General features: G+C 38.4%; 2 protein-coding genes across 7 annotated transcripts; both read left to right on the top strand.

The window, feature by feature from the left end:
- The first annotated feature begins 37,731 nt into the window (after positions 1-37,731).
- Positions 37,732-67,089, top strand: IL1RL1 (interleukin 1 receptor like 1). Of its 5 annotated transcripts, none has more exons than XM_066264871.1 (12): positions 37,732-37,795; positions 46,264-46,584; positions 51,664-51,872; positions 52,398-52,608; positions 53,884-54,058; positions 54,150-54,312; positions 55,644-55,715; positions 57,139-57,280; positions 57,368-57,513; positions 60,787-60,933; positions 61,898-62,065; positions 64,543-67,089. In XM_066264871.1, exons 3-12 carry the CDS (start codon positions 51,797-51,799, stop codon positions 64,926-64,928), a joined length of 1,686 nt encoding a protein of 561 aa, XP_066120968.1. In that variant the 5' UTR covers positions 37,732-37,795; positions 46,264-46,584; positions 51,664-51,796; the 3' UTR covers positions 64,929-67,089. The 5 variants fall into 5 exon arrangements, with proteins under 5 accessions (XP_066120968.1, XP_066120969.1, XP_066120971.1 ...); XM_066264874.1 differs by lacking the exons at positions 37,732-37,795; positions 46,264-46,584 and adding exons at positions 50,790-50,878; positions 63,134-63,176 and having other exon boundaries at positions 64,543-64,775; XM_066264872.1 differs by lacking the exon at positions 46,264-46,584 and having other exon boundaries at positions 37,735-37,795.
- Positions 67,090-73,729: 6,640 nt separating this feature from the next.
- On the top strand, positions 73,730-125,990 carry IL18R1 (interleukin 18 receptor 1). Of its 2 annotated transcripts, XM_066264867.1 has the most exons (11): positions 73,730-74,171; positions 83,397-83,482; positions 93,298-93,550; positions 98,398-98,563; positions 100,295-100,442; positions 104,996-105,058; positions 106,211-106,331; positions 108,745-108,884; positions 118,404-118,565; positions 123,094-123,252; positions 125,474-125,990. In XM_066264867.1, the coding sequence occupies exons 2-11, from the start codon at positions 83,425-83,427 to the stop codon at positions 125,827-125,829; spliced, it is 1,626 nt and encodes a 541-aa protein (XP_066120964.1). In that variant the 5' UTR covers positions 73,730-74,171; positions 83,397-83,424; the 3' UTR covers positions 125,830-125,990. The 2 variants fall into 2 exon arrangements, with proteins under 2 accessions (XP_066120964.1, XP_066120966.1); XM_066264869.1 differs by lacking the exons at positions 123,094-123,252; positions 125,474-125,990 and having other exon boundaries at positions 118,404-118,636.
- Positions 125,991-144,179: the final 18,189 nt, after the last annotated feature.

Genomic DNA, 144,179 nt, shown 5'->3' with positions numbered 1-144,179 from the left:
TAGAGGTTTGCAGTTGATAAGTCTCTATGGCTATGTCATATATTGGGCTTCAGTCTCATTAGCATTTGTAGGCTCCGACAGTGAGAGAGTCCATGTTCCTGGAGCCTCTCTCCTAGTCTTTCCTTTCTGAATTAGTAGCCTGATAATCCAGCTATGGGGTTGCTCTGCCTCTGCCTGGATAGTAAGAGGCTCAAAGAGCTGGCAAATCCCCACTCTATTCCCACTCAGCACAGGGGTCTGTGTAAGGCTCAATCAGTCAGAGCTGCTAGCATAATCAGGTGGGGCTTCTGCCCACACAAAGACCTCTGACTCTGCCACTCTGTCTGGTAACATGGGCAGGCGCCCACTCCTGGGGTGCTCGGAGGAATTTCTCGCTCACTATCTGCGGCACAGCCCGGGATATGGAGCGGGCCGTCTCTTACTCTGAATGAGACCCCCGCCTGCACAGAAAAGTTCCAGCGTTGGAATTAGCTCTTGCTTCCTCCCTGTGAGCGGCTTTTTCAGGGCGCTGGGGCTGTCCCGAGATTCCACTTTTGGCACACACAAAGGCCCCTGACTCTGCTCCTCTGTGTGGGAACATGGTCACCAACTCCTGAGGCACTCAGAGGAATCTCTTGCCCACTCTCTGTGTGCGCCGACTAGGATATCAGGCTGGCCCTCTCTCACTCCAAATGAGACCCCCGCCCACACGGAAAAGTTCCAGCGTTGGAATTAGCTCTCGCTCCCTCCCCGTGTGCAGCTTTCTCAGGCACTGGGGTGGCCTGAGATTCCACTTTTGGCCCACACAAAGGCCCCTGACTCTTCTTCTCTGCCCAGGAACCGGCGCCCACTCCTGAGGTGCTCAGAGGAATCTCTTGCCCACTCTCCATGCTCACTGACCAGGATATCAGGCCGGCCATCTCACGCTCTGAGACCCCCATCTGCACGAAAAAGTTCCAGCTTTGGAATTAGCTCTCACTCCCTCCCCATGCATGGCTTTTTCAGGGCACTGGGGTGGCCCGGAGCTTCTGCTTTCAGCCCACACAAAGGCCTCTGACTCTGACTGTCTGTGGGGTAACACGGGTGTCCAATCCTGGGGCTCTAGGAGGAATCTCTCACCCACCATCTGTGTGCCCCGACCAGGAGATCGGGGCAAATGGCTGCCCCACTTGTCTTTTTGTGTGGGTTTGGTGCAAGTGCTAGCTTGTATTGGCTGGGTTGCCACAGGCACAGTTTTTCCTCAGCTTGGATCTCTGTGCCACAGCCTGATTTGGTTGTTTGTGCCGCAACCTGAATCTATTCACCACCTTTGCCCATCTTAGTTTCTATACTCTCAGTTCCCAGTGAAAGCATACCTATTTAGGTTAGTGAGGAAGGCGGAGTATTTCTTACTTCCTATTTCCTTCGGAGTTTGATTATATATTTAGCCAATTTTTTGCTCAACCATACCTTCGGGTGTATTGCGGAACATCTGAAGGCTCCAAGGATAGATTTTTCTGTTTCTGGTATAAGATCTTGTTGATTTTTTGGGGGGATTTATCAGTATTGCTCCCTACAGCGCCATTACTCTGACGTCATCTGGAGCCATTTTTTAGCATGTGAGGAGGAGGCCATGGAGCCATCCTCAGCACCTGAGGCCGACTCACTCTAATTGAGCCCTGGCTGCAGGAGGAGAGAGGTAGAGAGAGTGGAGGGGGAGAGATAGGGGTGGAGAAGCAAATGGGTGCTTCTTCTGTGTGCCCCAACTGGGAATCAAACCCAAGACAACCACATGCTGGGCCAACACTCTACCACTGAGCCAACCGACCAGGACCTCTGGTGTCTCTTCTAATAAGTACATCAGTCATGTGTCAGGTCCCAGCCATATGACTTCATTTAACCTAAATTACCTTTTTAAAAGCCTTATCACTAAATATAGTCACAGGTCAAGGTATACTGGGGGTTAGGGCTTCAATATAAGAATTTTGTGCAGATACAATTCAGCCATAACACAATCTGTAGCAAGATCAAGAATGTAGGATTAACTAGCATTGTGGCACAGTGAGAAGTGCTGGGTTCCTGACCCAGAGGTTGTGTAGGGTTGAAGTCATGCTCTGCTATAAAGCTGCCTCACCCGGAGGACATGGTAATGAGTGAAGTAAGGCAGTCACAAAAGGACAGAAATGGTATAATTTCAATTATGAGGTGCCTAGACTAGTCAAACTCATAAGGACAAAAAGTAAACTGGTGGTTGCTAGGGGATTGTATAAGGGAAGAATGAGGAGTTAATAATTAATGGGTATTGAGTTTCAGTTTTGCAAGATAGAAATAGTTCTGGAGTTAGATTGTGATGGTTCTACAACATGTGACTGTCATTAATTATACTGAAATGACACTTTAAAATGTTTAAAATAGGAACTTTTATATTATGTATATTTTACCACAATAATAAAGTGGGCTGAGAAGTGAGACCGGAGTTTCAGTTCCCTGCCACACCCCCACCCCATTATTTTATCTTTTTAAAAAAAATTTAGGTTTTTTCTTTTTTTCTTAAATTAATTTTAATTTATTGTGTTAACATGGATTTAAATGTCCTACTCAATATAAATCCTCATTTGCACACCACTTGCCCCCATTACACCACTGTTATCCCCCTCTTCCAAACTCCCTACCCCTTCCCTTTGCGATTTGCTGTTCTGATAGCTGTGTCTATGTGTTATGTATATATAATTTCAGTAATTCTTTCACCCTCTCTGATCCCATTCTCTCATCCACCTTCCCTCTGACAGCTGTCACTCTGCTCCCCATGACCCCACCTCTACCTCTATCCCATGCTTCACTTCACCATGTTCATTAGATTACACACATAAGTGAGATAATAAGATATTTGTTTTTCTCTGCCTGGCTTATTTCACTTAGCATAATAATCTCCAGGTCCCTCCATGCCATCACAAAAGGTAAGATTTTCTTCTTTTTCGTGGCCACGTAGTATTCCATTGTGTATATGTACCACTGCTTTTTAATCTGTTCATCTACTGATGAACACTTAAGCTGTTTCCAGATCTTGGCTATTGTAAACAATGCTGCAATAAACATGGGAATGTATATCTTCTTTTGAATCAATGATTTGGTATTCTTAGGATATATTCCTAAAAGTGGGATATCTGGGTCAAAAGGCAGTTTCATTTTTAATTTTTTGAGGAAATTCCATGTTGTTCTTCACAGTGGCTGCACCAGTCTGCATTCCCACCAGCAGCGCAGGAGAGATCCCTTTTCTCCACACCTTTGCCAGCATTTATTGTGTGTTGTTTTGTTAATGAGCACCATTCTGAGAGGTGTGAGGTGATATCTCATTGTGGTTTTAATTTGCATTTCTCTGATGATTAGTGACATTGAGCATTTTTTCATATGCCTAGTGGCCATCTGTATGTTCTCTTCAGAGAAGTGTCTACTCAGGTCCTTTGCCCATTTTTTAATTGAATTGTTGACCTTCCTGAGTTGAGTTTCAGAAGTTCTTTATAAATTTTGGTTATTACCTCTTATCAGACATTTTGGCAAATATGTTCTCCCATTGTATGGGTTACCTTTTTATTTTGTTAATGGTGTCTTTTGCTGTACAAAAGCTTTTTAGTTTGATATAGTCTCATTTGTTTATTTTGCCCTTTATTTCACTTGTCCATGGAGATATATTAGCAAAAATGTTGCTATGAGAGATGTCGGTGAGCATACTGCCTATGTTTTCTTCCAAGATGTTTATGGTTTCATAATTTACATTTAAGTCTTTTATCCATTTTGAGTTTATTTTTGTGAATGGTATAAGTTGTTGGTGTAGTTTCATTTTTTTTCTTGCATGTACTTGTCCAATTTTCCCAACATCATTTATTAAAGAGACTTCCCTTACTTTATTGTATGCTCTTAACTCCTTTGTAAAATATCAATTAACCATAAAGGCATGGATTTATTTTTGGGTTCTATGTTCTGTTCCATTGATCTGTATGCCTGGTCTTATGCCAGAACCAAGCTGTTTTGATTACAATGGCCTTATAGTATTACTTTGTATCAGGATGTGTAATATCTCCTACTTTATTCTTCATTTTCAAGATTGCTGAGGCTATTTGAGTTTTTTTTATTCCATATAAATTTTTGGAATATTAGTTCTATATCTTTGAGATATACCATTGGTATTTTAATAGGAATTGCATTGAATTTATAGATTGCTTTGGGTAGCATAGAGATTTTAATGACATTTTTTTTTCTATTCATAAACACGGTATATGTTTCCATTTCTTTGTATCTTCCTTGATTTCTTTTTTTAATGTCTTATAATTTTCTGAGTACAAATCTTTTACATCCTTGGTTAAATTTACTCCTAGGTACTTTGTTTTTTTGTTGCAATAGTGAAAGGGATTGTTTTCTTAATTTCTCTATCAGACAGTTTATTGTTGGTGTATAAAAGTGCCACTGATTTATGAATATTAATTTTCTATCCTGCCACCTTGTCAAATTAATTCTTCAGGTTTAGTAGTTTTTTGACTGAGGCTTTAGGATTTTTTATGTACAATATCATGTCATCAGCAAATAATGATAGTTTTACTTCTTCTTTTATAATTGGATGGCTTTTTTTCTTATTCTTGTCTGATTGCCATGGTTAGGACTTCCAGAACTATGTTGAATAAGGGTGATGAAAGGGGGCACCCCTGCTTTTTTCCTGATCTTAAGGGGATTGCTTTTAATTTTTGTCCATTGAGTATGATGTTGGCTTCGGGTTTGTCATAGATGACCTTTATCATGTTGAGGTATGTTCCCTGTATTCCCACTTTGCTGAGAGTTTTGATCATGAATGGGTGCTGGATTTTATCAAATGCTTTTTCTGCATTTATTGATATAATCATGTGATTTTTATCCTTTGTTTTGTCTATGTGATAAATGATATTGATTGATTTTTGAATATTGTACCAGCCTTGCCTCCTTGGAATAAATCTCACTTGATCATGATGTATGATCTTTTTGATGTATTGCTGGATCCAGTTTGCTAATATTTTGTTGAGAATTTTAGCATCTAAATTCATCAGGGATATTGGCCTATAGTTTTCTTTCTTTGTAGGGTCTTTTCCTGGTATTGGAATGAGGACAATGCTTGTCTCATAAAAGGAGGCAAGTCTTCATTTTATGGAAGTTTTCCTTTCTCTTGAATTTTTCTGAAATAGCTTGAGAAAGAGAGGTTCTTCTTTGAATGTTTGGTAAAATTCACATGTGAAGCCATTCAGTACAGGACTTTTATTTGCTGGAAGTTTTTTGATAACTGTTTCAATATCATTTGTTGTAATCATTCTGTTAGGTTTTCTGATTCTTCCCAATTGAATTTTGGAAAATTGTATGTTTCTAAGAAGTTATCTATTTTACCTAGGTTGTCCAATTTTGGCATATAGATCTTTATAGTATTTTCTTGCAATCTGTATTTCTGCAGAGTCAGTTGTTTCTTCTCCACTTTCATTTCTAATTTTATTTATCTGAATCTTTTCTCTTGTTTTAATGAGTCTGGTTAAAGGTTCATCAATATTGTTTACCTTTTCAAAGAACCAGATCTTGGTTTCACTGATCTTTCGTAGTTGTTGTTTTTTTTGTTTTGTTTTTTTGTTTTTTTGTTTTTTGTCTCTGTGTCATTTAATTTCACTCTGATTATTATTATTATTATTTTACTACCTCTGGTCTTTATTTTTTTGTTATTTTTCTAGTACTTTTAGGTGCAGGGTTGTTTATTTGAGCTTTTTCTTGTTTCTTAAGATATGCCTGTAATGCTATAAACTTTTCTCTCAGGACTTCTTTTGTTGTGTCCATAGATTTTTAGCTGTTGTGTGTTTATTTTTATTTGTTTCAAGAAAGTCTTTTATTTATTCCTTGATCTCATTGTTAAGTAATTTGTTATTTAATAACATGCTATTTAGCCTCCAACTGCTTGAATGTTTTTCAGTTTTTCTATTGTAGTTGATTTCTAGTTTCATGCCACTGTGATCAGAGAAGTTGCTTGATATGATTTTAATCTTCTTACATTTATTGAGACTTTTTTTGTACCCTCACATGTGGTCTATCCTAGAGAATGTACCATGAGCACTTGAAAAGAATGTATATTCTGCTGCTTTGGGGTAATAGACTCTGAAGGTATCTATTAAGTCCAGTTGATTTAGTGTGTCATTCAAGACCACTTTTTTTTTTTTTTTAATTTTGTGTTTGGAGAATCTATCCATTGATGTTAGCAGGGCATTAAAATCCCCTACAATTACAGTATTGCTGTTGATTTCATCCTTTATGTCCATCAAAATCTGATTTATACATTTAGGTGCTCCTATATTAGGAGGATAAATATTTACAATGGTTATATCCTCCTGTTGTATTGCTCCCTTTATCATTATGTAGTGACCTTCTTTATCCCTTACTATATCCTCTGTTTTAAAGTCTATTTTGTCAAATATAAGTATTGCTATCCCCGCTTTTTTTTTTCATTTCCATTTTCATGAAATACTTTTTTCCATCCTTTCACTTTCAGTCTAGGTGCATCTTTTGTTTTGAGGTGGGTCTCTTTTGACAGCATGTTTACAGGTCCTGTTTTCTTATCCATAAAGATACCCCATGTCTTCATTAGAGCATTGAATCCATTATTATTTAAGGTTATTATGTACTTATTTATTGTCATTTTATTTTTTAAATCTACAATACTCTTTCTTTTTTTCTTTGCTCTTTTTACAACAGGCCCTTTAACATTTCTTGCTATACTGGTTTGGTTGTAATAAATTCCTTGAGTCTTATCTAGAAAGCTTTTTATTTCTCTTTCTATTTTAAATGATAACCTTGCTGGATAAAGTAGTCTTTGTTGTAGGTTCTTGTTTTGCATCAATTTGAATATTTCTTGCCAATCCCTCTGGCTTTAAGTGTTTTTGTTAAGAAGTCAGATGTCATTCTTATGGGGGCTCCTTTGTAGGTAATTAACTGCTTTTCTCTTGTAACTTTTAGTATTCCTTCTTTGCTTTTAACTTTGGCATTTTTTTTTGTGTGTGTGGCAGAGTCAGAATCAGAGAGAAGGACAGATAAGGACAGACAGACAGGAAAGAAGAGAGATGAGAAATATCAATTTCTTGCTGTAGATCCCCAGATGTTCATTGATTGATTTCTCATATGTGCCCCAACAGGGGGCCACAGCAGACCAAGCAACCCCTTGCTTGAGCCAGTGACCTTGGCCTCAAGCCGGTGAGCTCTGCTCAAACCAGATAAGCCAGCACTCAAGCTGGTGACCTCAGGATCTCAAACCTGGGTCCTCCACATCCCAGTCTGACACTCCATTACTGCACCATTGCCTGGTCAGGCTAACTTTGGCATTTTAATTTTGATGTGTTTTGGTGTAGGCCTCTTTGGGTTCCTCTTTAATGGGACTCTCTGTGCTTCTTAAAATTGGGTGACTTTTTTCTTCATCAATTAGGGATATTTTTAGCTATGATTTCTTCAAACAGGTTCTCTATCTCTTGTTTATTCTCTTCTCCTTCAGGAACCCCTATGATGCAGATGCTGTTTTTCTTCATGTTGTCACAGAGATCTCTTAGAGTTTCCTCTGTCTTTTTGAGCCTTTTTTTTTGCTGCTCTGCTTGTGTGCTTTTGTTTATCTTGCCTTCTAAACAGCTGATTTGATCTGCTTCATTCTGCCTGCTGTTAATTCCTTCTAGTGCCATCTTCATTTCTGACATGGTATTTGTCATTTTAGACTTTTTTTATGATTTCAATGTCCTTTTTTATGCTTGCTATCTTTTTATTTAGGTACTCTTTATGTCCATCTCTTGTTGCTCTAAGATCCTTTAGCATCCTAAAAATTATTATTTTAAATTCTGCTTTTGGTGGTTTGGGTACTTTCATTTCATTTAGTTCTTTATCTTGTGATTTCTCTTGTTGATTCATCTGGATCTTTTTTTTTTTTTTTTTTTCTTTTGTAATTTTCCGAAGCTGGAAACAGGGAGGCAGTCAGACTCCCGCATGTGCCTGACTGGGATCCACCCGGTATGCCCACTAGGGGGCGATGCTCTGTCCATCTGGGGCACTGCTCTGCTGCAACCAGAGCCATTCTAGTGCCTGAGGTGGAGGCCATGGAGCCATCCTCAGCACCTGGGCCAACTTTGCTCCAATGGAGCCTTGGCTGCAGGAGGGGAAGAGAGAGACAGAGAGGAAGAAGAGAGGGAGGGGTGGAGAAGCAGATGGGCACCTCTCCTGTGTGCCTTGGCGGTGAATTGAACCTGGGACTTCTGCACGCCAGGCCGACACTCTACCACTGAGCCAACTGGCCAGGGCCTGGATTATATTTTTTTGTTTGCCAATTTTGTCTGTTTATTAGGTAACACTGTCTGATTTTGAAATTTGTTGTGGTATCTTTATGAGGAAGATGAGCTTGGTGGTATTGATCTCCATGCCACCTGATTTTTTTGCTTTAGGAATGGTTCTTGAGGGTAATATTTCCCCTCCTGTTGTATATGAATATTGAATGCTGTTAGTCCTTCCATGGGTGGCTCTAAGGGTCAACCTTGGTCATGTGTATTAGACACTATGCCTGTCTTGTTGGACGTATTTATTCTTTACAATGTCTGGTGCCTGCTGGACTCCTCTTTTGGCATGCTGCTTGTGTAGTTAGCTTAGTCTAGGCTTGGTGCTGCTATTTGCTATAGTTTTTCTTTTCTCTATTTCATTTATTTCTTCTCTAATTTTTATTATTTCTTTTCTTCTGCTGGTTTTGGGTTGTCTTTGTTCTTCTTTATCTAGTTCCTTAAGATGTGAAGTTAAGTGGTTTATTTGGGCTCTCTCTTGTTTGTTCATATAGGCCTGTAGTGATATAAACTTCCTCTTATTACTGCTTTTGCTGCATCCCAGAGATTCTGAAATGTTGTAATTTTATTTTTGTTTGCCTGTATGTATCTTTTGATCTCTGAGCTTATTTCTTTTTTGACCCATTCATTTTTTAAAACTATGTTGTTTAGTTTCCACATTTTTGTGGATTTGTTTACCTCTTTTTTGCAGTTGAATTCTAGTTTTAAGGCTTTACGATCAGAAAATATGCTTGGTATAATTTCAATCTTTCTGAATTTGTTGATATTATTTTTGTAGCCCAATATATGGTCAATTCTTGAGAATGTTCCATGTACACTAGAGAAAAATGTATACTCTGGCACTTTGGGATGAAATGTCCTGTAGATGTCTATTATGTCCATTTGTTCTAGTGTTTCATTTAAGGCTAATATTTCTTTATTGATTTTCTGTTTAGATGAATGATCTAGAACCATCAGCGGTGTATTGAGGTTTCCAAGTATGATTGTATTTTTGTCAGTTTTTGTTTGTAGGTCAGTCAGTAGCTGTCTCAGATATTTTGGTGCTCCATGGTTTGGTGTATATATATTAAGAAGTATTATATCTTCTTGATTCAATGTCTCCTTTATCATTATGAAATGACCATTTTTGTCTCTGATTACCTTTACTGTCTTGTAGTCAGCATTGTTAGAACTGAATATTGCTACACCTGCCTTTTTTTTTTTGGATGTTATTTGCTTGGAGTATTGTTTTTCAACCTTTCACTTTGAATTTGTTTTTATCCTTATAGCTTAGATATGTTTCTTGTATGCAGCATATAGTTGGATTTTCTTTTTTAATCTATTCTGCTACTCTGTGTCTTTTTATTGGTGAGTTCAATCCATTTATGTTTATTGTAATTATTGACATTTGAGGTTTTCCTATTGCCATTTTATATATAGCTTTCTGATAGTTTTGTATCTTGTTTGGATCTTCTCTTTTATTTTTCTATTATTTGTTTTTGTTTGGTTGTAATCCATACTTCTTTTCTGTGTTACTTCCTTTTTCAAGCTGTGTACTTCTGTGTTGTTGTTTTTCAGGGGTGGTTACCATTAAGTAATGAAAAGCATACATATCATGTTCATTGTAGTACATTAGCTCATGAGTGCTTCTGCACTTCATCCTCCTTTGTTACTGTTAATCTTTGTCCTCTCCTCTTTTTTGTTTCTTTGTCACAGATCAATCTTGTTTTTATTGCAATCTTGATGGAGCTTTTACTTGTAGTTTTGTTTTGTTTTGTTCTTTGTGTCTGGTCGGAAAACCCCCTTAATATTTCCTGCAGTGGGGGTTTCCTGGTGATAAATTTTCTCATCTTTTCTGTATCTGTGAATGTTTTTATTTCTCCTTCATATTTGAAGAATAGCTGTGATGGGTATAGTATTCTTGCCTGGAAGTTCCTCTCTTTCAGAACTTTAAATATTGGGGTCCATTCTCTTCTAGCTTGTAGAGTTTCTGCTGCAAAATCTGTTGATAATCTAATGAGCTTTCCTTTATATGTTGTATTCTTCTTTTCCCTGGCTACCTTGAGAATTTTTTTTGTTGTTGGTTTGTGCCAATTTCATTATGATGTTCCTTGGAGTACATTTGTTAGCATTAAGATAACTCAGTGTTCTGTTTGCTTCTTGAATTCGAGGCTTTAGTTCTTTCCACAGGCTTGGGAAGTTCTCATCTATTATTTGTTTGAATTTGTTTTCCATTCCATTTTCTCTCTCTTCTCCTTCTGATATACCTATTATTTTTATGTTGCCCTTTCTGATGGAGTCAGACAATTCTTGTAGGGCTATCTCATTTTTTTAAATTTGTGAGTCACTCTCCTCTTCTCTCTGTAGTACCTCTAGTTGCCTGTCTTCTATGTCACTAATTTTCTCCTCTACCTGGCTTGTTCTATTGACTAAGCTTGTTACCTTGTTTCATGGTGGGTGGTAGTGGAGCAACCAAACGGCACCACGATTGACCCATCATGAAAGCTGAATGCCCACTAGTGGGTGGGAGGGACTAGGTTGACCAGCAGTGCAAAAGTGGTCGATTTTTATAAAAAGGTTCACCATCACGGCTCTAAAGAATCACTATCTCAACCAGAGTAAAAGCTGAATAAAGTACTTACAACACTTAACAAAGTCTCCCCATTCTGTGCCCATTCATTATGATGCATTTCCTATTTTTCACTTCAGTTCTTTCTGCCCTCACTGCTGCAGTCTTGCTGGACTGCTCTCTGTGACTTGAACAGTCCAGGTACTCTGCATTAAAGGTTTCCACTGGCTGTTCCTCCTGACTGGATTGCTCTTCCCCCAGCTATCTTCATGGCTTGTTCTCTTATCTTTTGGGGCTCTACACAAATGTTGTCTGAGAGTGAGGATTTTCTCTGGCTCTTTCATCTAAAATCCACTACCTCCTTGGCAGATTCAACACCCACACATATAAACCTCTCCCCTCTTTTTTTTCAGTGTCAGTGGTTCTTTTTAGTGCTCTTCACCTTCCAATATTCCACTTATTCTACTAATCACCTTTACATCAATTCTTGAAAGAATGATCTTTTAGATACCTGTGTTCACTAATTTGCCTTCAGCTCCAAGAATAGTGTATGGCCCTCAATAAGGCTTGATGAATGGAATAATAAAGGGTCTGAAATTAATCACTCATATTCTGTTTGGAAACCTGAACAAAGGCCAAGGTTGCTGCCAGTACCATAATTAGTGAACACCATGCACCACAGATACTGCTCAGAAATTATCAATACAGAAATTTCTTTAGACTGGAATTCCACTCCCACTCACTCATTTTAACATCTCCACTCACTTTTTCTTCTACTGTTGCCCTCTGGACCAACCCTTTTCATTGTGACCTCTGGAATTTCTATAGCTTTATAAGTCATTTATTTATTTCAGAAATTATTTTTTGAGCTCCTATTATGTGGGGGACACAATAGTGAACATAGTCAATACATGTCTTGAACTTTTTGAGTTCTCCAGAAGAAAACAGATATCAAACAAATTAAATGTGTGAAGAATGCACGATATAAAAACATCTGAACCATGTAAAAATATAAAAAAGGAAGTAGTTTGAGTCTGAGATTCTCGAGGAAGTCATTTAAGATGAGCTCTGAGGAAAAACCTGGGCATGGAACACTGAGAACGTGAGAGAGAAGGCAGGAAGAATGATTTACTCTTCTACTGTTAATAGACTTTCTCCACCCCTAAATTCTTCAGGGAAGATTCGTTATAGTTCCTGAAATGACCTGAGAACTGATTCTCCTCTAAGCATTTCATGTCTCTTATGAGAGCTTCTTCATGTCCCATTTGTCACATCTCTGAGGAAAGAGAAGGGAAGGCAGGGGTCTTTTGCATTCTATTGATGTATCTAAACAACCATGTCTGTTGAACTTACCTCAGTGTTCTCATTCTTTCTACAATAGCATGTCTTTTCAAGTCATTGTGTTCTGCCCATACCACCCTCAACACCTTGAAATCACTTTCAGTATGATCATTAGTTACTACATTGGTTGCTAATAGAAATTTCTCTGTCCTTCTCTACATTGACCTTGTGGTAGCATTTACTTGATCACCTCCTGTTTGTAAAAGCTCTCTGCCCCACTGGCTTCTGCCAGCATATTCTACCTCACTTGCAATGCTTTTATTTCTCTGTGGGTGCTATAACCCCCCGCCTTGCCCATCTGGAGATCAAAGTGCCCTTCCCTACAGTAATGAAAAGCCTTCTTTTCATTTTAATATATATATAATATTACTATAATATATTATATATATTATATTATATATATTATTAATATATATTTCAATTTAATATATATTTAATATATATTAAATATATGACTCTGTGGCTGTTGATGTCTCCCTTTATGTCCATCAAGTTTTGCTTTACATATATAGGTGCTCCTATATTGGGTGCATAAATATTTACAAAGGTTATATCTTATTGTTGAATTGCTCCCTTTATCGTTATGTGCTATTCTTATTTTATCTCTCACAGAAGCCTTTGGTTTAGCCTTTTTGGTCAGATATAAGTAATGCTACTGCAGCATTAAAAATAATTTTTAATGTGCCTAAAGTACATTAAAGTACATATATATATATGTAGCTTTAGCTTCCAAAAATTTTTTTGTAGAGTATTTTTTTATTGATTTAAATTTATTGTGTTTACATAGATTCAAGTGTCCCACCGAATACCTCCCCCTTGCACTGTGTTTCCCTCAACATCCCTCTTGCCTTTCTCCCCCCTTCCCTCCAGGATCTGGGTTTTTCTGCTCTCTATAATGCTGTGTTGTGTATATATAATTTCATCGATTTCTTTTCCTTCTCTGATCCAATCATCTCATCCCCTTTCCCTCTGTCCACTTTCCCTCTGGTCCTTTTGATCTCAAATCTGCCTATATTCTGTTCCTCAGTACACATTGTTCTATGGATTCCTCAAATGAGTGAGGTGATATGATAGTTTTCTTTCTCTGCCTGGCTTATTCCACTTAACATAATATGTAGTTTCCAGATCCATCCATGTTGTCACAAATGGTAAGATTTCCTTTTTCATTGCCCCATAATATTCCATTGTGTATATGTACCACTACTTTTTATCCACTCGTCCACATACAAACACTTGGGCTGTTTCCAGATCTCAGCTATTGTAAACAATGCTGCCATAAACATGGGGGTACATTTCTTCTTTTGAATCAGTGATTTGGTGTTCTTAGGATATATTTCTAAAAGTGGGGCAGCTGAGTCAAAAGGAAGTTCCATTTTTAATTTTTTGAGGAATGTCTATACTGTTTTCTACAAGTAGTTTGCACCAGTCTGCATTCCCACCAGCAGTGCAGGAGGGTTCTCTTTCCTCCACACCCTCATCAGCACTTATTCTGTGTTGTTTCATTGATGAGCGTCCTTCTAAATAGTGTGAGGTGATATCTCATTGTGGTTTTAAGTCATGTTTCTTTAATAATTAGTGATGTTGAACATTTTTTCATCTGTCCATTGACCATCTGCATGTCCTCTTTGGAGAAGTGTATATTCATTTCTTTTGCCCATTTTTGATTGGATTGTTTACATTCCTGGTGTTGAATTCTACAAGTTCTGTATAAATTTTGGTTATTAACCCCTTATCAGACGTATTGTTGAATTTGTTCTCCCAATGTGTGGTTTGTCTTTTGATTTTGTTCATATTGTCTTTAGCTGTGCAAAAGCTTTTTAGTTTGATATAGTCCCAATTTTTTAATCCTGTCCTTTATTTTCCTTGCCTGTGGAGATAAATCAGCAAATATATTGCTGTGAGAGATGTCGGAGAGCTTACTGACTATGTTTTCTTCTAAGATGCTTATAGTTTTACGGCATACATTTAAGTTGTTTATCCATTTTGAGTTTATTTTTGTGAATGGTGTAAATTGGTGGTCTAGTTTCAGTTTTTTTGCAGGTAGCTATCCATTTTTTCCGACGTTTGTTAAATAGACTGTCTTTACTCCATTATATGCTCTTACCATTATATGCAAATACCAATTGATATTTGACAAATATCAATTTGTCCATAAAGGTGTGGGTTTATTTCTGGGTTTTCTTTTCTGTTACATTGATCTATATGCCTGTTCTTATGCTAGTACCAAGCTGTTTTTAGTACAATGGCCCTGTAGTATAACTTGATATCAGAAAGTGTGATACCATTCACTTTATTCTTCTTTTTCAAGATTGCTGAGGTTATTCATATTTTTTTCTGGTTCTATATAAATTTTTGGAATATTTCTTTTATATCTTTGAAGTATGTCAATGGGAATTGCAGTGAATTTATAAATTGCTTTGGGTAATATAAACATTTTAATGATGTTTATTCTTCCTTTTCATGAACACAGTATATGCTTCCAGTTGTTTGTATCTTCCTTGATTTTTTTTTTTTTTTGGCTGAGACAGAGAGAGTCAGAGAGAGGGATGGATAGTGACAGACAGACAGGAAGGGAGAGAGATAAAAAGATGAGAAACATCAATTCTTTGTTGTGGCTCTTTAGTTGTTCATTGATGGATTTCTCATATGTGCCTTGACCAGGGGGTTACAGCAGACCAAGTGACCTGTTGCTCGAACAAGCGACCTTGGGCTCAAGCTGGTGAACCTTGCTCAAACCAGATGAGCCCGCACTCAAGCTGGTGACCTCAGGGTCTCAAACCTGGGTCCTCCACATCCCAGTCCAATGCTCTATTTACTGTGCCACTACTTGGTCAGGCTCTTCCATGATTTCTTTTATCAATATTTTATAATTTTTTGATTACAAGTCTTTAACCTCCTTGGTTGAATTTACTCCTAGGCACTTTATTTATTTTCTTGTTGTTGCAGTAGTGAAGGGGATTGTTTTCTTTTTTTTTCTTTTTTTTCTTTTGTATTTTTCTGAAGCTGGAAATGGGGAGAGACAGTCAGACAGACTCCCGCATGCGCCAGACTGGGATCCACCTGGCACGCCCACCAGGGGGCGACGCTCTGCCCACCAGGGGGCGATGCTCTGCCCCTCTGGGGCATCACTCTGTTGTGACCAGAGCCACTCCAGCGCCTGAAGCAGAGGCCACAGAGCCATCCCCAGCGCCTGGGACATCATTGCTCCAATGGAGGCGCCCGCATCATTGCTGCGGGAGGGGAAGAGAGAGACAGAGAGGAAGGAGAAGGGGAGGGGTGGAGAAGCAGATGGGTGCTTCTCCTGTGTGCCTTGGCTGGGAATTGAACCCAGGACTTCTGCATGCCAGGCCAACGCTCTACCACTGAGCCAACCAGCCAGGGCCGGGGATTGTTTTCTTAACTTCTCTTTCAGACAATTCATTGTTGTTGTATTAAAATGCCTCTGATGTTTGAATATTAATTTTATATCCCGCCACCTTGCTGAATTTATTTATCAGGTCTAGTAGTTTTTTGGCTGAGACTTTAGGTTTTTCTATGTACAGTATCATATCATTAGCAAATGACGATAGTTTTACTTCTTCTTTTTTAATTTGAATGCCTTTTCTTTCTTCTTCTTGTTTGACTGCTGTGGCTAGGACTTTCAGAACTATGTTGAATAAGAGTGGTGAAAGAGGCAACCCTTTCCTTGTTTCTGATCTTAAAGATATTGCTTTTAATTTTTGCCCATTAAGTATGATGTTGGCAGTGGGTTTTTCATAGACGGCCTTTATCATATTGAGGTATATTCCCTGTATTCCCACTTTGCTGAGAATTTTGATCATAAATGGGTACTGGATTATATCAAATGGTTTTTCTGTATCTATTGATATTCTCATGTGATTTTTCTTCTTTCTTTTGTTTATGTGATGAATCACATTGATTTATTTATGAATATTGTACCAACCTTACTTCCTCAGAGTAAATCTCACTTGATCATGATGCATAATTTTTTTTTCAAGTATTGCTGGATCCGGTTTGCTAATATTTTGTTCAGAATTTTAGCATCTAAATTCATCAGGGATATTGGCCTATCATTTTCTTTCTTTGTGTTGTCTTTGCCTGGTTTTGGAATCAGAATTATACTTGCCTCATAAATGGAGTATGGAAGTCTTCTTTCCTCTTGAATTTTTTGAAATAGCTTGAGAAGGATAGGAGTTCTTTTTAGAATATTTGGTAGAATTCACCTGTGAAGCCAACTGGCCCAGGGCTTTTGTTTGTTGGGAGTTTTTTGATAACTGTTTTGATATCATTTGTTGTAGTTGGTCTGTTTAGGTTTTCTGATTCTTTCAAATTAATTTTTGAAAGATTATATGTTTTAAGTAATTTGTCCATTTCACCTAGGTTGTTTAATTTTTGGCATACATTTCTTCATAGCATTTTCTTACAATCTTTTGTATTTCTGCTGTGTCTGTTGTTACTTCTCCACTGTCTTTTCTAATTTTATTTATTTGAATCCTCATCCTCTCTTTCTTTCTTGGTGAGTTTAGTTAAAAGCTCATCGATCTTGTTTACCTTTTTATGGAACCAGCTCTTGATTTTGTTGATCCCCTGTATTGCTTTGTAGCCTCCATGTCATTTATTTTTACTTTGATCTTTATTATTTCCTCTCTTCTACTTCCTCTGTGTTTACTTGCTGTCTTTTTTTCTAGTTCTTTTACATGCAAGGTTAAATTGTTTATTTGAGATTTTTCTAGCTTCTTAATGTATGCCTGTAGTGCTATGAACTTCTCTCTCAGAACTAGTTTTGCTATGTTCCATCAATTTTGAATTGTTGTATGTTTGTTTTCATTTGTTTCAATGATTTTTTAAATATCTTTGTTGATCTTATTGTTAACCAATTTGTTATTTAATAACAAGCCATTTAGTTTCCAAGTGTTTGATTCTTTTTTAGTTTTTCTATTGTAGTTGATTTCTAGTTTCTTGTTATTGTGATCTGAGAAGATATTTGGTATAATTTCAATCTTCTTAAATTTGTTGAGACTCTCATTTTATGTCTTAGCATGTGGTCTATCCTAGAGAATGAACCATGAGCACTTGAAAAGAATGTATATTCTGCTGCTTTAGGGTGAAAAGTTCTGAAGATATTTATTAAATCTAGTTGATCCAGTGTTTCTTTTAAGTCTGCTGTTTCTTTGTTAATTTTCTTTCTTGAGGATTATCAAGTGATGTTAGTGGGGTATTAAAATCTCTTACTATTATAGTATGGCTGTTGATCTTGCCCTTTATGCCCATCAAAATCTTCTTTATGTATTTAGATGCTCCTGTATTAGGTGCATAGATATTTATAAAGGTTATACTTTTCTGTTTGATTCCTCCCTTTATCATTTTGTAGTGACCTTCTTTATCCCTTACTATATAACCTTTGCTTTAATGTCTATTTTGTCAGATATAAGTATTGCTCCCCCAGCTTTTTTAAAATTCTATTTGTATAAATTAATTTTTTCAATCCTTTACTTTCAGTCTATGTGTATCTTTTGTTTTGAGGTGTATCTCTTGTAGATAGCATATGTCCAGTCCTATTTTCTTATCCATGCAGCTACTCTATATCTTTTGATTGGAGCATTTAATCCATTTACATTTAAGGTTATTATCTATATGTAGTTGTTTATTGCCATTTTATTCTTAAATCTACATTCCTTTTTTACTAGAATCTATTTTCCCACTTTGTTCTGTTTATAGCAGGCCCCTTAACATTTCTTGTAGCATTAGTTTGGTTGTAATAAATTTCTTGAGTTGTTTGGTTTTTTGTTTTTTGTTTTTTTGGGGTTTTTTTTTGTCTAGGAAGCTTTTTATTTCTTCTTTAATTTTAAACGATAGCTTTGCTGGATAGAGAAGTCTTAGTTGTAGGCTATTATTTTGCATTACTTTGAATATTTCTTGCCAATCCCACCTGGCCTCTAATGTTTCTTTTGAGAAGTCAGATGTCATTCTCATGGGGGCTCCTCTGTAGGTAATAGACTGCTTTTTTCTTTCAGCTTTTAGTATTCTTTCTTTATCTCTTAATTTTTGTATTTTAATTATGATGTGTCTCGGTGTTGGCCTTTTTGGGTTCATCCTTAATGAAACTTTCTGTGCTTCTTGAACTTGTATGACTTTTTCCTTCATCAGTTTAGAGAATTTTTCAGCTATAATTTCTTCAATCAGATTCTCAATCCCTTGTCCTTTCTCTTCTCCTTCAGGAACTCCTATGATGCTAATCTTATTTCTCTTTATGTTGTCACAGAGCTCTCGTAGAGTTTCCTCAGACCTTTTGAGCCTTTTTGTTGTTGTTGTTGTTGCTGCTCTGTTTCTGTGCTTTTGTTTATCTTGTCCTCTAACTCGCTGATTTGATCCTCAGCTTCATCCATCCTGCTTTTAATTCCTTCCAGTATGGCCTTCATTTCTGATATTGTATTTGTCATTTCTGACTGATTCTTTTTTATTATTTCAAAGTCCTTTTTTATATTTGCTATCTCTTTATTTAGGTGCTTGTTATTTCCATTCATTGTTGCTCTAAGATCTTTGATTATCCTAACAATCATTATTGCAAACTCTGCATCCAATAATTTGGTTATTTCCAACTCATTCAAATCTTTTTCTGGGGATTTTTCTTGATTTATTAGGGTTGCATTTCTCTGCCTTCCCATATGATCTGTGTATAAGAGGGGTGTGGCCAACAGGAGTCCAATAGATATGGTCTTTGTGTTACCTAGGTGTGGTCTTTCTGAAGGCTCGCCACCCCCTTTGCCACCACCTTGGGTGTTCAGATACGGGTATTGCTGGTGCTGGCCCACTGCAGCAGTGGCTGCGGCTTCTGCCTCAACTCCACTGGTGGGACTGTGTTTCTGTGCCCTGGCTGAAAGCCTTGGCCAGCCCAGCCTCCACAATGTCCCTGAGGGTAGGACTGCACTTGTTTACTAGGCAAAGACCATCACAAGAAAGTTGATTTCAGGTTTTTGTCATTGTGACCCGAGAAGATGCTTGATATGATTTTAATCTTTTTAAATTTATTGAGACTCATTTTGTGTCCTAACATGGTCTATCCTAGAGAATGAACCATGAGCACTTGAAAAAGAATGCATGTTCTGGTGCTTTAGGGTGAAAGGTTCTGAAGATATCTATTAAGTCCAGTTGATCTAGTGTGTTCTTTAAGTCTACTGTTTTATTGTTAATTTTTTTTCTTGATGATCTATCCAGTGATGTTAGTGGGGTATTGAAATCCCCTACTATTATAGTATTGCTGTTGATCTCACCCTTTATGTCCATCAAAATCTGCTTTATATATTTAAGTGCTCCTATCATTTTAGGTGCATAAATATTTACAATGGTTATATCCTCCTGTTGTATTGCTCTCTTTATCATTATGTAGTGACTCTCTTTATCCCTTATTATAGCCTTTGTTTTAAAGTATATTTTGTCAGATATTAGTACTGCTATCCCAACTTTTTTTTCATTTTCATGAAATATTTTTTTCTACCCCTTTACTTTCAGTCTATGTGTATCTTTTGTTTTGAGGTGTGTCTCTTGTAGACAGCATATGTATGGGTCCTTTTTTCTTATCCATACAGCTACCCTATGTCTTTTGATCAGAATACTTAATCCATTTACATTTAAGGTTATTATTGATATGTAGTTGTTTATTGCCATTTTGGTTTTTAAATCTACATTTCTCTTTTACTAGATTCCCCTCCCCTTTTTTTTTCAACAGGCCCCTTAACATTTCTTGCAGCAGTGGTTTGGTTGTAATGAATTCCTTAAATATTTTTTGTCTGGGAAGCTTTCTTTTTCTCCTTCAATTTTTAATGATAGTCTTGCCAGATAAAGAAGTCTTGGTTGTTGGATCTTTTTCTGCATTTCTTTGAATATCTTGCCTTTTTCTTCTGGCCTCAAGTGTTTCTGCTGAGAAGTCTACAGTAATCCTTATGGGGACTCCTTTGTAGGTGATTGACTGCTTTTCTCTTGCAGCTTTTAGTATTCTTTCTTTATCTTTTAGTTTTGGTATTTTAATTATGATGTGTCTTTGTGTAGGTCTCTTTTGGTTCCTCTTTAATGGGATTGTATATGCTTCTTAAACTTGTGTGATTTTTTACTGCATCAATTTAGGAAACATTTCAGCTATAATTTCTTCAATCAAGTTCTCTATCCCTTGTTCTTTCTCTTCACCTTCAGGAACCCCTATTTTGCAGATGTTGTTTCTTTTCATGTTGTCACAGAGCTCTCTTAGAGTTTCCCCAGACTTTTTTATCCTCTTTTCTTTTTGCTGTTCTGCTTCTGTGCTTTTGTTTGTCCTGTCCTCTAAATTGCTGATTCATTCCTCTGCTTCTTCCAGCCTGCTTTTAATTCCTTCTAGTGTGGTCTTCATATCTGATATTGTATTTGTAATTTCTGATTGATTCTTTTTTTATTATTTTAATGTCCTGATGCCAGCTATCTCTTTGTTTAGCTGCTCATTTTGTCCATCATTATTGCACTAAGATCCTGGAGCATTCTAACAATCATTATTCTAAACTCTGCCTTGGATATCTTGGTTATTTTCATTTCATTCAGATCTTTTTCAGGGGATTTCTCTTGTTGATTTATTTAAATTGCATTTCTCTGTCTTCCCATTTTCTCTGTATAGACTGCACCTTTGAATGTGTTGTTTGTGTAGCTAGCTCAGTATAAGGTTTGTGGTGTCTGCTTCCAGCTTTCTGTTTTGTTGTTTCTAAATCTTCTTCAGATGTCTTCAGCTGTTTGTAATCTGCTGTTGGCTAGTTGTCTGTTGCTACTGCACTTTTTGTTGTTTGTGACAGTGTTTTCTATGCCTTAGCTGGGTCGGGTTTGAGGAGCTTTTCCTTAAGATACCACTCTAACTATGGTTGTTAGTTACTTACCTGATGCTCTCCATATCTGGCCACTGGATGTGCCAGCCCTGGACCTCCCTGGCCAGACCTGGTGCAGACCTGTGGGGGTCACTGCTTTTGATTGGCCCTTATCAACCTTCTTGGAGCTACAGGTGATCCAGAATTTGTAACTGCTTTTGCTGGGCTCTGATGCCACTGTAACTATCAGCTGCACTCCTAGGTTTGCTTTTATTTACTCTTGGCCAGTGCGCATGGCCTCTCTGTTCCTGAAGTGAGGTCTTTCTGCAGGCCCCCCTTTGTCTTTACCTCCTCAGGCACTTGGGCACTGTCATGGACTCACAGGCCACAGCTCTGGCTGCTCTACAGGTGCAGGGATGCCTCACTCTGCAGGGTTCCACCCCACAGGCATGTAGGAGGCCTCTCTGGGCTCCACCCCCTGCCGATGCCATGCAGGCTGCCTCACTGGGCTCTGTCCCATGTGGGACAAGTGCAGCGATTGCCACAGCAGCCTGGCTCTCCCACCCTTCAGAGGGTACTCAGAAGGTTGAAGGGGGGGGGTGTGTAGCCCAGACCTTAGCACTCAAATCCTGTGATTCTGATGTATCCCCTGCTTCTAAGTGTCTCTCTGCACTGACTGGAGCAGGAGAGCCTCTGGTGGGGGGCTAATTGCTTCCCTCTTTTGGCTTGGTTCTCCCAGGAAGTATGGGCACTTTAGGTTTGGGGAGTGACTCAGTACAGGGGTCAGTGTGGCTGTCCCCCACAGTCTCTCCCTTTGTCCTTGAGACTACACTCTCCTCTCACAACTTCAGTCCTTTCAGCACACCCTGCTCCTGGAGCCCCTGGTAAGTGGCTGTGAATGAGGTTTTCTGCACAGTCCCTTTAAGATGGAGCCTGGGTCTGACAGTTCTGTCTCACAGATAGTAACCTGGCTCTTCTTTCAGCTAACTACTGTTCTTATGCCTCTTGTAGTCTCTGGGACTAGGGGCTGGGGTTCCTTTCCTGTGACTGAGGGCCCACAGCTCTCTAGGAAATCCAATCCACCATGAGAGACCCTCTGGGATGCTTCTCACTTCTGTGGGAAGGGCATTTCTTTCTGTGTGTCTGCCTTTCCTACCAGCTCAGTGTGGTTCCTTCTGTGATTCTTGGTTGTAGATTTCTCTTAGTTTAGTCCAAATTTGGTTTTTTGATATATTATAATTGTTCCTAAGTTAAGTTGTAATCCACTTTGTTTCTGGGAGGTGGGAGTTGTAACATCTGCCTACTCTGTCACCATTTTCCCTCCTCTGCTTCCAAACTCTTAATAGTAAAACATGACCCAGTTACTTACAGTTTTGACTCATAAATGTGCCTTGATATTTGGTCATAAGTCCAAGGTCATTCTACTGACAAATTGTATAAAAATATGTAAAATAAATTGCAGATACTTCTCATTTCAGCATATGAGTTTTGACTTTTAACATTCCATTAGAATATTACATAATATTCTGAGTTCAAGAAGCCTTAACTGTTACATAAAGATACTTAGTATGATCACATAGATACATTTAGAGTCAAAGTCCTGGTCCCAGAATAAGCAAAATGAAAAAAATAGTTTCTCTTGCAGAGTGATGTCTGGGATTGTTACAAACTAAGGAAGCATTCAAGGGTTTCTGATGAGGATTAAATGAGATTGTCTGTAAAATTAGCTAGCAGAGATTCTAGTAAAAAGCAGCTGTTCAGAAAACTATCAATAGTTGGAAAAGGAATAGACTGAAGAGCAAATCAGAGATTTAAAAGTAGTTTTATTTGAAAAAAAATAAAAGTAGTTTTACTTTATTATTTTAGATTTTTTTATTGAGTTTATTAGGGTGACACTAGTTCACATAAAAGAAGTTTTTATTCCCTGTTAGTATCAACTCTTCTATCTTTGTCCTTATCTTTACTCTTATACATAGGACTGTAGAAGATACTTATAAAACATTCCTTATGCAAGTTCTACTTAATGTCTGTTAGTCATGAACAAAATCACTTAGTCACTCTGCATATATGATGTGTTTTGCTTTAGTCAGGATAGAAAAAAAGATACCAAAAATGAAGTAATTCAAAAAAGACATATTTATTCCTTTCTCATGTAACAATGCATGCATCAGAGGCTCTGGGGATGACAGATGAGTTTGATTCATGGAGTCATCCAAAATCCTGGATGATTCCCAGCTTGCTGCTCTTCCATTGGTATGGTCCTCACCCTCATAGTTGGAACTGGCTTACCACTGATCCACTCTTGACTCATTCTGCCAAACTTCTGATATAAGTGCTAAATGCTTGCCAAGAACTTTGGTACTTTGTAGGGAATATAATACCTCTATCTATAGAAGTATTTATTTAAAATTTTTATTCTGCTGCTGTTTAAACATCAAGATAAAAACTTAGCTGTAGAATTAAGAATTATCCTATATTTAGGTAAAGGGTGCTATCCATGTGCTATATGATTAGAAAGGACACTAACAAGTGATTTCTTCTTTTAAAATAGCCCCTCTACACAAATTTTCATTATTAACAAAGGTTCACATCTTCCAAATTTTCTTATTGCTATGGGAGAAGTACATATAATTAATTATAATCTATGCTCCAAAATGATTAGTTTACCATCATTTGGGAATAATGTCTTAAGTTTGGAAAGGATATCTAATGTTATTAAGGATCTCTTATTGCCAGACACTGTGCTAGCACTTTTTTTTACATTATTATCATATCTTATTTATATATTACATCATCTTATTTACACATTATATCATCTAGCAGCTTATTACAATCTCTTTGTTATATGTTATAGATAAAGCCTCTGTGACATATTAGTAGTTAAATGACTTCCTCTAGGTTAGAGAATTAGAGTGTTCTTGTGTGAAGCAATGGTCCTAGAGACAAAAGGAAAATCAAAAGTCAAGAGTCAAATACTTGGAGTGAAGAACTCTGACTCAGTAGCATTGTTGGGCTTGTTCTTAAATTTGCTACAAATTAGCTGTGCAGCCTTGTTCATAGCCTATAACATCACCAGTCATGATTGTCATATGAGGAAGTTGGGTTTAGATATTGTTACAGCAAACTTGTTATTGAATAAGTTCCAAGGAGATGTAAACATATTTTGACCAGGAGTGCAGATGTAAACATATTTTGACCAGGAGTTGATAACTGTAGCTGTAGTGAGCTGATAGTTCTGGTGTTTGAAAATGATAAAAGTAAAACAAAAAATGTATGTAAACATGTTATTGAAATTGCATCTTGTTAATGAACAAGACTTAAACAGACATGGTGGCTGGCTCATATAAATATCTAAGGGGCTAAGACCCTGGCTGGTTAGCTCAGTTGTAGAGCATTGGCCTGGCATGTGGAAATCCTGAGTTCAATTCCTAGTCAGAACACACAGGAGAAACATCCATCTGCTTCTCCATCACACCCACCCCCTTCTCTCTTTCTTTCTCTCTCTCTTTTCCTCCCACAGCCATGGCTCAAATGAGAATGTTGAACCCTGGCACTGAGAATAGCTCCATGGCTTGCCTCAGGTGCTAAAAATAACTAGGTTTCCAAGCAACTGAGTAGTGCCCCCAGATAGGGGTTGCCTGGTGGATCCTGTTCAGGCGCATGAGAAAATCTTCCTTCTTTCACTTGATAAGAAAAAATAAAAAATTAAATAAATTAAATTAAATAAGGGGCTGAGTCTTCAAGACCCTTTCTCCTTCTTCTGCTGTTCCCTGCTGATGTCTGGACTACACAGAGTCTTGGAGACTTCACCTTACTGAGCAAGGTCATTCAGTACCCATCTAAGCTGGATCTAGGCTGGGCCAGCTACTCATCTGAACTGACTGAATTAAAGCTTGTGTGCCTTTATCTTGCGTTTTTTCTTTGTCTTTAATTGAATTCTCTTAACACGTCATAAACCCTTGTTCACTAGCTGGGAGTATATTTTTCTGGAGGGTTACTAAGACAGATATCCTTTAAATTATCTTTTGATCAGGATTTTACCCAGTTTTCTCAACAGTGACTTCTACTGAGTATTTTGAACAGATATTAGCTGATAAAACTGGTTTTACCAAGAAGGTTATCTGATGGCTTGTTAGCTGAGCTTCTAACATGGCAGCCTTGTCTTTTTAGCAGGCTTTTGAAACTGTTCAAAATATCCTTTCATGATCACAGTTGTCTTTTCAATGTCAAGTGCAAAAGGAGTGGAGTTGAGGAACTTAGAGGCTTTTCTAGCAGGTGTCACTAGTCTGATGGGGCCTTGGTGAAAGAGACACCAACTTCTTCTCTGGTTTGTTTTTTTCAGTCAATGATGGGTCTTAAAAAGTGAACTCCTTTGTTCAGGGGTAAACATGAATCATTTTTCTGATCTTTACTAGTTTGTTAAATAAAAAACACAATGATTGTTTAAAATGCATTTTTGATATGATAGCTCAGAATGTTCATGTACATTTATGGTTCACTTGCATTATTTATTTGTAAATTATCAAGATTATTTTTTAAAATATTTTTTAGCTGACTGAAAATGTTTCTTACTGTATTAAAAATATTAAAGACAGGCACATACAATGAGCCATTTTTTATCATTCAGGTTTCATTTTTCCCTTTTTGTTGTGTTTTTTTAAATTTTATTTTAATGGGGTGACATTGATAAATCAGGGTACATATGTTCAGAAAAAAACATCTCCAGGTTATTGTGACATTTGATTATGTTGCATAACCATCACCCAAAGTCAAATTGTCTTCTGTCACCTTTTATCTGATTTTCTTTGTGCCCCTCCCCTCCTCACTCCGCCTTCCTCTCCTCGCCCCCTAATTACCATAGTCTTGTCCATGTCCCTGAGTCTCATTTTTATGTTCCACCTATGTACAGAATCATATAGTTTTTAGTCTTTTCTGATTTACTTATTTTACTCAGTATAATGTTATCAAGGTCCATTCGTGTTGTTGTAAATGATCGGATGTCATAATTTCTTATGGCTGAGTAGTATTCCATAGTATATATGTACCAAAGCTTTTTAATCCACTTGTCCACTGACGGACACTTGGACACTTGGGCTGTTTCCAAATCTTTGCTTTTGTGAACAATGCTGCCATAAACATGAAGGTGCATTTCTCCTTTTGAAACAGTGCTATGGTGTTCCTGGGGTGTATTCTTAAAAGTGGGATAGCTGGGTTAAAAGGCAGTGTTGTCTTTGCCTGGTTTTGGAATCAGAATTATGCTTGCCTCATAAAAGGAGCTTGGAAGTCTTCCTTCCTCTTGAATTTTTTGAAATAGCTTGAGAAGGATAGGAGTTAGTTCTTCTTTGAATATTTGGTAGAATTCACATGTGAAGCCATCAGGCGCAGGACTTTTCTTTGTTGGAAGTTTTTTGATAATTGTTTTGATCTCATTTGTTGTAATCAGTCAGTTTAGGTTTTCTGATTCTTCCAGATTGATTTTTGGAAGATTATGTTTCAAGGAATTTGTTCATTTCATCTAGGTTGTCTAGTTTATCGGCATACAGTTCTTCATAGTATTTTCTTACAATATTTAGTATTTCTGTTGTGTCAGCTGTTATTTCTCCACTATTATTTCTAATTTTATTTATCTGAGTCCTTTCTTCTTTTTTTTTGGTGAGTCTGGTTAAAGGTTCATCGATACTGTTTACCTTTTCAAAGAACCAGCTCCTGGTTTTATTGATCCTTTGTATTGTTTCTTTAGCCTCTATGTCATTTATTTCTGCTCTGATCTTTATTACTTCCTTCCTTCTATTACCTCTGGCCTTTACTTGCTGTTCTTTTTCTAGTTCATTTAGGTGCAGGGTCAAGTTGTTTATTTGAGCTTTTTCTAGCTTTTTAAGGTATGCCTGTAATGCTATGAACTTCCCTCTCAGGACTGCTTTTGCTGAGTCCCATAAATTTTGACTTGATGCTCATTATCATTTGTTTCTAAAAAATTTTTATTTCTTCTTTGATCTCATTATTAACCTATTTGTTATTTAATAACATGCTATTTAGTTTCTAAATGTTTGAGTATTTTTGAGTTTTTCTGTTTTGGTTCATTTCTAGTTTCATGCCATTGTGATCAAGAGAAAATGCTTGATATAATTTCAATCTTCTGAAATTTGTTGAGGCCACGTTTGTACCCTAACATGTGGTCTATCCTAGCAAATGTACCATGAGCACTTGAAAAGAATGTATATTCTGCTGCTTTAGGGTGAAACATTCTGAAGCCATCTATTAAATTGAGTTGATCTAGTGTGTCCTTTCAGTCTGCTGTTTCTTTGTTAATTTTCTTTCTTGAGGATCTATTTAGTGATGTTAGTGGGGTACTGAAATCCCCTACTATTATAGTATTGCTGTTGATCTCGCCCTTTATGTCCCTCAAAGTCTTCTTTATATATTTAGGTGCTCCTATATTAGGTGCATAGATATTTATAATGGTTATATCTTCCTGTTGGATTGTTTCCTTTATCATTATGTAGTGACCTTCTTTATCTCTTACTATAACCTTTTTTTTTAAAGTCCATTTTGTCTGATATAAGTATTGCTACCCCAGCTTTTTTTTTCATTTCCATTTGTATAAAAAAACTTTTTATTGTTTTACCTTCAGTTTATGTGCATCATTTGTTTTAAGGTGTGTCTCTTGTAGATAGCATATGTATGGGTCCTTTTTTCTTATCCATGCAGCTACCCTATATCTTTTTATTAGATCATTTAATCTATTTACATTTAAGGTTTCTATTGATATGTAGTTGTTTATTGCCATTTTATTCTTTTAAGCTGTATTTCTCTTTTACTATATCCCTTTTTCCTTCTGATCTGTTTACAACAGGCCCCTTAGCATTTCTTGGAGCATTGGTTTGGTTGTAGTAAATTCCTTGAGGTTTTTTGTTTTGTTTTGTTTTTTTTGTATGGGAAGCTTTTTATTTCTCCTTCAATTAAATTTTTTTCTTCATTAATTTTTAGAGGGAGAGAGAGTGAGAGAGAGAGAGAGAGAGAGAGAAAGAGAGAGAGAGAAGGGGGAGGGAGGAGCAGGAAGCATCAACTCTCATATGTGCCTTGACCAGGAAAGCCCAGGGTTTTGAACCAGTGACCTCAGTGTTCCAGGTTGACACTTTATCCACTGTGCCACCACAGGACAGGCCTCTCCTTCAATTTTAAATGATAACCTTGCTGGGTATAATAGTCTTGGTTGTAGGCTCTTGTTCTACATTACTTTGAATATTTCTTGCCATTGCCTTCTGGCCTCAAGTGTTTCTGTTGAGAAGTCAGATCTCATCCTTTTGGGGCTCTTTTGTAGGTGATAGACTTTTTTTTCTCTAGCAGCTTTTAATATTTTTTCTTTATCACTTAACTTTGATATTTTAATTATGTGTCTTAGTGTAGATATTTTTGTGTTTCTCTTTAATGGAGTTCTCTGTGCTACTTGAACTTGTGAGACTTTTTGCTGCCTCAATTTAGGGAAATTTTCAGCTAAGATTTGATTGAACAAAGTCTCTTTCCCTTGTTCTTTCTCTTCTTCAGGAACTCCTATGATGTGGATGTTATTTCTCTTCATGTTGTTACAGAGCTCTCTTAGAGTTTTTTCAGACCTTTTGAGCCTCTTTTCTTTTTTGCTGCTCTGCTTCTGTGCTTTTGTTTATCTTGTTCTCTAGCTTGCTGATTTGATCCTCAACTTTATTCATTCTGCTATTAATTTCTTCCAGTGTTGTCTTTATTTCTGATATTGTATTTGCCATTTCTGACTGATTCCTTTTTTTTATTATTTCAATGTCCTTTTTTATATTTGCTATCTTTTTATTTAGGTGATATTAATGACTATCTATTGTTGTTCTAAGATCTTTGAACATCGTAACAATCATTGTTTTAAACTCTGCTTCTGGTAATTTGGTTATATCTGACTCATTCAGGTTTTTTTCTGGGGATTTCTCTTGATTCATTTTGGTTGCATTTCTTTGCCTTTCCATTTTGTCTGTTTATAAGAAGAGTTTGGCCACTGGAGTCCAATGGATGTGGCCTCTGTGTTTCCTAGGTGTGGTCTGTTTGCATGCCTGCCACCCTCTCTGCCACTGCCTTGGGCATTTGGGTATGGGTGTTGCTTGCCCCAGCCCTCTGTGGCTGTCACTGCAGTTTCCACCTCTCCTCCATGGGAGGGGCTATGTTTATGTGCCCAGGTTTACAAGCCTAGACTGGCCTAGGCCTTCGCTCTACCTTTGTGGGTGGGATTGTGAGTCGCACCCCAGCCACAAGCCTCAGTACCAAGGGCAGGGATGAACACCTTTGCTCAGCTTCAGGTCTTCGCTTGTTCCTGGGCTTCATCTCACCCCTGTGCAGAGCCAAGGCATGTGGCCAATGTGCAAGTGGGCTCCACCCACAAAGAACATCTCTCATCTCAGAAAGTCTTATATTTGGAAAGATACTGCTATTTGCAAGTTTATTGGAATACAAAATTTTAAAAAATTATGTGGTGGTAGCTATACATTTTTTTTAATGCTTTCTCGTGTATTTTATCTGGTTATCATATCTCCATGAATATAGGAGTTGTCTGTTATTCCATCTTATTCTTTTAAATAAATAAGACATGACTTGGACTACAGAACATGCATGATAAATGTTGCTCAGGTAAATAAATAGAAGGTGCATGACAAACAGTTGTTATATTTGCATATTTTCTCAAGGGTCATCTTAGCACTGATTCAATAACTAAGATCCATGCTCATCCCTAGACCTGACCAAAGAGGGTTTGGATTATCTGGAATAAAGATGGTTTAAATTGCACTAGGAAACTGAAAAACAGAGTTTGTAAAATGCTTATAAATTACAGTAGGTGATGAAAGAAAGAATTTCCCACAATGAGAAGCAACAGACTTCACATGCCATTACTAAATCATACATTATGCCAGCATTTCTTTTTCTTGAGTCATTAAAATAAAAGGATTCTTTGAACAGGTAATTTTGCCTGGAATTAGAAGTGTTGAATAACCATTTATGCTCATCTAAACCATGTTCTTTTTTTCACCATGAAAATCTCAGAGCTAAAATTCAGAACCTTTCCAATGTGCCCTCACTGAGAATGTCTTTAAAAAGTGTGTGTGTGTGTGTGTGTTTGTGCAGAAAAAAGGAAAACCTATGATATAAATAGGGATATCTGAAGGTTATTTTTTGCTTAGGGTATCATCTTTTAACTCTTGTGATGTCCTTGCCATAGGGCTATAGTCTTGACTATTGAATAGCAAAAACTTTCACATTTTTTATGTTTTAGGATCTGCCTTCAAGTTTATAATTTATTTTTCCAGACTGGAGACTGAAGTATTCATCATTACTACCATGTAGACATAATACTATGTATGTAATAAAATAAATATTCATAAATCATAAATTAAAATCAGAATCGTATTTGTCATGTTTACAAATAACACATTCCTTGTAGGCAAGTAGGACATTCAGAGGGGCAAAGAAAGAAATGCAAAAATCATTTGCTGTACTACTCATGCAGATAAACATTGCCAAGATTTTGGAGTTACTGTTTCCTGAAAATGTTTATGTGTGTGTGTACATGTATGTAGATCTGCATGTGTGCATTTAAATACTTGGAAATGTACATGTTGATGGTAATAAAGTAAGATCCTAACTTATATTCCGTTTGAAACCTTCTATTTTTTTACAGCTTTATTAAGTTATAACTGATCTATATTTAAATTGTACAGTCTGACAAGTTTTGACATATATATAAACCTGTGAAACCATCACTTTAATCAAAATAATTAATATATTTATTAGCCTCTAAATTTTCCATATGTTCTATTGAAATTCTTTTTTCTCCCACCCATTCTTCAGTTATATGCTAATCTTTTCTCAGTTATCATAAATGAGATATTGTTTTTTAGAATTTTATACAAATGAAGTCATACAGCATGTACTCTCTTCTGTCTTTCTTCTTTCATTTGGTATAATTATTTTGAAATTTATTCATGCTGCTGCATGTATCAGCATGTCCTTTTTGGTTCCTTTTTGTATATTTCTTTTTGTTGTTTATTTCTTTTTATTTTTCAAGTGAGAGGAGGGGAGATAGATTCCTGCATGCTCATGACCTAGATCTGCCTGGCAATACCCATCTGGAGCAAGTGCTGGAGCTAATCGAGTGGTGGCTGAGGGTGGGGGAGGGGAGAGGAAGAATAGGAGGAGAGGGAGGAAGAGAGAAGCAGATGACTGCTTCTCCTGTTTGCCCCACTTGCAAATTGAACCTTAGACATCTGTATGCCATGTGATGCTCTACTTTTTGAAGTCGAGGCACATCTAAAATCCTACAAATAATTGTAGGCCCATTATATACAAATTTATGAGAAAAATGTTATAACAATTAAGTCAAATATTAAAGAAAAAAATATAAAGTCCAAGCATGCTTTTATTGTAATTAAATGAAATAAATATGACAAAATTAAATTTATTCTGACATTAAAAAACATTTTTATGTTACATTTTTTGTTATGCTTTTTAGAATTCATAAAAAAGATGAATTAAAAAATTAAAAAAACAAAAAAGTTATCTTTTTATATTTATAGATACATACTTAGTAAGATTTAGTAAATTCAGCAGGTCTCGGCACGAATGTGTTAAGACTTTTCATTCTTGTGTTTATGAGAAACATGAGCCTGATGTGTCCTAGAGATTTCTTCAGTGTTTAAACATATATTTGAAAGGCAAACTCTCATTTCCTCATCAATACATTGAAGAATTCCTCTCTTTTTACTCTTAATTGTGTTGAGGGTAGAAAATCCTAATTCACAGAAATAGGATGTTGAAAATTGTAGCAAAATGTTCAAAGCTTTTTAAATATTGCCATATATTCTTCTTTTATAGAAATCCAAAAGGCTTCAAGAGACAATTCTTTATGTTTAACCATCAATCCAAAACCCCCACCATACATATAATCTTAACTTTATACCAAATAAAGGATATAAAAAACATGCCTCCAGTCTTTCCGGGGAACATGGGGGGTAGTGTAAACAATCCAGCACCACAGCTTAACAGCCTTTTGCAACCTAATCAGGCAAGTGAGGTGGGGAGTTGGGCAGACTGTCAGCTTACACCGGGTCTCAGTTGTGGCCAGCCCAGTTTCCGCCCCTGCTGACGGAACTGTGCTTCCATGTCCTGCTGCTGCCCGCCTTTTGGCAAGCCCTCAACCGTGTGGGTGGGGGTACTGCAGCTCAGACCCTAACACTCAATACTGTAGTCCAAATAGCTCCCTCCTTCTAAGTGACTCTGCTCTGAGCGCCATGGGAGAGCTTCTTTGGCTGGTGTCCTGCTTTCCATTGCTGGTATTGCTCGTTCCAGAGGAAATATTTACTTCAGATTTGGGGAGTGACTCAGCCCGGGGGTTAGGGTGGCTGTCCCTCAAAGTGTTTCTTTCTGTGCTTCCTAGATTATACTCTCTTCCTGCTACTTCAGTACTCTCCTTTCTTCCTGATCCCCGAGCTCCAGTTGAGTGGTTGTGAAAGAGGTTTTCTGCGTGGTCCCTTTAAGAAGAATCCTGAGTCTGAGAAATCTCTCTTTTTCTCACAAACAGTATCCTGACTTGTTTTGCAGCTAAATACTGTCCATATGCCTCTTCTAGGCTCTGGGGCTGCAGGCGAGGTCTTTGTTCCTGGGGCCCAGGATCCTCCCCTCTCTGCTAAACTCACTTCCTGCCACGCAAGTCTCTCCAGGCTGCCATTCGCTCTGGGGAGCTGGGCAGCCCTCTCCGCATTTCCGCTTTTCCTACCAGTCTCAATGTGGCTTCTTCAGATATTATGTGATACATATTACACAGGTAGATCAGCAAATCCATTTTTTAAAAAAAATGTGTCACTAATTAGGGAAGTTGATTTCAGGAAAATTAGGATCTTGAAGAAAAATAATTTCAAGTGAATGACTAATATGACTTTGAAAAAATGCAAGTTGTATTCTCCTGTTAAACTATCTTCATTTTCCTCCTGCCACAATCTTTTTTCATTCCTAAATCTAAATTTTATTGAATTGCTTTAAAATATCTAGAATTTATATCAGAAGGTAATCTATCATAAAATATGTATAAGACCAAAGAAAAAGTTAACATTTACCTAAATAGGAAGAAAGAATGAGGACACAACTTACAGATCAGCCTTTCTTCTCAAGCTTTTACAGTGTTAGAAGGTGAGGGATGTGATTGAGACACAAGAGAATAAAAGCCACCACATGGAAAAATATTGAGAATATAACCTGTAGATTAGATCTTTCTCTTATGTTCTTACTGTTAGAAGCCAAAGCATTTGTTTAAGATTCCAGAGAACAAAGGCCATGATAAAAGAACATTTCTGATCAAGGCAAAAACTGCCTATCCATTCAGACCTCCCTGCCCAACATCTAGCCCCAACTCCCATGCACTTATCTAGCTAACCCTTGCCTTTCTTACTGCAACTTCTGCTGCCTGCTTGCTGTGCTCCTGGTAAGCCCCTTGTGGGTCATCTCACTGTCCATAGAGACCTGTCCCATGAAATCTTTCAGAGGCCATTGCTAGCAAGTATCGATATGTCAGATCCTATATTAGAGGTAGCATGATGAAATGTCATTCTATATAATCAAACTAATTTGTTTTCTTCTGACACAGGACAAAGATCTGTTGACTATATAGAATCATCATGTAGAATAGAAGATACTTTATCTGATTAGACTAGGAAAGGAGTGTTTTTAAGAACCTTGAAACTATCTCTAGGATAGGAATTTCTTCTGATAACAGAAATCCAAGAGATACAACAGAACAGCTTCCTGACAACACAGATAGCAAAAGGTGTATTCAGTAGGAGTAGATTTTGAATTTCTGACAACTTTCTGAGTGAAGTACAATGCAAAACATCCATGGAGATAAAGTTGTTTTCTATTAGCAAGGACCCCTGTCTCTACCTTTTTGTTGATAGATACACAAGGAAAATAGTTGTAGATATATTATTGTCAGCTATTAATTACTTATTGCTAGATAACAAATTACTCTATAATTTAGCTTAAGTGATAAGAACAAGTATTTATCATCTCACACATTTTTTTGTGGGTCTGGAATCTGAGTGCCTTAACTGGGTGGTTCTACTTTAGTGTGTTTCATGAAGTTGTGGTCAAGATGTTGGCTGGAGGCAACTGGAGAATTTGCTTCCAAACCTGCTCATATGGCTGTTGGCAGGAGGCTCCAGAACATCTCCACGTGGAGCACTTTACAAGGCTGCTCACCACATGGCTTCTCTCAGGAGATAGGTCTTCATGACAGCAAATGCTTTTTGTGATCTGATCTTGGAAGTGACTTATTCTATATTTTTTGGTCATATTGACCTAGGTGGTAGAATTTGGGAGGGTACTGCACAAGAATGTGGTCAATGGGAGGCAGAGCTCATTGCAGACCATCTCAGAGGTTGGTTGTCACACTTAGTAAAGATGCCTTTTTGTTATATAGGGGCCTTAGAACTTCTAGCTATCTATTCTATTGTAAATCACTCAAGTCTAGTTAATCCTTGAACTTTCCTAAAATATAAAGAGTATTAAGTGAATTTTATAGAAATCATTGACTAAATATATTTCATTAATTTCTTTTGGAGAAAGAGGGGACGTGTGTGCGTGCGTGTGTGTGTGTGTGTGATAAGAGGAAGCATGACAGAAAGAATATGAAAATCTAATTTTTCAGAACAAAAGTATTGTTTTCCTTCCAGCTTACCATATAGCATCAATATAACTCTTATTCCTCAACCTCAAAACCAAGTACCTCTGTAAACTCTCAGCTAAACAAGAAACTTTTTTTTTTGTATTTTTCTGAAGCCAGAAATGGGGAGGAAGTCAGACAGACTTCTGCATACGCCTGACCAGGATCCACCCACACGCCCACCAGGGGGTGATGCTCTGCCCATCCAGGGGGTCGCTCTGTTGCGACCAGAGCCATTCTAGTGCCTGGGGCAGAGGCCACAGAGCCATCCTCAGTGCCCAGGGCCAACTTTGCTCCAATGGAGCCTTGGCTGCGGGAGGGGAAGAGAGAGACAGAGAGGAAGGAGAGGGGGAGGGGTGGAGAAGCAGATGGGCATTTCTCCTGTGTGCCCTGGCCGGGAATCGAACCTGGGACTCCTGCACGCCAGGCCGATGCTCTACCACTGAGCCAACCGGCCAGGGCCTAAACAAGAAACTTTTTTAAAAACTTGAAATAGGCCTTGGCCGGTTGGCTTTGCGGTAGAGCGTCGGCCTGGCGTGAGGGGGACCCAGGTTTGATTCCCGACCAGGGCACATAGGAGAAGCGCCCATTTGCTTCTCCACCACCCCCCCTCCCTCCTCTCTGTCTCTCTCTTCCCCTCCTGTAGCCAAAGCTCCATTGGAGCAAAGATGGCCCGGGCTCTGGGGATGGCTCCTTGGCCTCTGCCCCAGGCACTAGAGTGGCTCTGGTCCCGGCAGAGCCACACCTCAGAGGGGCAGAACATCGCCCCTGGTGGGCATGCCGGGTGGATCTCGGTCGGGCGCATGCGGGAGTCTGTCTGTCTCTCCCCGTTTCCAGCTTCAGAAAAAAAAGAAAAAAAACAAAACCTTGAAATAAGAGTAAGAGGAAATGAAGATAAAACACTAGCTTTCATGCTTGGTTTTCATTTTTAACTTCTCAAAGAATGAGAGAGTACTGAATCTAAAGTATTTGACCTATATAGATTATATTAGGATAAGTAGAAGCTAATTATTAAAGCTGCTTCAGTAAAATCAAACAGCAAAGTGAACTAAAAATATATTTTTACTAAAATGAAATCATAAATCTCAATGTGACTATAAAATAAGATTGAGTTTTTATTTCTTGTTAAATATGATTAAGAGAGCAAGGAAATCAAATGAAGAGTAAGGTACAGACACACAAGGGCAGTCTTATAAGAAAGTAAAGTTTCTGGTTATGTGTTTGATTTGCATACAATTTTCTTAGATAAACCACTTATCTTACAATTTTCTTTATTTTATAGATGCTGAGGGTCATTTATAAGCTATTAGACATTTATATTTATAAAGCTTTTAAGAGGTTTTATTTTCCAAGAAACTTTTCACTCTTTGAGAGATAAAGCAGCAAGTCTTAAGAGTCAACATGTTTGTTGGATGCTGCCACCAGGTAAGCGGTGGGATAAAGGTGCTATAAAGGGGGAAAGGTTACTTATGGGGGGGGGGGATGAAGATGAACCAAAGGTAGATGTGGTTTGTCTTTCTTGGTCTAGATGCAAATATAAAGAAAAATAAAATTTGAAGTTTTTTTAAGTGCAATTGTAGTGGGTGAAATAGATTGAGTATATGAAAGGTCAAAAAGCCACTGTATTCATTAATATGATTGATCCCTAGCATATATTATTTATTTAATATTGTATGGGGTTAAATGACAAAAATTATTGTAAGGGCTCAGTCACAAAATTTCCCATAAGGAGTTAAGGCACTGTAGATAACTAGAAGCTTAAGTCACAAACCTTAATCTTTACTTTGTTGACTAAGAAATATAAGGAGTTCTCTTGCAGGAAGTTCTCAGGTGAATCATGGCCCCAGTTGTTCTAGAAATAACAGCAAGGATGTAAGATAGACCTGAGGTGGCATTAGAAGAACATCCCAGGAAGGCACTCTAGCAAACCTGTCTTACACCTCCTGTGCACTTCTATGTGACTAACTGGATGCTCTGTGAAAATCAGTAACCTCCCCAAAAAATATATATGCAAACCAGTCAGTTAAAACTGTTAAGGCAGACTTTGAATGCAGTGAGGCCACCTGCCTTGTTAGGTTTCTGGCAATTTGAATAAAATACGCTCATATTCCATTCAGTACTCATCTCTGTGATAACCGTACTGGTTAACAATAACTTTTTCAAAAGAGATTCAGAAGGGTTAGCAAATATTCTCAAAGTCACATGGCTGGTAAGAAGAAAACCAGATTTTGTCTAAAGCTCATGCTCTTTCTACTATATTAGAGAGTTTATTGGCAGATGGTATACCTGGTTATTTGAAAGTCACCAACATTTTGAAAAAAAAGTCACGTAGAGTCAAACTGGTTTATCCATAATTCTAATAACTGTAACATGTGTCCACAAATCTGTATTATAACCATCTAAGACTGGCTATTTGGTGGCATGTGGAGAGTCCAGTTCTGGAGGCTTTGGGTTCTGGCTTTACTTTCACAGGTTGTTACCTTGAGGGAGGGAATTAATCAGCCTCTATGAGTCTCTGAGGAGTGCACAGGAGAGCATGCACACAGAACCGAGCACAAACTAAACATCCAGTGTGTATCAGAGTTTTCAAAACATCAACATGAAGGCATCCACAATGAAGCTTGCTGCAGAAGTGTGTACTGTTTCCCTCAAGCTGAAGCTTTCAGGAAGTTATAGCTGCCACCTCACACTCAGGGCATGGAGTCCCCAACCATCCGCCTAAATGGAGTCAGGGAGGTTTCGCTGAGAAAGTCATCTACTGGGAGTAAAATATGATCACCTATTGAAATAATATGAAAGTTTGGAGTGTAGTTTCATCAATGATCTTTCAAATAGACTAGTGAAAACAAGTTGACATTTAGGCACAGTACAGTTTATCGGTTTCATCTTATCAGTAACCTGGTTCCTGTGTCCTCATTGATAAGAAAAATGGGAGGATTTTAAAGAAGGTTGGCTTTGTTTTTAGCATAGAGCTGTTAGAGACTGGTTAGAGTTAATAAACACTTGTTGGTAAGAAGTTGAGGAAGAAAGGGCTCTATTCCACTCATTGATGGTAAGTGTCTTTAGGGGTATTTTTCAAAAGTGCTTTTATCTCAAAGAGAATGGGGTTTTAAAACAAAAATTTGGGATAAAAATAATATTTTATATCAATTTTTTGTTTATGAATAATTACTATTACCAGTGGGAATCTTGGGAAAACCAAGTTATAGACTCAAGTTACTAGAAGACTTGTTTATATAACCTGGAGCTTTGTTCCAGGTATTAGGGAATGTCTGATGGAAGGTAAGTAAGGAAGGGGACTTGCAATGTATATATAGGGTGCTCACATTCCAGAATCATTCTTTATGGAATCCACTAAAATCCAGAAGTAAGATCTCTTTAGGTGGTACAGGAGGGAAGAGAATTTAGGAAGTAAGGAGCTGCAGGACAAAGGGATGAGGGAGAGGTATGTCGTGTCAGGAGAGCAGTCTACCATCAGAGAGAGAAAATATGGGGTAGAAAACAAAAGTGAGGGCTAGGAAGAGGTGGGTAGATAAGGGCCAGTCTTGTTTGGAGGTGGCTTGAGGAACGGTGGGTTATATATCTTCTTTATAGAAATATCTATGGATAAAATGTGGTGATGAAGGGGACTTGAGTAAAGGATGGGGAGACTCTAGCCTCTCTGGAACAAACTTGGCTTTAACACACTTAGGGTAACATAACAGTAAAGGCAACCAGTAATTATTTGCTGAGAGTCTGCTATTTGCCAGACCCTGAGCCAAGTGCTTTTTATATACAATATCTTATTGTTCTTATTATAATTCTGTGAACTAGGGTGAAATTCTGGCCTAGATCACTTAAATACTGTGCATGCAGCAATTCATGCTAGTACTGGTAAGAGCTTATGCTCATGGCAGCATAGACTGAATATGAGCATAGAATGGTTGGGTTGAGTCAGTGGAATCAGCTGTGGTGCTACGTGTGGCTGAGCCTTAGGTGAAAGGAGACAGTGTCCTGATGGATAAACACAAAGTGGAGATAAGGTTCACTAGAATATAACTGAGATTTTGATGAAAGCTTCTTCCTAAAGTGGATAACTTCAAATTTCAACAACATAGACCCTATCCGAGATCTCATGCATCTTCGAACAACTTCTTTAAACATGATTTAAAGAAGTGCCTGTTTGAGGTCACTCTTAGCTGGGCATCAAGATTTCCCCAAACCCCCTCTCAGAAACCTTGAAGTAAAAGTGATGAAGGGACCAAAGGTGGAGTCACTGTGCACTGGAGCCTCTACCCTTTTGGTCTCACTGAACACAACCAAGGCTCTCATGAGTGTGGTTTATCCCTGGAAAAGAGAAAAAGGATGACACCAATGCATCTGAGGTTCCTGGATGCACTCTACACTCCTCACACTCTCTACCTACCCCCAGCACCAACCAGCACTTTCTAAAATCTTCTTCACCTTGAGTCCTTAGTTGGTCAGAAAAATATCAGCTACTGTCTGCTGGAAGCTTGGCTAACTGGTATCTGCATGTCTTCAATTCTCTGTCTGAGCAATACTCTTAAGTTTTAAATAGAATCACAGACTGTCTTGACTCTCACATTCAGGAGAGATGAGTTTCCTTGGGTTTCACTACTCTGTGGAAATGGTGAGCATAGAGGTAAGAATGGGGACTTCAGTTGTGAATTCTCTCATCTTGACTCTTCTTGAGTAGGATTCTGAAAGAATCTGGGCTGTCATGTTCAAAATTGCTTCATTTCAATTTTTATGAGCATTGCTTTCTAGAAATTTAAGCATTTTTCTCTCCAACAAGTTTCTTTTAGATCACTGCTGACATAAACACCAACTTTCAGAAAACATCAGAGAAAACCACTTGTTCTCCTCCTTCTTCCAGTGGTAGGATTCAGCCAGTTCACACTAGTTTGGTTTAACTAATTTTTTGTTAAGTTTGGTGAACCAGTTGTTAAGATAGCACTTGCAACCAGGGTTCTCTCTAAGGTGGGCGCCTGGGCAGCCACCCAATGTGGAAATCACAAATTGTCATTCTTACTCTTTTTTAACATTCATCTGTGCAACAGTGTATTCTAAGCACCAGTAGTAATGTTCATTCTGTCCATAGGTGAAAAAAATTGCAAGTGAGGATGCCAATCAAAATGCAATATGGAAATATCTTAAATAACAGTTTGGTTGTTTTTGGTCAGGTATTATTTAATATTTTTTCTTTAATATTTTAAAACTCTTTCTCATATCATAATCTAGTTTTTTGTACCTCTTTTATTGTTCATATTTACATATTAAATGCATGAAATAATAAACTAACTTTCGGTATATCTTTTTTTTTATACTTAATACAGTCATTAGGGCAGAGAACTGGTTGTTAAATTATTTGAATCCCACCACTCCCTTCATCCCTTGTCCTCCTTGAAAGTATGTTCAACTCCCAGAGGGTTTTCCCTTAAAACTTAGGTAGGCCATGCTATCTCTTGGCTTGAAAACATCTAGTGGTTTCCAACTCGCTGGAAGAAAGCCAAAGTGTTCAAAGTGACTCATGAGGTCATACATGATTTGGTCACCAGATATCTCTGACCTGCTCTTATCTCTCTGTCATTTCTCATTCTGCTGAAGTCACATGGCTCCTTGCTGCTCCTCAAGCACACCAGTTACACTTCTGCCTTGGGACCTCCTCTCTGCCTTCCCTTTCTGCTTGCTCTCTGCTTTTTATTGAATCCACCTTTCCAGTTAGCTTTCCCAGGTCATCCTACTTCAACTGCACCTCTCTGACTCCTTACTTTTCTCCTCTGTTTCCCTTTCTCTCTAAATATATCCCATCTAAATACTTTGCAAATATTTTTAACTTATTTATGTTTTTATTGTTCTCCTTTTCCACTAGGATATAAGTTGTGCACAGGAAGGTATTTTTGGTCTTTGATGTTCTATTTGGTATATTTCTGTAGACCCAGGATCTAGAATGGTGATGGACATTTTAAAAAGAAGTACTCATTGGATGTCTAGTTCCAGTATTTTGCTTGTACAAAGCCAGTTATTGCAGAATTTATACGTATAACAGTACTAGTTGTTAAAACACCAACATTGTTCTTTACTGATTACTCAATAACCCCTACCTCAGTGCTCCCAATACCCTCCCTTGCCCTTCCTTTGGACCTCCTCCCAATCCAGAGAACACAAGGATTAAGTGCAGCTCCCTCTCAGTGGCCTGTGTCCTTGTGCCTGGTCAGTGTCTACTCGTGCTGTTCCTGTCAAATACTTTGGGTGCCATGTTTTCTCTCACAAGAAGCTACAAATAAGGCTGGTTGATTGTTCTTAATCTCAGATGAAAAAATTGAAATAAATTCAGTGGGGAAAATTGTGTAAGATTTTTTTTTTTTGAAAAGACAGACTGCAAAACTTGTTCTGGACAACTTGTTCTTAAACCATTTACCAAAAACATTGATAGTTTTCCTCTACAGATTATTTATTATGGAAAGTTTGATGATAAAATATTGGTGAGGCCTTTAGTGAAGATATCTCATGGTATCTCACAAATGAATCTGGATCTCAATTTCAGTACAGTTCTCTTCTTATTACATATGTGGAAAAAACATGACAATTTTATTTTACATTTCATTAATAAATAACTAACATTAAGTTAAAAGCACAGATATTAGCTGTTAAAAGAGATTTTATTATTATATTCACACATGTAATCAACATCTCGATCAACATAGAAAATATTTTTTCTTCCAAGAAAGTGCCTCTCTAACCTTTTCCAATCAAATTCTCACAATCCCAAGTGTGATTATCACACTTGTGATAATCACATTATGCTGTCATTGGACTTCACGTAGTGTACTATGCAGTATGTCCTCTTCTATGTTTGGTTTCTCTTCCTTAGCATACTGTTTTTGGAGAGAGGGGCAAGGTTTTATTAATTTTTAACTTGTAACAAACTCAAAATTATAGCATGTAATATTTTTGAGATTTATTATTATATTATATCAGTAATTCTCTCTTTTTTATTGCTTAATAGTTTTCAATGCCTTTCCTTATGTATTATCCTGTCAATAGACATTTGGATTGTTTTCTGTTTTTAGAACTATGAATATGGCATTTATGAACATACTGTATTTATCAATGTTTTGTGGACACGTGCTTTCATTCTCTTAAATAAATCCCATAAAGGCAGTCATGAAGTCAAAGAGTAGATGTTAACTTTTTGTTTTGTTCTGTTTATAAATTTATGGACATTTAAATGTGTATGCAATAAAATAAACACATTTTACGTGTAAAATTCAATAAAGCTTTACAAATGTATGTCCTATAAAACTATCTTCTCAATGAAAATATCATCCCATAAATTTATCGTATGCTTCTCTAGAGTTAGCTGGCCCTCCTAATCATCTGTCCCAAGTGATCACTCAGAAGTTTTGCATTTTACAACATTATATAAATGGGATCATATAGTGTATGCTCTTTTACAACTTTTCTCCACTCCACATAATGTTTCTGAATGCATCCATATTTCATGAATCAGTAGTTCCTTCTTTGTTATTGTTGATTAGCTTTTATGGTCGAATAGAAAATAGTTTATCCACGTAGACTAATTTAACATGCATGTTAATGGTCATCAGGCTTCTATGAACATTTGTGTACAATTTTTTTTTTTGTGGGTACATGTCTTTATTTCTTTTGGGTAAATCCTTAGTAGAAGAATTCCTGGATTACACTGTAAGTATTTATTGAAACTGCCAACTATTTTTCAAAGTCATTTACCATTTTACACTCCTATTGGCAATGTATGGGAGTTCTGGTAGTATCACATCCCATTTTCATCCACACTTGGTATTGTGAGTCTTTATAATTTTAGCCATGAAGTATAATATAATTTTGGTTTTAATTATTTGCATTTATCTAATGACTAATGAATTTGAGCATTTTTTTTCATGTGCTGGTTGGCTATTGATACATTTTCTTTTGTGAAATCTCAGTTCCAAGGCTTCTTTTCTTTTAATTGGGTTATTTTGTCTTCTTTATATTAACCTATAAGAGTTCTTTATAAATTATAAATACATATCTTTCATCAAATGTATAAATTGTAAGTTTTTTGTCTGACTCTGTGGTGTGGCTTATTCAAATTTTATTTATGTTTTTTGAGGAACAGAAGTTCTTAATTTTGAAGTCCAAGTTATTTCTATTTCTTTCACAATTAATGATTTTTGTATCAGTATAAGAAATATTTGTCTTACTTCAAATTATGAAGATTCTCTACTATTTAAAATTCTCTCTATATAATCCATTTTGATTTTATTTTTGTATATATAATGAGATAAAGATTTTTTTTTCATATAGAATGCTAGTTTTTCCACTATCATTTGTTGAAAACACTGTTTTCCCCATGGACTTGTGTTGGTACTATTATAAGAAATCAATTTACTACCTACGTTTGAGTCTATTCTTGGATTCAAGGCACTGACCAAGAAGTTGACAGACTTGTCTTATGGATTACTGGAATGAGCTTGCTCTTCCTTCAAGCACAGAGGAGGGCTGAGGAGGGATCAGTATAGTGCATTTATGGATTGGCAAGGAGGACACAGAATTGTGGAAGAGGAGTCAGAGAGGAGATGGCTAGCCTCAGATGTCAAAGTCCCTCATAGGTGCTGCAAGTGTGTTGACATTTCCTTTGGTAAAGTAGAAGGACATTGGAGGCCTATATGATTCAACTTAGGTGTTACCAGGGTATCTAGACCCTCTGTACTGAAAGGAGTCTAAGGATATGCACCAGTGGAAACAGTGGGAAGCTGTTGATAAAAACCAGGATAGAGATGACGTGGCTCAGGCAAGAAGGTGGTGTTGGAGGTGGTGGTAGAGAGTAGTTGCAGTGAGGATGTATTTTGAAAGTGAAACCTTTGGACTTCTTGATGAATTGCATCTCATATTTGTGAGGAAGAGAAGAATCAATCATGTGTGGAGAACTGTGGCTAGAGCAGTGAAAGGATAGTATTGCCATCACTGAAATAAGAAAGACTAGAGGAGAAACTGCTTTTCTTAGGGGAAAGAGAGAGAGTAGGAGATCAGGAGTTTAGTTCTGGAGATACTGTATTTTTCATTCCAGCTTTTCCTTGCATATATACCAGTTTTTTTGTTTTTTTTTTAGTTTTTAAAGGCAAGAATTGGGTGAAGCCCAAAGGAGAGTGGAGGGGAAGAGCTGAGCATAAATACTCCTAGAGTTTGGAGTGTGGCAAAGAAGAATAAAAAAATAAGTCCTTGGGTTGAGGAGACACAGGAGCTGGGCCCAGAGCCTTCTCCCAAATCAGAGGCTGGGTCCCCAATCCCACACACAAGCTCTGCCCCCATCTCTTATAGCAGGCTCTACCAACATTTCATCAGAAAACACAGAAGGAAAGTGGCATCTAAAACACTCTCTAATAAAATAAAAAACTTCTCCTTATTGAGTGAGAACCTGACCCACTTAAATTCATGTATTTAACATGACAAAAATGACTTGATTTTGACATGGTTTACAGTAAGATGAGACCACAGGTGGCCAGCTCTAAAAAGTGAGACGTTTTATTTTTATTTAGCTACTGCAGCAGCTAAGAGACCCTTAGAGAAGCCTCGCATAATACTTTTGAAGTTATGGAACATTTTGGTGCTGCATTCCAAATGTACGCAGCTAGCTGTTACACTGCCAATGGTGGGTTTTTTGTTGTTGTTGTTGTTCATTCTGGTTTTTTGTTTTCTAGTGAAAATATCAGAGAATTATATTATGAATAGAGACATGCAATATTTCAAAACTGTCAGCTCCAAAACAGAAAAAAATAAATGACACTAGAGGATTTCTGATTAATTTTGCAGGAATTGAAGGCTGATCAAAATCTATTTACTTATTAAAAGTCTTTGCCTTTCAAATTCTGTCTGTTAAGTTACTATCAACTATTATATTTTTGTATTGGATAGTATCACAGTAGTTAGAAGCCAAAATGGTTTAGTTCTTTATAAAGAAGAGGTTTAAGGAAAGTTAGATTAGTTTATTTTGTTTGATATAAGAAGAAAAGCTTTACTGTTCCAATTGCTCTTTTTTTTAGTTGACAAAAGCATCTAGCTTTTGAGAAAGAAAAAAGCCTTGGCTTTGAGGTTCAACAAGTCTGGTTTAACCACAGACACAACTAGGTGAACTGGGCCAAACTATTTAACCAGTCCCATCCTTTGGTGTTTATTTTCATCTGTAAAGTTTTAATGATGTTATTGATAAGTACCTCACAGTATTGTACTTTGAGTGACAGTATTTAACTGTTGAATGGGTGACTGAATTATTTTATAATAATAATTAGACTTTATTAAATGCTTCTATAAGATTTTATAGGTATTATGTTAAAATTCTAACTGAACTAAGAAAGCTTATTTAAAATTAAGAAAGCAATGTAAATGTGGCCAAGTTTAATGAATAAGTGCCTAAATAAAATTTTTAAAAAGATATTTTAAGATACAAAATATAAGTTCATATTCAAGTCTAAGAACATTTGAGTTTACACTATTTTATTTAACACAACATTATCTAGAGCTCACACTGTCCCATGCATGCCTCCTCCTGATTCTGTGATCTCAGTGCCAAAACTCATGTGATCTTGATCATAAGAACTTAGATAACTAACTTGAGAATAACAGCAAGCAGACCTTATTCTTGTACTTATGCCAAACATCTCACAGTGAATTTTCTGGTAATGACAAGACTGTATCTTTTCTATCAGAGCACATGACTCATGTCCAAACTCTGATTAATGCTGTGCAGATGGGGAAGCTTGCTTAAGAGCATTCCTAGTCACAGTTGGGGATGAGAGTTAGGGGTGAAGGGTAATGCTGTAGTAAACTCCAAAAACCCACTCTTCTGTTGTAACACCTCCTCTCTTAACATTCCTCATCTGGTGGCATCATGATTCAGTGATTAGGCATCTAGCTTTTGAAACCAGCCTGCTTGGGTTCAAATTCTGGCTCTGCCTCCTAGCAGTATGTGACTTGAACAAATTGCTTAAACTTTCTGTAGCTCAGTGTCCTTATCTATAAATTGGGGATAATAATAATAGTATCTGCCTCATTGGTTTGTCATGACAATGGGGGTGATACATGTTAGTCACTTCAAACTATATTTGGCATAGAGATCTAGAAAAAGCTTAGCTATTACTACTACTACTACGACTACTACTACTGTGTTGGTCTGGAATTAGTCCCTAGATCCTTCTGGGATATGCTGAGTTTCAAAATTAAGTTGAATTTACTCATAATAGAGCCATACCTATGTATAAGCCATAACTATGTAGAGCCAAAACCAAATTTGTAATTAATATTTGTTTTACATGGGGCCCAAGAATTATTATGTTCTTCCTGGTAGGCCTATGCCAAAAATTGTTCCCAGCAGCTGCCAGTTTCAGATAAAATTATTAAAATAATTTATCCTCACAAAATCACCTAGCCCCAAGCCATTTTCAGTTAAGTTGTAAAAATAACTAACTGGACATGAATCACAATAGTTTTTGTGCTTTCTAGCCTTCCATCCCCAAGGACACAAGTGAATTATGAAACAACATTCATGAGAACATCCACCAGACTTATGGACAAGCTTAACCAGATGCCAGCAACTTGTGCCAGCCATTCCCCTACATAACCTCTCCCCTACCTTTGTTCAGGGAGGTTGTCTTTAAGACACGACCTCCCACTGCTCAAACAAGCCTCAAATAAATACTCTTTTTTAAACAATTTTGATCCTTCATAATGTTTTTCTGGCCATACCTAACATTTTGGTGGCCTGTACGGGAAGTCTGTTGTCCACTCCTTTTCCTTGTCGGCCCAGAGCTTGCAGAGACAAAGGTAAGTCCAATTATTCTTTCCCATCCAACTCAGGTAGATTTGCCTCCTACCTCCAACAGAGAACCTAATACTAGACCTACCCAGCCTCTGGAACCAAGACCCTCAGCTTGTGGGTACCAGGGATGCTCACTCCCCTGCCAGCTATTCCCTGTACCTGGTCCATAGGGAACTCTGTGGGGATGCCCCTTAGTCTCCCTCTGGAGGCCCTCAGAAGGTTTGAGTTTTGGACTTTTCCTTTAATCCTACCTCACAGAGGGAGCTTTGTCCACCTCAGTTCTGCCCAAAGATTCTCCCTTGGGATGTCTCATGAGCAACCTCAAAGCAGATATTTTATTTAGACTAAACTTCGCTGCAAATGCCTCATATTCTTTTGTAATATGGCCTGGCTAGTATAGATTAGATAAGGGCGAGTCTAGGCCTACCAACAAGACCCTCTACTTCGATGTCTTCTGGGATCTTGATAATTTTCCCTGCAGGCAGGGAAAACGGAGTAAGGTCCCCTATGCTCTGGCCTTCTTTGAGCTGTGCTAGGACTTGTCCTTACTCGCCGTGAAAGCAGAGACACCACTCCTCACCTCTGCCTCCTCCCACCCTCCTCCGACTAAAACCCCCTGATCTTTCTCCCCCTCCTCTACCTCCTTCTTATGCCTCCAATCTCAATACCTTCCCTCACCACCAAACTGAGGCTCTCACCAAGGGTTAGGAGATTCAATTAATAGAAAGCCTTGGCCTGACCTGTGGTGGTGCAGTGGATAAAGCATTAATCTGGAATGCTGAGGTCACCAGTTCAAAACCTTGGGCTTGCCTGGTCAAGTTTGCCTTGGAGTTGATGTTCCTGCTCCTCTGCCCTTCTCTCTCCCTCTCCTCTCTAAAATGAATAAATTAAATAAAAAGAAAATCTTTACTCGATAGTACTTAACAGAAATAGAAAGAATTAACTAGAATTTTATTTTTTACATACAAAATTAGAAAATGCTGGTTCAAAAAATTAAATGAATAAAAAGCATCAGGATGTACTGTTCTGATTGCACACACTTGGTAGAATACTCTCATTCCTGTATCTAGATACTTTGGACATTATTGCTTTGGAATGGAAATATTTAAGAAGCATTCATTTAAATTTAAATAGAATAGAATTGTGGATCCTGAACTTGTTTCTTTGTTTTGTATCCTGTAACATCTGGCCATGCTAATTGTTACACTCTGTATTTGTTCTCTTTTGTGCTGGAGGTCAAGGAGCAGCTCTGCTATTAGGTTTGCTTAGGTTTTATTTCTGTGTCATCACTCCTATCCTTGTATTGTATTTGTCTTGTTTGTATCAGGTCTGTGAAGTAGAAGTCAGTTTCAGTTTGAGAGCTCTCTTCTGTCTATGTGTCTGAAATCTTGCTGTTCTACCCACACTGGCAATCCTGTCTTTGCCATTTGGGCTTTTTGTCATCTGGACCTTGTAAACATCATTTGTTATACTTTTTGGTATAAGATAAGAGTCTAAGATTTGTGTCTCAGTCCCTCCTTTAGGAGGATTTAGTTTGCAGATATTCATTTGTTTCAACTCTTGTCTGTGTCTTGAATTTTGTTTTAAAATAAACAATTTGATCTCAGTTCCACAAAGGACCCTTAGGTCATGTTTTAGCTGACTGGTCAACTTGCAGCCAGACTTTCTTTTCCAGTCCCAGGGAAATGGATGGAGGTTCCATATATTCAAGCCTTTATGGCTCTCAGGGATGACCCTAAGCTATATAGATCTCTCTGTAATTTCTACAGAGCCTAAAAGAAGAATATACCCAGATAGAAAAATTTCCAAAATGAGTGAACTAGTAAAAGGCCCTCAGACTTCCCAGATGGAACTCCTAGACCTGGCCTTTAAGGTCTTCAATAATCAGAAGGAGGAACAGAGACTAGCTCAAACCCAGGCTAGGTGTTTGCCCAGGTGGTCTCATAGGCTGTAAAACCACACAAAGGCCTAAAAGGTCCCCCAAAATTTCAGCAGAAATTGTCTGGCCCTCCACCAGAGACCTGGCTTCAAGTGTAGACAGGAGGGACATTGCCGCCACTCCTGCCCCAAACCTACGCCACCAACCAACCTCAGCCTAATTTGTGTTATTTGTGGGCCATTGGAACTCAGACTGACCACGGGCCCCTCAAAACATATAGGCCATCCCTTCCCAGCCCCAGTCTCCCCTGGTATAGGTCTGGATACAGCTGTGCTTCTTGGCATCCTGGGGGAAGAACAAGACTAACAGAGCCTGGCCTCGCCATAGGCCTCCACATCCACCATCAGAATGGTGGAGCTTTGACCATTGTTTTCCTATTAGACACATAGGCCACTTATTCAGCACTCTCCAAAATCTTGGGACTGCTGTCTCGTTCCTCCTTCTGAATTATTATTGGGGCCGATGGTATTCCCTCCAACCTGCTGATCACCACCTCCCTCCTTTGTCACCTAGGAAGTCACCCTTCTACCTTCTCCTTCCATATTCTTTTTTGATGCCTCACTCCCACCATTGGACAAGATATCCTCACCAAATTCCACACCACTGTTACCCTCTATACACCCTTCCTGCTTTCTCCCTCCCCTGATACCATCTTCATCGAGCTTCTGTTTAACAGTCCCTCCTCCAACCCCAACTCCCTCACCTCAACCCCAGATCCAATGCTAGATGACATAGGCGCCAGAGTCTGAGATACCTTTCAATTTGTTATGGTTGCCCACCATTCCTCTATTTCTATTTCCTTAAAAAGCTTGTCCCATGCCTGACCAGGTGGTGGCACAATGGATAGAGCATTGACTGGCGTATGGTTTTCTGGGTTTGATTCCCAGTCAGGACACACAAGAGAAGTGACCATCTGCTTCTCTTCCCCTTCCTCTCCCCCTTCTCTCGCTCTTCCCCTTCTGCAGCCAGTGGTTTGATTAGTTTGAGTGTTGGCCTGGGCACTGAGGGTGGCTCAGTTGGTCCCAATGCATCAGCCTCAGATTTTAAAAATAGCTTGGTATTTGAGCATGGCCCCAGATGGGGCTTGCCAGGTGGATCTAGTTGAGGTGCATGTGGGAATCTATCTCACTATCTCCCTTCCTCTCACTTAAAAGCAAACAAACTCAGCATGAAGAAGTTACAGAAGACAAACATTTGGCCATATTCCTAAGATTAATTCTACAGACAACAGGGGAGAATTTTTAGGCCTAAATTAAAGGTTGTTACCAGCAGTAGCCATTTCCAGTTAAGATTACAAAAATAACTGATCCTAACAAAATTATAATAGCCTAACCCAAGCCAGTTTCAGTAAGGTTGTAAAAATAACTTACTAGACATGAATCATGATAGTTTCTGTAAGTTCTAACCTCAGACTGAAAGGAACCTTCCATCCCTGAGAGCACCGTGAGAATGTCCGCCAGGCAAATGGACAAACCTAACCAGATGTCAGAAACCTGAGTCAACTACTCCCCTACATAACCCCTCTTTTGCCTTTGCTTGGAGAGGTTGTTGTCCATAAGACACGACCTCCCACAGCTCAAACAAGCCACAAATAAATATTCTTCTTGATTAATTTTGACCCCCCCCCCCCTGACTTCTTTCCAGCTGAAACTAACATTTCCTGTCACTGCCTTTGAGGTGCCTTATTAATCACAGCATCCTTCTGGTTCCCTGAACTCATTAGAAAAATTTTCTTTTTCCATTCAAAAGAGAGCTCAACATAGTCTTAAATCTGAGAAGCTGGAATCTGTTTTTGAAATTGCGTCACATTCTGTACTGCAAACAGAACATTTCTAGGCCCCCTTCAAGGCATGCTTACTTCTCATGGCTTGTCGCCATGTTTGCACCAATCTGCCAAGACTGGCCGAGCCTGTCCATCCAGTGCCTGCCAGACAGTGTCAAGGAATTATCTGAAAGAGCAGTTTCAAAACCCCAAGATTGCAAGTTTATAAGAGCTGAAAGGGTCATAAAATGAGGGCAATAAACAGCAAGCATTATTTAGTTTAAGGAATTGATGCTAAAATAGAGGGAGGTAATTTGCTTACTTCTTCTAAAGAAATGTCCTTCTTAGGTTTAAATATTTATGTACCAAGGTTAAGAATTCTTGGTACATAAGAGCATTTTTGAACAAGTCATAAATTTTGGTGAAAAATAAAATTTCTGAGTGGGTGGAGTGATGACTTTAGGATGTCTTTTTTCCCTTTAAAATAAAAGAGAGTGCTTATACATGAGAAGTCTGGAAGGAAGGAGCCACAAGGCTGGAAATTATTCTGAGCTCAGTTCTTATCTTAGAGTTCATTGCATTCTGTCCTTCAGTTTGGGTAAGCATCAATTACTTATCTATAGTTTGTAATGAAAACTTTCCCATATGTTTACTAAGAAAAGTATTAATAATTCGTGTTAAGAGGGAATGTGCTTTCTTGAAATACAGTAAAGGTAGTTGTGTTTATTCTTATATTTGCCAAATTCTACATTGGTTCCATCACTTGCCAGACCTTTTTAAGAAAAAAGATATAGTTAAGTGATTCTTTTGCTGAAAGAGCAAAGAAAAGTATGGTAATTGTTTTCTACAGACTTTCAAATATTTTTAGAAAGTCTTAGTGAGTCCTGGGGACAAACTGAGGCAGGGACAAATTTTTAAGGATTTTGTATAGTGCCCAAGCCAATTATTTGATTAATGTTTCACCCATCCCTTTCCTATATTCTTTAGTCATTTTTTGATGACTATTAGCCTGTGTACCCGAGTGTGGGTCATATATGAGCACAGCTGCCAACCTGTATGGACATTTGTAAGTTTATATTAGCATTTATAATATTGTATTTTTCAGGGTCTATAAAATTTAATGACGTTAATTTTTTCACAAATTAGAAATTTCTTTTCTTTTCTTTTAATTTAGCTTCTTTCAGTACATTGTCATCAGATGGTGAAATAGCATGACCAATGTGAGGTTCTTCTACACAGGCATGCTTGTCTGAAACCCTCCTGTTATCATATTTATAGATTGTCAAGACCCATTGATTAATTAATTCTCCTGGGTGTTATTAAGCAATTAAAACTAATGGTTAAAAATATTTTGTATGTGATGTTGTATGGTTTATTTTACAGAAAACGCACAGACAACTCTTTCCGATGTTAAATCTTAAGTAGCACCATCACCTCCTTGGAGAGACCTTTACCATCATTGGTCAGGGATTTAACTCGAATAATACTGAACATCAGTTACTAACACTTGCTCTAGATGAATCAACTGAGAATGAGACGTCAGGTTTTGGCAATTCTAACAGTTCTTATACATTCTGAAGCAGCTCAGTTTTGTAAGTATTGCTTTTCAACTATAATTTAAATTTTTTAATCAAATAATTTTAAGGACATTTACCTTGTTTTAAACTGCATATGCAGTAGTTCTGGTTGAATTTTAACCTGGAATGTTCACTTGTGTTCTACAGTTATTCTTCATCACAAATCTATGGATACAAATTCCTCATAAATGCATTATAATTTTAGTTTTTCACATTCAAACATGTCAAAATATAGCAGGGTCCCTGCATGTAGGAGGCATTGTGTTTGTCAATTGACAATATATTTTGTGTAGATTGATGGGGCTGCCTTTCCACTGGAGCAGTCTGGGGGATTTAGCTTCAAATTAATTCAGTAATCTGTAGTATCCATTAAAATATTTCCTAAAAGATCTTAATAATTCATTTATTCTTTCTAGTTAAAGTATCACAAAGTATGACTCATGTCTAATTTCATCCTGGAGGATAATATCTTAGAACATAGGAATTGTAATCTTTTTATATGATCATTTCATAATAATAGTCATATTTTTTTATTTGCAGACAAATTGTCCTGGGGCCAGGAAAATGAGGCTTTAATTGTAAAGTGTCCTAGACAAGGAAAATCTCAATACCCTGTGTATTGGTATTACTCAAAAACCAACAAAAGTATTGCCACCCTGCAAGAAGAGCGTGTGTTTGCCTCAGGAGAACGTCTTAAGCTCCTCCCAGCCAAAGTTGGAGATTCCGGAATTTATACTTGTATTATCAGAGGGTACTATCAGCCACCATCATCCTCAGGCTTGTTCTCTTTTCTTTAAGAGTCAATAGTCTGACCTGCCCTCATTTTTCTTCCCTTTCTGATCAAGAGAGCCGAGACCAAGACTCAGTCACTCAGTTTTGGCTGGAAGTATGAAAAAAGTTGCACAAAACAAAAACAAAGAACAGTGACCTAGGTGATGGGCAAAAGAAGGCATGTGGTTGGTGTAAAGGGGTAATTAGTGGCTAGTGCCTTACACCTGAGAGGTCACCTAAAGAGGATAATGAAATTGTATGTCTGTAAATTACTTGCTCTACATACAAACTGTTAAAAGTCTTGATTTTGTGCCTGTATTTGGTACATAGGAAATGTCAGATGAACTGTATTAAAAAGCAGGATATTGTATAGTTAGGTGCCTACATTCTGAAGACAGCTAAGTTTCAGTTTCAATTTCATGCTCCATCACAAGTTAGCTGTGTGAAGCCTGCAGGTGATTATTCTGTACCTCAGTTTCCTCATCTGTAAACTGCATACAATAATAATACCCAGCTCAAAGCATTGTGGGAATAAAAGGAGTTAATGTTATTATCATGAATGCTACATGGTGAATTTTCAATAAATATGAATTATCTTTATTATATTGGGTTCTTGGCATTACAACAGATAGAATGTATAAAGAAATGGTTGAGGGAGTCTTTTTTGGGGCTGCCATAAGGGTTATGTTTTACTTTGAATGTAATAAATAGTATTTAAAACCCTAGATTTTAATGATTATTATTTTTGTGTGTGTGTATTTTTCTGAAGTTGGAAACAGGGAGGCAGTCAGATAGACTCCTGCATGCACCCAACCGGGATCCACCTGGCATGCCCACCAGGGGGCGATGCTCTGCCCATCTGGGGCATTGCTCTGTTGCAACCAGGGCCATTCTAGCGCCTGAGGCAGAGGCCACAGAGCCATCCTCAGCGCCCGGGCCAACTTTGCTCCAATGGGGCCTTGGCTGCGGGAAGGGAAGAGAGAGACAGAGAGGAGGGAGAGGGGGAGGTAAGAGAAGCAGATGGGTGCTTCTCCTGTGTGCCCTGGCCAGGAATCGAACCCGGGATTTCTGTACACCAGGCCGATGCTCTACCACTGAGCAAACCGGCCAGGGCCTTAATGATTATTTTTAAATGAGAAAAGCCCACTATAGATCAATTGTTTTAAGGAGAAAAACAATGATTAGTACAAACTAGATTTGGATAAAGTTATTTCATAATATTTAATAACTTTTTGAAATTGATTTATTTTAACAGTCCCACCTTCAATAAGACTGGATATGTGAATGTCACCATATATAAAAAGCAACCAGATTGCAATATTCCAGATGACCTAATATATTCAACAACCTCTGGAACAGAAAAAAATTCCAAAATATATTGTCCTACCATTACCCTCTACAATTGGACTGAACCTGTTGAATGGTTTAAGGTAAAGGACATTTTGGGGAAATAAATGAAAATTATACAAAATAAATAAGAGTAAAGAATTACTGAAAGTATAATGGCATTTCTTATTTCAGAATTGTAAAGCTCTTAAAGGGTCAAGGTACTATACACATGAGACATATTTGCTAATTGATAATGCAACAAGTAAGGATGTGGGTGATTATACATGCAAATTTATGCATCATGAAAATGGAATGGATTACACTGTGACAGCAACCAGATCATTCACAGTTCTCAGTAAGTTAGTGAATTTAACAAAATAGAATATTTGACAGAAGATAAGGTGGGGGGGGATGGGGCCTTTTTTGTTGATTTTCTTATACTTTTTCCTCCTCCCTGATACCTTTTCCTCCTTCGTTTTGTTTTTCACATTTTCTACCATGACCACTATCAAGATTTAAGAAATTTCAGAGGGAGATTGTACTACTAACCCCAAAACACATGTGTTCTTTAATTTTTGACTTACTTTTTCAAAGGTGATGTGATCTGAAAGCTAACTTAAATTTTTTCACTGGCACTTCAACTATTTGAAGAGGAAGATGAACCTTTCTTCTCCAAATTTGTTGTTACAAATTTTGTAGATAGAAAAAAGTTTATTTAACTCTACAATAGCTAACTGGATTAGAAGTTGAGTGAGAAGCTTCATAAAGACACGTATGTGTTGTTGAGTGGCTTTCAATCCTGGTTTGCAATGCTTACAACATCATCAAAGACCTCCAGTAGGTCATTTAATTCTAATTTTGCTTAAATTTTACTTTAAATTCTATAAAAGCTCATTTAGGGCAAAGACTCAAAATCAAGAATATCACATCTATAAAGAGTCAGGGCTCCTTAGCCTAGCCCTACCTTGACTTATAGATGGAGAGGAAGAAGCACCTGTATGTATGGCAGATTTCTGAGGGCAAAGCAGTAGTGTGGAGAAAAGTTTTGTTTAGAATTCTTAAAAGCTCTGCTGTTGCAAAATGAACATCAACAGATCACATTTCTATGAGCTCTTTTCATAGATTCACACAAAAATTCACAGGGGTTCTTAATTATATATAGTATCCTAAAATCAGTGGGAACCAAGGTCTGTGGAAATGCAGCAGTGGTCCAGAGGGTTCCTTTTCATGGTCTCTGGGCATCAGGGCCACAGGAAATTAGCATTTCCAAATAGAATGGGTCACCATGGTGGGAAACTGTGAGCAAAAGTGTGGACTTATGTGTTTTTCACTCTCATGGGTCCTTTGAACTCTTCTTCTCCATAGTGTGATGTTTTTTCTGTAGAATTGTAGTTTTCTAACAACTGTTAGGTCATATGATTAATTTCATGGGTTAGACTGGTGTTTGTTTAAAGAGATAAAAGAATAGAAAATATCAAACAGCATCATAGGTGGTAAGAGGAAGTATTACCTTTAAAGTTTTTATTTCATTTGTGTGTGTCTCTAAGTGTGCATATTTATTGGCATTGTCAAAAAATTTGAGAAACATTGTTATGAAATAGAATAGAAATATGAAAATACAAGTTTTATATTAATGATCATCCAAATGCTGTTCTAATATTTATATTCTCTTTTTGTCTTTTTAAGATGAGAAAAGCTTCTCTTTCTTTCCAGTAATTATAGCACCCCCACAAAATGAAACAAAGGATGTGGAAATTGGTAAGAGAACTTTAAGAATACTGTAATGTTGCCTGGAAAATCACCCTTGGTCTGAACTCTCCAAGTTGGGGTCAAGCAATGAACATAGTGGATCTTGAGTGTTAAATGAGATGTCAAGGGTGGAAACACCTGCCTCGGGCACTTGCTAATATCAAGAACATGTAATCATAGCAATACAAAGCATTTATACATGTATTGCACTTCATAACTCATGCTTTCACATGTGGCTTCTCTCCAGGATGTAGAAATTTTTCCCACTTTACGTTTGTGAATAGTCTCAGATAGGACCAATATGTGCCCCAAATTGTGAATAATCAATAAGATAGATGAGAACCCAGACTTTCTACTCTATCAATTTCTGCCTTTCTTGGTTCCTCACTAGAGGTGGGGTACAACTCAAAGTTTTTAGCTTGTGGAATGTCCTCTCATGACCAGGTCTTCACCTGCATCCTGACCCATCTGTAACCACGTACCCTGTGCTCACATCACACTGACACTGGTTGTTACACTGATATGCAGCATCTTTACATTCTTGTCTGCTTTTGTTCATGTTCCTACTCCTCATCTCTCAACACTGAACTCCAATATCACCTCTTTTGTGAAATCCCCCATGCCATCCTCCTTTGCTGTCAGGGAGCATGATCAGAGTCTTTTTTTTATTGGAGCCCAGGGCCACCATTTACTTATGCAGTACAGCAGCCCTGCTCCCTGCAATGCTTTCTTGCTGTATATTTTCATGTCACTTCATCAATCCTTCCACCAGAACATGAGAATATTTTGTGCTCTAATTGTTTGTTTATACCCTTGTCCCCATCAGAGGGATGCTGAGCTCCTCATCCTTCTTCAGATGCCTCATTCTAGACACAGGAACCGAGGGCTCAAGAAAGGATGGTTGAATGCATTTCCCTGTGCCTTCAGCTGCAGGAAGACAGTTTTATGCTTTCACATCTGAAAGGAGAAAGTCTCAAGTTAAAGGACTTTAAAGTTAAAGGAATTGGAATGGACAGGGCTCTTGCTGGAAAGTTACATATTGGAATGTTAGCTGAGGCAGGTGGAACAGTTTTACTTACCTAGAAAGTGATGAGAATTCAAAAAGAGAAGAAACATGTGGAAGAGCAGTTAAAAAGAAGTTCCAGTAAAGGGGAATATTACATTTTAACGTGGGGTTAGTGAAACTAGAGTTATTTGTCTCTTTGTATCATCTTCTGGTGAGAATGGAAGGGAGCTCAGCTTCAAACCTAATTGTGAGTGAAATAAAGACAACTGGGCAAGGAGGAGGCAAAAGAAGCGCATAGAAAGGGGAAGGTGCAAAGATGAGGAACGGAAATGGTGATCAATTCATGACAAGGTGATCAACAATTTTTTCACATTAAATTAAATACTATGTACAAAATTTAATTCTACTGGTGAACTTCTCATCTAGGAAAAACAGCAAACATGATTTGCTCTGCTTGCTTTGGGGAAGGCTCTCAGCTTGAGGCTCAAGTTCTATGGGAGGTTAACAACAGCAAAGTTGGAAACTTTGGTGAAGCAAGAATTCAAGAGGAGCAAAAGCCAAATCAAAGGTATTTCTATATTGCTGTTCAACACTCCCTTCATTTCCCACCTGCTTGAAAATGCAAAGTAAGCTTTGAAAGTAATTATTTTCTTAGTTCTAGCAATGAACAGCTTTGTCTAAGCACCAGTTTAAGAATAGCTGATGTGACAGAAGAGGATTTGTTGCTGAGCTACAACTGCCTGGCCCTTAATTTGCATGGCTTGAGAAGTCACACCCTAAGACTAACGAGAAAAAAGTCAAGTAAGGAGTATTTCTGATACTTTGGTTAACCAAGTTTGTTGTATTAGCTATAACCTGAAATCATTTTCTTAGTGAAAAAGGTGTTGCAGAGTGGTTCCACAGGATTCCATCAAGACAACGGAAGTGGACCATCTTTTAAAATGTGCTTCTCCTTTTGAGAACTGACCATCTGCAGTTAGGTTTTCTCAAGATGTTTCTGTTTGTCTGATTGCTTCTCTACTGCTTTACTTCCTTCTTCTAACTCTCCCTTCCCCTGCCTTTTTCCTCCTCTTCTGCCTTCCTCCTGCTTCTCTCCTCCCATCTGTCCCCATCTGCCTCCAGTCCACTGCCCTCTTCTGACCTTCTCCATTCCTTCCCTTACCTCTTCTACCCCCCCCCCCCCATCCTCTTCCCTCTCCTGCCTCCTTTTGGCTCCTCTTCCACACTCAGCTGCTTCCTTGGTCATCCTTCTGCTTTCTAATTTGATCAGCGTTCCGTGCCTTACTGAAGGGTAAAAAACACACCAACAGCAAACTGTAAACATGATCTTCTGTTGATTTATAATGTTTTAAACATGCTCCCTTTTATAATGTATTTTGTGTCATAAACGCATGCACACACACACACACACATTTTCTCAGTGAGACTGGCAAAATAAGCAAAAAGGTAAAGTATTTAATTTCTGCCTATTTTAGTAAGGAGATTTTATTCTTATGCATTGCTTATGTTGTCATTTTACGAATGTTCTCTGGTTACATTGGAATGGAGTCATTTTCACCTTAAATGCACTTGGGGATTTTATTCTTTTATTTGTATTGGCTACCTTTTACCTGTTTTTCAAATCAACATGGTTATACTTTGTTTCAACAACTGTGTAAGTTAAACAAAAGTTGTTGCTACTGTTGTCAGATTGTCACAATAAATTCCTTTATTTCTAATTGTACAATAAAAGAAATTACAGCATTGTCTTTAATTTCTAAAACAAAACCTTAAAATTATTATTAAATATAATTCAATAAATATTTGGTAATCATAAAAACAAAATGACACATTTATTTATTGTTTCCTATGTACCAGGACCTAATTCTTTTTTTTTTTTTTAATTTTTTTTCTTTTCATTTTTCTGAAGCTGGAAACAGGGAGAGACAGTAAGACAGACTCCCGCATGCACCCGACCGGGATCCACCCGGCACGCCCACCAGGGGCGAAGCTCTGCCCACCAGGGGGCGATGCTCTGCCCATCCTGGGCGTCGCCACGTTGCGACCAGAGCCACTCTAGTGCCTGGGGCAGAGGCCAAGGAGCCATCCCCAGCGCCCGGGCCATCCTTGCTCCAATGGAGCCTTGGCTGCGGGAGGAGAAGAGAGAGACAGAGAGGAAAGCGCGGTGGAGGGGTGGAGAAACAAATGGGCGCTTCTCCTGTGTGCCCTGGCCGGGAATCGAACCCGGGTCCTCCGCATGCTAGGCCGACGCTCTACCGCTGAGCCAACCGGCCAGGGCCCAGGACCTAATTCACATTTTTAAAAAAATCAATACTCCATGAAGAAGAGACTGTTACTAACACATAATTTTAAAGATGAGGAAATTGGGGCAAAGAGAGGTTGAATAACCTGCCAAGTACTTGAGTTATAGCATCAAGATTCAAACACATGTAGTTTTTCCTATTTAGAAGCACTGGAAAGTATTTAGTGCTCTGTTATTATATTAGAAAAATTATTTATACATGTATAAAGTCATTAATGCTTAGGAAGATACTGAACTTCAATTTTCTTTAATGTCTTGAATTAACTTCTTTCCTTCTGTTGAAAATAGCCAACAATATTCATAGTTACTTCATAATAATCTCCATAAGAAGTGTAGATTCCCTGCATGCATCCAGATAGGAGTTTTAGAAAAAGTGAGCTGAGGAGGAATCCTATTGAAATGATATGCTTAGCAAGTACTGTATTTAGCATTTAAACTGATGATGGTGCAGACAGTAAGTTCTCCGATAGTTTTCTGTCCCCTTCCCTTGCCTTACCTCTCCACTTTGAATCACTTCACCTTGGCCATTTGTGATCTCGCAGTGTTGAGTACATAGAAAGCTGATGAACAATGAGGGGAATTTTTGACTATGGGCCAGTGCTTTTCTGTGTTAAACCTGGGATCCCCATGCTTTGAGATTTGAGATGAAAATCAAAAGAAAACTATATGACCAGTTCTCATTTGAGATTCCTCTCATGTACATCGTTAAGTGAGACTATTTGCGATCTATGATATTTAACAGTTCTAAAGAGGGAAGTAAACCTAAAACACCAAAAATATTACCAAGAAGCACAGTCCTTATAGTCAATTTTTATATACCTGTTACAACTACTTGAAGGTGGGGACCATATTGCATATGTATTTTATGAAGCAATGAGCACAAGATAAAGTTCAGTGATGACTAAATAGTGTTCAGTGTAAAGTAAGTTAGCGGTATGTGGGACCTATAACCCGGTTATTTGACTTCTCCATCAGACAACGTTAGAGGCTTACAAGGCTCTTGTTTCTTCTCTACTTTCCTAAGCCATCAACTCCAGATTCAAGAAGTCCCCAAGACTTGTTGATTCTTCATAATGCCCCCAAACACTAAGCTAGTCTATTCCTTTTTCACTATTACACAAGTTTGAGCCCTCCTACCACTTACTCCCTTTGAGCAGGGCAGAAACTTCCCATTCATTCTACTTCAAGTCTCTTTCCACAGAAACAAGCCTTCCACAGCCATCAGATTAGTACTGCTTGAAGATCACCTTCACTTTTAGCAACTCATTCAGCACTCTTTAATAGTTCACAGGATCTTCAGAAAAAAAAGATTAAATACTTTACCTGGAGTCTCGGTTCTGGCCAGAACCTAGCCCTGACCCACCTTTCTTATCGCATTTTCCATTAATTCCACAAATTCAATTACTCAAGTTCCTCAGAAGACATTCTCATCTTTGCCATTGAGCTCACAGCATTTTCTCTTGCCAGAAGAAATACATTTCTTTTTTGCAGCAATATGAATTTTACCTATTCTTCTGGGACCTCGTCCTATGGGAAGTCCTCATTGCCCAATCCAGCATGGAGTGAGCACTCCTTCTTAAAACTTCTGCCTAGTCTTACACATAATATGGGCTCAACAAATTCTAAGAGTATCTATGACATTTCCAAGTAGGAATCTGTTGTATGAACCCCTTGTACCCCCAATGGAGGGAAACAGCCATGTGTTTGTTTATTTTACTTTGTTTTCATAGTAATAATGACCATTTTTTGTCCTCCCCCTATCTTTTGAATAGTTGATCATCAAAGCATCTACTATATACTTGCAGGATTTGGCATATTGTTAATATTAATCAATGTCATGATGATAATGCTAAAAGTGTTTTGGATTGAGGTTATTCTGCTCTGGAGGGACATAGCTAGACCATACAAAACTAGAAATGGTAAGTGGCAAGTTTGAAGTTCTTCAAAAGCAAGAGTCCCAAGATGGTTATTGGTTACTTATCTCTTAATCTCTTAAGAGCTATACTGCAAAACCCAGCTTTCCTTGTTTACCAGCATATAATTAATAAACCTTTATGAGTCCAATCAGAGGCTATGCTTCATCTTGCCTTGTCATTCCTTGTGGTTTTAAGATGCATCTCAAAAATTCAAATTTCTCCCCCAGTAAGATAGTTATTTGTCCCAATAACAAACTCTGCCCTAGGCCCAGAAAGGTTTACACATTTTGGAAAATGTATATTGGTAAACATTATGGAATTCAAAACAACTATATTGTTCCTGTTTCCTAGATATGAAGAGGCTAGAAAGGTCATCAAAGTGCAGGAACCCTATTCCATACAGTCTTGCCTATGTATTTGAACATACACACAAAAGAAGACAGTTCAGCCTTCTGTGAACATTGGTCTTTCATTTGGGGGCAGACGGACTGTAGACATTCCATATGGTTCACCCTAACAGGGCTAATTATTGAGTTTGCAAGAAATTCATATCCTTTAAAATTTTTTTACTCCTTTGCCACTGTTCATTAGTCTTTAACATTTTCACTTCCTCGGGGAAGTATGGAGAAAACAAGAGATAAAATTGAGGTCTTCCCAACACAGCATACCTTATCCAGGACTATAGATACTTGTTAATAGAGAATTAATTAAATGTGACAATCTGTTTGAACTCAACTGGCCAGGTTCTTGCTTATTCTCTATCATTCAGTCAGGTACAATAAAAAGGACTTTGGAATTAATATTTATTTTCTGATGACATTTTGTGGTAGTAGACTGTTGTCATCATCTATAAATTCTAGAAATTTTAAGGGGTGGGATACATTCACCAATAACCATAAAACTTGGTGATGAAAAATAACTTTTTAAAACCAAGTAATAAAATTGTACTTTTTTATCTCATTTTCAGATGGAAAGATCTATGATGCTTATGTTATCTATCCACGGAACCACAAAGATAGTCTGGAGGTGACCAGTTCTGTGGAGTACTTTGTTCACCAGATTCTGCCTGATGTTCTTGAAAATAAATATGGCTATAACTTGTGCATTTATGGGCGAGATCTACTACCTGGAGAAGGTAATGCTATCAACATACATCAAGGACAGAAATTCACTTCATCAGAAGGTTAAGGAATGGGTGGTCTTATGCTTGAATTAGGTGAGGATTTAGAATCATTATTCCAGGCCTTAAGACCAGAGATTTTGAATATTTCTCCAGAAAAAGGGAGATACTTATTCTGTATTCCTCCTGTTGCTTTTTACCCTGATTATGATGTCTTCACAGTAGTGTCAAGGATATAAAGACAGGCAAGGCACCCTTAGTGTGTGGATTTAGCAGGGCACTGCCCCTAATTTACTTCCCATGCCCACCACAAAGATTACTCAACATCTCATAATTCTCTCTAGAAGATATGAAGGAAGACTAAAACCAAAGAATTTTGTACTAATATCCAGAGACATTGCCTAGAGTATTTATAGTGTTGAATAATTTTCTTTACGTTGGTGAAATATTTGCAAATTTATATTCCCATAAGAACGACTAAAACTGTGTCTTCTGTTTTGTAATATTCCTAGTTGATTTTATGCACTTTTGAAAGTTGTGTCACAATTCCAGCATTTCAGTAGTCATTCTTATCTTCCCTCTATATTTATGGCACATGCCTATGAACCCTACTTACCCTTCTTGAATTCCTCAGAGACCAGAAAGCATTTGGAATGCTAATGAAGGAGGGACATCATGAGTGTAAGTCCAATAAAGTTAATGTTTAGTAGATTGTGAATTTAAACTGGAATTCTTACTGAAAAGAGGAATACACATGCCAATAGATTGAAAGGTATACACAGCAGGTGAATTTGGTTTATCCTGGAATATTAGAGTAATGTCAATAGCCTAGTAATAGCTTGGGAGACTTGTAAAATGAAAAATTTACAAAACTATAATCTAAGTCTTCTCTTAAGACTCTTATCTTCTTCCAGTTCTTCCTATAGGCTACCTGTGAGAGCAGAGAGTAATGAGTCATGGTGCACAAACAAATGCTCTTTCCATGTTACATATCTACTCAAGAAGTTGCAGGGACTCCAGCTGTTAGTGATATCACACCATGTGCCACATCTAGCCACAAGCTATTCATCTCTTCTTTTTCAGGTCCATCAACCTTATTCCTACTTACATCTATTCCCAGCCAAATGTGAGTGCTAGCTCTCTGATGCTCATGTTTGTGTTGCCTTTCTGGTCCTGCTATCATTTGGAAAGATTTTCCACTCCTCTTTCCTCAAATATGTCCTCTGATCTTACCTCAACTGTAGTAAAATAAAATTCAAAATTCAACAATACACCACCTAACTTTATTCTTTCTTTAGAAAAATTAATGACTGATGCAGTGTATTTCTTCTAGAGCTACTTACCTTTTATTTGCTTCTTCAAATCTACTCTACAACTCACTTCGTGCAGTGGCCCTGGGTGGCTAATGATTATGGAATCCATCACTCCCTTGCCCTCTGCTCCATGTTGGATTTGGCCAATGGGAGGCACTGCAAGAAGTTCTGGAGGGGAAGGGCACATCTCCTACCCCTTCTGGGTGAAGTTGCTAGAGTAGCTGCACTTGTCTCTCCTGGAGCAGGGCTCCTATCAATTGGCCTTCTGCAAGCTTTTCCACTACTTGAATTCCATAACTGCTTTCTCCCTTGCGCACTAGAGGGTGTCATGGCTCCCTTATATTACCAGCTGTGGGGTTCTGCAGCATCTATTATTGATTTCCCTGGGTTCTGCCTACATCATTTATAAATTCTCCTTTTATCAAACTCTCTTTCGTTAGTCCTGTTGAGTGTGCCAAGTTTTCTGTTCGGATCCTGACTGACCCAAGGTCTCTATCTGGCTCTACTGAACATTTACTTACTTATTTCAGACTAAGTAAATTGGCAGATTTTGCCGCCATTCTTTAATATAGTAGCTTGAATTGCTTTGTCATGGTTGGCTTTCCTTAATCATGCTGTCACCTCCTTGCAGGGAGAACTAGGTGTTTTACATGTTCTTCTAAGTCCATCCAAAAGTTAGTTGAAATTACTATGGAGCAAATACTTTATAAATACTGAGTTGCCAAGGGGATCCATCTGCTTTGAGATTTGTCTAGTCTGGATCCAATCAGCTTCTAAAACAGGCATTACAGAGAAATAAGTAATCCAGGACTTGTTAGAGATGTTAGTCAGTTCAGAGGAATAAAAGTTTCTGGGTTTGCTGTCTTTAATGTGAGAGTTCCAAACCCTTTTAAATGAATTCTATCTCTTGCTAAATACCTCTATATTTGGATGTAACTCAAAGGATTCTGGGAAAGAAGAGATCCTGGGGGCTGATCTCACAGTGAAAGGTTAATACACACACAAAGGGTTCTCTATCCAAGTGTATCCCTTCTTTTCTGAGTAAGTGTATTGATAGTGTCAGAATCTAACACCACATTATAACAATAACATTTTTTTAAAGTTCAGAACATTTATGATCAAAGCATTAGACTTAAAAATGCAATAACAGGTTATCTTCTCCATGTCTTTGATTACTAGATGTGGCTACTTCAGTGGAAACCAACATCCGAAAGAGCCGGCGGCACATTTTTATCCTGACACCTCAGAGTGCACACAGCAGGGAGTTTGCCTATGAGCAGGAGATCGCCTTGCACAGCGCCCTCATCCAGAATGACTCCCAGCCAATCCTGATTGAAATGGAGGCTCCTAGAGAGCAAGGCGGGCTGCTGTTTGCAGAGCTTCCAGGTTCCCTCCAGCACCTGGTCAAAGTGCAGGGTACCATCAAGTGGAGGGAAGACCATGTGGCCAGAAAACGGTCCCTGAATTCCAGATTCTGGAAGCATGTGAGGTACCACATGCCTGTGCCAAACAAACTTCCAAGAAGGACTTCCAGTTTGGCTTCCTTGAATGTTCAGGAGCAGTAGGGCCTGCATGGATATGCTGGTATGCCAGGTTTTGTTGATGGGGACATCTGCTACCTGGTTTGCATCACTGTGCTGGACTGCGAGCTGGGGCTTGAGGAGTAGGAAGGGCCAGGGTATTCATCTAGTAACTTTACTTCCATTTTCCTGATTCTAGGTGGTTACAAATGATTCCATATTTTTATCCTCAGGCTCCCTCTCTCTACTCTGCATTTCCTCCCCTTTCTCTTTGCTGGCCTTTCTCCATTGTGGCCAGTGATTTTTTCACTGTGCCCTCCTCCCCCCCCCCCTGCTTACCCTCTCCTTGCTCATCATCAATATTTTACATTCTGAACATCAAGTTCAAAGTTGTTTTTGTTTTTTTTTTTGTATTTTTCTGAAGCTGGAAATGGGGATAGATAGTCAGACAGACTCCCTCATACACCCAACTGGGATCCATCTGGCACACCCACCAAGGGACGATGCTCTGCCCACCAGGGGGTGATGCTCTGCCCCTCTGGGGCGTCGCTCTGTTGTGACCAGAGCCACTCTAGCGCCTGGGGCAGAGGCCAAGGAGCCATCCCCAGCGCCCGGGCCATCTTTGCTCTGATGGAGCCTCTCTGCGGGAGGGAAAGAAAGAGACAGAGAGGAAGGAGGGGGGGTAGAGAAGCAGATGGGCGCTTCTCCTGTGTGCCCTGGCCGGGAATCGAACCCGGGACTTCCGCACGCCAGGCTGATGCTCTACCACTGAGCCAACCGGCCAGGGCCTATTTCAAAGTTTTAAGTTAAATTTTTACTAACGCTGGAAGAACACTCAGATTCCCTTGAGCAGACCATTGGTAGTAAATCTTGTTCTAACACACCAGAACTTAGTATACTTTATTTGATCAGAGCTTAGTTTTATCATCTCAATATTGCCAATTTTGTTGGAGTATCTAATTCAATTGCCATTATCATCAAGTTGTTTTCAGTTCTAAAATTTCTTTCATATATTATTATTCTCTTTAGAAAAAGTTTCACTATAAAAATTATAGAACTGAAAGTATAAAAGAAGAAAATAACAAAAAAAATCATAGATTTATCATCTTAAGATTATGTATTTTCATTTTGTAAAAAAGTTAATTCATACTTAAACATACCACTTATGTAGCTGAAATTACATACTGTGTAGTTTTTATATTTTTTTCTACTTAACATCATGATAGAAACATTTGACACATTTAGATGTTATCATGTTAAAATATTCATAGTGTTTTATACCATGGTTGTGCTATAGTGATTGTGACTATTTATTGTTAGATTTTTAAGTTGTGCCAATTTAAATAGTTATGATAATAATTCTGCAGTGATATCAGAATCATATAAGATATCAGTGTATCTTATATGTCCCAATTAAAAATACTTTTAACTTAAGAAACTTCATTTGTTGTAACATTTCTATAAAATTAATGGCATTTTGACAGAACTGTTTTGTCAAAAGTAAAGGTAATTTGCCCAGTCAAGGTAACTTCCATTAAAACATCCCTGGAGTTCACATGCCTTCAGGGGCCACCTTGCCCAGCTGTGACAGCTAAGGCAGAGTATTCCCTCAGACTGAAAGTCCTGTCAGAGCTCAGACTTTGCAAGTGGATAGGGTCTACCCTCAGTTGAGCTGCTTAATCAAGTGTACAATTTTGTATTTAACTGTCTCCCCCTCCAAACAAACAAACAAAACTGTACTGCAGACCCTTTGCAGAAAATGTAATCTTGAACTCACTGCAATTGATACCTTACAGAATCTTGCCTGAAAAGAATCATATTTCTGGAAAGTTGCCTAAAGGAGCTATAGCTACACATCCCTCTAGATACCCTATAATTTATACTATTTTGATTAGAGTTGTCAGATAAAATGAAAGACATTGGTGAAAACTGAATTCAGAAAATAAAATGTCTTCTGAATTGACCTGAAATTCAAACTTACCTGGGCATCTTCTATCTTTATTTGCTACATCTGCTTACCCTATTCTGGTAGATTATTGTACTTTTATGTGGTGACATCTGATTTTTTTTAATTACTAAAAAAAATAGCTAATGAAAAAGATGTAGTTGATTGGTAAACATAGAATTTGTAATCAACAAGTCATTCTCTGTGTAACTATGGGCGAGTTAACCTCTATAAAACTTAGTTACCTTAAATAAAATGAGAATAATCATACCAAAAACTGTTTGTATTTCTGTGCTAATCAAATGGGGAAAAAAAGCCCTGGCCAGTTGATTCAGTGGTAGAGTGATGGCCTAGCAAATGGATGTCTTGGGTTCGATTCCCAGTCAGGGCACCCAGGAGAAGTGACCATCTGTTTCTCCACCCCACCCCTTTTCCTTCTCTCTCTCTCTCTCTCTCTCTCTCTCTCTCTCTCTCTCTCTCTAACTCTCTCCTCTCCTCCTGCAACCATGGCTCAGATGGAGAAAGTTGGCCCCATGCTAAAATAACTTGGTTGCTGAGAAACAGAACAACGGCCCCAGATGGTCAGAGCACCTCCCAGTACGGTGCTTGCCGGGTGGATCCCGGTCGGGGTGCATGCAGCAGTCTGTCACTCTTCCTCCCTGCTTCTCACCTAATAAAAATTAGAAAGGGCCTGGCGTGCAGGGGACCCAGGTTCGATTCCCGACCAGGGCACATAGGAGAAGCACCCATTTGCTTCTCCACCCCCCCCCCCTTCCTCTCTGTCTCTCTCTTCCCCTCTCGCAGCCAAGGCTCCATTGGAGCAAAGATAGCCCGGGCGCTGGGGATGGCTCCTTGGCCTCTGCCCCAGGCACTAGAGTGGCTCTGGTCACGGCAGAGTGACGCCCCGGAGGGGCAGAGTATCGCCCCCTGGTGGGCAGAGCATCGCCCCTGGTGGGCATGCCGGGTGGATCCCGGTCGGGCGCATGCGGGAGTCTGTCTGACTGTCTCTCCCCGTTTCCAGCTTCAGAAAAATACAAAAAAAAAAATTAGAAAGGAAAAAAAATAGGGAAAAATGTTCTATTACTTGGACCAGAGTAAGAATTCATTAAGTGGCAGCACTTGTTATTCCACTTCACTGTGTTTCTTGTAATGTCAATTATTTTCCATGTCCTCTCTCAACAGGACCTCTAAAGAATGAATTCTCTCCAGCCTCACTAGCAGCATAGATATGCCTTCCTTCCCCCTTCTCCATCTACCTCAAATAACTGATGTATTATACTGATTTATGGACATGACATTTTAGAACTCAGTTTATTTCCCTCTTTACATTAGTTTCTTGAAATCTTAGAGCCAAATCGGCAATCTTTTTACAGCAAGTATATAGAATAGCATAGCAAAGAATTTATATAATCTCTTTTCTGATTCAGTAATACCTTTGATTTTTATTTGACCCATATTTCTTATTTTAAATATATTTGAACCCTATATTATCAGCTCCTTTGCAAGTATGTAACAGATGTTTACATTTTGTAAACGTGCTGAATATCTCTCTGGGAGCAGTGGGGAGAGCAAGGACTGTGATGGGAGGATATAGAGGTGAGTGAGGCACACTCCTTCCTTGTTGTATATGATTTAAGGACTACTGTGAGAACCTGGAGGAAAACACTTCAGAAGACCTCGACAGGGCTGGCCTCAGGGGGTGCTCATGATAATGCTAAGTTCTTTTCTACATCATTCCTTTTCTTAAACTTACATACCACGTCCCAGGTCACCTAAGCTCTGTGAGTATCCATTTCTGTATCTGAAAAATGAGAGGATGGAGAAGAACAGCTCTGAGGGCTCTCTCAGCTCTAATAGTTTAGGATTTCGGGCTGTAGACTCACAGAGAGCTCAGACAGTTGCCAGAATACAGTACCTGGCTTTTCACACCAGCAGCATCAGCCTCTCAGTTTTGTTACCAAAATAAGCTGAGCTTCACGTTGCCCATTGCTGGTAAGTCACAGAACCTGGGTCTGAGTAGTATAAAAGTGTTTTCTGTTCAGATTGCCAGCAAGCTGAGAAAGCAGGCAGCTTAGAAACGCTCAAATCCTACCTTACACATTCATGGTGGTGACTCCTTTTACAGGGTTCAGGGGCTGTGAGTAGTGGTGGGTTTCAAATAATTTAACAACCAGTTCTCTGCCCTAATGACTGTTTTAAGTATAAAAAAAGATATACTGAAAGGTAGTTTATTATTTCATGCATTTAATACTTAAATACGAACAATAAAAGAGGTATACAAAAATAGATTATGGTGTGAGAAAGAGTTTTAAAATATAAAGAAAAAACATTAAATAATACCTGACAAAAAAACAATAAAACTGTTATTTAAGATATTTCCATATTGCTTCTTGATTGGCATCTTCACTTGCAATTTTTTTCACATATGGACAGAATGAACATTACTACAGGTGCTTAGAATATGCTGTTGCACAGATGAATGTTAAAAAGAATAAGGAATGTAAATTTGTGATTTCCACATTGGGAAATCACATTGGCCTGGGAAGCCACTCACCTTAGAAAGAACCCCAATTATTAGTGCCAGTTTATCAATTGGTTCACTGAACTCAATAAAAATTCAGATATCTGTTCTGCCGAACCAGTGGTAACTGTTAGGTTCAAGGAAGTGTACTATCTAACTCTTAGAAAAACAGGCTATGAGTCAGAGACCCTTATCAGAAGTTTATGTTTGAAATTCTCCACTGAGCTATACACCCCCCCCCCCCCGTTGCTATGCTGCATGCGACCTCTCCCGCCCTTGTAAACGTTGCTTGCTTGCTCATCCTAGATAGCCACCGTATAAAAAGGAGCCATTTTAGAAGCTTGTGGCTGCAGTGCTCCAGTCTCTTTAAAGGCGTGGGTTGCCTGCAGTCCCTACGCAGGTTTAGGGGGCTGCAGTGTTCCCTTGTGTGGGTTGCCTGCAGTCCCTGCGCAGGTTTGCAGTAAAACTTACAAAATTTACTTTGTGTCTGCTGTGGCCTGTCTCCTGGGATGTAACAAATGGAGGCCCCAGCAAGATAGGCCATGTAAGACCCCTCCTCATGGAGTGGGCTGCAGCAGACTTTGGTAGCTGGCCAGCCTCCGGCAGTTGCCATTTGGAAACTGAATTTGGCTGATTCGAAACATTTGGAGTCTCGAGACTGTTTGGTAAGGAAGCTTCCTCTTTGAATATTTGGAAACAGAGCTCTGGTTAGAAAAGGGTGTAGTGGAGCAGGCGGGACACCACCTGATTTCTCCCCACTTGGTCAGTCGGGGAACGCAGGACGCTGCCTTCTCCCTTTGGTTTTGGTTTAGAAGTTTTGTTTGTTTTGTGTGCATATTTGTAGAAGTTTTGTTTGTTTTGTGTGCATATTTGGTTTGTTTGTCTGCTTCACCCATTGCTTCCTCACAGGATTCCTTCAAGAGTCAAGGGCCAGGGGTCAGGGGCAATCTGCTGCCCTAACGTCTCTTCAGTACTTGCTTGATAACTTTTCTAATTTCTCTCACAGGGCATAAGACTACGGGACCCCTGTTGATTCCGCCACATTGCAGACTCTTTGTGAACTAGAATGGCCAACTTAAGAGCAGACTGGCCAAACCAAGGATTGCTAGACCCATAGAAAACATAGAGAGTTCAGCGTACTATCACCAGCACCCACCTGCAGGCAGATGGCATGGTCAGTATGCAGCCAGTATAGCAGCAGAGGTAGAGAAAGAAAAGGCAGCCAGGCTGCAGCTAGCTGCAGGAGAAGCGGCAGGCTCCCCTCACAGTTTCAGGCACTTGCCCCTCCCCCTTGGGCACTGGCTCAAGGGCTGAGCTACTGCTTGGTCAGGCAAAAGATAACAGTGCAGTAAGCTAGAGGATATCATCACCTTGCTACAGCCCCCTGCCCTCCTCTGCTTTGGCTCCGGGGAATCCCCGCCTCCTATCTGGAGCTAGACCCCAGGAGAAGATTTAGGGAATACGGCCCCTTCTAAACCCACTGCTTTAGCCATAATAGAATTGTATAGTCTGTCAAGTACAAAGACTTCCTTTTTGTACCAAGGATCTGTTGTTGTTAAAAAAAAAAATTTCTATGTTAGAAATGTATATGTTATTTCAACAGTCTTTTGTTAATTCTCCTTTTCATTTGCTATTTCATAGCCTGTGATGTTAAAATTTTAGTTTAAATATTAGGGGATATATAATAATTCAGTAATTGTTAATTGTTCAATGTTAGGTCACAAAACCCAGAGTAACAAATATTACTATTGATTGGCTTAACAGAAGAATTCTTAACATAATAGGTAGAAAGGAGAACTCTAGAGATTTCCAATTTTGTTCTCTTAGTCAAGCCCCTCAGTGAGATCTTCTGAGCATGGCTTTTAAGGTCTATAATGACAAGGAAGTAACAGAAAAGGCAAATAAAGCCCAAAAGAAGTCAGGAAATACCAACTTTTGGCTCCAGCGCCCTAAGGGGCTTTATCAAGGTCCTGCTCCAGAGTGGAAAGAAAGGTCATTGAACTGAAGCTTGCCAGGCTTCCCGGCCCCACCAGTTGACACACCTGTGCTGTGGAAAGAGGGACACGAGAAGGTAAGCTGCCCCCTTGCTCCATGGAGGGAGGGTTCAGTCTCTTCTAGCCCTGCTCCAGCTACCTGTGACCTGACCTTGCCTAGCGTGCTGGGAATTGCCACTGAAGGCCTAAGGACATCATTCAGGAGCCTAAGGTATTTCTTCCAAGTAGCAGATAAGCTAATCTCATTTCTTGTAAACACAAGGGCCATCTACTATGCCTTGCTTGAATATTTAAGTTTTATTTATCCCTCAAAGATCTCTACTGTGGGTATTGACAGTCTGGTTTTATTGCTTTATGTTTAGTATCTCCTTTATTTCTCTTATCTCAATGCCCCATGCCTATTATAGGCTGGGACCTGCTGCTAATTCCAGCTAGAAGCAGTAGTCAGTAGGACTTAAACTCTAACTACAAAGTGTAGAAATGTAACACCCTTTCCCTAAGTACTTACAGGTTTTATAGGTTACTCAGCAAACTGTTCAAAGACTGTCCAAAAGGCACTTCTAGCAGTACACCACCCAAGGACTGACTCTCACGTAGACGGGTCCACACACCATGATTCTGACCACCCCCACTACTGCCAAGGTAGAATGCATACCCGCCTGGGTCCACCACAGCCGGCTGAAGCTTGCGGTCCCAGCAGAGACACCTTTGTGGACAGCGAAGACTGACCTCGCCAACCCTTGTAATCTGACCCTGAGAAGGACAGCATGCCCTGCTTCAGCCACAAACCAGAAGTTAACTGGTCCACGCATGGCTAATGCCTAAAGAAACTCACTAAGGACCTTCTTTTAATTAGACTTTGGGGAGGGAGGGAAACTAAGGTAAAGGAAAGCCAAGTAAGTCATCTTAAGGTTTAATGCATGTACTGCTATGAGTCATACAGAAAGGGGTGTAGGTCCCATGGCTGAGAGAGAAGCTATAAGGTAAATGAAAATTATATATGTGCTCATAGCTACCATTATAGAATAATCTATAAATATTGGTTATGTGTCCAATAGACTACTTAGAGAAAGGACACCTCCAAAAAGCAATCTTTAAAAAAGGATTACTTATTACTAACTTAGTCCTCGCTGAAGGTTAAGGTTTTTAGGAATTAAGAATTCTGATAAATTGGAAAGGAACTGTATGGTTTTAATAATAGAAGGTATAAAGTATAGAAATATTTTTGAAAGGAAAAAGTAAGTTGTTGTGAAAGCTGGTTATGTATGAAAGTGCATAAAAGTTAAAGGTTTGTGCAAGTTGCAGAAAGTTTGTGCAAGTTGTAAGAAGTTAGTACAGAGAAGAAAAATACAAGGCAGGACACGTCCTTGTGTATCAGCCCTGCAGATATTGCAGGAAAGTAGTTTATTATCTAAGAACAGTGTGTGTTTGTGTATTTTTGCAAAGATATTGTACAAATGTGCTGAAAACATTGTAACCTTGTAGGTTTCGCCTATAAATACCATTCTCCCCACTGATGAAGAATCAAGGGTTTGATTTATGCCCAAAAGAGATGGGGGAATGTTAGGTTCAAGGAAGTGTACTGTCTAACTCTTAGAAAAACAGGCTATGAGTCAGAGACCTTTATCAGAAGTTTATGTTTGAAATTCTCCACTGAGTTATACCCCCCCCCCCCCCGTTGCTATGCTGCATGCGACCTCTCCCGCCCTTGTAAACGTTGCTTGCTTGCTCATCCTAGATAGCCACCGTATAAAAAGGAGCCATTTTAGAAGCTTGTGGCTGCAGTGCTCCAGTCTCTTTGGAGGCGTGGGTTGCCTGCAGTCCCTGCGCAGGTTTGCAATAAAACTTATAAAATTTACTTTGTGTCTGCTGTGGCCTGTCTCCTGGGATGTAACAGTAACCAGCTGAATCCCACCACTGGTTGTAAGTAACCATGCAAGGAGTAAAGTTTATGCAGATGGTAACAAAGTGCAGGACAGCCTCCCCTCCCCACGTGTTCTTCTGATGTTAACACAAGTCCAATTAGTGTGGGCCTATTTGGTGTCGTTGGTTTATCTTCAAGACCATCCGGGCCAGGCCCCTCTGAGACCATCTGCCTCTGGGAAATATCTGCAAAACGACTTCCTATTTTCCTTGGGACATAAAGTAAAGTTCTAACATTGGGGAACTATTTTTTTAATTAATTTATAGGCCTTGACTTCTCACCTCCACACATCTGCGCTCCTCTCAGGTGCTTCCCCAGAGCATCCCCATCCCTCAGGCTGAGTGCAGGCTGACTCCTCCTCACCCTCTATGGTGCGCACAGCACTGGGCCTCAAAGACGCCTAATCAAGCGCACCACCAACGCCATCTCCCAGCCCTGCAGGTCACTGGCCATCACCCACAGCCCAGGAGCTCCAGCAGGGCGCCTACCGGCACCAGGGCGGAGCTCCAGCTTTTCCAGCTCCGCCGCCGCGATCCTGCCCCAGCGCTGCCAAGCCCCGCGCTCCCAGGCTCTGCTCGCAGATGCACGAGCCTTACCCCAGCTCCAGCACCCCCAGACCCAGAGCAGCGCCCTAACCCATCCCCCACCGTTTCACAGCCAGAGGCTTTTTCTTTCTTCGTACTTTCTGTTTGTGTTCTTTGTTCAACCATCCCTCTAAACACCCTTGCGACTCTCTCTCTCTCTCTCTCTCTCTCTCTCTCTCTCTCTCTCTCTCGGTTCCCAGCGCTAGGGAGGCAACCCACTGTTTTTCCCACCTGCTTTTTCAACTCCTGCCCCTTGCGTTGCCACCAGTGTGAAGGCAGGACAGCCGCCCCGCCCCAGCTTCTGTGACACTCGTCCCAAGGTAAGGACAGCGCTGCCATCGGTACCCCCTCCCACCACTCTCTTCCGCCTGCTGGGCAAGTATTCTGAACATCAAATCAATTTAAGAATGGATCAAGGAAGAGGGTCGAATGAATACAGTCATTGTCAGGAGTCTCCATCTGGCTAGGATTGCCCAGTCATGAACCTGGAGTCATGGCTGTTAAGTCTGTTAATTCTGTCAGATAATTGTCATGTAACCTGGCATGGCTTCTGACTTCTGAAGGCACCTTAGCCTATAGGCAAAAAGGTTTGAGAATTAGAAAAATCTAAGTGTGAATCTGGGATCTATTACTTAGGCTGGATGCCCTAGGAAAGATGACTGAGCCTTTGGTTCACTTCTTTTTATTAAGCATATTAATAGTGATTAAGTAAAAATAATGCACCTAATTGTGCTCATACAGTTTCAGACACAAATTAAATGCTAAATAAATGAAAATTCTCACTTATTTTAGCTGTTTTCACTTTCCCAGTAAAAAAGATGAAATTGTTTAAGTCTCTGAAACAATACTATTCTATAATGTCTGTTATTGTATATCATACTATTGTTTATTATAATAAATATTAGTATATATGTATGTGTGAGTGAGAATAACTAAAGTAAGTGAGAGTTTTTATTTATTAAGCACTTAATTTGTGTCTGACACTGTGTAAAAATATTTGGGTGCATTGTTTATACTTAATCTTCCTAAGGCCAAATGAAGTTAGCACTATTATTATTCTTGATAAAGAAAAATTCAATCATTTCTCTTAGAGCATCCAGCTAGTAGGTGAGAGATTCCAGATCTAAATTTTCCTGATCCCAAATCTTCACCTTTAAGCTAAGGTGCCTCCAGGAGTTAGAACCCCTGAAAGGTTGCATGAGAGTTATTAGGCTCCTGACTGGGGAATCCCAGCCAGATGGAGACAACTGACATGATTGTATTCATTTCCCCTCTTCCTTTGATCCATTCTTGTGATCTCAGCATGCACCCATTTGCTTTGCAATGTTGAAATCCGGGACATAATTTCTCAACCTAAGGGCTTTGGATGTGATGGGAGAATATAAATTTGGGGAAACTAGCTTGATGCAGGTTCTGGGATAGTGTGACTACCCCCCTCTCACTCCTCCAGCACAAATAGACATGTAAGGGCTATGAACAACTGGTCTGGGAACACACAATAGGAAGAAAGAGTCTCTGCTTTTGGGGATGCCACCATGGAGCAGGAGTAAAGATGGGCCTCTCTGAGTAATTGAAAGACAGTGTGGTACAGGTTTGGATGAAGGCTGTTGGGCAGTAGCCATTAAAGAACTTCCTTGAAAAACAGCAATTGAGCCAAGTGGCAAGAACTGAGGGGACCTGGCAGCTGTGAGAAGAGGGGAGGCTTGTCCAGATACCGGCACTAGCATGCATTAAGTGAAGTTGGGGAAAGCATGAGGATAACAATGAACATTAGTGTGACAAGGTCTATGAAGTAGCAGTGGTTTTCCTGGATTTACAAATAAGAAACTCAATCCCGCATTAATCCCGCAGAAAAGTCTCTTTAGTGTGGATGTGTGTACTCATGCACACATAGGTATGTACGTGCGTATATATGTCCAAGGTCATTTACTACTCTTTGCATTTGGTTGTCTTATAATTTCAAAGGCTGAGTAAACCACATAATACATCAAACACTGTAGAGAAAGAATTATTTTTTATAATCACTGGGTTAATAATTTCCATCAAGAGAGTTTATCTTAGGGGATGCTCAATTATATTTTGCTAATAAGAATGATTAACATTGAGACAATCTACATCTATTTATGTGTGAGTCAGTGGTGCAACTTTCTGTAGTCTGGACTTTATCATTTCACTTGGTTGAATATCAGGTTCCTCATCAAAAAGAACTTTGAAGTGGCTTAACAACTATGAGTTTCAGTGAATTATTCTTTCTAGAAAGTGGTCACATTGTTCAGGGTAGAGCCTATACATAAGAGTGGTGGGACAGAAACAGGGGCTCAAGAGATGACCATAAGGACACTCTGCAGGGGCTTTGGGCTGCACTAACTTGGGGTCTAAGAGAGTGATCAGCTTGTAGCTGACCATCACCCTAAGTCAATTTTTGAAGAACTTTTTCATTTAGAGGAAACTTCATGTCATTTGGTGATGTAGGGTAAATTTGTGAGTGTTCTTTGTGTGCACGTGTGTGTGCGTGTGCATACATGCCTACATATTTACATACACATATATACATAACTATATAAGCATATTTATTCAACATGCTTACAATATTATTAAGCATTTATCTTTAAGGAATCTTTTTTTTTTTTTGTATTTTTCTGAAGCTGGAAACAGGGAGAGACAGTCAGACAGACTCCCACATGCACCCGACCGGGATCTACCTGGCACGCCCACCAGGGGTGAAGCTCTGCCCACCAGGGGGCGATGCTCTGCCCCTCCGGGGGGGGTCGCTCTGCCGCAACCAGAGCCACTCTAGCGCCTGGGGCAGAGGCCAAGGAGCCATCCCCAGCGCCCGGGCCATCTTTGCTCCAATGGAGCCTTGGCTGCGGGAGGGGAAGAGAGAGACAGAGAGGAAGGAGGGGGTGGGGGTGGAGAAGCAAATGGGCGCTTCTCCTATGTGCCCTGGCCGGAATCAAACCCAGGTCCCCCGCACGCCAGGCCGACGCTCTACCACTGAGCCAACCGGCCAGGGCTCTTTAAGGAATCTTAAAGTTACTTTTACATGTAAAGATTAATCTCTCTACCTTGGCTGTGTATTAGAATTTTTAGAGGATCTTTACATATCAAAATGCCCAAGCTGAGTCTGGCCTGTGGTGATGGAATGGATAAAGCTTCGACCTGGAACTCTGAGGTCAACAGTTTGAAACCCTGGGCTTGCCTGGTCAAGGCACATATGGGAGTTGATGCTTCCTGCTCCTCCCCCCCTTCTCTCTCTCTCTCTCTCTCTCTCCTCTCTCTACAGTGAATAAATAAAATTCTGAAAGGAAAGGAATACCCAGGCTGGGAATACTTTAGATGGCTGGGTGGAATCCAGGTATCATGGTTTTTTTACGCTCCAAGTGAGAATGAGACCTTAGATTTCACACCAGTTCTTAAAATGTACTTTCCAAGGTGTTATGATTAAGAACCATTTCATAGGAAGAAGATTATGCAGATATGATAATGGATCAGATGCTCAGCTAAGATTTCCAGATGCATATATTTTGCCTTTATTAATTTAATGCCTTCATTTATTCATCAAATAAACAAGCAAGCAGACCAAATAGAAAAACCAAGCAATGTGAGAAGGAGAGTAGAGACAGAAGTGTGTGTGTGTATGTGTGTATATGGGCACACATGCTAATATGTATCCGCACTTGAGCAAACATGCTGTGTTTAATTTCTTTAAGATTAAAAATAATTCCTGGCCCTGGCTGGTTGGCTCAGCAGTAGGGTATCAGCCTGGCATGTGTAAGTCCTGGGTTCGATTCAGTCAGGACACACAGGAGAAGTGACCATCTACTTCTCCACCTTATCTCTTTCTCTTTCTCTCTCTTTAACTCTCTCTTTCTCTCCATTTCTCTTGCTCTCTTGCAGCCATGGCTCAAATGGTTCGAGCAAGTAGGCCCTGGGCTTCACAGCCTCTCCTCAGGCACTAAAATATTTTGGTTGCCAAGCAAAAGAGCAGCAGCCCCTGATGGACAGAGCATTGACCCATAGACGGCTTGCTGGGTGGATCCCAGTTGGGGTGCATGTGGGAGTCTGTCTTTCTGCCTCCCCGCCTCTTACTTAATAAAAATAAATAAATAAGTAAATAAATAATTTTCTGTAAAAGGAAGACAGGACTATTATCTTCATGATAGAAAAGAAATTAGTAGTTCCTTGAGGAGAACATGTGGAGTTCACTTGATCTGCATACCAAAAAAGGAAATTACATGTTAATGGATAAAAACAATTAAATGAAAAAAAAAGCCAATCAAGCCATAGAAATGAAAAAAACAAAATACAGATAAGCATTTATCTGATCACTGAGGGGGAAGATATGTCCTAAATGTTAAATAATGGAAAAGTAATAAATCAAAGGAATGATAAGCTTGACTGCATAAATATAAAATCTTCCATATGTTAAAACATTAAAAGAAGAATTACCATAAAAGGTAAACTAAATAAAAAGTTGTAAAAAAACACTAAACATCTAAAAACAAGACAAAAGTCATAAAAGCATGTTCACAAACATGGAAAGAAAAATAGATAAAAAATATATGATTAATATTTTGGTTTCTTTATACCAATAGAAATGCAGATTAAGAAGACCATGGGATGCATTATACTAATTTGAATACTTAATTAGATTTAAAGAATGAGAATTCTCAATACTTACTTGAATGTGATAGGTGGATATTATCTTACACTGTTGAAAGAGTATGAATTATAAGATTTCTGGAGTGTTGTTTGGCAATATGAATTTATCATGTTGAAAATATAATCTTTGTGCTTCCATGTAGTAACATCAAGAACATAATAAGAAGTATAGATAAATAATAACAACAACCTTTAAGTGATATTTATTGTTTACCAGACACTTTGTAACAGAAATTCATGTAACTGCCACACAAGCTGTGGGAGGTAGTATTGTTATTCTCTTTCATGGATAAATAAATTGAGGAACAGAACTTGTCCAGCATTATTCAGCTGATAAAGTGTACAGTGAGAATTTAAACCTAGCTAGTCTGGCACCAGATTCCATATTTTAAAAACTGATCCAAACTCCCTTACATGAGAAGATGGTTATGGGATTATTTTATAATAAAATACATGTTGTAAATTATAATCTATCCAAATGAAAGAATATTTATTATGTGACAATTATAATTATGTTGACAAAAATATTTGTGAAATTATTAATAGGAAATCATTTAAACATCATCTTAGTTATTTGAAAAAATAACTAAGTATAAGAAAACATGCTAAATAATGTAGGATACATGTTGATTTTTTTCTTTTTAATATTCATTTTATATAAGTTTCATAATTAGCATATATTACTTTAGAAATCAGGAAAAATCTTTAAAGAAAGGAAATAATTTAAATAATTACAAAAAAGCAAAATAAATAATATAAACATCAAACAAAACACTAAAAGAATCTCCAAAATATCTATATGTAAGAAATTTAGTATATATATCCTCTTACAAGTATTTTTTAATTAAAATATTTATGATATTTTTAAAAATGATTTTATAATTTAATATCTTAATCTTTTAAACCTATAATAAGTACATTAATAACTTTATATACACATACATAGAATGGTGCAAATATCAGCTAATTTGTATACTGGAATCTTAACATGTTTTATATTGAAACTTAGGGTTAAATTATCAGAATGTTGAGTTATCTTATAATAACTTTATCTCTTAGTAGACCTTAAAACTTAAAAAAAAACAAAAAACAAAAAATGAACCCAAACCAAAAAAACCCAACAGTGCTAGTTACAAGGCTGTGTCAATCTTAACCAGAGGAAATAACACTTTTTATTCTACCCTAAATAAGGGAGGAAATAGTTAATAACGAAGTGTGGGTGTGTGTGTGTGAAGTGGTTGATTTCAAACCGTAGAAATTTTCTAATTTTGTTATGAACAGTTGGTACTTTCCTTACATACCTATTATCTCCTTTGTCTTTATATTATTGATTATTATCTCCTGGAAATTACATCAAATGCTTGATGGTATTATTCATAAAGATTGATGTAAATGGTTTGGCTATGTACTCTTTTTCTTCTTTTTTTGTGACAGAGATAGTGAGTGAGACAGAGAGAAGGACAGTAAAGCCAGTATCCACGGCCACCACGGTAATGAAACAATAGAGCCAAGGACTGGTGGGCCATTAACTTTAATCCTACCTTGCACCCTGCAGGCAAGAAATACACACAGTGGAAAAGCACTTCCCTTTACATTCAGGGCTCCCAAAGCAACTGACTTATCCAAGTTTCCTAGAATCAAAGGTTTCTACCTCACCAGCCTTATGCACCTTTGTTCCCCATCTCCTTCTCTCTGCACTAACTCTGCACAATCTGGCTTCTCCTTCAGCACTCCACCATCTTGGCTGCTTCTCCTCTCCTCTACGTGGCCTTTCTCTGCTCTCCTCCAGCATGGGCTCCTCTGCCCCATTTTATACTATAGAAATCAAAACCTTTAATCAAATATACAACAAGGAAGTCTCTGATACAAAGTCACTTATCTGAGGCATAATGGGAATCCTCATGAGAATGCACCACCCCCTACATCATACAACAGTCAAGGGTGTGGGGAAAAGATTGGTCTTAAAACTGAGCCTTAGGCTATAACAACCCTGCCTGCTTACAGCCTGTCCCTCACACCCAATGCAAACTATAAGCGAGCAAACATATATATCATATTTACAAACTTATTTGACCAACAGACAGATCGGGACAGACAGACAAGAAGGTAGAGAGCCCTGGCCGGTTGGCTCAGTGGTAGAACATTGGCCTGGCGTGCAGGAGTCCTGGGTTGGATTCCCGGCCAGGGCACACAGGAGAAGTGCCCATCTGCTTCTCCACCCCTCCCCCTCTCCTTCCTCTCTGTTTCTCTCTTCCCCTCTCACAGCCAAGACTCCATTGAAGCAAAGTGGGCCTGGGTGCTGAGGATGGCTCCATGGCCTCTGCCTCAGGCGCTAGAATGGCTCTGGTTGCAACAGAGCAAGGCCCCAGATGGGCAGAGCATTGCCCCCTGGTGGGCATGCCGGATGGATCCCGGTCGGGCACATGCAGGAGTCTGTCTGCCTCCTCGTTTCCAACTTCAGAAAAATACAAAAAAAAAAAAAAAATAGAAAGGAGAGAGATGAGAAGCATCAATTCTTCGTTGCGGCATTTTAGTTGATCATTGATTGCGTTCTCATATGTGCCTTGATTGGGGGGGGCTACAACAGAGAGAGTGACCCCTTGCTCAAGACAGTGACCTTGGGCTCAAGCCAGTTATCATGAGGTTATGTCTATGATCCCATGCTCAAGCCAGCAACCTCCTGCTCAAGCTGGTGAACCCACACTCAAGCCAGATAAACCTGCACTGAAGCCAGCGACCATGGGGTTTTGAACCTGGGTCCTCTGCGTCCCAGTCCGATGCTCTATCCACTGTGCCACCACCTGGTCAGGCATGGCTATGTACTCTTATTGATCAATGTCATCCTTTTAAAGTTGATTTTCTAAATAAAATAAAGAAGAAAGGATCTAAAAAAAATAGTTTGGCAGCTTCATCATTAAGTTACATCCAGAATTTAGCATTAACTCTTTTTTTTTCCTTTTATTTTTTATTTTATTTTATTTTTTTAGTATAGGAAGTGAGTTATAATTGATGAGAGAATTATTTTAGACTGTGAGGCTACTATGCACCCAGGAAGTCTTCATAAACATTAGCTACTTTAGTCATTCAGTAATTTTGGAGATAGCTATTCTTACCAGCTTCATTTTGAAATGAGCAAACAGACTCTGAGACTTTCAAGTAACTTGCCCAAGGTCGCACAGCTTGTCAAGGTGCAAGTTGAAATGCCATCCCAGGCATGTATGCCCCAGAAATCAAGCTTCTTCGATGATGCTATGCTTCCTCAGTCCAGTAAAGTTAGATGTCTAGTACAAAAGGAACATGAGATTATTATTATTATTATTAGTTTTATCTTATTTTAAAAATTTAAAATTAATTTTAGTTTATTGTGTTAACATGGATTCAAGTGTCCCACTCAATATAACACCCTCACCCCCTAACCCCATGTCCCCTCTTATGCCCCTTCCCTCTAACTCCCTCTCCTATTCCCTCTGAGATTTGCTGTCCTGTTATCTGTATCTATGTTTTATGTATATATAACTTCACTAATTCCTTCCCCTTCTCTGTTCCCATCCCCTCCTCTCATCTCTCTTTCCTCTAACAGCTGTCCCTCTGCTCCCTGTGACCCCATCTCTGCCTCTATTTTGTTCCTCAGTTCACTTTGTTCATTAGATTCCACATGTAAGTGAGATCATATGATATTTGTCTTTCTCTGCTTGGCTTATTTCACTTAGCATAATAATCTCCAGGTCCCTCCATGCTGTCACAAAAGGTAAAATTTATTTCTTTTTCTTGGCTGTGTAGTATTCCATTGTGTATATGTACAACAGCATTTTAATCCACACCTCCACTGATGGACACTTGGGCTGTTACCAGATCTTGACTATTGTAAACAAAGCTGCAATAAACATGGGAGTGCATATCTTCTTTTGAATCAGTAATTTTGTATTCTTAGGATATATTCCTAAAAGTGGGATAGCTGGGTCAAAAGGCAGTTAGTTCTATTCTTAATTTTTTTGAGGAAATGCCATACTGTTCTCCACAGTGGCTACATAAGTCTGCATTCCCACCATCAGTACAGGAGGCTTCCCTTTTCTCCACACTGTTGCCAACACTTATAGTGTGTTGATTTGTTAATGAGTGCCATTCTGACAGGTGTGAGGTGATGTCTCACTGTGGCTTTAATTAGAATTTCTCTGATGATTAATGATATTGAACATTTTTTCATATGTCTATTAGTCATCTGTATGTCCTCTTTGGAGAAGTGTCTATTCAGTTCTTTTGTCCATTTTTTTTTTTACAGAGAGAGTCAGAGAGAGGGATAGATAGGGACAGACAGACAGACAGGAATGAAGAGAGATGAGAAGCATCAATCATTAGTTTTTCATTGCAACACCTTAGCTGTTCATTGATTGCTTTCTCATATGTGCCTTGACCGAGGGGCCACAGCAAACCGAGTAACCCTTTGCTCAAGCCAGTGACCTTAGGTCCAAGTTGGTGAGCTTTGCTCAAACCAGGTGAGCCCGCGCTCAAGCTAGTGACCTCAGGGTGTCCTCTGCATCCCAGTTCAATGCTCTGTCCACTGCGCCACTGCCTGGTCAGGCTTGCCCATTTTTTAATTGGATTGTTTACCTTCCTGGTGTTAAGTTTTAGAAGTTCTTTATAAATTTTGGTTATTAACCCCTTATCAGATGTATTGATGAATAAGAACATGGGATTATTTATGACATAGTCAGACCTAGTGCATGAGTCCCAATGCACCCTTCCCACTTATTCTGATCTCTAAATTTCCTGAGCCCATTTTTTAAAATTCTGTGTTCCAGAAGATTTTTATAAACCTTGTTCATAATAAAAGATATGCTTTTATTTGAAAGTTTTATCTGAACCTGTTTTATTCTGTTTTCCAGAAAAACTTTTGAAGCAGAATCCTAAAACATGCATCGTGGACAACTACCTTTGGCATTTTTTATATTTATGTGTATAAGCACCTCTGGTAAGTATCAAGTAGTTACTCACACACATGTCATTGGTCATCTAGAAGAAATATCAAGATTTTGCTTTTTATGTGGAGGTGCTATTAAAGATGCTAAATTTATTAATATTTGTGATTTAAAATTTTGGTGCCTCTGACATAGAGAATAGAAATTCATAGGAATGGGATAAAATAAAGAATCATATGGATTTACTGAAAAGAAAATGATTTGGGCTTCTACGTTTATGTAGAGAAAGCAGGATGTAAAAAATTGCATCTTAAAATAAATTACATTTGTCTGAGATGAAAATCCACTTCATGTTGTTTTAAACTGACTAGGTCACAGCTGTCTTTATTACTGACTTATAGAAAAGTTTATGTGTTAGTTACCTCCTTTCCAAAATGAAGGCAAAGATCCCTCTATGAAGGATGTAAGTGCAGATTTTAAGGGAAATATTAGAGTTGGAGCTATATATTTGAAAGAAACTTGAGCTAAAAATCTTGAGGCTTTTTAGCAGTTGTTGAATACCTGCTATAAAGGTATACATTAATACATTTTAATTTATTAGCAGTGACTGCCTTATGACTTTTATTGATAAAGATTCTGAGGCCTCATTAGGATTCTTTGCTTCTTATGTGTGCCATGACTGGGCAAACCTGGGGTTTTAAACCAGTGACCTCAGCACTCCAGGTCTATGCTTCATCCATTGCACTACCATAGGTAAGGCACATCAGAATTATTTGGAGAAGAGTTCCATGATGGATTAGCAAGGTTTTTCTGTGGATTTAAAGAAGAATGTTGGGGCAAAGATATTGATTTTTTTATCTAGGAGAAGAAAACACATGAACCCATGTCCCCTACTTTTAGAATGGCCGCTGAAGACTTGTAAAGTTATTGATGCTTTCAAATAATACAAGTCCAATTTCAGGATATATTTACTTAAATGGATCTATCTGTTCTTGAGATCCATACAATGCAATATGACCCAGATATTAAAGGAAGGTGATAGATCTCCTTTTCATGATATGGAATGACCTGCCAAAAAATGCTGAGTGTGAGAGCAAGCTGCAGGAAAGTGTGTGCCATGGTCCTCCCCCCTGCAGACATACACTAATAACTTTACTTCCAGGTTACAATAAAAATGTGTTTCGGAGATACCAAGATGGCAGCAGAGTAGGCAGATGCACAGACTCCCAACTCACACCACCAAACTGGATTACAAATTAATTTAGGAACAATCAGTGTGAAAAACCAACTTTAGACTAAAAGAACAGGTCTCAAAAAACAAGGAGCAAAGAAGAAGACACACCGAACTGGTAGGGAGTGTGGGGCATGGTGGGAGCTCCCCTGCTTCCAGGAGTGAAGTGGGGGTGAGGTTGAGATTCAGAAAGGCTCTCATTACAAGGAGAAGAGTAGAAAATATTGCTCACAGCCACTTGCTTGGAGACCTGGGAATGAGGTGTGTTGAGAGGTCTGGCTTGTCTTTCAAAAGGAAAGTGGGAGAGAGAGACAGATGGTCAGGGGCAGAGGAATGCATGGGATGACATGAGAAGCTGACTCATCTAGTATAGAGGTGGCCATAGCTGAGGAGGGGTTTATCCCTCCACAGAGCACAAGCCTAAAGTGGTTCTGGTTGACCTACCTCCAGAAAGCTCTCCAGTTCCAGTCAGCACAACAAGACATAGCTGAAAACAGGAAGTGGGGAGGAAGGGAAGTAACTCAGGTCTCCATGGAGATCTGAGATACACCCCCACACACACTGAAGCAGAGAAAGCACCCTGCCCCTGGAAAGAAGCTGGCAGATTCACCCTTCAGAGTCTCAGGTTACACCCATCACATTCCTGGATAAAGTTTCAAATAAACGCTCTGCTGAGATCAGTAACAAGATTACCACCAAGTTACAAAAACTGAGAAGAAAACAAACAAATCAGTGTTCAAAGAAGCTCTACTAGGTAAGGAGATTATAACTGGAAGAAGCCTATAAGTCATACAGAGAATAATGGGTAGGCAGAGAAGCAAAAATAATACACTTCCACAAGGCAAGTCCTCAGAAAAAGTCCTGGACGAATCAGAAGTAATCAAATTACCAGATGCAGAGTATAAAATAATGATTGTGAGGATGCTTAAGGATCTCTAAACTACAATGGAAGGACTTAATGAACACCTCAATAAAGAAATTGTAAGCATCAAAAAGGACACAGAAATCATAAAAAAAGAACCAGACAGAAATGACAATAACAGAATATCAGAAATGAAGACAACACTAGAAGGAACAAAAAGCAGGCTGGATGAAGCAGAGGATCAAATCAGCAACTTAGAGGACAAGATAAGTGAAAATACAGAAGCAGAAAAACAAAAAGAAAAGAGAATCAAAAAGTTCGAGGAAACCCTAAGAGATCTCTGTAACAACATGAAGAGAAATAGTATCTGCATAAAAGGGGTTCCTGAAGAAGAAGAGAAAGAACAAGGACTAGAGAAGCTCTTTGAAGAAATTATAGATGAAAATTTTCCTAAATTGATGCAGGAAAGAGTCACACAAGTTCAAGAAGCAGAGAGAACCCCATTAAAAAAGAACCAAAAGAGACCCACACCAAGACATATCATAATCAAAATACCAAAGCTAAGAGATAAAGAAAGAATATAAAAGCTCTAAGAGAAAAACAGTCAATCACCTACAAAGAAACATCCATAAGGATGACATTCGACTTCTCAACAGAAACACTTGAGGCCAGAAAGGATTGGCAAGAAATATTTAAAGTAATGCAGAACAAGAACTTACAACCAAGACTTCTTGATCCAGCAAGACTAACATTTAAAATTGAAGGAGAAATAAAAAGCTTCCCAGACCAAAAAACAAAACAAAAACAAACAAACAAAAAAACAACTCAATGAATTCATCACAACCAATCCAATGCTGCCAGAAATGTTAAATGGAGGCTGTAGACAGAACAAACTGGGGGGGGGGGGGATATATATATAGTAAAAGAGGAATATAGATTTAAAGAAAAAAATGGCAATAAACAACTACAAATCAATAATAACCTTAAATGTAAATGGATTAAATGCTCCAATCAAAATACATAGGGAAGCTGAATGGATAAGAAAACAGAACCTGTAAATATGCTGTCTACAGGAGACCCACCTCAAAACAAAAGATACACATAGACTGAAGTAAAAGAATGGAAAAAAAATTTCATGCAAATAGAAATAAAAAAAAAGCTGGGGTAGCAATACTTATATCTGACAAAATAAACTTTAAAACAAAGACTATAGTAAGGGAAAAAGAAGGACACTACATGATGATAAAGGGAGCAATCCAACAGGAAGAGATAACCATTATAAATATCTATGCACCTAATATAGGAGCACCTAAATATATAAAGTAGATTTTGATAAACATAAAGGGAGAGATCAGCAGCAATATTGTAGTAGTAGGAGATTTTAATACTCCACTAATATCACTGGATAGGTCCTCAAAAAGAAAATTAACAAAGAAACAGCAGGATTAAGAAACACACTAGGGCCATGGCCGGTTGGCTCAGCGGTAGATCGTCGGCCTGGCATGCGGGGGACCCGGGTTTGATTCCCGACCAGGGCACATAGGAGAAGCATCCATCTGCTTCTCCACCCCCACCCCCTCCTTCCTCTCTGTCTCTCTCTTCCCCTCCCGCAGCCGAGGCTCCATTGGAGCAAAGATGGCCCGGGTGCTGGGGATGGCTCCTTGGTCTCTGCCCCAGGTGCTAGAGTGGCTCTGGTCATGGCAGAGCGATGCCCCGGAGGGGCAGAGCATCACCCCCTGGTGGGCAGAGCGTCGCCTCTGGTGGGCATGCTGGGTGGATCCCGGTCGGGCGCAAGCGGGAGTCTGTCTGTCTGTCTCTCCCTGTTTCCAGCTTCAGAAAAATACAAAAAAAAAAAAAAAAGAAACACACTAGATCAACTAGATTTAACAGATATCTTTATAACCTTTCACCCTAAAGCAGCAGAATATATATTCTTCTCAAGTGTGCATGGTACATTCTCTAGGATAGACCACATATTAGGGCATAAAACAAGTCTAAACAAATTTAAGATTGAAATCATATCAAGCATCTTCTCAAATCACAATAGCATGAAACTAGAAATCAACTACAATAAAGAACTTAAAAACACTCAAACACTTGGAAACCAAACAGCATGTTATTAAACAACAAATGGGTCAACAATGAGATCAAGAAAGAAATAAAAAATTTCTTTGAAACATATAAAAATGAGCATACAACAACTCAAAATCTGTGGGACAGAGCAAAAACAGTCCTGAGAGAGAAGTTCATAGCATTATAGGCATAACTTAAGAAGCTAGAAAAAGCTCAAATAAACAACTTAATCCTGCAACTAAAAGAACTAGAAAAAGAACAGCAAGTAAAGCCTAGAGGAAGTACAAGAAAGAAAATAATAAGATCAGAGCAGATATAAATGACATAGAGACTTAAAAAAAGAATATAGAGGATCAATGAAACCTAGAGCTGTTTTTTTGCAAAAGTAAACAAGATCGATAAATCCTTAGCCAGACTCATCAAGAAAAAAAGAGAAAGGACTCAAATAAATAAAATTAGAAATGAGAGTGGAGAAGTAACAATAGACACAGCAGAAATACAAAGGATTGTAAGAAAATATTATGAAGAACTGTATACCAAAAAAATAGACAGCCTAGGTGAAATGGACAAATTCCTTGAAAAATATAATCTTTCAAAAATCAATCTAGAAGAATCAGAAAACCTAAATAGACCAATTATAACAAATGATATTAAGAGTTATCAAAAACTCCCAACAAACAAAAGCCCTGGGCCAGATGACTTCACAGGCAAATTTTACCAAACATTCAAAGAAGAACTAACTCCTATCCTTCTCAAGCTATTTCAAAAAATTCAAGAGGAGGGAAGACTTCCAAGCTCCTTTCATGAGGCGAGCATAATTCTGATTCCAAAGCCAAGCAAAGACAACACAAGGAAAGAATACTATAGGCCAATATCCCTGATGAATTTAAATGCTAAAATCCTCAACAAAATATTAGCAAACCGGATCTAGAAGTACTGAAAAAAATCATACATCATGATCAAGTGAAATTTATTTTGGGGAGGCAAGGCTGGTACAATATTTGCAAATCAATCAATGTGATTCATCACATAAACAAAAGGAAGGACAATAACCACATGATATCAATAGATGCAGAAAAAGCATTTGATAAAATCCAGCACCCATTTATGATCAAAACTCTCAGCCAAGTGGGAATACAGGGAACCAACCTCAACATGATAAAGGTCATCTATGACAGACCCACAGTCAACATCATACTCAATGGGCAAAGATGAAAAGCAATCCCCTTAAGATCAGGAACAAGGCAGGAGTGCCCCCTTTCACCACTCTTATTCAATATAATTCTGGAAGTCCTAGCCACAGCAATCAGACAAGAAGAAGAAATAAAAACATCCAAATTGGAAAAGAAGAAGTAAAACTATCATTGTTAGCTGATGATATGATATTGTACATAGAAAACCCTAAAGTTGCAGTAAAAATACTACTGGACCTGATAAAGGAATTTAGCAAGGTGGCAGGATAGAAAATTAATACTCAGAAATCAGAGGCTTTTTTGTACACCAAGAATGATCTGCCTGAAAGGAAATTAAGAAAACAATCCCCTTCACTATTGCAACAAAAAAGTAAAATACTTAGGAGTAAATTTAACAAAGGAAATTAAAGACTTTTACTTGGAAAATTATAAAACATTGATAAAAGAAATCAAGGAAGGTACAAACAAGTGAAAGCATATACCGTATTCATGGCTGGGAAGAATAAACATCATTAAAATGTCTTTATTACCCAAAGCAACTTATAAATTCAATGCAATTCCTATTAAAATACTAAGGACATACTTCAAAGATATAGAACAAATATTCCAAAAATTTATATGGAACCAAAAAAGAACATGATTAGCCTCAGCAATCTTGAAAAAGAAGAATAAAGTGGGTGGTATCAAACTTCCAGGAGTCAAGTTATACTATAAGGCCATTGTACTCAAAACAGCTTTGTACTGGCATAAGAACGGGCATAGAAATCAATGGAACAGAACAGAGAACCCAGAAATAAACCTGCACCTTTATGAACAATTGATATTTGACAAGGGTGGTAACAGCATACAATGGAGTAAAGGCAGTCGCTTTAACAAATGATGTTGGGAAAATTGGACAGCTACCTGCCAAAAAATGAAACTAGACCTCCAGCTAACACCATTCACAAAAATTAACTCAAAATGGATAAAAGACTTAAATGTAAGTCATGAAACCATAAGCATCCTAGAGGAAAACATAGGCAGTAAGCTCTCAGACATCACTCGCAGCAATAAATTTGCTGATGTATCTCCACATGCAAGGGAAATAAAAGACAGGATGAACAAATGAGACTATATCAAACTAAAAAGCTTCTGCACAGCTAAAGACAATATGAACAAAATAAAAAGGCAAATCACACATTGGGAGAACATATTCAACAATACGTCTTATAAGAGGTTAATAACCAAAATTTATAAAGAACTTATAAAGCTCAACACCAGGAAGATAAACAGTCCAATCAAAAAATGGGCAAAAGAAATGAATAGACACTTCTCCAAAGAGGACATACAGATGGCCAATAGGCATATGAAAAAATGTTCAACATCACTAGTCATTAGAGAAATGCAAATTAAAACCAAAATGAGATATCACCTCACACCAGCCAGAATGGCGCTCATCAACAAAACAACACAGAATAAGTGCTGGCGAAGATGTGGCAAAAAGGGTACCCTCCTGCACTGCTGGTGGGAATGCAGACTGGTGCAGCCACTGTGGAAAACAGTATGGAGATTCCTCAAAAAATTAAAAATCGAACTGCCTTTTGACCCAACCATTGCCATCCCACTTTTATGAATATATCCCAAGAACACCACATCAATGAGTCAAAAGAAGAAATGCACCCCTATGTATATGGCAGCATTGTTTACAATAGCCAAGATCTGGAAACAGCCCAAGTGCCCGTCAGTTGACTAGTGGATTAAAAAGCAGTGGTACATATACACAATGGAATTGTATGGGGCCATGAAAAAGAAGGAAATATTATTTTTTGCGACAACAAGGATGGAACTGGAAACTATTATGTTAAGTGAAATAAGCCAGGCAAAGAAAAAAATATCATATGATCTCACTCATCTGAGGAATCTGACGAACAATAAGAACTGATGAGCGGAATAGAGACAGAGGTGGGATCACAGGATCCAGAAGAAAAGCAGACAGAGGGAAAGGGGATGATAGGCTAATAGGATGGGATGAGAGCAGAAAAGCAAATCCCAGAGGGAAGGGGGGAGGGCATTATGGGGAGAGGGATGGGGGGATGTACTGGGGAACATGGGGTAGGGGAGGATGTATTTGGGGTGACACTAGAATCTATGTAAACACAATAAATTAATTTTAAAAAATGTGTTTCAGGTTCCGAAACAGCCATACAACCTGCTTTGTTAGGTTGTGAAGGTCTCAGCTCTCTGTCCTTTAGGTATTTGAAGAACATCTTCCATGGATGCTTCATTCCAGGCAGACATGACAGTATCTATATGTAGAATTCATTTAACCTAGTTGAAGTTAGATGATGACATTCCATTATTACTCAATCTCAAGATAATTTTTGGAAGTGTTTCTTCTGAAGAGTCCATGCACTTTGAGCTCTACTTATTTCTCCAATAAAAACCATTTTTTTAATCAACAAAATCTGTAGGTTTAAACATAATAGTCTATATATGCTGCTGTTAGCTGTCTGGGGAATGAGAATTTACAACTGAAAACCATCCATAGCTGGAGAGTATGTATTCCAGGTTAAGTTTCTTCAAAAAATAACTACCTCCAAAGAGAAATGAGTCACATATATATCTATCAAAAACACAGGATGGGTGTTTATAGAAGCTTTTTAAGGATTGGCTAAACCCAGGGACTAACCCAAATGTTCAGGACCAATGGAATGGATAAATTATCATGCTAACACAATTGGATATGCTATAGCTATAAAAATAGAACAAATCACTGTGCATGCAGCCACATGGATGCCTGTCATAGACATAATGATACACCACAGAATCCAGGCACGAACAGCACTCATCCTATGATTTGCGCTCTTTATTAAATGTATATCTGCATCTTTAAAACAAGACAAAATTAAACTGTTAGTAGCCTGCCATCCTCTTGGGTGTTAATTAAAACTAACACCCCTGTTTACATGTGTACTACATCTTATATGTTGAAGTATTGAAATGTAGAACAGAGATTCTATAACAAGCACTACACACAAGATTCATCTTGTTCTTTGAGGCAGCTTTGATATTCATGTTTTGAAAGGATTTCCTACCGTTTGTGCCACTTCCTCTTTACATTGTGGCATTGTGGTTAACAACAGTGAGTTAAAACCCAACTGTTGCTTTGAGAAATAAACCCTAAACTAAAAACAGAAAAAACATTTTTTGTCATGCCCTCAGGAAAATGTTCTACTCAATTTAAAGATTCTCATTCTCAAAATGAGGTTAAAGGGCATCCTGGAGCCACCCAAGAACAGAATATGGGAAAGGGCCATTTATTTTTGCTGACTGAACTATCAGAAGTCCAAAAGGAGGGAAATGATGACCCTGTGGAACTGAAGGAATCAGATACATTTTCAAATCCAGAGTCTCTGGGTTAATTGAGAGAGGCAGGGGACTCAAGTTGGAGGTATGGCAGATAACCAGATTTGGAGTGATATTATATTAATCAATTCTTGATTAGACACAGGGTAAACTAGAGAGATAATGAATTTACATTCACTCTAACAAACATATAAGCATCTTGAATTCTTTGAGTAGTGAGTTTTTTTCATGCTCGCTGAACCCCGGAAATGAATTTTTTTTCAAAAATGAAATTAGTTCCAATTACAGTTTTATTAACTTAAAATCATGTTTGTTTGATAACCAATTTATGGAAACAAGAAGAACATACATTTGTCTTTTTTTTTTCTAATGTTACCTTACACATTTTAAAATAAAGGTTTTTGTTATCTGGATGAGCAGGAGGCAGGGGACATACATGAACTTTCACACTACTCAAAGGATTAACCACTTCCACACTTACCTGGGGAGTAGATGGGCTAGATAAACTGGTAAAGTGCAAGATAGGTGAAATTTCTGATAATGACAATGACAGACTTTGAACTCTCCAGGTTTCTGGGGTTTTTTTTCCATGGAGATCCTCAGCTAGGAATGTTTTCAGGAAGATGTGGCAACACTGTGGCATTTGTGGTTTGCCTTATGAGGAAGTTGCCATGTGTAACATTATATTTTAAAAGATTACACTGAGCCCTGTTTGGGTGGCTCAGTGGATAGAGTGTTGTCCCTGCATGCTGAGGTCGTGGGTTCAGTCCCTGGTGAGGGCATATATGAGAAACAGTCAATGAGTGTACAACTAAATGGAACAATAAGTTGATGTTTCTTTCTCTCTCTCTTCCTTTCCCTCTTTTCCTCTCTCCCAGTCTCTCAAATCAATAGGAAAAAAAGATTACATTTATCTCTCTTCTAGATATGGTAGGTTAACATCTGAGGCTTTCCTGTTTGGGAGAAGTTGTTAGAAGCTTTGTCCTCACTTATGTTCTTAAAGTACATTAGTGCTGGAAAATTACCTGTGTCACTCTGTGTTTAATTTTTTTCTATCTATCATCTATCTATCTATCTATCTATCTATCTATCTATCTATCTATCTATCTATCTATCATCTATCTATCTATCTATCTATCTATCATCTATCTATTTATTTTGAAGATTCATTTGAAGGACATTGTACTCTACGTTATAATATCACTGCTGTTGAAGGAGAACCTTTCTATTTGAAATATTGCTTATTTCCATCTGAACATGAGAATGAGTCAACCACCATAAAATGGTACAAAGGCAACAAGCCACATGAACGTGTTGAGCTAAGCTCAAGTTCACCAAGAGTTACTTTGCATGATTATGTTTTGGAGTTTTGGCCAGTTGAATTGGAAGACAATGGATTTTACTTTTTGCAAATGGGGTAAGTATGGTTTCTGTTTGTGTTAGTATGTTTCATAGCACCCAAAGACTTTGTTCAGCAAATTAAATATTTAGTAATCTGAAAGGTCAGATAATCCATTCATTTTGTCTCTCCTACTCTTCCTACAACATGAAATAAATACTTCATTATTGAAAAATTAAATGTTGTGCCCATGTTTATAGTTTTATTTATTTACTTTTTATTTCTTATTCAGTAAGTAGTGGGGAGGCAGAGACAGACCTCTGCATACACTCTGACTGGGATTCACCCAGCAAGGCCCCTACCAAGCGCTGCTCTGCCCATGTGGGACCACTGCTCTGTTGCTTGGCAACTGAGTTATTTTTAGCACCTAAAGTGAGGCTACAGAGCTATCCTCAACACCAGGGGCCAACTTGCTCAAACCATTTGAGCCATGGTTATGAGAGGAGAAGGGAGAGAGAGAGAGAGAGAGAGAGAGAGAGAGAGAGAGAGAGAGAGAGAGAGAAAGGGAAGGGGAAGGGTGGAGAAGCAGATGGTTGTTTCTCCTGTGTGCCTTGACCGGGAATTGAACCCAAGACATTCACACGCTGGGCTGATGCTCTACCACTGAGCCAACTGTCCAGGGTTCCCTGTGTTTATGTTCTTAGTGATCTTAATGAAATGAAAACAATGAAAGGAGATTACTTTAAAATGATTTACTTTTAGAGGATTCTTGACCAAGATAAGTGAAGATGGAATGGAATTCATTCTAAAATTCAGCTATTCCTGTTGTCTAGAGCTTCTGGTCAAGTAAATAAACGACTAGGGCTTCATGATGTTATGAACATGTAGTAGTGCGGGGTAAGGGCAGTGTCAGTTTCCTGGGTGGTATTCTAGGGCTGGGCAGTGAGGTTGGAATTGGTGTAGATACAATCTAGTCTCGTTGTCAAGTGTTTGTTGAGAGCCAGATGGCAGTGCTAGTGAAGGATTTGTGTGTATATGTGCTATCCAATTACAGAGCTGTAACTGAGGCCAGTAAGCGAGAGGAGCACTGAAGGGACTTGGTAGAGTCTTCTCGTGACAATCTGAGACTGCCAGGTGCCCCGAATCAGAATTATAGTTTTGTAAAAAGAGAGCAACCAACAGGGTGTGTCAATGATTATTATTGAATGTGGTTCTCCTTATACTTTATTTGATGAGATGGGGAAGGAGTAACTTGGAGAAGGAATTTTCTATGTGATGAACTGTTAGAGAGAACATGGATGACAGTATTGATCTGGTACTTCAGTAATGTTATCTATGCATTTACGTATCTGTGAAGCATGTATTTTATTAAGCTTTGAAACCGACTTGTAGAGCAAATAGCTCAGGGCCAAGGGAATGGTGATGGTGCCAATCAGCAGATTTCTTTTTTTGAGCAACCTCTGGAGTGAGTTCTGATTCTTATCAACATTACTTTTGAAAGCAGAGTGAGTAAAACCTTCTCATCCCAGTGGAATAACCTTATTATCACAGTGAAACCTTAATATCAGTCCTGTGGTTTTACAGAAAATGAGGTCATTTTGGTTTGTTTTCATATATAGGAACCCCCAAGAGTCAGAAAAAAATTTCAAGAACTCTTTTTTTAGTCTATGAATTTTATGTGGCCTTTCAGAAGAGATAATTCTAGAAATGGATCATGACTGAGTCTTTTTACAGTAAAGTAATGAATATTCTCAATTGGGATAGAGAAAATGAACTTCTGAATCCTGATTAAATAAAGACATCCTTTAAATCAGGGGTAGTCAACCTTTTTATACTTACCACCCACTTTTGTATCTCTGTCAGTAGTAAAATTTTCTAACAACCCACTGGTTCCACAGTAATAGAGATTTATAAAGTAGGAAAGTAACTTTACTTTATAAAATTTATAAAGCAGAGTTACAGCAAGTTAAAGCATATAATAATAATTACTTACCAAATACTTTATGTTGGATTTTTGCTAAGTTTGGCAAAATAAATGTTTATAAAACAATTTACTATAGTTAAATCTATCTTTTTATTTGTACTTTGGTTGTTCTGCTACCACCCACCATGTAAGCTGGAACACCCACTAGTGGGCGGTAAGGACCAGGTTGACTACTACTGCTTTACATGAACAAAGTATTCTGGACATGGCAGAAAGAGCAAACCAAGGGAAAGAGCCAGTCATCTATCAATGTCACTTGCAGACAAACAGGGACATAGGGCATTGGTTGTCTTTAGTATGGAAGGTAGATCACATAGATAGCCTGCATTTGGAAGAAAAGCGAAGACACCAGATACAGGTAGGAGGTCAAAGAGGCATGAAGGGACAAAGAAAAGGCTAGGAGAAGATGGGAAACCAAGGTGGCTCACAGAGGCTGTGATGATAAACTCTGAAGGGTATTGGAGGCTGATGAGTCAGATGAGACTAAAGTGATGGTGAAAAGAGCAGCCTTGAATATTTTTTTTGAAAATAAATGGCAGCCTACATGGGAGCAGGTCTTTTGGACAGTTGGAAACCTTGATGACAGAGACTTTTTAAAATATAGTACAACTTGGCCCTGGCCAGTTGGCTCAGTGGTAGAGCATCAGCCTGGCATGCGGGGGACCCGGGTTCGATTCCCTGCCAGGGCACATAGGAGAAGCGCCCATTTGCTTCTCCACGCCCCACTCCTTCCTCTCTGTCTCTCTCTTCCCCTTCCGCAGCCAAGGCTCCATTGGAGCAAAGATGGCCCGGGTGCTGGGAATGGCTCCTTGGCCTCTGCCCCAGGCGCTAGAGTGGCTCTGGTCATGGCAGAGCGATGCCCCGGAGGGGTAGAGCATCGCTCCCTGGTGGGCAGAGCGTCGCCCCTGGTGGGCGTGCCAGGTGGATCCCAGTCGGGCACATGCGGGAGTCTGTCTGACTGTCTCTCTCCGTTTCCAGCTTCAGAAAAATACAAAAACAAAACAAAACAAAAGAAAATAAAATATAGTACAACTTGTGAACAGTATGTTGTGCTTGCCACAGAAGTGTGCGTGAGGCTTATTTGTGGTTTTGTGTGGAATTTGCCAATGACCAGACCCTGCTTCTAGAATGACCTGTAGTCCTTTCATTGTTCAGAACTCTATTGCTAATGATTAAATACCTTTGGAGACTAATACTATAATTCTGCAGTAAAAGTCATATTGTCAGATCAATTTAAGGAGGTAATCCACTAAGAAGAGAGGGGACACAGAAGAAAGTTTTTGATGATAGAAGCAAAGAAATAGAGATAGAAAAGCATCTACAGAGTCTTATCAGTTTCTTAGGCTGACAAGCAGCCAGGTTGGCTTAGTCAAAGGTCTCAGGAGAATGGGTTAGACTTTCTTAAATCCCTTCTGTGTGTCGCCAGGAGTGGTTCTTACAACCAAGATGATTGGCCCTGATGGGAGTGTGGATGGTCCAACTTTAGGTCTGTTGTCCTTAGCTTTACACCAGCCTCTGAACTTCACATAGCACATGGTTTCAGCATTCTGGTGCAGTGCCTTGGACCTGGAGGTATTTCACTATTAGTATTAGTTGATTGTTAGAAGTGGAGGATTGCAGAGGTAGAAAACAATATGACCTGATGAGGTGGGAACATGCATACACCTCATTCCTTGTAAACAACTTGACAGAGAGATCCAGAAATACATCTCTGTTCAGTACAGCAAGGCCAAAGTTAGGGGACCATTACAGACACACTTGAGAAGAGGCTGCCACCAATGGAATTCTGTATCTTTTCCAAGGACCCAGTAGCTTCATGCTGTTCCATGGCCACTGACCCACTGCCTTTAACTCTAGGATGTCTGCCAAGATTCATTCCTTCTGTCCCCAGCCCCAGCTATTCTTATATAAATTCATATCCAAGGGAAAGAGCCAGATTTAAATCTATTATGATAACATAGCATTGTGCAAAGCACTCCCAGCTTTAGGGCCATAGAGATTTGAGTGTGCATCCTGGCCCTATTGCTTACCAGGCATGTGACTTAGGAGAGTTATTTAACTTAACTTGAAATAAGGCTTTCTCATCAAATATAAGAAAAATAGTCATCTCTATTGCTCATACATGGTATAATACCTGGAACTGACTAGTCTTTTTACATCTAATTGTAGACTTAAAGAGGAACTAGAAGAGCATACAATGGATACAAATTTCTCAGACACACAGGACAAGTTTACAATAGGTGTCTGTTGTGTTCAGTATAGGAATTATATATCACATATGCAGTTTAAGTAAACATCAGACTACAAACAATTTTTTAAAGATTTTTAAAAAAACGATATTTATATATTTTTTCTTTTAGATTTCTAATTTCTGATTAGAAGAAACAATAACAATAATATAGATTTAAACTAACTTTTGCTCAGTGAGGCACATCATGTAATAGGATATGCTGACGGCAACTAACAATAAGAGTAAAAAATCAGAATAAACTAAGAAAAACAGACATTCGGAAAACAAATTCAAAAGTGTGTTTACAGACCTCATGAAACCATCGCCTCTCTCCTGTCTTGGGTTAAGAAACTCTAGACTTGTTTATCATCAAAATCATTGAAGTTTTAAACATTTCTGTCCTGAAATTCATGATTATGGTCTGCAGTAAGTTGTGTGTGTGTGTGTGTGTGTGTGTGTGTGTGTGTGTTTAGAGAGAGAGAGAAATGAGGACTGTTCAGGTTTTTCTCTTTCATCAACTTCTACCCCTATCCTATGACAGTTAAATTTCTTGCTATAGTGAACCAAAAAAGAGGCAGAACAGTATTTAAAGAGCAATATATGAGTCTCTTTATACAGAAATAAAAAAAAAATAATGTCACTGGATCAGTTACTTAAGGGTGCTATTTATAGTCTCTGTACTAATTATATCTTTAAACCTTTATTTCATAGAAATTATACTCATGAATGGGAATTACATGTCATCAGAAGAAGTAAAGATAGATGTTTTGCTGAAAAACGAGTTAAGAATAAGTCTGTAGAAGTTAAAAAACGTTTGCAGGTCTCCTGTGAACATATTTACTATCGAAAACTGATCAACAGAACGTCAGTGTATAAGGTAACATTTTAAAATATTTTTCTTGGTAGAAAAAACAAAATTCCAAAATGAGGGTCTGGTGACTATGGAGCATTTTTTTGTTTTTACATCATAAGCTGTGTGACCTCACACAGCACAGTTGCCCTCAGTGTGATTATGTATACAGATTTACATATGTAATTATGAGTATATTATATATAAACATGCATATATGCACTCACATGTATACAAATATACACACATATGTAAGTAATATACATGTACACATAAAACACAATTATATTCTTTCTATAGAAGAACAAACTTAAAAACATGCCTCAGTCATGGAAACCTTGAATAACAGTGAGAGAGGATGGTCTGGCCAGAAGGCCTTGGGAAAGATGAAACTCTGATTTCCTGGAAATTTCTGTTTGTTCCTTTTGCTTACACACTGTTCACTTGTTATTTTTCAAAGACAGCTCTTATGCAAAATGTTTTCTAAATTTCAGAGTCAGTCCCCAGTTTACCTGACTCCATTTTCTATCGAATGTGCACATTTGACTGCACATATAAATTTGAGGTTCAGTGCACCAGGTTCTAAGAAATCCCAACATGCAGATAGTTAAATTTAGAGAATAGATGATTGAGGATGGTTTTAGCTAGAGAAGTTGACTTCATGGTTGAGTATTCACAGTCTGTTTACAGATCATGACCTGACTGAGGAGAGGGGAACAAGGAAGCTAATCAGTAAATAACAGATGGGAGAAAAAAAATGAAGAATCTTTGATATTTTTGTATGGGTTGGATAGAAGTCAGTCTGGGTTTATATAAGTTTGTTGTACACAGAAACAGTTCTCTGATGTGAGGTATACATTGTGGGTGCTTCCCCAGCCTATCCTAGGCACCCTCAGGCCCAGCTACAGCGGCCAGACACTCTGGCAGCTTTCAGAGAGGTCTAAAGCCTGTGAGCAGTAAGTCTCCTTGTTTGGTGTTTGCAGAAACAGTGGCACATGGTCAGGTTTAGCAGTGTAGGTTCCATTTTCCCCATCCAGTTCTTATATTGCTTCATAACCTATCACTGGGTGACTGGCGGCTGTATTGAAGAAGGTGGGTTTTTGGTTGTTATTCATTCCTGTGACATAGATGGAACGCGTGATAGAGGTATGTGAATATATTCTATAGACCTGAATATTCTTGATGTACTTCTAATCAGTCCACTGTCTTCTGGCAGCAGAACGTCAAAAGGATGGGTAGTCTGCTGAGTACTCAGTTCTCTGAGTAACTGCGCCTACACCCATTGCCCACCCCCAGGATAGCATGAGACTGAAAGTGTTAAGAAATAGAATTGTGTGCCAGGTTTGACCCAAGCAGGGATATTTTTATAGTATGTTCTTCTTTTTATCCCCCTCCCCCTCCCACTCCGTCTTTTTTTCCTCTCCCTCTCTCCCTTGCTCTCCGCCTCTTTTTCATTCTTCCTCTCCCCCTCCTTCTCTCTGTAAAAGAGAGTTTAAGAGAACATGATGAAAGTTGCTACAGTGTTCCCTGTATTCCACTTCCCACTGTGCATTAATACTGATAATTATAATAACAGTAATGGGACTATATTTCATTATTCTAGGAATTACAGTGCCATATCTCTGGGACATTGACTCAAAAACTGCTAGTTTTCATTCAGTTTCCCTCTTTCTCTAAATATCTTAAACTTTAAACTTTTGAATTATTGTAATACAATACTGCTTTTGCTTAAAATATTTTAACTTTTTTTTTAAACAGAACTGTGAAATGATAGAGTACAATAAGAATCAATTACAGAAGAATGCAGAGTTTAAAGATCAGGGATATTACACCTGCATGTTTTTCCTTTATCATCATGCAAAACTATTTAATGTTACCGATACCTTCAATATAACAATAGTTGAAGGTAAGAGAAATTTTAGGATTGGGAGGAAGTAAATGTGCCTTAGTAAAACAATATTTTCTTTTTTTCTAAAGCAGTACAGGAAGTCATGGCAACTTAGTTGGAATTGGGACCAACCACATCATTAGTTCAAAATAAGGGTTGATACCACGTTGGCATTACTCACAATGCTTAAAAATTGGGGGGGGTAGTAATTAAAAGTTCATAAAGGTGTCTTTTTCATAAGTCCACTCTTTTATTTGGTATTTGAATAACTGTGGGGTCTTTTTTATGAAGTATATATGCTGTCACTCAATAACTACTTATCGATGATGTCTGTATTTAATAAACTCCTGAGGATTGGGAGAAAAAAGAAGCAGGGAAATATGAAATGAAGTGAGCAATATACTCTCTTCAAGGAATTTGATTATAGTCAGAAGAGGTAATAAGTCACATAGAGGTATCATAGTACAGATGACCCTGAACCATACAGGGGTTAGATATGCTGATCCCCGCACACAGTAAAAAATCTGGGCATGGCTTTTGGTTTTCCCAAAATTTAACTACCAATAGCTAGCTCTTCAAAAGAAGCCTTACTGATAAAATAGTCAGTTAACACATATTTTATATGTTACATGCATCATGTTTTGTGTTCTTAGAATATAGTCAACTAGAAAAAAATGTGATTAAGAAAAAATATAAGGAAGAGGAAATACATTTATAGTATATGTTGGAAAAATCTGCATATAAATAAATAGGCCCATGCAGTTCACACCTGTGTTATTCAAGGATCAGCTCTATGTGAACCTGGAACCATCTGTGAGGTGTTAAGGGCATGGAGGGACCCCAGGGGAAAAACAGGTAGAGAACTCTGCCTGAGCTGGGTCTTAGAGATTACCAGCAGACGGTAGGAGGACATGCTGGGGACAGGGTGCTCTGAGAAGAGAATGTAAGGAACACAGGTGTGTTGGTGGAAGGGGCTGAACATTTGGGGATGATGGCTGTTGACCTGGTTTATCAGAAACCCAGACTATATATAATGGAATAACTAAAGCCTGGATTTTTGAGTGATGGAGACCTCAGAGGTAACTCAATTAAATCTCACCGAGTGAAGACACCCTTCTTATGGCACAGCCAATACCTGATCAACGACTCTCATGTTGGGAACTACAATTGAGATCATCAAATCACACAAGTCCAGATTTTAATATTTGATTGTTGAGGGTCATATTTTCCCCATTGAGTCCAATATGCCTTCATGAAGCTTCTCCTCAATAACTGCACAGATTAAATCTGGTAGCTCATTCGAGCATTTGGAGGTTGGTGGGCTCCCTACCCTAAACATTCTTTCCCATAGACTAGCAAAACTCCTGTGAGCTTCTTTGCTTGGACATTTCTCCTCTTCATTTTAACTGTCCATTGACATAGCTATACTCCATACAGCGCTAATAGATAGATTACCATAAACTCAGTGTCTTCAAACAACACAAACTTGTTATCTAATGGCTCTGAAGGTCTTAGAAGTCTGAAATGGATTTGTTGGGTTAAAGTGAAGGTTTCAGCAGGATTGTGTTCCTTCTGAAGATTCTGGAGGAAGAGTGGGTTTCCTTGCCTTTCCCATGTTCCAGAGGCCACCTGCATTCCTTGGCCACTTTCTCCATTCTCAAAACGAGCAGTGTAGCATCTTTAACTCCCTCTGAAACCTTTGCTTCCAATTATCACATTTCCTTTTCTGACTCTGACCCATCTTCTTTCCTCTTTATGGGGACCCTTGTTATTGTGTTGGGCCCCCCTGTGTAATCCAGGATACTTTCCTCATTTCAAAATCCTTAATTTAATCACATGACAAAGTCCCTTTTGCTGTGGGAGGTATAATATTCACAGGATCTAGAGATGAGGATGTGAACAACTTCTGGGGGGGGGCATTATTCTGCCTGTCACAACCCATAACCTGGGAATCTTATAATTAAATTGTGAAACTCAAATATCTTACATTCTCTCTCTCTCTCTCTCTCTATATATATATATATATATATATATATATATTACAAACTAAAATTTTCAGTTTATTTTCATATATATATATATATATATATATATCTTTAATTTCATATAAATTTTTTGTCCCTTGACTCTTTCTCCACCAACACTTACACCCCCATCTAGCTTTGCTGTTCACCCATCAGCTCCTCTCTTATTCCTCCCTGGAAGGAATAAAGATGTTAATTATCAAAAGGGCACTTACTATAGGCCAGATATACTTTAATTCAATCATCTTTATAATACAAGAGCCCAGTGAGCTTGTGACCTTGGGTGAATTAAATTACTTGTCTATCTGTGCCTCAGATTCAGCACAGTAAAACGGAATAGTGCAGGTTCCTCCCTCACAGGGCTGCTTTGAGGACTGAGGAAGTGAATGTGTGTAGAACTTTGAGAAGGTGCCAGGGACAGTGAAAGCACTATTGTTATCACCATCTCTGGCTGCCTGCCCTTCACCCCCGCTGCACACTCTATTTTCTGCTTCAACTGCCCACCTTATTAACTTTGTCATTTTGGAGAATGCCAGCTGTATTTTTTAGGACTCAGCTCAAATGTCTATAATGTCCTCCATGTTCTCATGTCCTCTTGTTCATATTTCTGATTGCTGTCAGAATTTGGGTCATGTGTCTGTCTCTGCCAGTAGACTGAGAAGCTCCTGGAAAGGAGAGATTGAACTGAGTCCCTTCTTTATTTTGCATCTTCCACATTTACCTGGCTCTTGGTCGTTAGTAGGCATCATTGCATGTCTGTTGAATGAACTATTGAGCCAATAACACTTCTTTCAACTGTGCCTCATTCAACAAGAATTCTATAGCGTTTTAACCATTGTGGCCATTTTCCTTTGGATTTGATGAAGTTTGCCATGATTCTTCTAAAATGTAAAGCTTAGAATTGAAGTCAATCATCAGGAGGTATAATGAGCTATGCTGAAGACAATGGGACTCTAAGCTCCCACCTGCTCTATGTTGTCTTTATTATATAGTTCACCGGCAGTCATGAATGTAGACCTCATAGCAACCTGTGGTAAGTACAATTGCCTTGAATCATGGTTCTCTTGACTCCCACCTATCATCTTATTTTCTTCATCTCCTGCTCTGGCTGATTTGGTGATGTTTCCTCTTGCTGCTGACAATCTCTGTGCCATTTTGATTCATAGTTAGACTAGGCATGCCAGGGACATACACTGAGGTTGTTTTCTTCTTTCTGTTACGTTAAATAGAACCGTACCCTTCACTTTGCACCAGACATATGAACCTGGTGCTGCTTTGGGTTCTCAATGATAAACTTCAAGTTTTAGAGATGGATCCAGAAGAACATAATCAGTAGAATTTCCCCCTGTACACAAATTTACCTCCTACTTTTCTGTCCTTGAAACAACTTCTATTCATCAATACTTTCAGACCTGAGAGGCAGTTCTCTGGGGCCATTTCAGCCCCTCCTTGCCTGCCTAGGTGAATTCCAGACTTGCTCAGTGAGTCTGACTCTCTGAGGAACCTGAACTTGCTGAGCTGTCACTGTCTTAGTTTCATCCTCCAATCTTGCCCACATATTCCTCCACTTTTTTCTCCACTCTTCACCCTGTAGCACTGCACTTTCTGATCAAGTGTAAGTGTGCATGCTGCAGAAGAGCTCCTGAGTTATATTTTACTCCTCATGATCAGGCATTCTGTTTGCTGAGAGCCTGTAAGTCCCACGAAGGCTGCTCCGGACATTAGTTGTAAATGCTCCCAAAATATCAGATGTACTAGCAGGGAAAGTCTATGTCATGGAGAAAGTTGCTGGTGCCAATAACAGGAGCCACAAGAAGTAGGCTATGTACCACAGCTTCTTTCTGTGCTCTGCAAATACTAGCCACCCGAATCTGTATTATAGCATTCAGTAGCAGGCTCTGGGGGTTATTTACTTCCTAAGAGTTACTAGATGGGAATAGAGGTGCAAAATATTTATGTACCTCCAGACGGGGCCAGAAGTCACTGAGGGAAAAAAGAAGAGCTGAGCTTAAAGGTGTGGGCACCCTAACAGGGCCAGGACTCAGATGAGACACCCAGTGCACAATACTGAAGGGGCCCTCTTCCCAGGGTCCTTTGATGGGAGAGCAGCCCCTGAGCGTGATTGCCTTGCCTCCCTCACCTGAGTTATGATCTTGTTGTACCCAGTAGTTGAGAGGACATATGAAAGGAATAATGGCAGGTGGAAAGGCACTTCTCAGTGACTCTGTTTCTTCTAAGTCCTGCGAGGTTGATTATCTCCTGAGATGAGAGTCTTCCTCAGGTTTTGGCTGCAGTGAGCAGAAGCCACAGAATTGAATTTAGGAAAAACTAAATTCAATGTGCTTTCTCCAGTGGTGTGAGCTTTGAGGTTAATGAAAAGTGAAAAAAAAAATTCATTCCAACCACTATGTATTGCAAATATGTCTAAAAGAAATGTAAAATGATGACTTTTAGACTTCATTCTGTGGAATAACTGTGTTATAACAAGTGTTTGTCTTAGAGAAGCTCAGTGTAGTACTAATACACTGTTGTTTTTTTTACTTTTAGATCACAGTAATATAATTCCAGTTGTTCTTGGACCAAAGCTCAACCATGTTGGAGTAGAATTAGGTATATTTTGACATACATATATTCTGCATTTATGAATGGGGGGGTGGAGTCTTTCAAAGCTAAACCTGATTGATTTTACATCAATGTGTGTGCATTGCATATTTAGTGATGAACATTACAAAAGCAGAAAAAGCTTGTCATTGTTTGGATACTGCCATTTTTAAACTGATTAAAATGAACAGTCTGGAACTGCCTGTGGTTTGTTGATTAGGGTTCTATTCACCCTATTTGTGACTTTTCTCTAATAGTCTCTCTCTATGGTCATTTTTAAATAAGAAAACTCAGTGAGAATATGCTGAAGAAATTATTCATATTTGAATAATTTAAGCAAATAGTGGGGGTTGATGATCTCAGTCCATTTAGGAACTGGGCTGGGTGGTAGCTAGAATGCAAGTGATGTTTGATTCAATCTGCCTTTCATCTCTGATAGCTGGAGGGAGACTTCATTCCTGTGTTTGTTGCAGGTCTTTTCCTCCAGTGGGACTTACCTCTTAAGTACCAGGAGACTATAGGAGAAATTGTTGAGCCTTTGAGCAGTCTATTCTGCTGCCCAAGTCCTTCACAGTTATCCTGTCAGCCCTGTGGCTGTCAAAATCTCCACAGGACTCTGTTTTCTTTTTGAGATGTCCTCTGTGTTGTTCAAACCACAGAAAATTCTCCCAGAAAGTAAAATGGCTAGCTATCTCAGCTCAGCTGGCAAAGCTTTTTCCTGACTGCCTTTCTATTCAACTGTTTTGCTTTATTTTTCCTGCACTTTCATGTCTTTAATTTTTAGTTGACAATTTAATTTTTGTGACTTATTCATTTTGTTCTTCTAAAAATTGCAATGAAAGTGTTAGTTTGACACTGCCTACTGAATTGTGTGTTGAAAAGAAAGTCTACTGGCCAACCTATGTTTTAATAATTTACCAAAACATAAACATTTGAAGGGAAACCAATTTATTTATATTTTGGTGATGACCTGTAATTGATACTTATTTTCTCTGCTTTATAAAATTTTTAATATTTAAAAACACAGCATCTATTTTATTTCTGAAATGTAGTACTTATTAGCATTATATATTAGGGTGACATGTATTGATTATATTAAGTTAAACCTCCGGGAAATCTGAGTTTCTACAATCAAAATATTGGTTGTCGACTTTTATCTAGGAAACGATGTACAGCTCAACTGCTCTGCTTTGTTGAATAAAAAGAATAAGCTTTATTGGAACTTCCAGGAAGAAAATGAAGAGTATTCTAATGTACATGAAGAAGAAGAAATAAGAACTCAGTATGGTTATGTAATATTTGAATATATATTATAATATGTAAATGTTATTGAATCATACATTCCTAATATAAAAAAAACCTTCAGACTTCTGAATAGCTAATAGGATGTTTGAGATAAGTACAGATTATAATTATAATTTACATATTATATAATTATAATTCCCATAATCTGTATTGATGATCATACAGAAATTTATTGCTGAAATCTAAATCAAAGAACTCTTTAGCGTTATCTTGCAAAAGCAGCTTTTGGTCAGTCAGGGTCTGATGGGGATGTGGATTGTACCTGCATCTTTATTAAGGAATGGTAACCTAGGCTATAATTTTTGAATTTTGAAAATTCTGTTCAGTGCTTTATTTTTATTACTGTGCCATAGTAAAGACCAGGTCAGCAGACTATGACCTGTAGAAGTTAATTTGGGCCCTTGTGTATAGTCGGTGTCCCTAGCTATATTGCCCACATGTCACTATGAGGGCAGCTGGGAGTCTATAGTTGCAAAGTGACTTATCAGTACCTTTTCCTGTAGGACCTTGGGTGCAAGCAAGGTCAAAGGGAGGCTGTCTCTTTCTATCTGGCCAATCTACATCTTGTGCTTACACATATGACTTCTTTTTTTCTCATTGTTGAAAATCATTCATTATAAGAAATTGAGAAATCCTGAAAATCACACAGAAGAGTCATTTGTTCTTTAGAGATAGTCTGTACCTTCTTTTTAGAGCATTCTTTAGAGTGATTTTCTTTGTTAAAGTAATTAAAAGAGTACTGAGAAATTTTATGAAATATGGAAGTGTCTCCAGAGATTGTCTCAAGCAAATACTAATTTAAATTACCAGTCACCTGGATTGACATTGAGCAGTTATCACTGTAAGATTTTCTTGTCAGAATCCATTCACAAAATTAGAAATACGGTAAGAGTAAGTAGAAAAAACAAACAGCACAATGATTCTATATAAATATCTAGGAGGTAGCATTAGGGCGAAATGCCCCAAATGACATGTCTTCTATTAATACTTAAATAATCTATGTTCTTCTATTAAGGAATGATCAGACCTATTAAAACAAAATATGCCAAGTCTATGGTCATTTAAATGTTTCTGAGTGACTTTGGGTCATTACTGTAATTATGAACATGCTGATACATTCAGGTTCTAGTGAATAGTGATTTTAAGATCTGTATCACTTTAGTTGCACTGTTGGGGTTTCTTTCTGCTTTTTACACTTTAAGAAAATATTCTTTATCCTCATGCTGGCAGTTCTTAGTTCTTGCTGACTCTTGTCTGCCGCCTCTTGCTGACACTTGTTTATAGGCACGTGACTGGTGCTCAGAATGTTGCTTCCCCTGAATTGCGTGGCCATTCTGCCATTGTATCTTCTCAGCACCTGTACTCCCCTGGAGTTCTGCATTTTCCCTTTCTAGTACTCTCTTGTTGATTTTTTTTGAGAGATTGAAGACCAATGTACCAAGGTTATTAAAAATGAAGCTTAAACTAAGCTAAGAGAATGAGGAGATCTCTTTTATAGTTGGGTGTATAAACTTTTTTTATGTCACTTGTTTTGGTTTCCCAGTGGCCTTGTGTGCCTTACTTCCAGATTTTTCAGTGAGTTGGCTATTTGGTATTCCTGCGTTCATGGCTTCCATACAGAATGATCTTCTTAAATGTATTTGAATAGTTGGAGGCTACAGTAGTACCATATCCTAGGTACTAGAGGCACTTGCTTATAGGCATTTCAGGTGAATGCAGAATAACACAGTACCATCAGAGCCTGTCACTGCAGAGGAAGGAGTTGGCATGAGCTTTTGCTTTGAATTACAGGACACCTGGAATCCTTTAAGAAGAGAAAGAAAACTTGTGGCTGGGGTGCTCACAAGTCATTTTCTGATACTCACTGAACAACTGAATTAGCGTTTCTCATCTTCCTGGGGGGTATCTGAGAAAAATGTTTTAAAATTTATTTTAAATGCTGAACAAAATAAAAGTAATCTTTAGTATTGCATGGACAAACTTGATATGAATCTGTCTATGCTGAACAATTTGCGGTCTTTATCGCACTTGTTAGAGAATTCACTATGGAAGAAACATTGTTTAGTAAGGAGAGGAGAATAGAAAACATATATAAGAGAGAGGCTATTTTCTTGTATTTTTAACAGCATCATTTCATTCTAAGTAGTTCATAGCATCTTCCCCAGATAGTTCAGAAGGGCTGTGTCTGTTGACCCTGATGCTTCCTGAAGAGTGGGCAGCGGCTCCTTGTGGTCACACTTTAAGATTTCCCTCCTGAAAGGAAAAATATGACGAATCAGCTGAGCTGCTGCCTCTGAGTTTTTGCATATATGAAATCCTCTCTCATGGATAATGGATAATGTGCTGGCAGTGAACAAAGTCTATGGCTAAATTATTTTCCTTTCTTACAGGTCATCAGAAGGCAAGTGGCTTGCTTCAAAAATATTGAGAATTGAGAACATTAATGAAAAAAATCTAAACATTTTATATAATTGCACTGTGGCCAGCGAGGGAGCTACAGATACCAGAAGCTTCATCTTGTTGAAGAAAGGTGTGGCAAAGTTTTATTTTTGGAATAAATATTTCAAAATTTTGAAATTTTGAATGTTGCTGCTGAGAAACCCCTCAAAGATTATGACCCCCATTTTATACACCAGAAATGAAGCTTCTAAGAGGTGAATACCTTGTGCCCTGATTCCAAGCAGAGAATGACAACACAAAGTTTATTTTTTTTCCCTCAATCATATTCCAATCCTGTGTAGAAGCCAGGGGCCCAGAGCAGGGAGGCAGGTTGAACTTGGAAACAAAGATGCTGGTGGCTGAGGATCCTAGACAAGGCAGTCAAGGTGGCTCTGGTATACCCATAACAACTGGAGGAGAGTTGTGCAACTCAGTGTAGGATGCGGGTAATGATACTAAGAGTAATTACTGTCTCCAGCCTACCTTAGCTAGGCATCGGGCATAGGGGGCTCTTGCGTGTGGTCATTCATTCAACTGGTGTCTTCCTTCCTTGGACCAGTCCCTAAACTTGGCAAGTGGACCATTTATGACTCTAATCAGAGGACTCAAAGTTTTTCAGTGTATACCTGTTGGAGCATTCCAGAGTCCTCTGCCTCTGTCCTCCACCAAACAATTCCAACACAGAGCATTTTGCCCAGTAATTGCTTAGAAAATGGCTATGTCTGGACCAAAAAGCTGTGCTTTATAATTATTAGTAATCATTCCCAGACTGGGCCATCCACTCCTGGATATGTAAGGGAAGGCTAAAGTCTGAGAGAGACAGAGAAGTATACAGAGACAGAGAGATAGATATGCTAGAGAAAGACAGGCACACCCAGAAAAGATAGATGAGAGAGAGAGAGAAACATGAGCATGTGGATTATGTCTTGGCTTTAATGAGAAACTGAAAGAGTGAGAGAGAGACAACCTAAGGTCAGAAGACCCTCTCTAGATGTGATATCCCAGATACCATTTGTAACTCATCTAGAACACTATTCTAAATCTATCAGTCTACCATATGCATTACTAATAATTGCTAACATTCTTTTTTTTTCCTAGAGCAATATACAAATCAAAGGTTACATAATATATATTACTGATAATCTAATTATATTATGCTTAATATTCAACATTTTAACTAATTTATGTAGTTTTTCAATTTTTTATTATAATACACATAACAGAATTTACCATCTTTAACAATTTTAAGTATATAGTTCAGTGGTATTAAAATCATTCATTTTGTTGTGTAACCATCACCACCATCCATTTCAAATCTCTTTCATCTTGTGAACTGAAACCATCTTGTTCTTCCCTCTCTTCCCCAGCCCTGTCAACCAACATTCTATTTTCTGTCTCTATGATATTGACTACTCTAAGTCTCTAATATAATTGGAATCATATAGTATTTGTCTTTTTGTGACAGGCTTAGTTCACTTAGCTAATCCATTCTTCTGCCTGTTCAAATCTGCCTTTGACTCTCTCTAGCAGATTTTTCACTTTAATGATAGTCATGCACTGCTTAATGATGAGAATACATTCTGAGAAATGCATCTTTAGGTGGTTTTTTCATTGTGAGAACATGATAGAGTATATAATATATAACCTAACTGGTATAGCCTACTATACATATGGGCTATATCAGGGGCCCCCAAACTTTTTACACAGGGGGCCAGTTCACTGTCCCTCAGACTGTTGGAGGGCCAGACTACAAAGAAAACTACGAACAAATCCCTATGCACACGACACATATCTTATTTTAAAGTAAAAAAAACAAAATGGTAACAAATACAATATTTAAAATAAAGAACAAGTAAATTTAAATCAACAAACTGACCAGTATTTCAATGGGAACTATGGGCCTGCTTTTGGCTAATGAGATGGTCAATGTGCTCCTCTCACTGACCACCAATGAAAGAGGTGCCCCTTCCAGAAGTGTGGCAGGGGCCGGATAAATGGCCTTAGGGGGCCGCATGCGGCCCGTGGGCCATAGTTTGGGGACCCCCGGGCTATATGGTATAGCCTATTGCTCCATGCTACACGTCTGTAAGCCTGTTACTGTACAAATCAACATGAGATTACGATGCAGTCAAGAAACATAGTGAACATGAGATGTATGAGGCCACTGCTGGCATAACACCACATACTTTTTTTGTTTTTTTTAATATATATATTTTTTATTTATGATTTTAATTTGTGTTTACATAGATTAAAGTGTCACACTGAATATATCTCCCCCACTTTTTTATTCCCCCTCTATCCCCCATACCTCCTCTACCCAATGTCTTCCCACCTTTCCTCCAGAATTTGCTGTTCTCTATAATGCTGTTATGTATATATAATTTCATTAATCTCTTTCCCTTCTCTGATCCCATTTTCTCTTCTACTTTCCCTCTGACCGCTTTCCCTCTGGTCCCTTTGATCCTGCCTCTGTCTCTGTTCTGTTGCTCAGTTCACATTGTTCATTGGATTCCTCAAATGAGTGAGGTCATATGATATTTTTCTTTCTCTGCCTGGCTTATTTCACTTAGCATAATAGTGTCCAGGTCCATCTATGTTGTCGTGAAAGGTAAGATATCCCTCTTCCTCATGGCCCCATAGTATTCCATTGTGTATATGTACCACAACTTTTTAATCCACTTGTCCACTGATGGACACTTGGGCTGTTTCCACATCTTGGCTATTGTAAACAATGCCACGATAAACATGGGGGTGCTTTTCTTCTTTTGAATCAGTGATTTGGTATTTGTAGAATATATTCCTAAAAGTGGAATAGCTGGGTCAGAGGGCAGCTCCATTTTTAATATTTTGACAAATCTTTATAGTGTTTTCCACAGTGGCTGCACCAGTCTGCATTCCCACCAGCAGTGCAGGAGAGTTCCCTTTTCTCCGCACCTTCTTAAGCACTTATTATGGGTTGTTTTGTTGATGAGTGCCATTCTGACAGGTGTGAGATGATATCTCATGGTGGTTTTAATTTGCATTTCTCTATTGATTAGTGATATTGAACATTTTTTCATATGCCTATTGTCCATCTGTATGTCCTCTTTGGAGAAGTGTCTATTCATTTCTTTTGCCCATTTTTTGATTTGACTTTTTAGCTTCCTAGTGTTGAGTTTTAAAAGTTCTTTATAGGCCCTGGCTGGTTGGCTCAGTGGTAGAACATCGGCCTGGCGTGTGGGGGACCCGGGTTCGATTCCCGGCCAGGGCACATAGGAGAAGCGCCCATTTGCTTCTCCACCCCCCCTTCCTCTCTGTCTCTCTCTTCCCCTCCCGCAGCCAAGGCTCCATTGGACAAAGATGGCCCGGGCGCTGGGGATGGCTCCTTGGCCTCTGCCCCAGGCACTAGAGTGGCTCTGGTCGCGGCAGAGCGATGTCCCGGAGGGGCAGAGCATCGCCCCCTGGTGGGCAGAGCGTCGCCCCTGGTGGGTGTGCCGGGTGGATCCCGGTTGGGCGCATGCAGGAGTCTGTCTGTCTCTCCCCGTTTCCAGCTTCAGAAAAATACAAAAAAAAAAAGTTCTTTATATATTTTGGTTATTAACCCCTTATCAGACGTATTGGCGAATATATGCTCCCATTGTGTGGGTTGTCTTTTTATTTTGTTAATGGTGTCTTTTGCTGTGTAAAAGCTTTTTAGTTTAATACAGTCCCATTTGTTTATCCTGTCCTTTATTACACTTGCCCATGGAGATAAATCAGCAAATATTTTATATATTGCTATGAGAGATATCGGACAGTTTTCTGCCTATGTTTTCTTCAAAAATGTTTTTGGTTCCATGACTTACATTTAAGTCTTTTATCCATTTTGAGTTTACTTTTGTGAATGGTGTAAGTTGGTGATCCAGTTTCATTTTTTTGTAAGTACCTGTCCAATTTTTCCAACACCATTTGTTAAAAAGACTGTCTAATCCATTGTATGCTCTTACCTCCTTTGTCAAATATTAATTGTCCATATAGGTGTGGGTTTATTTCTGGGTTCTCTGTTCTGTTCCATCATTCTATATGCCTGTTCTTATGCCAGTACCAGGATGTTTTGAGTATGATGGCCTTGTAGTATAACTTGATATCAGGAAGTGTGATACCCCCACTTTATTCTTCTTTTTCAGGATTGCTGAAGCTATTCATGTTCTTTTCTGGTTCCATATAAATTTTTGGAATATTTTATCTATATCTTTAAAGTATGTCATCAGTATTTTAATAGGAACTGCATTGAATTTATAAATTGCTTTGGGCAATATGGACATTTTAATGATGTTTATTCTTCTTGTCCATGAACACAGTATATGCTTCCATTTGTTTGTATCTTCCTTGATTTCCTTTAACAATGTTTTGTAATTTTCCAAGTACAAGTCTTTATCCTCTTTGGTTAAATTTACTCCTAGGTACTTTATTTTTTTGTTGTTGTTGCAATAGTGAAAGGTATTGTTTTCTTAATTTCTCTTTCAGACAGTCCATTGTTGGTGTATAAAAATGCTACTGATTTTTGACTATTGATTTTATATCCTGCTGCCTTGCTGAATTCGTTTCTCAGATCCAGTAGTTTTTTGACTGAGACTTTAGGGTTTACTCTGTACAGTATCATATCATCAGCAAATAATGATAATTTTACTTCTTCTTTTTCAGTTTGGATGCCTTTTATTTCTTCTTCTTGTCTGATTGCTATGGCTAGGACTTCCAGAACTCTGTTGAATAAGAGTGGTGAAAGGGGGCACCCCTGCCTTGTTTCTGATCTTAAGGGGATTGCTTTTAATTTTTGCCCATTGAGTATAATGTTGGCTTTGGATTTGTCATAGATGGCCTTTATCATGTTGAGGTATAATCCGTGTATTCCCACTTTACTGAGAATTTTGATCAAAAATGGGTGCTGGATTTTATCAAATGCTTTTTCTGCATCTATTGATATTATCATGTGATTTTTATCCTTTTTTTAAATTTATTTGTTGAATCACATTGATTTATTTGCAGATATTGTATCAGCCTTTTCTCCCTAGAATAAATCCCAACTGATAATGATGTATGATTCTTTTCATGTATTCCTGAATCCGGTTTGCTAATATTTTGTTGAGAATTTTAGCATCTAAATTCATCAGGGATATTGGTCTATATTTTTCTTTCTTTGTAGTGTCTTTACCTGGTTTTGGAATCGGTATTATGCTTGCCTCATAAAAGGAGTTTGGAAGTCTTTCCTCCTCTTGAAGATTTTGAAATACCTTGAGAAGGATAGGAGTTAGTTCTTCTTTGAATATCTGGTAAAATTTTCTGGTGGAGCCATTGGCTCAGGATTTTTGTTTGTTGGGAGTTTTTTGATAACTGTTTCTATCTCATTTGATGAAATTGGCCTGTTTAGGTTTTCTGATTCTTCTATATTGATTTTTGAAAAATTATATGTTTCAAGGAATTTGTCCATTTTGTCTAGGTTGTCTAATTTTATGAAATATAGTTCTTTATAGTATTTTCTTGCAATCCTCTCTACTTCTGCTGTATCAGTTGTTACTTTTCCTCTCTCATTTCTAATTTTATTTATTTGAGTCCTTTCTTTTTTTTTCTTGGTGAGTGTGGTTAACGGTTCTTCAATTTTGTTTACCTTTTCAAAGAACCAGCTCTCGGCTCTTGGTTTCATTGATCCTCTGTACTGTTTTTTTAGCCTCTATGTCATTTATTTCTGCTCTGATCTTTATTATTTCCTTCCTTCTACTTCCTCTTGATTTTACTAGCTGTTCTTTTTCTAGTTCTTTTAGATGCAAGGTTAAATTGTTTATTTGACCTTTTTCTAGCTTCTTGCAGTATGCTTGTATCCTGTAGTCCCTCTCAGGACTGCTTTTACTGTGTCCCATAAATTTTGAGATGTTGTATGTTCGTTTTCATTGGTTTCAAGGAAATTTTTGATTTCTTCCTTGATCTCATTGTTAACCCATTCATTATTTAATAACATGCTATTTATTGTCCAAGTGTTTGAGTGTTTTTCAGTTTTTCTACTGTAGTTGATTTCTAGTTTCATGCCATTGCAATCTGAGAAGATGGTTGGTACGATTTCAATCTTCTTAAATTTGTTGAGACTCGTTTTATGTCCTAGCATGTGGTCTATCCTAGAGAATGTACTGTGAGCACTTGAAAAGAATGTATATTCTGCTGCTTTAGGGTGAAAGGTTCTGAAGATATCTACTAAATCCAGTTGATCTACTGTGCCCTTTAAGTCTGCTGTTTCTTTGTTAATTTTTTTCTTGAGGATCTATTCAGTGATATTAGTGGGGTATTAAAATCCCCTACTATTATAGTATTGCTGTTGCTCTCCCCCTTTATACCCATCAAAATCTGCTTTATGTATTTAGGTGCTCCTATATTAGGTGGATAGATATTTATTTTGGTTATATCTTTCTGTTGGATTGTTCTCTTTATCATTATGTAGTGATACTTTATCCCTTACTATAACCTTTGTTTTAAAGTTTATTTTGTCTGATAAAAGTATTGCTACCCCAGCTTTTTTTTTCATTTTCATTTGAATGAAATATTTTTTTCATCCCTTTATTTTCAGTCTATCCATATCTTTTGTTTTGAGGTGTGTCTCTCATAGACAGCATGTGTATGGGTTCTGTTTTCTTATCTACACAGCTACCCTACATCTTTTGATTAGAGCATGTAATACATTTACATTTAAGGTTATTATTGATATGTAGTTGTTTATTGCCATTTTATTCTTTAAATCTACATTGCTCTTTTACTAGAATCTAATGTCCCCCTTCATTCTGTTTATAGCAGGCTTCTTAACATTTCTTGCAGCACTGGTTTGGTTGTAATGAATTTCTTGAGGGGTTTTTTTTTTTTTTTTTTGGTCTGGGAAGCTTTTTATTTCTTCTTCAATTTTAAATGATAGCCTTGCTGGATAGAAAAGTCTTAGTTGTAGGCTCTTGGTTTGCATTACTTTGAATATTTCTTGCCAATCTCTTCTGCCCTCTAATGTTATTGTTGAGAAGTCAGTTGTTATCCTCATGGGGGCTCCTTTGTAGGTAAAATAGACTGCTTTTTTCTTTCAGCTTTTAGTATTCTTTTTTTATCTCTTAATTTTTGTATTTTAATTATGATGTGTCTTGGTGTTGGCCTTTTTGGGTTCATCCTTAATGGAACTCTCTGTGCTTCTTGAACTTGTATGACTTTTTCCTTCATCAATTTAGAGAATTTTTCAGCTATGATTTCTTCAATCAGATTCTCTATTCCTTCTTCTTTCTCTTCTCCTTCAGGAACCCCTATTATGATGCAGATGTTATTTCTCCTCATGTTGTCATGGAGCTCTCTTAGAGTTTCCACAGACTTTTTGAGCCTCTTTTCTTTTTCTGCTTTGCTTCTGTGCTTTTGTTTATCTTGTTCTCTAAATTGCTAATTTGATCCTCAGCTTCATCCATCCTGCTTTTAATTCCTTCCAGTGTGGTCTTCATTTCTGATATTGAATTTGTCATTTCTGAATGATTCTTTTTTATTATTTCAATGTTTTTTTATACTTGCTATCTCTTTATTTAGGTGCTTCTTATGTCCATCCATTGTTGATCTAAGATCTTTGAGCATCCTAGCAATCATTACTTTAAACTCTGCATCAATAATTTGGTTATTTCCAACTCATTCAAATCTTTTTCTGGGGATTTCTTTTGATTCATTTGGGTTGCATTTCTCTGCCTTCCCATTTTGTCTTGTATAAGGATGGTGTGGCCACAGGAGTCTGATGGGTTTGGCCTCTGTGTTCCCTAGGTGTAGTAGGTCTGTGGGCCCACCACCCCCTCTGCCACTGCCTCAGGTGTTCAAGTGCGGGCATTGCCTCTGCCAGCCTGCTAAGGAGGTCTTTGTGGTTTTTGCCTTGCCTCTGCAGGCAGGACTTGCTAACATTCTTTATCTGTATTAGATGGTAAGCTCTGTGCTAAGCTTTTATCATTATTTAACCTGATCTTTACAACCAGCTTTTATAGGTGAAGAAATTCATCCCATGTCACACATTAAGTAAAGATGTCAAAACTCAGACCTGAGTAACTTTGAAATTAACTCCATGCTCTTATCCTCTGTAGGTATTGTTACAAGTGTTCTCATGTGGGCGTTCATGCCTTGGCCCATGCACATGTAAAGGAGAGGCTCAAATCCATTATTGTCCATTGTCCATTGCCTTACCTGGATTTTTTGTTACTGTTGGTCACTAGCCACCTCTCTCTTAAATTAATGCCTGACTGTTCTATCCCTGCCTTAGAAGTTTCTACCATAGTCATTTCTCTTTCTGCTATGCTCACAAATGTTGTCCAGGATATAGGGTCTTCCACTGCACCGTTATCCTTGCAAGAGTGTATATGTCAGTCTGAAAGTGTGTTTTTGTATTTGCATGGCAGTCACAAAGAAGCAGATATTCTAAAGATGCAGGAACTCCAGGGGCTGGCTTTATTTAGAGTTTAACTTAGTAAGCAGATATGGTTGCTTCCTTATATCTTATAGTTAGTTCTCCTGAAAAGATTATTCCTAAAATTGGTGCTAAGATGTCAAGAACTTCATGCATGTTCATACTCTTTGACCTAGAAATCTCCAACCTTTAGAATCTATTTCAAGAGAATAATCAGAAACATGCATAAAGGCTTATGCATATGTTCATTGCAGCATTATGTATATTTACAAAAAAATTACAATCAATCTAAATGTTAGGATGTTATAAATCATAATTTTAAAGACCTAATGAACTACTTATGACATAATGTGCAATAAATAGTGATAACCACATGATCTCAATTAAGTCAATATTTTTAGGGAAACTAAAAAACCAATATACTAGCATGGAAATATACTAGCATGTTAGCAATGCCCACAATCACATTGTGGAATGGTTGTTAAAATTATTTTATCCTTATTCTTTTGTATAATTTCATATTGTCCATAGTGAGCATAAACTTAATCAATCTAAGAAATGTAATTTTCCCCAAAAGACACTTTTATTTTTTAAAAAAAGCTAAAATTCTTAGAGCAGTGTACCAGATGCTGTGTTAACTACTTATGTCCAATGTCATATAATGTTCCCCCCAAAAGCAACTCTGTAGTTGAAGCAGAAATTATTAGCTTCATATTACAGATTAAGATACTAAGAGTTAAGGGCATCCAGTGACATTTCCTAGAATACAGAGTAAGTTATAGAGCCAGACTGGGAACCTGGATGATCTCAGTCAAGTGGTTGCTCTCTCAAGACTAAAAGGGTCCATTTATATTCACCACTTGTTCTCTAAGATTGACATTTGGGTCCCTCTGTATTTCACCCTAGTATTTTATAATCTTAGGATTACCTCCTAGGATACCTCCACAGGCAGGGATAGACTATATTATAATGCTTTCAGTTCAGGTTTCTGAATATTCTTGTACACATTTTTATTCTTTAATAATGGGAATAAGAAGACCACTGCCCCAAACTGAAAACAGGAATATGAGGTAACTCAATGGAACATGTTGAGTAGACAACTCTATTAGTACTAATGGTAAGAACTGATACCTGCAGCATAATGGTGGAAGACAGTGGTAACATTTCTTTGATTAATTATTCCCATTATATTTTTCATTCTAGAAGATCTGATTGATATCCCAGGCCATGTCTTCACGAGAGGAATGATCATAGCTGTTTTGATCTTGGGGATTGTTGTGTGCCTAGTGATTGTGGGTGTGATTTATAGAGTTGACTTGGCTCTATTTTACAGACATTTCATGGGAAGAGATGAAACATTAACAGGTAACAAATGTGGTAATGTTGGAATTTCTTATCCTATGATTTCATTAAGAAATCTAATAAAGAAACATTAATCTTCATCTTATTTTGATTATATTGTTGACTTACTCTATGGTAGAGGTTTTCCCATAGGAAAAATTTCTCTGAGTGTATCATCCATTATAAATGTTATCTGTGCTACCTTTTTTGTGCTTACTTATATGTTACCATAAAATGTGCTTACATTTTTCATGTAGGGATATTATGTCCTCTTAAATGCCCTATGAGATGCTTGATCCCAAAGACTTGATGTGATTGTTCACACACCAGCTGGGCACCTTATACAATATGCCCATTCATTAAAGGTTATTTAAATCAAATTGAATTGTACCATGGTTCATTATTTTAACCTGGAAAAGGAGGCTGCATGATGTACCTGAAGGAACCCTGAACAAGAAGCCAAATTACATGATTCTAGTCCTATAGAATTGTCAGTATTTACTTACTATTTCTGTCTGGTGACTACATCTCAGTTCTCCTGTTTTTTAAAAGTGGATAGAAGTCCTCAAGTTTCAATATAATTACTGGATTAACCAATCAATCTAATCCACTGTACTTGCTTTTGCTTTCGTGTGTGTGTGTTTGTGTGTGTGTGTAGGACACACATATTTTAAAGCACAAAGAGTCTCAGAAATTATACAGTAGAAAATTACCCTGCCAGCCTACCTGTGTTTGTGTTTCCCACCTCATCCACCACCAATAGTATGTTCAAACAAATAAGAATTTTATTCCACTTCTGTTTAAACAACAAATCTTGTTTCATAACGCACACTATTCTGAACTTTGCTCTACTATTCTTTGGATACTCTGCAATATTAGTTTATAAGGTCTCTCATTTTTTAGGGTTTTATTACTATAGATAAAACCCTACTGAGTTTTATTTATGTGGATATATCACTGTTTACTGAATCCCTTTTTGTAGACACTTTGGTTGTTTACAACCTTTTGTGACAGATAGCTTTGTACATTCATTGTTTCATATGTGTGCAGTATAAGTGGAGTTGCTGGAAATGCCGAGGGTAGATATAGTTGTTAATTTGAAAGATACTGTCAATTTCCCCCCGATACTACTGTACTACCTACCACCTTCAAATGATGTAAGTAACTTTTCACCATAGCATTACCCACAACCATTTGGATATTTGCCAATCTGATAGGTAAAAAGTAGTATCTCAATGTAGTTTTCATTTGCATTTCACTTACTATGCGAGAGCATGAGCAACTTTCTCTTTGTTAAAGACCCATTTGTATTTTTCTTTCTCAAAGTATTCATTTATTTCCTTTGCCCATTGTTTCCAAATTGAGTTGTTAGCTCTTTTTTCTTGTTTATTTCTAGGAGCAATTTACATTTTTAAAAGGTTAGCCTATTGCCTATAATATAGAATGCAAATATTTTCCCAGGTTGAAATTTGATTTTGCTTATGTGAAAGATTCTGTAATGTATTCAATTTACTCTTTCTTTTATGGTTTCTGGATTTGTGGTCATAAGTAGAAAGGCTCTCCTTAACTTCAAGTTAATAAAATAATTTTTATATTTTTTGAGATTTTTATAGATGTATTATTCACACTTACGACTATTAATTTTAAAATATAAAATTAGCAAAGTTAATTAATTTAGCTTTGAGCCTGCATGTGTGTGTGATTTTGCTATGTAGAGAGATGCATCAGCATACTGGAGGGTCTGTTTTTGATATCTTATTACCAGGTCTCTACTTGCAAGACCAGTATGGACATTGACTAATATCTCTCATTCTGATTTTCAGCTAAGATTTGTTTACCCCTCTGGTTGTATTTGACCCAATTCACATATTTTTTTTAAATTCCCATTTCTTAGCTCTCAATGTGGCATTGCATAGAGACACTTAGAGCTGTACCCCACAGCACTGATGCTTATGGTGAGATCCCTAAACAGATATCAGTCATGAGAAAGTGAAAATGGAAATACAAGCACAAAAATGAAAACTTTTACATTTTAACAACTTTTTATTGCTCTACTATTCCAAACTGTTTTCAGCTATTGGTTTATGAAGGATTGGAAATGAAAGGAAAACCAATCAACCAAAACAGAAAAAATTAACTTAAAACGTGGTTATTCACCACACAGAGTTTGGGAAACACGGGTCTGACTCTTTGTAGTACTAAATATTCATTCACATTTTGGTTTCATTTATATAGAACCAAAGAATTTTATTAGCTTTCAAATTACTTATATGGGGCACTTTACTTTGTCAGTTATTAAAGCCATCAACACTTTCATTATTGGGTTGAAAGTAAATTATAGTGTAAATTGGCCTATCCGCTTGAAAAAATGAATTTGAAAGCTAATAGTTGAAAAACTTATTTTTCATGGGTAAGAAAGCTACATCACAATATAAATTTGACTGAATTATCTTTACAATTTATTGCAATTAGTTACATTATGATTATGAGAAAAATATACCTTTTTAATTTTTTTCTTTTTGCATTTTTCTGAAGCTGGAAACAGGGAGAGACAGTCAGACAGACTCCCGCATGCGCCCGACCGGGATCCACCCGGCACACCCACCATGGGGCGATGCTCTGCCCACCAGGGGGGGTGCTCTGCCCATCCTGGGCGTTGCCATGTTGCGACCAGAGCCACTCTAGCGCCTGGGGCAGAGGCCACAGAGCCATCCCCAGCGCCCGGGCCATCTTTGCTCCAATGGAGCCTTGGCTGCAGGAGGGGAAGAGAGAGACAGAGAGGAAGGCGCGGCAGAGGGGTGGAGAAGCAAATGGGCGCGCTTCTCCTGTGTGCCCTGGCTGGGAATCGAACCCGGGTCCTCCGCACGCTAGGCCGATGCTCTACCGCTGAGCCAACCAGCCAGGGCCAAAAATATACCTTTTTAAAAAGTATACTTAATTTATTTCTCATGTCTTGGTGCCTGTTTCAATCACTGATATGATGACTTTACTATTGAAAACACTAGTTCATGTGCTAATAGAAAACTGTATCTCACATTCTAATGGAATTATCCAGGTGACCCATTTACTGATTATATTAAGAACTGGCTCCATTTTCCCAACTTTTTGTTGTTGTTGATTGTATTTTTACCAATTTTTAACCTATTTTTGATATGAATGTTAATTTGCAATTTTATCCAAAATGTCCAATCATTCACATACATACACTTCTGCAAAACAATTGCTTTGCATCAATAATAGGTTCTGATTTAAACTGCTGAGTCACAGTGCTACAGTAGAACTGAAGAAGCTTTTACCAGAAACAAAGTGTTGTTTTGTGAGCCTTGATTCTCTTAAAGAAACTGGGTTGGGCTGTTGAGCATAAAGGAAGTATCACAAACATGGACCTAGAATGGTTTCACCCTATTGCATTTTCATGAAGGATCTAATAATATTTAGTCTTCAACTCAGCAAATTTATTAAATCTCAATATTAGACCTAAGCATAAATTTAACTCTATCACCTAACAAATTGACCATGGAACAAAGATAATTCATTTCCTCTACCACTTTTTCTTTTCATCTACTATCCCAATTAGCATGTATTATATTATTTAGAACCTGACTCAAAATTTCCTTCCTTTAGAAAGCATGTCAAATATCATTTCTTATTCTCTGATAAGATTATTTTGATTGTTTTGTTTGTGTTATATGGTCTTGTCTGTGTCTCCCGCTATGTTAAAGCATTTGCTAATTGGTTGCTCAATTAGCATACAAGGTTTGAGGATGCTATATTTTTGTCTTCAATAATAATTGAACTTACTCCTTATTTTTGATATTTAAAAATTCAGAGATAAAGAATAATGCATAAAAAATAATTATAGAACAAAAGAATATTTGAGGGGTATTAGGAATTACCTAAACATTCTTGCTTTTCAATTTTACTGTCAAAAATATTTTTCTTAACAGCTACATTGAGGTGCAATTAATATACAAAGAACTGCATACATTTAATATGTACTTAATATGTACTATTTGATGAGTGTAGAGAGAAGGATGCTGGGTTTCTGTGGGGTTTTTTTTGTTTTTGTTTTTGTTGTTGTTTTTCATCTTTTTCTGAAGTTAGAAGCAGGGAGGCAGTCAGACAGACTCCTGCATGCGCCCTGACCGGGATCCACCTGGCATGTCTATCAGGGGCGATACTCTGCCTATGGCTGTGGATCAAGCCATTCTAGCGCCTGAGGCGGAAGCCATGCAGCCATCCTCTGCACCCACACCAACTTTGCTCCAATGGATCCTTGGCTGAGGGAGGGAAAGAGAGAGCGAGAGGAAGGAGAAGGGGAAGGGTGAAGAAGCAGATGGGTGCTTTTCCTGTGCGCCATGGCAAGGAATCAAACCCAGGACTTCCACACACCGGGCTGACACTCTACTGCTGAGCCAACTGGCCAGGGTTAGGATACTGTTTTTAACTTTTCTTTTTCAGTAATTCCATTCCCATTTTTTGTGACTTTCACTGAAATTTGAGCTAAACTTTCATTTACACACTCATTAAAAGAATAAACCTTATCTCCTAGATGGAAAGACATACGATGCTTTTGTGTCTTACCTAAGAGAATGTCAGCCTGAGCATGGAGAGGAACACACTTTTGCTGTGGAGATTTTGCCCAGGGTGTTGGAAAAACATTTTGGGTATAAATTGTGCATATTTGAAAGGGATGTTGTGCCTGGAGGAGGTAAGAAAAAGAATGCCTCATAGAAAACTAGTGGATACTTTCTTTTTGTAAGATGGATAGCGGAGCTTAACCTTGTTTTACTTAAAAAAAAAAACGACTAAACATGGTCCTCAAGCCAGGAACCAGCCAAATTAATATAATGAATAGTTAGAAAATCAACTCACTACACTGTTCCAAATAATGGCTTCTCTGGGACCCTGTTTATTCATTGAACTCCACAGTCCTCTGAAATTTGGGGAAAGGGACTGAACATTCCATTTCTAGCACCAGGCCCCAAACTGGTATTATCATGAGGCATTTATTTAGAAATACCCCACAGTAGTTAAAAATACTTCTTTTGATAATATTTTGTATAGTAGCACCAGATCCTAGTTTAATACATCATTTTTTGGATGATAAACACAGAAAATGCTTGTTATTTATTCTGTTGACATGGGTAAGAAAATTAAAGTAGGACATAAGACAGCTGGAAAAAAATAAATAAGGAAGATTGGTTCATATCATATTTGAGTTATGGAATTCAATTTTTAAATTAGTGTATGAATACAAATGGCCATCACACATACCACAAAGCAAAGCACAGTTAGAATCAAAGATAGTAACATTTCCATGTTTTCTCTGATTTTTCAGAGCAAATCTTTGAAAGTTGGTGTCATAGGTGATGATGTGTTGCAAATGATGTAACACAAATGTCTTCATTGTTACCATCCTTTTTTCATTTATCCATCATTTACTGAGTGCCATTCCTGTGCCAAATTCTGAACTAGGCATTAAATATATGGCAGTAAATTTAAAAATGACTGTGCCTTCTCTTTCTTATCTCACAAATTAGAAAGAGATTATATACTACTGCCTAATTATATTGAACGTCTCAAAGGGAATAATATGTCAAATTATCAGATGCATACAATGCTGTGGTATTTTTGTGTGTCAAGTCTTTCTGAGCACACAGAAAGTGTTACTGCTTGACTTTCCATCAATTTTATTATTTTACCATTATTATCCAGTAGTCATTTTGAAAAAAATAGATTTCCTCTTAGTTTTTAGATAAAAATAATGTTTTTCCTCAGTTATAATGAGTTTTGGTTAAAAATATCTTTTTTTTTTTATTCAGTGAAAGGAGGGGAGGCAGAGAGACAGACTCTTGCACACACCCTGACCGAAATTCACCTGGCGAACCTGGTAGGGGCTGATGCTCTGCCCATCTGGGGTGTTGCTCCATTGTTCAGCAACTGAGCTCTTCTTAGTGCCTGAGGCAGAGGTTATGAAGCCATCCTCAGCACCTGGAGCCAACTTGCTCCTATTGAACCATGGCTGCAGGAGAAGAAGAGAGAAAGATAGAGAGAAAGAGAAGCAAGAGAAGTAAGGGTGGAGAAGCAGATGGGCTCTCCTGTGTGCCCTGACTGGGAATTGAATCCAGGACATCTATGCTCCAGGACAAGGCTCTACCATTGAGCCACCCAGCCAGGGCCTAAAACCTCTATTTGAACAGGGATAGAGGTCTACAACAGAGGCTGGCAATGTACTTACAATCCATAGGTCACTAAGAACCTGCCACCTTTGTGGCAGCTACAAACATTTTCTTATATATTGTCCTGGTTTGCTTTTTTAAGTTACCACAGCAGAGGTGAGTTGTTGTGACCCAAGCTTACTAAACTGCAAACCCTATAATATTTATTATCAGACTCTTTACAGAAAGAGTGTGTCAGACCCTCGTATAAAATAATGACAGTGTTTTATTTTTTCTTTCTAAGTCCTGATTTTAACATGCTCCTACATACACATTTAAAGGCTAGATAGTATAATAGTTAGAAACAAGTACTTGAGAACCAGACCATGGGGTCAGATTCTGCTTCTGCCATTTACTAGCTGTGTGACTCTGTATGAATTATTTAACCACTCTGTGCTTTGACTTCCTCATCTTTAAAACAAGTATGATACTTTCTTTATAGGGTCATTAGGATGATTAGATGAGTTAATGTACATAAAATGGCATAGTAAAGGGTGTAGCATAGAGTAAGTGATAAGTAAGTACTCATTATTATTGTTACCTAGATATTTGCTTTAAATGGACATATAAAATTGAGAATAAATGATTTGTCTTAAAGAAAAACTTATTGGTGGAGTTAATAATATGGAATTAGACTGTGCAAAGTGATTTTTTCTTTATGCTCACCTTTTCAGTTCTCTTAAATGAATATTCCACATCTTGCATTTTCAGCTGTTGTTGATGAAATTCATTCACTGATAGAGAAAAGTCGAAGACTAATCATTGTCTTAAGTAAAAGTTACATGTCTAATGAAGTCAGGTATGAACTTGAAAGTGGACTCCATGAAGCACTGGTGGAAAGGAAAATTAAAATAATCTTAATTGAATTTACACCCTTCAGTGATTTCACATTCTTGCCTCAATCATTAAAGCTTTTGAAATCTCATAGAGTTCTGAAGTGGAAGGCTGATAAACCTTTGTCTTATAACTCAAGGTTCTGGAAAAATCTTCTTTATTTGATGCCTGCAAAAATGGTAAAGCCTTGTGTTGATGAACCAGAAGTCTTGCCTATGCTTTCACTGTCCTGATATTTAGAAAGGCAGAGTGTTAGAAAGAACTTCTGACACTGGAGATCGAGTGGATGAGCTTGTTCATAACCAAGGGCATCATTCAAAACATTTAACTCTACTCTTTGAAAATCCTACTCATAGTTTGATGATGAGCCATCAGAAGGTTGCCAGGGGTGACTGAACATCAAGCTGTGGTCATGTATTTTCAAAAGACCTTGAAATTTAAAAGAAACAGGTCTCTTGTTTCTCCCTCTTCTATAGCTGGACATTGAGATTGGGAATTATGCAAAATAACTTATGCCTTACAACAAAGGCACATCTTTGAGAATGTTTTTGCTAACAATTGAACGAAAGGAATTTAAGTTTATGAAGTGGCATTTTCTATGAGCCAGAGGCAACATAGTAATTGGAATGAGGTCATCACCATCACTCTTGCACGATAGCTACCTACCTCTAGACATGATGGACAGCCCATGGGATGTGGGAGGTTGCTAGCAGGCTGTGTGCAGAGTGAGGAGTGAGGTGTGAGCTGCTGTCATTGGGGCCATAGCTTCAGGATGTGTTTAGTGTGTTGCAGCCACAGATGCAGGCCTGTAGTTCTCAGAGCCCCATGAAGACACAGCACAGGCCATGCTTAATTGGGTCTTATTTGTGGGAACTTCTTAAAAGCAACCTAAAACAACTTTTTATCTTTTATGAGAAATACAAATTTTAATTCAAATAATTCTCCAGGTCTTCAAAATTGGTCAAAAAAACTTGTTGATTTTACAACAAGTTTTTAAATGTTTATATATGTGATGGGTATAAGCTATTAAGCAACAAGAAATGATGGTTACTTGCTTGATTTTTAAAAGTTATTACAATGCTGTTGGGTGGAAGCAGCATGGTAGAGTGGTTTGGTGTGTGAACTGTGCGACTAAGATGCTTGAGATCAAATCCTGGGATTGCTACTCACTTTTGTGATCTCTGAATTCTTTTCTAACAGATCTGTATCTCAGTTTCCTCATCTGTAAAATTAGAATTTATAATAATTACACCTACTTCACATGAATAAAGTATTTACAACAGTTCTTAGCCCAGATTTAACACTCTGTAAGTGTTGTTATTACTGTTGTTGTTGCTCTTAAGTATGACTTAGATCAATTTTTTTAGCAGTGGAGTAGAATGGAAGCCAGAGAGCAGGAAAGGAAAGAGATCAGGAAAAGAGACAGTTATACTTGAGGACATCAGTATACAGAGAGAAGTAAATAGGAGAAGTATATCAGTAAGGCCAAAAATGTTTTTTCATTGGACACGTGCAATTTTTGACATTAGAAGACACATATCTGTTTGCCTAACATGAGCCCAGAACTGTGGGCCTTCTTGGTGGCTTCATTCATGTTGGTCCAGGAAAACATTGAGTGAGACATAAACACCGGCTATAGAAATGTTTACCTGAAACCTACATACTCATTGATCAGTGTCTCCCCGTTACATTTAATTTTCTAAATAATTTTCTTTTAAATGGGGAAACAAAGAAAAATATTTGGAAGGCTGATTACAGCATATGTGTGCAGTATAAATTTTCCAGAAAAGTTTGAAGCAGAGACTGTTTTAAACAGCTTTTAAAAATTAGGAAATAATGATATTTTCAGTGTCAGAAAGTGATTTAATCTTTGTGGAGCTTACAGTTTTGTGTTCTTCTTGTATGGCTAAAAATTAAAGAACTGAATTATTGACATGTTTCACATGTGAAAATATATGATTGGAGAAATTTTATTGTTATCATTATAGTCTCTAATACATATAATAATATGCTTTGTTTATTATGTATACTTCAAAATGTATATATGCATTTTTATTGTTTGTGTTAAATGTACATATTAAACATATGCTTTAAAATATATTAATGAACCATTGGTCTGATGACTTTAGTATGTTTCATTTTAAGATTCTAATCCTTGTTCTCAATGTAGATTTTCACCTATTTTAGAAAGGTATGGGTCATCCTACACCAATCTTTTTTTAGTATCAGGTTACTTTGTGCCTACTTTCTTCATTTTTATCTTTGATCCAGGAGCAGAAAAAGAATTCCCTTCCCTCTCCTACAAAGCCACTTAATAGTAGGCACACATATGAGTCTTCACATGCCCGTATATTAATATGCATAATTTTAAATTTAAGTGTAAACATTTTCAACTAAGACCAATGAGTAACTTTTACTGATAGAATAAAGTTATGTCTTCTATAACTTTAGAAGTCCATAAATTGTGGAGTTTATTTCAGAGAATCAGTGAATAACCAACTCTGTAAGATGTATGAAGAAATACCTCGTATGTATCTGTTATGTACTGGAAGCATTTGTTCAAGTTATACTTTCTTAAAGCAAAGAAAGACCCTATTATGTTCTCTCTTCATAAATGCTTGTTGAACAGGGGCACCTGATAAATTTTTGGAGACTGTGGACACTTTCCCAGGGAGGCACTTTCTACTAGGACTGCCTAGGACACAGTCCTTCCAAGAGAACACAGAGCTGCTTAGAACTGGCTCAGAGGACAAAAAAATGAGTACAAAGAATTTTCAGGCTTTCTTCTGGGCTACTAGGGTAAGGATGGAGGGAGGAAATAGAACTCCACAGGATGAAAATGTGTATTTGACTGGAGCATGCCCACTGTGTCATCTGCCAAGGGATGGGTAGTTAGGCACTGACAGGTACTAGCAGCTCACCTTATAGCGATGCTGAATGGCTGAATGGTGGGCTTACCAGGACTATCTCTGCAAGAAGCAGAAAGGTGAGCTTCTCTGAATCTATCAACATCTTTGTCTAAAGTGGGCACACTGGCAAAACCAGTGTACAAGAATGAAGTAAAACATAGCTTTAAATACTCAGAGAAAAATAATTTGTCACTTTGGTCTGAAGTGCAGCTCTGAGGGAAAAGACCGAGGTGTTGGGGGAAGCCATCATTTTGAGTGGAGGTTACTCTGAGAACCTAGCTCATGAGCAATACAAGGTTATTCAGAGAGTGACCAAGCCACATATCTAACAGGAAACAGGATGTGTGTGCTGTGTGTGCAGGACACAAGGACCTTCCAGCCCCACCTGCATGCCACACTGATAGTGATCACACCGCAGGCTGCAGGCTGGGGCTCTGAGACCAACACCTGTAACTCTCTGTGAGGCTTGTGAGAACCAGCTTTTATCTTCTTATGGCCTCTCTTATGGATGGATGCACACAGACATAGCAAGGAGATACCCCACTGATACAATTGTTACAACTTCAGGTTATAACATAGGGCAAACATTTTAAAAATAGGCCTTTAAATTGTGTTTTTAGAGATCTCTGTTCCTCAGAAATGTCTGTAACCACTTTTTCTTATTTAATCACATTTGTAATTAAGCCTCCAATAAATGTTAAATAATAATAAATATAGATATCCTTGTCTTGTTCTTGACTTTAGTGAGAAGGCCCTAGTGTTTCCCCAATAAGCAGAGTACTATTTTATACATCTGTACACATTTGTAGTTAATTGAATTAAGCAAATTCTATCAGTTCCAATTTTATTAATTTTAACATAAATTGATCCTTCCTTCCTTCCTTCCTTCCTTCCTTCCTTCCTTCCTTCCTTCCTTCCTTCCTTCCTTCCTTCCTTCCATTATTATTTTTTCATTGATTCCAGTGAGAGAGAATAGGAGAGAGATAGAAAGACACATTGACCTGTTCCTGTATATGCACTGACTAGGAATCAAACTGGCAACCTCTGCGCCTTGGGATGATGCTCTAACCCACCAAGCCATCGGGCCAGGGCTTATTTATTTATTTTTTAAACATAAATTGATATTGCCTTTTATCCAATGACTTTTCTGAAGCTATGGATAATATCAATAACATTTTTCTTAGAAAATATTAATGTTTTAATAATATCAAACAATTCTTGCATTTCTGAAATAAATTCTACTTCATCCTAGTATATTTTTTAAAAGAAGCTATGTTAGGCATTTAATTCACTAACATTTTATTTAAGAATTTACATATTTGCTTCTAAGTAAGAGCAAAAAACCCATTGACAGTTTGTGTGTGTGTATCTTGCAATCTTTAAATATTTTTAAATATTAGCAAACAGTGAAAAATCACTACACATTTGAGAAAATTCTTTACTATGACTGGTCAAGATTAACCACAAAATGGACCTTGGAGGAAATGGAAATAAGCCAAAGAAAAAACATATTTAAAAACAAACTTCAATATTCTTAGAGAAACATATGATATTACATTAGAACATAATAAAGTGGATTAGGAAATTTAAAAAAAGTGGAAAGCAAACTATTAAGGTTGGAGATTGATAAGAGGTCACTGAGAATGTGGAACAAAATGCTAAATAAATTGCAAATGAAAAAAAGAACAGGGATGTTAGCCTAAATTAACATAAAAGAATATCTATAAAATTAGAATAAGCAGACACCCTATAAAATGAAAATCAAGAAATAAAACAATTTTAAAAATAATTAAAGGAACTATCTCAAAATTAAAGGACATGAGTTTACAGATTGAAAGAGCTACCAACTACTCTACAAAATGAATAAAGAAATGTCCTTAATATTAGAAGTAAAAATAATGTGATCCTTAGAGTTCTATATTTAACCAAGTATTCAAATAGAACAAAAGAGAGATTATATATATAATATATATATATAAAGGCAAATAGGACAAAAGAGAGATTTTCATATATATATATATATATTTATATATATATTTATATATATATATTTATATATATATATATATATAGAGAGAGAGAGAGATTTACCTCCCATGTACACTTTTTCTGAGGTCTACTGGAAAAAGTATACCTCCAAAAAGAAAAAGAAAGCATTCTCTAAGAAGAAAACAGTTTAGTGTTCAGATATAAGGGATCCAACCTAGAAAAGTGGTAAAAATGTTAAATGGAAATTTAAGGATGATAAATGTAGATAAACTATATTTGAGTGGAAGAATGTTTTTAGGTAGATAGATTTCCTTAAGTGTTGAATGCATTGGACAGTAATTTATACTTCTGGTGAAAAGTTTAGTAGTGAATTAATAAAAGATAAGGAGAAATCTGTCGGGAGCTGATCCACTAGTGCTGGCTAACAAGGTCTCAGCAGAAGAAGATCCACAACTGCTGGTTGACAAAGTCACAGCAGAAGAAGACCAATGGCTGCTGGTTAATAAAGTCACTGCAGTGAAGACTAACAGCTGCGGGTTGACAAAGTCACTGCAAAGGAAAGGCACAACAATACTTCCCCCTTTTGACCTTTTTGAATTAATCTGGCCTTATATCCCCCCTTTTCTGGGTGTGTGCTATCATTTATGGCACAGGGATAATAGTACCGTACTTTCCCTGTAGATTCGTAGTAATGTCTTTGGAAATGAGACAGAGGGTGTGAGTTCCACAGAAAAGCCTGTAAGCCCTTTGAACTGTGCTCATAGATATAAGAGGCTGGCTATGATATCCCTCATAAAGGGTTAAGTTGGTAGGAGAACTTCTTCTTATTAATCATGTTAGAAACAATAGATTGTGACTTATGAATAGGTAGGAAACAGTAACTATACACAGAGTACTTTTCAGCCTTCACTTAATTCATCACTTTACCTCCCTGAGCCTTTTCATGTAGTAGAGTAAAGAAACTTTTATTTCTTCTTGCATACCTGACCTGCAGGTGGTGGAACACTCTAAGAAAAATAGAGTTAGAACTTAACTAGGGTATGAATATAGTAATAAATAAAATTTGATTAGACAATAGCATCATAGGTAAGGTAGAGTTGTTATTCAGTGCTGACCTTTTAGAAGTCTGTATCAACATTGTTATTGCTGTTCAAGTTATTGTATAACTGTACTTTGAATCACTTACCACTTGATTTATAGTTACCTAAAAAATGTAAGCATAGTGATACAAAAACAATAATTAATCAATGTATTCTGAATATCATGTGATTGTAACTTAGTGTGTGTGCATAAAAAGAAAGCTAGACCAGCATTTGGCAGAGATGCCTGGCAGTAAATGCTAACTAGAGAATAAAGAGAAAGAAAAGAATTCGGCTCTCTTACTCGACTAGTGCCGACGCCGTCCCTTCCTGTGGGACCCCTGGATTCCCCCCAGGGCTGGACCCTGGCAGAAATCTAATCAAAAAAGTAAGTATTAGCTTCAAGTGAAACAAAACTTGGTGCATGCAAAGAAATGCAGTCAAATAGCACCTCATGGTTTTCTTATAAATAATAGTTACCTGGTCATAATAGTGCAAACACTAAAACTTTAAAATTATGATGTAACTATATTTGGAGGCTAAATAAAGGAAAAGAAAATGAGTTTGTGGTAGTGGAGGGTGGGGTAAGGTACACATTTCATTGTTAGGAAGTCAACAGATTATATCTTTGTTCAAGATCAGGTTCTTTAAAAGGCAGGCTACCCTTTGCCTCCTCATTAATCTCCACTCCGTTTGGTGACTATCTATCACACTCCACCACCTTCTGGGTCTGCAGTCTCTGGATGGCCAAATCTAATGGAAACTTTCGATGATTTTGTTTGATTTCTCTGTTGTATTCAACACTATTCACCTCTCTTTTCTTCCTGAAACCACCCTTTGATTTGTGAAATCATTGCCTTCTGGTTCTCATAGCACTATTTTAATGTTTCTTTTTTCACAGCTTTCATGAATTCTATTTCTCTGTCCCAGGTCTTCTTCCCTTAAAACTCACTAGGTCCCTGGAATCTTCTTTTCTCTCATACTGCACATCCTCCTTGCCTGTTACCTCAGCTAACCTATAGATAAAAATCTCTCTATCTGAGATTTCTTTTCTGAATCTAGAATTATATATTCAGCTATACATTGGGTAACTTTATTTAAAAATGTACATTGCATCTAAGACTCAACTATTTATACTGAACTTACTCTAGTTTCTCTAAGCTTACACTTCCTATCACACTCTCTGTCTTGAATAATAAAACCATTTTTTACCTGATAATCAAGCAGGAATCTGAGCATCCTCTGCAGTAGTTTTTCTTAATCCACAGTGTTGCTTTTCATGGTTTTAGTTAACTGTAGCCAACCACAATTCAATTATAAAGTAGAAAATTGCAGAAACAGGCCTGACATGTGGTGGCGCAGTGGATCAAGCATCAACCTGGAACTCTTAGGTTGCCAGTTCAAAACCCTGGACTTGACCAGTCAAGGCACATATAGGAGTTGATGCTTCCTGATCCTCTCCCTTTTCTTCCTTCACCCCTCTCTGTTTTCTTTTCTGGAATTAAGAAATAAATTTTAAAAATGAAAAAAGAAAGAAAATTGCAGAAACAATTCGTAAGTTTTAAATTGTTCGTTGTCCTGCTGCTCTGAGTAGTGTGGTAAAATTTCATGCTATCCTACTTTGTCCTGCTGGGGATGCAAATTATCTTTTTTCCAGTGTATCCACTCAGTAACATCTGATTATGAAAGAGAGACAACATATACATAACATTTATTAAAGCATAGTGTTATAATTGTTTTATTTTATAAGTTCTATTGTTAACATTTTACTGTGCCAAATTAAAACTTATCATAGGTATATGTGTAAGTAACTATAGGAAAAAACATAGTATATAGAGCATTCATCACTACTCATGATTTTAGAAATCCACTGTGTGTCTTGGAACATATCCCCTGAGGATAAAGTGGGACTACTGTATATCGATTCTCTTCCTCCCATGTTTTATATTCAGCCAGCAAGTTCTACTCACGATCTGTATTCTCTATGATAGCTCCTTGGCAACTGCCTTACCTGTGTCTCTATTTCTTGTAGATGGGTGGGTAGATACTTTGGAGAGTGCTTGTAGAAATTGTCTCCTGCTTGCTGTAGTTTTCCCAATCATCAGCTGGGACAGTGGATGAAAGAGGAGATTTTAGATGAAAGAAAACACTACAAAATTGTTTTATAAAAAATGGGAAAGCAAATAAACTAGAAAAATATAGTATAGTTGCCAAAAGCATTGACATCTCCTTTAATTGTGAGCGAGGCTAATTGGCACAGCTGAGTGTTTTTTCTAGCCATGTCAAGTTGTGTATGTGCAAAGAGAGATAAGGGTTAGTATTTTTCAAGCTAGTACTATAAAGTAAGGGATTGGCAAGTGAACTAATGATATATGCAAGAAAGTGATAATAATGAATAATAATAGAATTCAAGTGGGAATATGCAAGCATGGGGGAGGTCATTAAAAATTTGGTAGATCAATATAAGCTTTTGTGACCTTGTTGGTTACAGTTGAATTAAAATTGGTGTATTTCAGGAAATAAGCTAATAGGAGGTAAGTATCAAGGAGTGGGATGCTTGAAATGGATATTAGGGAGTGGGATGCTTGGCAAATATTAGTAATGACAAGTCTAGGATGTGACCATATGAATAAATTCCTGAAGTTGAAGTGGAGGACAAGCCATTTGGAAAAGAGGAAGAGTGTGTTCCATTTAATTTATGTGAATACTAAAATTAGCATGAATCAGAACAGGAAGAGTTCTGATGAGAGTAAGAGTGCATGAGGAGCTAATGTTTTCAGGGAATGAAGTGGAATGACCAGGGATTTGGGGACAATCTTAACAATGCTGGTAGTGGGTGATATTATACTGTGAGGCCATGGCATTCAGAGTTGGGGATTTAAAAAAAAAAAGTGGAACATATAATGTCTGAAAATCAGTGATTCAAAGGGTCTGGGAGAGAAAAGAACCATCATTTAAGAATGGGTTATTTAAGAAACTATGTTCTGAGAAAAGTCAAACAGCAGTTGGTGGAAGAGGGATTAAGTAAATAAATGTCTAGGGAAGATCATTCAAAGATACTACAGATATGATTAATTTAACCATCTACATGTCAGTTTAGAAAAAAAAATTAATGAAAATTTAGTGATTTATCTCTGATTCATCCCTGAGTGCACAGTTTGGCCAGGAGCTCTGCCCTATGGTCTGGCTGCCCATGCCTCTTTAGCATTAACCACATAAGAAATGATCTTCAAAAGTCTTACCCCTCTTTCCCCACCTAGACTGTTCACTTCTGAAGGGCAACATACCATGACTGCAAAAGACCTTGAATATAGTAGCTGTTTAGCAAATGGTTGCTATATTGGAGTTATTATTATGTATTGTAATTATTTATATCTCTGCCCAAAATATAATCTCTTTGAGGGTAAAGACTGTATTTTATTTATTCTTACATCACTTTTCTGAGATAATAATAGACATAAATAAAATGATTCAACATGAATTCACAACATGAAGTCATTATTATTAATCCTAGCTATTTACTCTGAGTGAAATAAAATTTATTTGTCCCATGGTAGTGTTGTAAAGTACCGTACCTTACTTCTGCGGGTTTACATAGAGACACCAAGTCCAAATGTTTTTGAGGAGTTTTATTAATAAGCCGGTTGCATATGATGTACATGGGGTATAGCTGACCCAAATCATGCAGTGTCAAATATAGCTGAGGCTGGTTATATACTCTTTATTACATAAAGTTTGGGGAGGGGCATAACAGCATGACACAATAATTAACAAGCTTATAACATTTGTCTAGAGGATCTACAAAAAACGTTAAAACTTTTAAGGTAACACAATAGTGATGTCATTTTACATATCAAAGTGATGTCATTCATAAATCTTTTAGTGTCTATTTCCCCTTTTTTGCCTAGAGGTATACCTTACTCTCAGGATTCCAGGAAGGGAGGGAAAGTTAAAATCAGTGTAGGGTGGTATGTAAATTTTGTCTCTTATTGAAAGGGAAAAGAAATAGTTCAGATAACCTTAATCCTTTCAGAGAAGTATAGCTAAACTAAATGATCCAGTCGTCCTTGTAAGTCAGGAAACTCCCATATCCTTCTCCCTCTATTCTCTAAAGAAAGGATAGGGCAAGAAACCTGACTTTCTCTCCTAAAATACTTATATTAATTTTTGCAATTCTTTGGTACCTTACAACATTAGTATGTGTTTCAGTTATTTATTGCTGTCTAACAAGCCTAAATTTATTTCTCATAATTCTGGTTTATTATTTCTCATAATTCTGCCATCTATGTTGGGTTCAGCTACACCATTTTTCCCTGCTCTATGTGGTGTTTGCTGGAACATCTAATATGTTCTTTTCTCCCATGTCTAAAGCTGGGATGGTTAGAGCTACTGGAGACTAACTAGATTTCTCCCCCCCCCCCAATGTTTTTAAAACTGCTTTCTATAGCTAGCTTGAACTTGCTTACAGAATATTTGGATTCTTATACTGTGTTTGAAAGAGGAAGCTGAAGAGCTTTGGGAAACTAGCTGACACAGTGTCACTTCCACTGCATTTTTCTGCTTAAAAGAGTCATAGTTCGCTTTGATTCAAGGACAGGAAAAATAGACTCCATGGCTCAGCATGAAAAGCAGAAGGCATATATACTATGGAATACTACTCAGCCATAAGAAATGATGACATCAGATCATTTACAATAACATGGACTGTAAAGCCAGAAGCCGGGGCTACCATCACAGCAGCCGCCTGGCCCATGCAGGTTCGCATTGGATTCGGACAGTTGGTAAAGAAACAACGGAGCCAAGAACTGATGGGCCATAGTCTTTAATCCTAGCTTGCACCCGGCGGGCAAGTAAAAATACACACTGGGCTCCAAAACCCACTCACATTCAGTGCTCACAAAGCCACTGACTTATCCGAGTTTCCTAGAATCAAAGGTTTCTAGCTCACCAGACTTATTCTCCTCTGTTCCCCATCTCCTTCCTTCTCCAGCATCAAACTGCACAAACTGGCCTTTCACTCAGTACTCCGCCTTCTTGGCTGCTTCTCCTGGCCACATGGCCTCTTTCTGCTCTCTGTTCTGCTCTCTCCTCTAATGTCAGGAACCAAGAGAGCCCAAGCTCCTATTATGCCCCTATTTTATAGTGTAGAAATCCAAACCTTTAATCCAATATACAAAACAGGGAAGTCTCTAATACAAAATCACTTCTCTGAGGCATGATTGGATTGTACCGCCCCACATCAAAAAGGGTAGGAAAGGCTTAATCCCAAAACCAAGCCCCAGGCTACAAGGATTCTCAACACACATTAATATCACCTGGGCAACGGCCTCTTTAACAAAGTGAGCATAATACATTTTATCTGCCCAACATGGACGGACCTTGATAACATTATACAGAGTGAAATAAGTAAGTCAGAAAAAACTAAGAACTATATAAATCCATTCATAGATGGGACATAAAAATGAGACTCAGAGACATGGACAGAAATGTGATGGTAATGGTGGGTGGGGTGGGGGGGTGGGGAGGGGCATAAGGAAAACCAGATAGGTGATGGAAGACAATTTGACTTTGGGTGATGGGTATGCAACATAATCAAATGTCAAAATAATCTGGAGATGTTTTCTCTGAACATATGTACCCTGATTTATCAATGCTGATATTTACCAATATCAGCATTAAAATTAATAAATATAAGATAAAAAAAAAAAAAAAGAAAAGCAGAAGGCACATGAAAAGAACCAGAGGAAGTGACAGCAGCCATTTTTGGAGACTATCTCCACAATGTGAGTACCAAGATACTTCATCTTCTGCAGGCCCTACTCATATTTTATTCCAGTGATCAAACTCACATTAGAAACACCTTTCTAAATAACTTCCGCTTCAGCTTGAAGGAATGCCATCAGGATAGCTCCCACATTCCTAATCACTTCAATTCAGTTCAAACCAACTGTTACATGTCATAGATACCTTTATGTTACTTTTCCCTTCCATCCTATTCATATCTCTCCCCAGATTCCAGGTCCACTGCCTTTATTCTTGTCACTGCTGCTCCCTGTAGAGCCAGTAGGCAGGGCCAGGGCCACTATCACAGCAGCCTTCTGGCCCATGCAGGTTCGCATTGGATTCGGACAGTCGGTAAAGAAACAACGGAGCCACAAACTGGTGGGCCATAGTCTTTAATTCTAGCTTGCACCCGGCGGGCAAGTAAAAATACACACTGGGCTCCAAAACCCAGTCACATCCAGTGCTCACAAAGCTACTGACTTATCCGAGTTTCCTAGAATCAAAGGTTTCTAGCTCACCAGACTTATTCTCCTCTGTTCCCCATCTCCTTCCTTATCCCAGATACAAACTCTACACAAACTGGCATCTCACTCAGCACTCCGCCATCTAAGCTGCTTCTCCTGGCCTCCTCCACATGGCCTCTTTCCGCTGCTGGCTCTACTCTCTCATGCTAATCATCCCAGGAACCAAGAGCCCAAACTCTCATTCCGTCCCCATTTTATAGTGTAGAAATCCAAACCCTTAATCCAATATACAAAACAGGGAAGTCTCTAATACAAAGTCACCCTCTGAGGCATGATAGGATTGTACCGCCCTACATCAAAAAGGGTAGGAAAGGTTTAATCCCAAAACCAAGCCCCAGGCTAAAGGATTCTGCCTGCCTTTAGCCCACCCCAACACACATTAATATCACCTGGGCGACGGCCTCCTCCTGTTATCTTTAACAAAGTGAGCATAATACATTTTACCTGCCCAACAATCCACCCCTATGCTCACTTTACTACCCACAATCTATACCACCGGTATCCCTGTGCAAGGAAATTAGAACATTACACAAATTACAACAGCAAAAATCATACAGTTTCAACAATTACAAAGGTACACTTCACCAGTCTCTGAGCACTTAGCCCAAAGCGCAAAATGTCCTCGGCCAATGGGAAGTTTCCCGGGGCAGGGGAGTGCTTCCAGAAAAGCCACCCTCTACCCCCATCAGGGTATTTCACATTGTCCAAAATCCATAATCCGTAAGTCCATGCAACAAAGGAGTCAATGCCCACTCCTGTCGTAGTCCAGGAAATCAGTCCACGCACATAGGGCGTCAGCCACCCCCCTCATCCCTGCCATCCTCGCAGGTCTTACACTGTCCCAAAGAGGGGCACATGGCGTCCAGCCCTATGTCCCAAAATCGCAGACCTACCAGGGCCGTAGTAGGTGCTCCTTCTAGCTGGGCTCTCATTTTATGGAGACTGCGGATTGCAACTCCAGCCTGATTCTCCTCATCCTCCAAAGAGGAACTGAAAACACCAGCTCCCGCTGCCAGGCTCAAGCCCCGGGCTGCCGCCGCCTTCTGCTCTGCAGACCTTGCAGCTCCGGACCCAGCCTCAGCTTCAACCTCAGCCCCAGCCCTGGCCCCGGCCTTCTGCCGCTGCTGGCTCTCCACAACATCCAGGGCAATCTGCAACTCACGAACCTGTGAATCCTTCTCCAGCGTTTGCTCCATTTCCAGGCGAATCTCGAACACCTGGTTGGCCTCCTCCTCCAGAATTTCCTCCAGCTCCAGGGTCAGCATCGGTTTCTCCTGCGTTTGCTCCAGCTCCTTCTGCTGCTCGGTTTGCAGGTCCCAGGCAGCCTCTTTCACAGAGCTCTCGGTTTCCTCACGCATGGCTGTAAAAGTCAGCCAGCCTACGATCCCCAAAAGGACAGCCATGGGGAACCCTAACACTAGCCAGTCCTCTGCTCCACCACTCAAAGGCTCCTTGCCGATCTGTATTGAATCCTGCCACAGACTACGCCAAATGTAGAGCCAGTAGGCAGGGCCAGGGCCACTATCACAGCAGCCTTCTGGCCCATGCAGGTTCGCATTGGATTCGGACAGTCGGTAAAGAAACAACGGAGCCACAAACTGGTGGGCCATAGTCTTTAATTCTAGCTTGCACCCGGCGGGCAAGTAAAAATTCACACTGGGCTCCAAAACCCAGTCACATCCAGTGCTCACAAAGCTACTGACTTATCCGAGTTTCCTAGAATCAAAGGTTTCTAGCTCACCAGACTTATTCTCCTCTGTTCCCCATCTCCTTCCTTATCCCAGATACAAACTCTACACAAACTGGCATCTCACTCAGCACTCCGCCATCTTAGCTGCTTCTCCTGGCCTCCTCCACATGGCCTCCTTCCGCTGCTGGCTCTACTCTCTCATGCTAATCATCCCAGGAACCAAGAGCCCAAACTCTCATTCCGTCCCCATTTTATAGTGTAGAAATCCAAACCCTTAATCCAATATACAAAACAGGGAAGTCTCTAATACAAAGTCACCCTCTGAGGCATGATAGGATTGTACCGCCCTACATCAAAAAGGGTAGGAAAGGCTTAATCCCAAAACCAAGCCCCAGGCTAAAGGATTCTGCCTGCCTTTAGCCCACCCCAACACACATTAATATCACCTGGGCGACGGCCTCCTCCTGTTATCTTTAACAAAGTGAGCATAATACATTTTACCTGCCCAACACTCCCACATGACATTCTGAAGCTTAAGCATCCCATGCCAGTATGTCCTCTCAGCAGCTCTGTGACCTCTCTAGAAATAATCCAGAAAAAACTTCACATTCTTTTGCAACCCAGCAGATTCATGACTGGTGTGGAAATGTTTTCAGCTCATTTCTAGTTATAATTGCTATTTTCCTTTTCCATCCTCACAACCTCACTTCAAGCAAACTCTAATGTTGCCTTATTCTCAAAGAGGACCTATTCTTCATTTGCATTTGTAAAGCCAGTAGCCACAGCCACCATCACAGCCACCTGGCCCATGCAGGTTCGCATTAGATTCGGACAATTAGGTAATGAAACAATGGAGCCAAGAACTGGTGGACCATTACCTTCAATCCTAACTTGCATCTGGTGTGCAAGTAAAAACACAAACTGGGTTCCAAAATGCACTCATTCAGTGCTCACAAAGCTACTGACTTATCCGAGTTTCCTAGAATCCAAGGTTTCTAGCTAACTAGCCATATTTACCTCTGTTCCCCATCTCCTTCCTCTGCACAAACTCTGCACAAACTGGCTTCTCCTTCAGCACTCTGCCATCTTGGCTGCTTCTCCTCTCCTCCACATAGCCTTTTTCTGCTCTCCTCCCAGAATGTAATCCCTCTTCCCTCAGAACAACGTGATCTCTCTTCCCTTTAAAACCATTTGAGGCAAAAGCCCTCCCTCAAAACACATTAATATAATCATGCTCATCCCAAGCAAGAAGGGCAACTAATATCACCTGGCGACGGGCTTCCATGTGGGCAGTGCCATCTTTAACAAAGTGTGCATAATATATTTTATCTGCCCAACAATATTCTAGGAGGAAAAGGTCAGGCTTTCCTGTCCTTTCTTTGGAAAATGAAGGGAAAAGAATATAGAAGTCTCCTGACTTACAAGGACGACTAGAGTCATTTGGTTTTAAATTCTCTGAAAGGATTAAGGTTATCTGAAGAACTCCCTTTTGCTTTCAATAAGAGGCAAAATTTACATACCACCCTACACTGATCTTAGCTCTCCCTCCCTTCCTGGAATCTGATATTAACATGAACCTCTAGGCAAAGGAGGAGAGATAGATACTAAAAGGATTTGTGAATGTCTTTGATTTGGTTGTATTACCTTGAAAGTTTTAACATTCTTTGTAAATCCCCTAGACCAGGGTCCTCCAAGCTACGGCCCTCAGGCCGCATGCGGCCCCCTGAGGCCATTTATCTGGCCCCCGCAGCACTTCTGGAAGGGGCACCTCTTTTATTGGTGGTCAGTGAGAGAAGCACTGACCTGGAGTACTATATGTGGCGGCGCCACAATGCATGGCAGCGCTCATGTACAGTACTACTTCCAGTGATGTAGAATGCACGTGTCACGTGCTCCAGAAGCACATCATATCACTTGTTACGGCTAGCAGTGACAAATATGGAACCGGACATTGACCATCTCATTAGCCAAAAGCAGGCTCATAGTTCCCATTGAAATACTGGTCAGTTTGTTGATTTAAATTTACTTGTTCTTTATTTTATGTATTGTATTTGTTCCTGTTTTGTTTTTTTACTTTAAAATAAGATATGTGCAGTGTGCATAGGGATTTGTTTATAGTTTTTTTTATAGTCCAGCCCTCCAACGGTCTGAGGGACAGTGAATTGGCCCCCTGTGTAAAAAGTTTGGGGACTTCTGCCCTAGACAAATGTTATAATCTTGTTAATGATTGTGTCATGCTGTCATGATCCCCCAACCTGTATGTGGTCAAAGGGCCTCTGAAATATACTTGGCGCACACGATTGGGGTCTGCTATGCCCCATGTCAGCCATATGCAGCGGCATATTTAATAAATCTCCTCCTTTAATAAAACTCTTCAAATTCATCTGGACCTAGTGTCTCTACGTAAATCTGATAAAGTAAGGTACAATGCCTTTCAGAATCTGGGGTAGGGTACTTTATAACTGTTGGGCAGATAAAATATATTATATTCACTTTGTTAAAGATGGCACTGCCCACGTGAAAGCCCATCGCCCAGGTGATATTAATGTGTATAGGGGGCAGGCTGTGGGCAGGCAGAATCCTTGTAGCCTGGGGCTTGGTTTTAGGACTAAGCCTTTCCCACACTTTTTGATGTGGGTGGTGCAATCCCATCATGCTTCAGATAAGTGACTTTGTATTAGAGACTTCCCTGTTTTGTATATTGGATTAAAGGTTTTGATTTCTGCAGTATAAAGTGGGGTCAGAATGGGAGCTTGCTCTCTCGGTTCCTGAGATTAGCATTAGAGGGGAGAGCAGAGAAAGACCACGTGGAGGAGGCCAAGATGGTGGAATGCTGAGTGAGAAGCCAGTTGTGCAGAGAGAAGGAAGGAGGCTGAGGTGCGGTACTTTATAACACACTGAGCCAACTGGCCAGGGCCATAAAGTTCTTTCTGGGAAGCATGGTTTTTATTAAATTATTTTAGTTGCTCTATCAAATAACAGTGATTTTTAATTATATGTTATAGTTGGAAGCTTTCTCTTAATAAACAAGTACAAAAAACAAATAAACAAACCTTTGGTCATTTTAGATTATTTCCCTTTCTGTGGCAATTATTGCTTTATTTAATGGTATTGAAGATACATATTTCTCTCTCTCAAAATTAGGACATTGTAATGCCAGGAGTCACGGCCAAGGCCACCATCACAGCAGCCACCCGGCCCATGCAGGTTCGCATTGGATTCGGACAGTCAGTAAAGAAACAACGGAGCCACAAACTGGTGGGCCATCGTCTTTAATCCTAGCTTGCACCTGGCGGGCAAGTAAAAACATACACTGGGCTCCAAAAACCACTCACATTCAGTGCTCACAAAGCCACTGACTTTTCTGAGTTTCCTAGAATCAAAGGTTTCTAGCTCACCAGACTTATTCTCCTCAGTTCCCCATCTCCTTCCTTATCCCAGATACAAACTCTGCACAAACTGGCATTTCACTCAGCACTCCGCCATCTTGGCTGTTTCTCCTGGCCTCCTCCACATGGCCTTTCTCTGCTCTCTGCTCTGCTCTCTCCTCTAATGATAATCTCCGGAACCAAGAGCCAGCTCCCGCTCCGTCCCCATTTTATATTGTAGCTTCACAACCTCTAATCCAATATACAAAATAGGAAAGTCTCTAATACAAAGTCACTTCTCTGAGGCATGATTGGATTGTACCACCCCACATCAAAAAGGGTAGGAAAGGCTTAATCCCAAAACCAAGCCCCAGGCTACAAGCCCCAGGCTACCTAAAGGTAGGCAGAATCCTACCTAAATATCACCTGGGCGACGGCCTCCTCATGTTATCTTCAACAAAGTGAGCATAATACATTTTATCTGCCCAACAGACATTAATCACAAAAAAAGCTTAGCTTATATTTTCAAGGTTAAATTTTTATATTTGGGGTAGCTGTACAAGGCCATATAAACAAACACAAAACAAACAAAAAAACAACCTGTCGTTGAAAAATTGAGGATGTAAAGCCAGTAGCCACAGCCACCATCACAGCTGCCTGGCCCATGCAGGTTCACATTTGATTTGCACAGATTGTAATGAAACAATGGAGCCAAGAACTGTTGGGCCATTAACTTTAATCCTACCTTGCACCCAGCAGGCAAGAAATACACACAGTGGAAAAACACTTCCCTTTCCATTCAGGGCTCCCAAAGCCACTGACTTATCCGAGTTTCCTAGAATCAAAGGTTTCTACCTCACCAGCCTTATCCACCTCTGTTCCCCATCTCCTTCTCTCTGCACTAACTCTGCACAAACTGGCTTCTCCCTCAGCCATCTTGGCTGCTTCTCCTCTCCTCCACGTGGCCTTATTCTACTCTCCTCCTGCATGGGCTCCTTTGCCCCATTTTATAGTGTAGAAATCAAAACCTTTTATCCAATATACAAACAAGGAAGTCTCTGATACAAAGTCACTTATCTGAGGCATAATGGGATTCCTCATGACAGTGTACCACCCCCTATCAGGCAACAGTCAAGGGTGTGGAGAAAAGCTTAGTCTTAAAACTAAGCCTTAGGCTCTAATGACCCTGACTGCTTATAGCCTGTCCCCCATACCCAATGGAAACTATAAGCAAGCAAAC

Source organism: Saccopteryx bilineata, chromosome 3, assembly GCF_036850765.1.
Source record: "Saccopteryx bilineata isolate mSacBil1 chromosome 3, mSacBil1_pri_phased_curated, whole genome shotgun sequence".
Lineage (NCBI taxonomy): Eukaryota > Metazoa > Chordata > Mammalia > Chiroptera > Emballonuridae > Saccopteryx > Saccopteryx bilineata.
The sequence above is the reverse complement of the archived record's forward strand: the minus strand, read 5'-3'. Positions and strand labels throughout refer to the sequence as shown.

What these genes read in the sequence shown, in the direction of transcription:
- IL1RL1 (XM_066264871.1), top strand. Translation starts at nt 51,797, where the DNA reads ATGAATCAACTGAGAATGAGACGTCAGGTTTTGGCAATTCTAACAGTT. An exon ending in GAGCAAAAGCCAAATCAAAG is followed by an intron (nt 57,281 to 57,367) that starts GTATTTCTATAT and finishes TTATTTTCTTAG; the next exon opens with TTCTAGCAATGAACAGCTTT. An exon ending in ACTAACGAGAAAAAAGTCAA is followed by an intron (nt 57,514 to 60,786) that starts GTAAGGAGTATT and finishes TCTTTTGAATAG; the next exon opens with TTGATCATCAAAGCATCTAC.
- IL18R1 (XM_066264867.1), top strand. Translation starts at nt 83,425, where the DNA reads ATGCATCGTGGACAACTACCTTTGGCATTTTTTATATTTATGTGTATA. An exon ending in CAATATAACAATAGTTGAAG is followed by an intron (nt 100,443 to 104,995) that starts GTAAGAGAAATT and finishes TTTTACTTTTAG; the next exon opens with ATCACAGTAATATAATTCCA. An exon ending in GAAGAAGAAATAAGAACTCA is followed by an intron (nt 106,332 to 108,744) that starts GTATGGTTATGT and finishes CCTTTCTTACAG; the next exon opens with GTCATCAGAAGGCAAGTGGC.